Source organism: Podarcis filfolensis (genome assembly GCF_964270895.1).
Source record: "Podarcis filfolensis genome assembly, chromosome: 3".
Taxonomy (NCBI): domain Eukaryota; kingdom Metazoa; phylum Chordata; class Lepidosauria; order Squamata; family Lacertidae; genus Podarcis; species Podarcis filfolensis.
In genome coordinates this window covers 57,102,711-57,246,889 of record NC_139606.1, presented here as the reverse complement: position 1 = coordinate 57,246,889, position 144,179 = coordinate 57,102,711, and the positions used below count along the sequence as shown (strand labels likewise).

Sequence of the window (144,179 nt, the reverse complement as noted above, 5' to 3'; positions counted from 1 at the left end):
CAGTTGTCTTCTGCTGGCCCAAAGGTATTCCTTCCTTAGTGTAACTTCTTCCCACTGGCATACGGCTGCCTTGTTACCAGTGTGCAAGGAAGTTTTATAATGCTCCTGTCCCACTCAGAAAGCATAATTCAAAGTCAGAAATCATTCTGCTAGGGCATTCAAGGATTTTGTTTAGTCTGCATGTCAAAGTGAACCAAATGACCTACACACCCTAAACTAACGTGCAGAACCTAGCGCAAACATCAGCCTCTGAATTTTGCAATGCAGTATTTCCTGATGTACAAAAATATGTGGGAAATGCCTTAAAGCGTGCATATGTCAAGAAATATGGCCAAGCACCTTAAAAAGGTCAGAAATATGAAAAATAAGGTAAAAGTCTAGATTTTATAGATATTTATAGGGCAAATGTCCAAGTTCATTCATTTTTTAAAAGAACCTTATGAATTAAAAAATTAAAAGTCAACAGAATGGAAGTAGACAAAATTTTATTTGAATAAGTATAGATAATGGGTTGCAACCAGTGCTAGTCCCATTCAAATGAATAAACATGACCAATTTAGGACCAATTTCAATGGGTCTACTCTGAGTAGGGCTAGGACCAGATCCAGTGACAGGTTGTAGTTCAGTGGCAGAACACTTGCTTCACATGCAGTAGGTACAAAGTACAATCACTGGCTAGAAATCCACCCCCCAATTGAAACCTGGGAGAGCTGTTGCTAGTGTATCCTAACCTGGGATTTTGGACCACAACATCCATCATCTGGATGTCTGTAATCTAAAGCGTATGTAACCTGAAGCGTATGTAACCTGAGGTACCACTGTACAAGTGTTGCATTTGCCATGAAGATCTTATAGCCAAAGACACTTCAACATAAATTATATATGTTGATTACTTCTCAACTGCAGATGAAGCCCATCAATGTGTTGTAAAGATCTTAGGACTTTGATCAGACTTCTGGCAGTGAGTTTTAGGCTGTAGAAAGTATGGAACAGTGAGCTAGAAAGGAAAATGTATAATATTTTCTGGCTCAAGTGGAGGAACAATGAAGAGATAATATTTTTTTAAAGATGGGGAAAGGTGTTTATTAGAGCCACTGGTAATTTCCAACAGCTTTTCCATAATGATATCGTGTTTTCCCTCCCATTACTTAGGGGTTTTTTGCATGCACTTCACTACACTATTTGAAAGCAGCATATCAAATAAATTAAGTTCCTCTTCTTTCCTACCTAGCTGTGTCCTCCTTGGGAAACTGGAGAACATCCCTAAAATAAAAGTACAGGAAAAATACTCTATATACTAATAACTCTCCTCATCCTTGGTCCCCAAAGCATGGTAAAAGTTGAACTTGGCACAGAATAAAAATTCAATGTTTTCTATACTGTAACTATATATTGTGTTATTATGGGAGAAGTTGATTTTTCCAGTACTGATTATTGTTATTGTTGTTGTTTTCCAGATTTAATAGACAATGTATTCATCCACTGACACCCATCCAAGAGTGAGAATGCTCTTTTGGATTTCATTTTGGCAAATAACAATAACAATTTTTTAAAAGAACAATTTAGATGCATCATAAACAGTTACAGGCCACAATTCAGATTGCTCTGTACTGCCCTGGGAAACAAGGGTTGAAGGATGGAATACAAATTTAATTTATCAGCATCATCATATTGAATAAGACATAAAAACACAAAACAATGTGTTCCAGATATAGCTATATTAATTTTGTTCAGGACTCCCAGACACCCTATACAAATTTATTAAAGACCAATGTAATGTTCTAATTGGCTACACTGGTGAAATCGTGGTACAATGTGGAGGGGATCCCCCCTCCCCACTTTTTCTTTTTTACTGACAAACAAACAAAAATCCATTATCTACAGCAGTACGTAAATGGAGACGTCTGTCAGGGTGGGTTTGTTGGCAAATTTGAGAGACAATGTTATCTGGAGTCCTTGGCTTGTGAGTTTTAACTACCGTTGGACTGAATGATCATCACAAAATGGAAAGGAAAAAAGAAGGAATTTTCTGCTTTGTTTTTTTTAACTGGCGATTGGAACCGACTGTTGTATGGCTTGTAAGTGCAGAATTGATCCACTTGCACGAATTATCTATATAGAGCAATCTTCCCCAAACCATTGCCCTCCAGATGGTTTGAACAACTCCCAACAGCTCCAGGCAGCAGATACAGATCTTCATAAAGCTACTTACTGTTTTCAGACTTTTTTTTGCATTTGTGCTGACAGTGACTTATGGTCAATTTGGGTTTATGCACCAAATGCATTAACCTATCAGTGGTTTGGGGTGTTTGATGAATCTTTGGGATCCCATTGTGCCTCACAGTTTTGAGAATGCTGGGGTCTAGGAGATAAAAATCTGCAAAACGTGGATACATTTTATGGCACTTGCAGATCTGAATAATACTATACGTTTTGTTTTTTAATTAAACAAAGATATGAGGGACTCGGAAAGGATGAGAGGAAAGAATGAAGACATATGGTGATATTCAACATAGCACTAAGCAGAATGTTCTATAGCACAAGGATTTCTCGTTGCATAACAGAATTATTTCCCTCTCTCTTTCCTCTGCATGCCCAGTGTCTACTAGGCCCAACGACTATGTTCCACCTCCATTGTCAGTGGGTGAACATTTTGGTCTCTTTGGTGGGCATTTTGTCTGTGCCCTTGGCATTTCTTTTTACAAAGTGTTTATGGTGCTGTAGAGTCTGATGGACTGCAAGAAGATCAAACCTATCCATTCTTAAGGAAATCAGCCCTGAGTGCTCACTGGAAGGACAGATCGTGAAGCTGAGGCTCCAATGCTTGGGCACCTCATGAGAAGAGAAGACTCCCTGGAAAAGACCCTGATGTTGGGAAAGATTGAGGGCACAAGGAGAAGGGGACGACAGAGGACGAGATGGTTGGACAGTGTTCTCGAAGCTACCAGCATGAGTTTGACCAAACTGCAGGAGGCAGTGGAAGACAGGAGTGCCTGGCGTGCTCTGGTCCATGGGGTCACGAAGAGTCGGACACGACTAAATGACTAAACAACAACAAATATGTCAATGCTTTACATAAACCATGGGCAATTGTGCATTACAGGTGATAGCATTAGGGGGCTGCAGATGACAAAGCCTTTGAGGCTGTTGCCAAATGACAATTACCTTTGTGTGCCCATGCTTGAAGGCTATTTCCTAGCATTGAAATTCACTTTTTTCAAGGGGTAGTTTATTTTTTGCATTGCTAACAGCATGCCTCCTGTGAGCTGGCCAGAGCCAAAATGCCTGCTGAGGTCCTTACCTAGTTTGTTCTTCTTGACCTCCCACTTGACTCTGCTACACCTCGCCTGAGATGGAGACACTGAACTCCTTTCAGGTTCTCCACTTGGGAGTGTTGAAGTGTTAGCCTCGCAGTCCGGTGTGCAAGTGGCTGGTAAAATGGGTGCATGTGAGGCAGAGGGCAAATTCCTACCATGACAGATAACTTTCCAGCAATCACAGGCATGCCGATCCAAAGGTGAAGAACAGGGTCAAGATTTGAGATAAAGAGAGTGAGCGCTTCGGAGTGCCTGCTTATGTGTCTAAGACAAAATGCTAGAGCTTAATCATCTCTGTTTCACCCTTGTGTCAGCAGCGAAAAGCTCCCTTTGGATTTCAACTTGAGCTTTTGGAACATCAGATAGCAGGGATGAACAAGTGCTGTATTTAGGCTTCAATTCTATGAAATAAATTCAGTGGAACTTAGAAATGCCTCCCCACAGAAGATACAATGGCCCCAGACTAAGGTGGAATCCACACACATATCAAAAGAATTTTAAAGTGTTTTTAAAAATACATTGAATTTTTTATAAGGTTCGTCATCGCCAAATAGTGTCACATTGTATATAGCACTTAAAACACACTTAAAACGTTTTATTTGCAGCTGTATAGCTGAGTCCTAAGTTTGTCCAACCAGTTGGACCTATTGAGCAAACAACCAGGGTCGAAGGGTGATCCTTGAGAGACATGGGCTTAGCCAGGATTTATTTTAGGGGGTGCAAGCTTTATGTTGGGGGGGGGGCAGAACTGGGTTATCTGTGACACAACTGGTCAGTTAATCAAGTATTTTTATTTATTTACTTGGTGTGTGTGTGTGTGTGTGTGAAATGCTCCCCCTGAACCCCCCTGGCTACTCCCATGTTGAGAGATCATTTATAGTATCATTTATGAAACTGATTTTACCATCTTTATACTATCATATGAAACTGATTTGACCAGTTATCCATGCTTTCACAATATCAACATTAGACTGTCCAAAGAGCAGGAAGACAACGGATAATCTTTTCCATTCAGAGTCCTTTACAAACTGTGGGATGGTCTGGCCATTTAATTTACTTACTCCATCTTTCTGTTTCCTTTTATACTTCAATTAAGTGGAATAAGCAAAGGGGTGAGTAGGACGGAAGTGTCCTGACTTATCTCTTGTGCCTTTCAAACTTTTCAATTACTATTTTCTTGGGAACGCAAGCTGATTTCCTTTATTAACAGCAAAAAAAATGTTCTCCCTTCCCACCACAGGCCTCAACTCCCAACACCTGACGGCAAGCTTTATCCAGACAGCGTGCAGCTGAACAATGTGCTGTCCCGCACAGGACACAATATCAGACAGATTCTCCTTCCTACTCATTGTTGCATACCTTGTTGGTGGTTCCATTTTTGAGTTACAAGAATACAGGGTGGGAAGCGGGGAGCCATGAGCCCACAGATGTTGCACCGTATAGATTGGTGGTGAGAGAGGAAACAGGAAGAAATGGGAGAGACAGAGGAAATGGGAAAAGACAATTATATGCGTGCACAAACTGAAGGTGGTCGAATAAGGCAAACAAATAAACTGACTGAACAAACAACAAACAAAGCTAGAGAAAATAGAGGGCTGAGTCTGTAATTTCCTATATGAAAGTATTTCAGGTTAGGAACCTAGAAAGCTGCTTTACTTACACTAGCTGCCTTCTACTATGTGTCTACCAAGCCATTATTGTCCATTCTGAGGCCCAACAGCTCTCCAAATGCTGTTGGATTACAAATCCTATCAATTGGTTGGGATATGTGTGATGGGATTTGTAGTCTGGAGTGCCACATGTTAACCAGCCCTGACCTATGTCTCAGCCCACACTACCTGATTTCCTTAGCTGGAGGTGCCACAAATTGAACTTGAGACCTCTGCATGCAAACACGAAATTTTTAATAAATAAGCAGATAAATGAAGACTAGTAATATAGGATACTGCTTTATATTGAGTCAGACTGTTAGTCCATCTCAGTCAGTACTGCCTACACAAACTGGCAATACCTCTCCATGGTTTCAGGCTGGGTTCTCTCCCAGCCCTTCCTAGAGATGCTGGTGATTGAACCTGGGACCTTCTGCATGCAAAGCCATGGTCCTTCCTTAGGCTACAGTTCCCTAGTTCTTTAATATATATTTGGATGCCTCTTCTGTAGGATGCCCACACAGATGCCTCCATGTGAGTTCCCCATCAATGGACTACACAGCTGACCCTACCAACTATGCATACTCTGTGTGTTGGATGTCCAACTTCATCAACTTCCAGGGGCACCTTGTATTTCTGTTTTGCATAGCATATGAGGCCCTCCTGTCTAATACAGGATAGACGGGAGAGGCATTGAGCAGGCCTGCACACTACTGGTGACCCTCCCATCCAAATGCAACCCAACAAGTAAGGCAGTCAACAAGAAGCTTTAGAAACCTCTCACTTCGCTGCCTGCATAGGAATGGAAAAATGGGGAAATGATCAAACAGTATATGACTGGTGGGCTGCAATTACTTTGGATGGTGCTAAGACAGATGGTGGACTATCATTCATCAGAGGTCTTTATGTGGAGGCTGGATAGCTACCTACCAGGGATGTCATTAGCAGGCAACTGGGCTAAGGTCCCTTCCAGTTCTATGATTCTGACCTATGCAGGAAATTCTACACCAAATTTTACTAAGATATCAGGAATGACCTTTTACTGTGTCAGACTAATAGGCCGTTTCAGTCAGCACTGTATCTAGCATGGCCTTCAAGAAGCGGTCTTTCCTAGATTGGCTCCATGAGATCTTTTAACCTGGGAGGGAATCTGGGCCATTGCATGCAGCCATTGAGCTCTGTCCCCACACCCTCCTCTGATACAGCGAGGGCACAAATGGTGTTATCACACCCACGATGATCTCCATTTGCAGTAGATAATGATTGTGTGCCTCTGATGTGCTATGGATTCATAGCAATCTAGAAACTCTGCAGGTTAAATATGTACCAGAACATTCTGGTGGTTAACCAGCAGAAAACCGCAGTCTTCTGTTTCTTTAAGTGAGATCTTATGCTGGTAAAAATGGTGTATAATTTGTTTGTTTGTTCATTAATTTGTTTAATTTCTCCCTTGCCTTTTGTCAACAAACCACAGACAGTTTACAACTTTAAATCAACAGCAATAAAAAAATTAGGCTAGAGTTAAAACATAACAAACAACAAACAACTCTTTAATTTTACAGCATTCTGATGGCTCTCATTATTATTCCTCAGAAGCGTGGATGTATAAAAATGCCTTCAATTGATAACGAAAGGTAATCAGTGAGGGATCAGACTTCCAAAGCGACAATCTTCCATAGCTGGGAGTCCACTGCTGAGAAAGCTCCATCCCATGCCACCATCAAAGGTATCTCCTTCCATAGGTGGGGCCAGGGTAGGACCAGCACAAGGACCAGTGCTACTCTCTGGAAATGGAAACAGGAGCAGAACCAGAAGCTGCAGAGTGCCCACAAGCTGCCAAGCTGCCACAGGATGCTACCACAGCCAATGGTAAAATATGCTGGACTACTGTCGCCTTTCTCCCAACAGAGATCATAAATCAAGTCATTTCCATGCCAAAGCTAGGCCTGAACCAGTTTGAAATGGATTCAGATAATCAGTATCCTCCATGCCTGCTGTAACTTGAGTAATAAGCAAAAACCCAGTCTTTGTAAAAATGTCAACAAATCCATGATATTTGAAGTTTACTTTACAGCAGTGTAATTGAGATCGTAACCTTTTGCATTTTCAAGACCCAGAAAGGAAAAAGCTTTTTTCTCTAAGTAAGCTTTTGATATGTTCAAATATCAGCCCTATTTTCAGAATATGCGTGTAACAAAATATACCCACTCCGGAGCCTTATCTTAACAAGCAGCAAAGAAGTGTCTAGCCTACTATCTGCACCTTGCGAAAAGAAACAATGAGCAGCCGAGGCAGACAGCAAGGCAAGCGCTAGTACAACTCCTTCCCCAGAGAATGGAGGGAATGGAGGAGCGCTAATCATCACCCTGCAGGGAACATAATAGGCCAGAGGTAATGCCACTACAAGAAGCAGGAAGGGTGTGGACAGGATCTGAGTGCAGCTGCAGTTTGGCTAACAGGGACTGCTCCCACAGGCTTTGATCTGTATGAGATTATGGGACTCTGTGCCATTAGATTAACAGTACACTGAACTGGGGGTTGCTTGTAGGGAAATCTTCAATGAATTGTGTATCTACAGATGCAGGCACCAAAATGGACCGTGCCATTCCTTCTGCGATACACCAGATGCTTGAGGAGTCTGCATAACTATCCGCAAATGGCATTGTCTCTCAACAGGCAAATCTGGAGATCTCCTAGCTCCAAAGGTTATGTTCAACACCTCCAACAGCTTCCCATAAGTCAGAGGTAAAAAAGTTTCAGACGGGCCATTGACTCCTCTTCCCAATCTGGCTTCTCTCATTTAGACCATTTATGATGTCAATGTATCAGGAAGGGGTGCAGTTCAGTGACAGAGCACATGTGCTGCATGCAAAATGATCAACCCCCGGCATCCTCAGCTAAGGTTGGAAAAGACTGCAGGCTGCAATCCTGGAGAGTAGCTGCCAGACAGTGTTGACAATATGGAGCTAGATGGACCTTAGTTTATTGCTGCAAAGAGATAGCGCTAAACTTATAATTGGTTGGGTAGTATATGCTATTCAGTGGTTTCTCTGGTTTACTCTATTTGCTCCTTGGCCTGGGAAATTTCCTGAAGCCTAACATGGAAGAAGTGCAGAGAAGGCTCATTATGAGGTCTATGTTGGACTTCTTTTTGGCACTAGAGTTGCTGCTGCTGCTGCTGCCTAAGATGTAGACTCAACTCTGCTTTTTCTCAAAATATGGACTTCTTATCTCTTTGTCACCACAGTATCTGAATCCTTCAAAGCATAGCATTCAATCCAGTATAATCAACCCCAGCACACAAATAACTAGAACGCTGCTAATTGGTTTGGTGACAGGCTCCTGCAATGCTGTTCTGAGCTTTGGGGAAAAAAATGAATGGGAAGAAGTTCAAGGCTGAAGCCAATGAAAGATTTAAGACAATATGAATCACCATGTCAGCTTCAATCCAGCTTTTGAGAATGGGAAAATAAAAACAAACTCTTTCCTTTCCAAAAAGTGAGCATCATTATTCTTTCCCTTAGATCTCCCTGGGAAAAAAGATGCAGGTGCCAGTTTGGGCGTCTTCTTTGTTTGAACGGAACAATAGTTTTTGTGTATGCAAAATAAATCTATGCTTACTGTTTTCAAGATGTAAGCACAAGCTCGTTCATCACTGAATTCATTCTGATACAAAACTTTATATATGTATCTGATAAAATACTTGGCTCTTGGAGAAAACTTCATTGTATACAGGAAGTGAAGGTAATTGTTAATAAAAATGGCTTTAATAAACACGATACTTGGAATCATTTCTGGTTTCCAGAAAATCCCATCACATGCTGATTCCTTCTGATGAGATATTAAAACCCAGCCCTCGTGGCGAGGATTGAAGGTTAGACCTTTAAAAACAATGATAAAGAATATTATGGAAGACCCCATGTGTCTTCTCTGCGATTAAGCTGAGCTAAAAATTTCACTCTTCTATCAACATCACCAAAGATATAGATAAAAGATGTAAAATATTATGTTGCATTGTTCTCACTTTAGAGAAATAACAACAGCAACATGGTGCACAGTGAAAATAAACTAAGTATGTGAGAGATACAGAATGCATTCGTACATCTCTTCCCAGCATATGCTTCAGCCTACATTAAGCTATGGCTTTGGTTGCCTGATATATACTGTATGTTCATTCTTTACACTACCAATTGGCTGCAGTTACTAACTCTGTGGGGTACCTCTGGTGAGGGACACATTGTGCTCCTTCTAGGGTAGTTTGCCCACCTTTGGTCCCCACCCTGAACTTAGGTCTCACTTGTGGCTGCTAGAAGCAGGGGTGAAACTAGGCTTTATTTCACCCCGGTCAAAGACCCAGTTTGGCATTTGAAGACAAATGCACACAGGCTGGGAGCCTCAATGGCGCCCCTCTGGAGGCTTCACCTAGGGCAAAATCCCCAGCTAGCCTCCCCATAGCTATGGCTCTGCTAGAAGCTGTTAGCATGTGATAACGGCCACACCCCGGGAACGGCTTCAACTGGCTGGCTAAACCAAGTGAAGGTAGCCGATGGATCTCAAGCCCTCCATGAGTTAGGGACTTCCCCTGCATGCAAAGACAGGCTCTGAAGGATTGAGTGGATGAGACCCATAGTGGGTCCAATGGTCAAGAACGTAGTTTCTGCACATGCTGTAGAGCGAAGTGAGGGGAGATGGGACTTGCCAACCTGGGAAGGTAGCCCATCTAGGAGAAGGAAAACTCTGATCCTATACCTCCACTGCCTTGTGGGATATCTTCAGGGGAAGAAAAGGTGAAGGAGTAAACCTTACACAAATCCAGAGAGGCTTTCCTAAGATGGTTGGGTAGCACCTTGTATGCCTCCTTCTGGCAACTCCTGTAGACTGCTTTCTTTTGGCCCACATCAGCAAGGCCAAGAGGGGGGTTCTGTTGTCTGGACAGCCCAGGACCTCCACACACACTGGCCAGGCTTGTAGCCCAGAGAGGTCACTTTGGTGCTGGTAACACAGAGGTTTGACTTTACCCCCAGAGGTGCACTCCATTATCTCTCAAGGAATTCGGATACCAACACCTGTTCAGCTGCCTTCCTCTCTCTCCCTGTGGCTGCAATGGTGCAAAGGAGAAAATGGAGATAAGCGTGTTGGTCACACTGCCTCCAGCATATCTTCAGCACTCTTCCTGCACCGCCTCTCTACAAGTTGGGGGCTGAATTTCTACATACCGTATTTTTCGCTCTATAACACGCACCCGACCATAACACGCACATAGTTTTTAGAGGAGGAAAATCCGTAGGCATGCCACCCATTGGCATTTCCTCCATAACACGCACAGACATTTCCCCTTACTTTCTAGGAGGAAAAAAGTGAGTGTTATGGTGCAAAAAATACGGTATATTGAAAAAAACATCCTTGTGTATTTTAGAACCCTGAAATAACTCCCTTTCCTCCACCTGCTTTCCAATCTGTTCTAATCTGTCCTAGTGGTTCCCACAACCCTCTGGAGTAGATCTGGGAGGCATGCAGGGCACGCATGCAGGAACAAGAGAAAATAGAGTCTTGATGCACAAGCAGAAACCCTTACACTGAAGTTGGAGACTGCCCTTAGTATTATTAAATCTGAGTAATAAAATGGGACAATACATCACAATCTTAATATGGATTTCTAAAACGTTAATTGGTGATTCACTAAAAAGGGAAGAAATACCAATACAGAGATTCAGTCCCTTACCATATGACACATTTTTTAGGATATAAAATATATTTTATACATTTTAAAATGCAAAAATGCATTTAGGTGTGTTTAACACTAAAGAAATATAGTGGCTACACATACCCTTTGTGCCTCCGAAAGACAATGAATATAAATAATCCATAAACTTTTTGACTAATTATATTGAGATGGATAACATTTGATTATTATTATTTTGGCTAACCTAATACATTACTGCCTTCATTCTTATCTTTATGCGCTATATGTCTAAAAATGCATGTGTATGTTTAGTGTACTGGTACTTGCATGCACACACACACTCAATTAGGGCTTGGTTCAGCTTCCAGTGAAGCCAATGGAAAAGCACACAGTGATTTCAATAAACACTGACGCAGGGCATTATGCTTTATAGGGGATAATGGAAATGTTATGGCAAGGAATCAAGCCCACTGCAAACGAACAGCTTTGGTGGGATTGTTTCTCACCCATCCCAATTGCTTTCAGAGGCATGTGACCAGTTTGCTCCCTTCCCAGACAGTCAGGCATGCTGTAAAAAGTAACACCAGCCATGAGAATTATAAAAGGGGGGAAAGGACACGTCCATAAACAGGGATAAACATCTTTCTCTGAGCAGAGCTGTCAGATCCATTTAAGCCGAGACCTGCATGCTCTTTTCCTCCGGGGCCGCTTTTTCCTGTCTGGGAGTCATTGTGGCATTGCATGTCTTCTCCCAAGTGGCCACCACTGAAAGGTTTAGATAAGGCAAAAGGTTGCGCTCAATAGGCACAGAATCCCAGGCTCTAGATCAAAATGGAAAGCTATACTTTTGTTAACCACTCTTACAAAGAAGGTGGTGCTGGTGGGGTAATGTAGAGGAACAGGGGTGGTAAGAAAGAAGGATATATATTTGCAGCCTCAGACTTGCATTGTCTTCTAAGAAACATCAATCCCTTCAGATAGTCCAATTATGTTCCTGTATGGAATTTGATATTTTCACAGCACTGAATAATAGGGCACCACCTAGCAACTAAATAGTAAGACTCTCTAGAATCTAAACTGTGGGCTTTAAAAGTAAAAATACAAGATTAATATTTTTAGCTGTTTCTGATTTGACTATGATGTCTTGGAAGTGAATACCTGTGGCAGAATCCATAGATTGGAGAGCACACATACTTCAGAAGTAAGTAAGCTATACTTCAGAAGTAAGGTGAAATTGCTTTGGGGGACCTTTCTTCTGTCAAGGGGCCAAATAATGGTGGTGGGTGGGCCAGAGCCAAAAGTGGACAGGGATGGAGCTAAACATGGGTACAGCTAGAACCAATGGTGAGCAGGACCAACCATTGTCTATTTCTCTTTCTGTCATTCCTTTCTCCCTCTCTTTCTACCATTCTCTTTCATCCCATTCTTCCCACCTACATGAAATGAGACTGAGGGCAGTTTGTGGCTCCAGGGCTTCAGTGGCCCATCCCTGGACTATGGGGTCAGTAGTGGGGGGGGGGGGAAGCCTACTGAATGGATTAGCATAGCCTAGACACTTCTTAAAGAAGATTTGGACAAAAGATGCAAATTTGGAGCTGTTCAAAAATACACAAAGAAATGTCATTGGCATAGTAAATAATTTGCAAAGCACAGGATTAGGCTAACATTAAAGGATGAATAGGGGCTATTTTGTCAAGTCATCGGATATGTAATATATAATTGGGAATGGAGAAATCAAGGAAACAGTTCTACACAGTGTGTTTATAATTAGCAAAACATTCTTTCCTGTTGTCAAGATGGGCATTCTTCTATCAAACCTCCTTCTCCTAATTGATGGTTTGAAGCTTCACCGTACCAAACAGTGACAAATCTGTGGATTTCATGTTTACATACCTGAGTCAAAAGACCTTGGGCTCTTTTTGAAGTTAATTAAAGATTCAGTAGCGTTCAAAAAATTTCCGGATAAGACCATCTAGATAGGGGGAGGAAGTAATCTCTAGTGTTTCTCTCTGTGATCTTTCGCAGACAAATCTGGAAGGTCCTTGTCCAAATAGGACTGATATCAGTAACGATGGTACTAAAGAAGACAGAAAGCTTATTGGACTTAGCATGCCTTCTTGGGTAAATGCTGTCAACTGCACTTGTTTAAGGGAAAGGGATTTCCAACTTCCTGCAGATTAAAGAGGAAGGCAGCCCCCTTGAACCTAAAAAGAGGCCTGGCCATTTTAGATTCATGGCAAGAATATTTAATTATGAGCTCCAGACAACTATATATGAATATGGAGAATGGGATGGCTGTTACAAACAGAAAACCTAGGATGCAGCTTTCAGTTCCCTATGTAAGTAGTTCAGTGTTTAAAAGTGTTGGGGGGAAAGGGGGGGACACTTTCCCCAGACAAATATCTCTGTCCTGCCGCCACCAATTGATGGGTCCTTGTGTTTACTTGATTGAAAGGAATTGTTTTCTGAATACAAATGGTAACTGAATCATAAACTGGAAATGAAAAGTGAGGCTGCCACCTTAAACAAGCTTACTCAACACCATCAAGATCAATAGATCTTAGCTCAGACAAAATATGTTTCAGGTGGGAGCATTATTGCAAAATACACGGATATTTCTCTTTCAGAAGTAGATCATGTGGGACAAAGCTTCCCACTCCCAGAAAATTCACTTTGGCCTTTCTGTGCCATCCCCTGTATTTTAAAAAAATTGTTGGACTTACTACTGGGCTCCACTTCAGGCAGCAAAATATGTTTGGCTGGAACCCCAACCAATTTCCCTTCTTCTTTCCCTGCATTTGCCAGGAAGAATCAGCGGGCTAGAGGTTGGTGCTTAACCCTTCCCTTGCCTGTTATGCACCCCAGGCAATTTTTATTCTCCTTCCACCAGTCAGGCTCTGGAATTGGAGGAATTGGAGAAATAATTATGCCCTCTTCAGATGTTTCCAAGAAGTGGGGAAGGTAGGAGATCTGCTCATTCTAGCTCTATCCTGTTGAGGGCACCCCAATTCACAGGGGATGACCTTGTGAAGACAGAAGCTTTCTGTACTTGTGGAAGTTCCCCGTGTATTTTCCTGGGGTCCACCCTCAAGCAATATCTTTCAAGCATTGTGGCAAGTGCCATTTGGATAATCTGAGATCCACCATTTTGTTTCCCTTCAATGTCTCTGATGTAGTGTCACGAGGGTATTGTGGGAAATGAAAATGGCAGCTCCCAGACCCTCCCTCTCCTCCCACTGGAAGCACTCAATGGAATGCTGCCACTGGAGCTCACCACAGCTGCTACCACCAAGAAGGCCCACTAACACAGGAGTGGCCCCACATCAGACTCATTGCTGAGGGCCTTCTCAATCCTGGGGACATTTCTGTTCTTTCCACACAATCAGGTATTTCTCTCTCCCTCCCCTCCCCAGGATTTCATCTGTCTACACATGCAAATAACATCTGGCGAGATCTCTTGCCTCTGGGAGACCTCCTGCCTATCCTTCCTCACCCCCACAGATTCAGCACTGTCACTCCATTGTATTTCCACAGTGTCGCGTTTATTTACTTCCTTTTTTTTTTTTTTTTTTGGTACACAGTAGTAACGTTGGCTGTTGCTCACTTCTGTATGCCCAGAAAGGACAAGAGGTACATTGTACTGACAAGAAGCAATTGCTTGCTAGCTCCACATTTAAATGCTCTATGCAACTTCCAAGAATACCTTGCTAGGTCCTTTTATTAACAGGGACAATGAACTTCTGAGCAGTAAATGTTTAGAAGCAAGTGAGATGAGCTGTAAATGATACCCTTCAAGTATGTTACATTTTGCAAATGTATTGTTATGGATTTGGTGGGTACTCCCTAAACCCTAGAAATTAATAAATGGTAAGCTTTTGATTATTTGGAGTATTGAAGGGAAGACTGGAAGCCATTGGAAAAGTACAGGCTAAGATTTCTTTCCAAGCCAAGGCCTCACCTAGGTTAGAGGCATTAACATGTCAAAAGGTGTTGATGGCCCATCTGAGAGCCTGGGCCTACAGAAGTGATGGGATGTGGTGATGGGATGTGGGTTTGAAATGACAGGAAAAGAGAGTCTTGAGAGCAAGGCATGCTGGGAAGAGAAGGGGCAGAACAAAGACTTGGATCCATCTTGGGCAGGCTGGCTGAAGTCTGAATGGGAGAGATGCCTTTGGCTCCAGGGCTGCACTGCTGTGGGGACAAGCTCTTGAAATGACCATGCTGTAAGAGCTGGATTTCCTCCATGCAAATTGAAGCTGTAAATAGGTGAATAAACATTATCATCATCATCATCATCATCATTATATTCCCCGTCCGTCTGGCTGTGTTTCTCCAGCCACTCTCACTGGCTTACAGAATATATAAAACATAATAAATATGTCTACAGCTATGACAGTCTCTGCTGTGTCTCAGTTTTCCAAAGGAGCACATACCCTGGGTGAGTGCCTGGAACCCCCAGGAATCTTGCAACTGCTTGGCAGAGACAGGGGGTGGCACCATCTTTTGGCACAGCATGCAGTATCATTACTGGTGAGAAGAATGGCAAATTCAGGTTGCCTGCATATCAGCTGACCTTTGTGTAGTTCCAGTTAATCCTCTGCAATTCTGGAAATGTTATTCTAACCAAAATTTGGAAGCGTGACCTGTACAGATTCATGGGTTACAATGCTTTGTTCTTGTTTCATAAGTACTCCTTCATGAAAGAAGCCTGCAAGTCACTGTGACTGAACTTCATCAAAGTGTCCAGCAATTTACAGAAGGAAATTCATTATTGAGTGTCTTTCAGGCCATTTAAGGATAGGGCCATTATGCATGGTTCTTATTGGCACCAGATGACTGGTATGTATTGATTATAACAACATGCACAAATGAAGGCATTGAAATGATCTGTACCAGGAATGGGGAACGTGTGGCTCTCCAGATTTTTTGAGCTTCAACTCTCATTAGCCTCAGAAAGCATGACTAGTGGTTAAAGAGGGCCTTCTCGGTAGTGGCGCCTGCCCTTTGGAATGCCCTCCCATCAGATGTCAAGGAAATAAACAACTACCTGACTTTTAGTAAACACCTGAAGGCAGCCCTGTTTAGGGAAGTTTTTAATGTTTGACGTTTTATCGTATTTTTAATATTCAATTGGGAGCCTCTCAGAGTGGCTGGGGAGACCCAGCCGGATGGGCGGGGTATAAGTAATAAATTACTACTACTACTACTACTATTATTGAGATGATGATGGGAGTTGCAGTTCAGCAACATCTGGACTCAAGGGCCACAGGCTCCCCCATCTCTAATCTACAGAATGAACAGCATTGAGAGAAAAGGGTGAAGACTGGTCATCAGCTGCCCGGTCCTAACATTTCTACACTGGGAAAGAAATATTGGAGCAATCCTTGCACTAGACAACATATTTTTTTAATGTGAGTTGGTCAGAACTCCGCCATCCCTAAATGTTTTCCTGGATGCTCTGCACAGGAGTGGGTGTGCTAGTCCCTGCCATGCAGTGTGATGACAGGAACAAACCAGATGTGAGGCAGCAGTGTTTTTATGAATGCTGAAGAAAGAGCACGAGACCCATGTTTAAATCAAGAGTCTCAGCTTCTTGAGGGCAGCATCGTGTTGGATTGGCCCTTGAGCCACATGGCAAGTTGCCTAACCAATTCTATAATGGCTGGATGGAGCATCTACTAGGCATGTGCATTTTAGGTAATAGCCACATCACTACTGCAATATAGGAAGTATGCACAGAAACGCAAGATACCTTGGAGCAATGCTACTGTAATGCTATTGCAATGCACTGTATGAGCACACCAGCTCTGCATCTTGCAAACGGGTGTTTTCGTTGCATATGGCAGTGAAAGGCAATGCAGCCCATTCCTTTAATAATTCAAAGGAAGCTTCCAGTACTGACTCTTCCATATCCAAAAAGGCAATAACCCAGGAACAGCGTCCCCCTCAGCACTAAGTAGATACCAGATAAGTCAAACTGGGAGGGAGAGGAGGGGATTTTTTAAAAAGCAAAACAAAAAAGCTCTGCATTGATTGCTATAATTGCCAACACATTCCTGTGGTAAACTTGATCATTAGGCCAGCTTGCTTGAAACAATGTTTCTTTTATGGAGAGGAAGTTAGCAATCGAGTTGTTACGCTTCTTTGACTTGCACCACCAGCCCTACAGTTCTGTTGGCATACAGAGCATGGCTGCTGCTTTATCTTCCTATGTACTGTAGATAAAAAATCTAAGTCTGTCACTGTGCAGCCTCCACGGGAGGATTTGTAGTGGATTTGCATGAAGTCAGGTTGGGGCAGGGGAGCAGATGAGAAGTCAGGTGGCACAACCACAGTGGACATGGCATGGGAGCAAGAAATGAGAGACCCCGAGAGCGGGAAAGTGGGTGGCTTCAAACAACATCAGAAAGGTGGAAAGAACTGAGAGGAAAATGGCAGAAAGGTAAGGAGAGGGCTGGAGGGAAAAGGTAGCAGCAAAAGTGAAGTGGGTGTGCAAACGGGGTTGCACAAATGGAGGGAGCAAAAGGCATGGGAATAGGGTTCAGGATGAAAGCAGAGGCATGAAAGGGTCTGTAGAACAGAAGGGGATGGTGGCCTCATAACTGGGCAGAAGGTGAAATGGGTGTCTAGTTGTTGCAATACAGTGGTACCTCGGGTTAAGAACTTAATTCGTTCTGGAGGTCTGTTCTTAACCTCAAACTGTTCTTAACCTGAAGTACCACTTTAGCTAATGGGGCCTCCAGCTGCCGCCATGCGATTTCTGTTCTCATCCTGAAGCAAAGTTCTTAACCTGAGGTACTATTTCTGGGTTAGCGGAGTCTGTAACCTAAAGTGTCTGTAACCTGAAGCGTCTGTAACCTGAGGTACCACTGTATGTGGGAAGAAGAAAATGTAGAAGTTTACCATGGGGGTGGTGTGTACAGGAAAGGAGGGGGGAGGCATGGACCTGGGGGTGAAGGTGAAAACAGGGTGCAAAGAAAGGCTGTGGAATTGAAAGGGTTAACGAAAGGCTGCTCTAGGGGGTTAATGTGTGTGTTTTTTTGGGGGGGGGGTCCAGGGAGGTTGGTGATTGGAGTGAGCAGCCCTTAGAGGATAAGCACTGGCCTTTCTATTACCCAGAAAGCAAGCTGACTATTGACTGCCATTCAACTTGTGAATGACATCTGTTTTGAGTGCAAGAACCTACGTAGCTTTAACTCATGCCAAACAATTTAACCTGATGGAATATCTAAATGTTACGCTGTGCTGTCTATGTATTTTGAGATCGGGACATTATTTTCCTCCGCAGTCCAGCTTCATGCTAGGATGTCTGTGTGAGCCAAGTGGATTTGGTTTATTAAAAGTATTTTTATGAGCTCTTCAGTCCTTGTCACTTTAGTATCTTCTGTTTGTGGCACACTATAATATGACATTCATAGGCAGCTGTCTTCTACAGCCTAATAACAAAGCTCTTGGGACTGCTGACCTCATGTTGACACATGGTCCCAATTCTAGCTTTACTTTCCCCATAACTCAGTTCCACATGCAACTCCACTGCAAGGTAAATGCAAAATTAAATTGTTGCTTTAAAATAAAGTCCTCAACCTAATCTACTTAAATCAAGCAATGGCCAGTTTAAAACGATGCTATTTTACCTTTATGTGCACCAGTAATGGCAAGCAGCGTCTAACTCCTCCTAACATGCAGACCTGATTGTTTTGCATTTGTTTGTTAAATAAACTGCAGGACATTCTTTTTCAAACACTGAAGTATCTAAATTCCTTTCTAAAAATGATCATAATGGCAGTGCATTGCTGGCTTAAGCATTTGATTCTCCCTAGCTGCATTCAAAGGAAACTATTGATCTGATCCAAGCATGTTTTAATACCTACACAAGAAAGCTATCATAAGACAAAGAAAACACTTTAATTCTGTGGTCTGATCCTATATTGTCTAGGGATCTGAAAATATCTTTCTAACATTTCCCCTGAAAAGGATTCATTCATAGAGAAACCAAATGGAAAGGAAGTGGGAAGTTTGTTTGGCTCTGATTTTTTTTTCTTTTTAAAGCATACAAGCACAAGTTAATGGCTTATTGGGTTGGATGATTCTGCATCATATGAAAGAACATCTTTAAGAAATTACGAACATTTTGATGGCTTAGCTTGAGCATTCCATTTCTATCTGAATGAATTAAAGACTGCATTTTTGAGAGGCAAAAGGAATGGGTTGGGGGGGTTGGGGGGTGGGCATTTATTTATTTATTTCAATCCCATCTTCTGATGTTTGCTTTCAAACTCAACCAGTCGCGTATTATCTACTTTACTGGGAGGGGGAAAGGACTAAAGTGCAATAATTTAGCACTTTCTGCCTTCAGAATTTTTGCAAAGTTTACTGGGGAAAAGTATGTGAACATTGTAAGTCAGGCGTGAAGAATTGTTTTCAGTCTACAGGCCACATTCCATTATGGAAAGCCTTCAAGGGACCCTATTCCAGTGCGTGGGCGGGGCCAGAAGCAAAAGTGGATGGGGCAGCAAATGTGAACTTGACCTTTGTCTAGTAGGCTATCCTACCCTCCATCCAGGCAGCCAAGAAACATTGCCAGAGTTGAAGGATATATTGCATTGATTTTGATATTTAAAGTATATTTGGATAGCTCTAACCATACTCTGTTTCTTTGTTTCACAGAAAAATGGAAGCAGCTCCAACAATATTTTCTTACTTACTTACTTACTTGTAAGCTTATCATGGGTCCCCAGCTACACCCTGTTCCGTGTTAGGAAGGCAGACCAAGAGAGTTTGTCTCTTGTTTGCCCTTCCCTTCCTGGGTATTTTCCACACCCACCAAGTAAAAAGCCTTATTTTACCCAGTCCTCCATCAAACAGCCTAAACTCCCCAGGTCTCCTTTAGGTAGTGTGGGGTTTGGCTCTTAAGATTGTGGCAGGTAAAACTATAGACAACGAGACTACAAGGCTTGAATTGAAAAGTTTGCCCCTCCAAAGGGAGAGAGATTATTCTGAGGAAAAAAGGTTTGAACATCTGAATGCATGCAAAACAATCCCCAAAGAGCAAAAGAGGGAATGAAAATAAAGCAGGATAAACTCATCCCGCTGGTCCTATCTAGATTCTTCCCTACATGCTAAAATTCTCTGAAGCAAGGCGCTTTCTCTTAGAGTTCTTAGGTTTTTATGACAGGAAGCAGACCTTCTTTCTTCCTCCTGCACCAACCTTGAATTCTTCAGATCTTCCAGTGTGTGTCTCTGTAAGCAGCTCCCTATCTATATCCTTGGGCTGCCTTTCTGAAATAAATCTCAACCCACAAACAAAACAAACACCAAAAAGCATTTGCTACTGTCCTCATCCCTTCTACAGACCAGACTGCCTGCAATCCACACTGTACCTCATTAATTTCAACACCTCCTGAAGTGTTTATCTGCCAGAAAAGGAAGCAAATGAGCCCCTTTAATTCCCAACTCCTATATAGGATTTTTATTTCTTTGTAAACAGTTCAGTTCCTGCTTAATATATATATAAATCAAAGCAAGGATACAATCATAAAAACACAAATCTAAAAGTCTAAGAGATACAGTCATATTCAGTGATGCAAATTATTGCATTCCATAAGTCCGGACATCTAAAATGTATCATACATTTGTCCTCACAACAACCCTGTGAGGTAGGTAAGGGAGATAGAGACAGGACCAGAGTCATCCACTGAGCTCATGGTTAAATAGGAATTTCAGCATTAGCCACTACACCGCAATTTAATCAATTTTAGACTCATTCCATGTGTATCCTAGTCGTTGACTGGATTATGGTGGTCCCAGGCCTAAGGAAATGTGCATATTGTGTCAGCACTGCCAGTTGACATGAGCTGAGCACCATATGAGAAGATATCCAAGCAGTTTAGAGTCAAATTACACCTGGGAATAATTTGACCTTATTGTAGCCATAGGTGTGAAAACACCCCAAATAAATAATTGCCCCTTTGATGTAGGCACATTTTCATCTTCTGTCATTCAACAATGTCTCCCCACATCATTCCCATTTTAATATGTGCCCTGCAAGATGCAATAGCTGGAATATATTTACTCTAATCCATACTCTCACGTGTATTATATCCCCAAACCACTTTCAACTCTTCTAGAATTATTTCCATCAACCCAGATGGAAACTGTAAACACTGATGTTTTAGCCCCTTAAGTATTCTTCATAGATCCCATGCTTCCAGCATCAGAGAATTTCAGCAGCCGTACTGGCACCTCACATCATATTATGTCTTATGTGGAATGATAAATATCTGCAGAGACCAAAAAAATGGCAATGAGTTTACATACTTTTAAAAAAAGTATAGTCTAAGACAATCTAATATGTTTTAAACATTGATTACCTGCATAGACACTTTTAAATTATCATATTTTGGGAAGGGATTAGTTTAACTGTTTTAAGACTGCATATTTAGCTTAGAAGTATATCACATATGTTATTTTTACCTGCCCTGCTGGTAAGGGTTGGATGTATATAGGATGAGCAATCACCACTTTTTTTATAAAAAAACTTTTCATTGCGAACCAAAATACATACCTTTTCAAACAGCAAATATCTGAGTCTAACAAAACATCCAGCAATGCCATTTTGTTGGCTATCAAAGATGGGGCACCATCCAGCCAGAGTTAATGTTCATTCCCATACATTCCAGTGGGGGCTATTTTAAGCCCATGTTCAGTACTCCTAGTGAGATTCATGTAATTTTAATGCACTTACTTTTCCCTGGATCATGCTCATTACTTTAATATAAAACCTATAAAATACAATTAAAAAATAGAGCTTGTTGCGATCCTAGCTGGGAGGCAGAGTGTAAGAGCTTGCTTCCAAAGAAGTGTGTCAACATTTGCAGGACAAAATACAGGACTCGTGAGATGTCGGCATCCTTATCACGGTTTCCTGTAATATGCACCTCCTGAATATATTTGGGGCCCATTCAGCAAATTTTCACTGTTTCCCCCCGTCTGGATTATAATGCCAGACAGAGAGTGAGAACAGCATCCGGTTTGCTCAGAGCGAGTTTTTCAGTAAAGAGTTGATGAGGAAGGGGGAACTTGGCTTGCGGAGACACTTGATGCAAATTTCGTGCATCACCAGCAATTAAGCAGTAACTGTGCAGCTCGCCCCAAAGCCGCACCAGAACAGCATCACGGAATAAGGATTTATGTTGGTATTCTAGAAATGTCATGCAGCGTCACTGGTGCTTTACACTAGTGCAGATGTTTTGGATTAAGGCTCCAGTTGTGCTTGGGTGTTTTGTTGTTTTCTTATTACAGCAGTTGTACAGATTGCTGTAGAGATACTGAAACAGATATAATGTCAGGATAGACAGGGGGGAACCGTCCTAATCTAGAGCCTTCTGCACATTCAGTGGAAGCACCAGATCTCTGCTCGCACTGGGTAACAAGATTAGGAGAGAGCTTTTGTCTTCATGTCCAGCTTGTGGACTTGCCAAAAGGCTCCTGACTGGCCACTGTGGGAACAGGATGCTGGACAAGGTAAGCCTTTGGTGTGGCTCAACCGGGCTCTTCTTATGTTCTTATGTTCTAAGGAACCCCTGGATTGCATGACACAGGCATGCAAAAATTGCTTTTCACTAGTCAGGATACCAGCTTTTCATTCATAAAATGCCAGTGCTCTGAAAGACTCCAGAGTCAGGGCTAAGGAAGGAGGAACCAGTGCATAATCTCACTGTAGGACTGAATCCTAGGTGTAGCAAGGGACATAGCTGTTGTGTGATGATGGGAGTAAAAACTGGCTTTACTGACTGTTCCACTGTGGATATTAATTGGCTTTTCAGATCCAAAGTCCCCTTTCTGTACTGGGGTCCCAGTTACCTGTTGCTAATTCAGAGTGCTGTTGCCCATCATCACTATGGCGCAACAGAACACCGTGACGGAAGCTAGAGCACACAGAAACACTGTTTACCTTCCTGCTGCAGCGGTACCTATTTATCTACTTGCACTGGTGTGCTTTCGAACTGCTAGGTTGGCAGGAGGTGGGACAGAGCAACAGGAGCTCACCCCATCATGAGGATTCGAACCGCCAACCTTCTGATCAGCAAGCCCAAGAGCCTTAGTGATTTAGACCACAGTGCCACCCGTGTCCCTTTACCTTAGGGATTTTGTCACATCAATTAACTTAGTGTTACACTGCATTAAGTGCTGGAGGGGAGAAAAACCAAGATATCTGTTTTCATGGGTGCAACAAAGATATACAAACCCATTGAACAGAAGCGCAGATATATAGTGTCTGCTGGATTTTTTTATTATTATTAAGAAAACAGCCTCTGCTGCTTCCCACAGTCATAAACGTATGTTGCCCACAGCCTGACCTTTCCTGATTATTTTTCATATGCTATGCTTTTCAGCACAGCCATTCGTTTGGTTGGATGGAGATACATTCGCTGCAACGGAAGGCTTTTCGTGGGAACTGGAAAAGGGAGAGCAATGCTTCTTCTGTCAGATAGAGATCTATCGCTCACTCACCCACGCAGACACACACACACATATATTTAAAAAGTTAATATGAAGATTAACCAAAATGTGATGCAAACTGTTTTCCTTAAAAAGCAAGGGAGAGAGGGAGGGAGGGAGAAGAGGGTGAATTACAGGAAGAAGGCGACGTGTGACAAAATATCAGTTTTTCATCTTGCCTGTCTGCGAGGGTCTTGTGCATTTCCTGTCCTGGATTCTCACTATTTTAGCCTGCAAAGAGACAGCTGCTTTGGCACAGGCGTTCAATGTGGTGAGCAGACAACTCTGGGGGAGGTAGGAGTTGCAGGGGAGGGGAGGGGGTTAGGTGGGTCGGACGAAAGCCTGGAAGGCAGCACAGAAGACGAATTTGCAGCTGAAGCTGCCTGTGGGTTAGCTGTGGCAGCTAAAGGTCCTGTGAAAAAAGCCTGGGCGTCCTTCGGTTGGTTGGCCAGCCTCCAAACAAGAACCGTTCACAGGCCTTTTCTCATACTTGCCTGCTCCAAAGGGTCTAAACGGGGACAGGGGGAAAATGAATTGCTTTTTTATTGACCTCAAAGAGGTCCTTTTATGGGCAAGGCCTACGCCTGTCATTTTTTGTTTGATCCCACTTGAGAAGCTGACCTCTGCTGCCTTCGGGGTCTGCCCTTCTCCAGGCAGCAGGTGACATTCCCAGCCAGTGTGAGGCTTTCAGGGCTGTTCCTGCCCCTTCGTGCTTCCAGCTAACCGTAGGCCATCTCAAGACAAATGGGCATTCAGTTACTGCACAGGCTAGAATGGGCACCAGAAGATTCAGGAGCATGATAAACTAGGCCCAGAGATACGTAGATGTGTGTTAAATTATTGCTTGCTTCCTAAGGAAAGTACTACATCAGCAAAGGCAAGTGGTGGTTTTCTGCTTGCACAGAGGACTGTTCAAAGCTTATGTAATACTGTTACGTGGGGCTGTGGAGGTGTGAAACATGATCACACCAGTGACCTTGCTCTTGGAGTTCATATATCTGACAAGACATCAAAAGGGGTGTTCAGATAAGCCCCAGACACACACATTCCCTTAATGTGCAAGGCAGAAGTCAGATCACACTGGTTGACCTCAGTCCTAAATGCCAGTGTACCTAGTTCCCCATCCCCCACACAGCCAAAATGCATTAATGTGCAGGGGTGCTCTATCTATACGCATGTGCATGAGCCCATATTTGCAAAATTAAAAAAACATAAAAAGGAAAAGTCACTGCATGGTGACTTGTCACTTCAAACAACATTCTGTGAATCGGCACTTGCTATAGCCACTTTGAACATTAATTTGTTTAGTTTTATATAGTAAGGGATCAGTCTAGCAACAACAAATCTTTTAAGATCAAATGGTGCAAAATATTATTATTATGTGGTATAGATGTCTGCTGTACAAAAAGGCTACCAAACGTAAGCCTTGTGATTTGAATAAATTGTGATAGATTCAGTCACATAAATGCATGCTCTGGTCTGGTTGAATCATTTGGTAGGGGCCTCCATGGGAAGCTGAGAGGCCCTGGAATATGCACTGAGTGAAGGAACAAACCCCTATAACCTGGCAGCCTGAAACTCAGGCCAGACTTCTTTCTGATTTCTAAGCTTTGGTATGACTGTCCAGATTTCCATGAGTTTGTTTTCACCCATGAGGGCTAGGAATATGTTGAATGAAATACTCTGATGATATTACCTAGGCCTACAAGCTTCTGCATTAGAAGCTAACCTGTGGCTCTAATTGCAAAAGCCCTCTGCAAGCCATCAATTAAAGCTTCTGGCAAGAGTGATCTGTCCTTCTCTTGGCAGCCTATTGAGTGGGAAGAGACAGGCAGGCAGGCAGGAAGAAGAAGAGTTTGGATTTGATATCCCGCTTTATCACTACCCGAAGGAGTCTCAAAGCGGCTAACATTCTCCTTTCCCTTCCTCCTCCACAACAAACACTCTGTGAGGTGAGTGGGGCTGAGAGACTTCAAAGAAGTGTGACTAGCCCAAGGTCACCCAGCAGCTGCATGTGGAGGAGCAGAGACACGAACCCGGTTCCCCAGATTACGAGACTACCGCTCTTAACCACTAAACCACACTGGCCATGCTGCTTTTTACTTTGAGTCCATCCACCACTGGCTTCGGCTTCCCTGCCCCCTGCCACTCAGATTATGTAGCCCATATTATCCCTGGACCCTTCACAGAAAAAGGCTTGATCACCCCCTGCTTTCAGGCAGGCCACAAAAAGATACACAATATTCCACTGCATCCCTGAAATCATGTTACCTCTCATTACTTCACCATTACTAATAAGCATCACTGAGTCATTTCAAAGATTTTCTCTGGCATTGTTTCTCTGAGAAAATTGCCCCTACATTCCAGAACAATGCAGCTTTTCATCACAAGCATTCAACTACAATTATTATTATTTAAATACATCTGGAAAAGTAAGAAAAAGAATAATGCTGACTAGGATTTCCCCACATTCGTTAGAGTAACAATGCAAGAAGATTTTAACCTTTCCTTTTTTACATTTTGGATAATTCATTTTTACACACACACACACACACACACACACACAATTATTGTAACTTGCTTTATAATATGAGCTCACCAAAAAACTAAACAACACAACGATGTCGAAAATAGCAATATATCAAACAACAAATAGAAAATAATTCAATAGCCATTCCAGATTCATGTGCAAACAATAGTTCAAGGATGCAGCACCATGCCAGTGGGGGCAGCAGAACTCAGTGCAGTGGCTCTTTTTATAGTGAAGATCAGTCACCTCCCCTTAATGTCTTGGATGTTAGGATCACTTCCAGACATCCCAGGGGGGAAACGGCAGCCACCAGTGGGAGCTGCCTCGCTTTGCAGCACCTTGGGAAATTGCAACATGCAGAGTATCCTACAAAAAAAATAAAGCAGTGACCAGTGGAAATGGCTACTGAAATCAGCTTTGCAGTGGTCAAATTAAAAAAAAGAAAGTAGGGAAAATGAGAAATAACAGTGAAGCAAATGAAACTAAACAAATGTGATGGATGAATGAATGAATGAATGAAAAGCAATTTTTCTGAATGAATCATGCAGCGAACTAGGTTTTTAATAAGGTGAGCAAATTGAGGAATGAAATGTAAAGCACTTAGCGCACACCCCTCGGGCAGACTGCTGCCACTGACTTAGAACATATGCGCACAGATGCCCAATGCGCTTTTATGGTTCTGAGCTCCTAAGTCCAGAACCAATTATGTCCAAGCTTGATGAGTGACCTGGACAATGACTTTCCTCCCCGCCACTCTGCCCAGCCACTTTCTTTCCTGGACAATTACATTCACATTTCCTGTTTTCTCATCCCTCTTGCCTTCAGCCGCAGCCTAGTGTGCCACATGAGGAGCTCAGGAAAGGGAGAGATCTCATGCTGAGGCTGCACATTGTATCTGAACTGGTGACTGGGCTCTTTCGTTATACTGGCGGGTTGTGGGGGGAGAGCTGTTGAGTCAGAAGGTCTGCGGTATCAATGGAGCTGGGGAATTGTCTATGAGGAAACTGCCGAGAGACGGCCCCAGTGGCTGCATCTGGCCTCTAATGAGCTTTCTGGTGGCAGCCCCATTCTCATCAGCCCCATTTGTTTTTACAGGCTGCCCTTTGTTGACTTTAAGCCTGGGTGGCTCTTTTTAATTTTTTTTCCTTGCCACACAGTACAAACATTCTCAGGCGTTAAGCTTTCCTTGCCCTGACTGCCTCCTGTTCATCTGGGACTGCGTGGGAGCTAAATTTAAACTTGATTGATAGCTTTTAACCTAGGGAAGGTCAGGATGATATTTTCCTGTAAAAATGTTCAGCTGTCTGTGCATGCTTCCCCCCCCCCGCCCCCACTTTTCCATTTTGTTTATTTGTTTACTGGAGTTTTTCTTAAAGCACTACAGATTGCCTTTAAAAAACAGTTCTCCCCAGCTTTTCTACTGAATATTTTGTTTTTAAATGTTGCAAAACGTCATGGGTGATGCCTCTTCTGTCTGAATACATACAGACTAGGAAACAGAGTGACCAGTCAGGCTCTTTAAACAGGATGATTCATTAGAACATTTCTAGACCTTTTTCTTTCATCCTGCACAACAAACTCCACAATCCTGAAAGAACCAGAAAGATCCTTTTGCTATGCTTTTCTGAGCTCCACTAGCCCTTGTGAAATGTCTCCCTCTTATGACCAGTTGGAGTCCTATTCTAATTGCTTGCCTCAACAACATTTAAATTACACAGTGAGAGGAGAAGGCGCAAGACAACACCAACTTGAAGAGAACTTATCTTAGTCAACAATAGCACTGAATTTTCTAGGACTTTTTCAAGCTCTTTCCTTTACACTAGTTTTCACACTGGAAAAAATGTCAATCAGATACCCACACCTAACCTGGTTTTTCAGGGAGGACTTTAAAAGAACTAAGTTGAACACATGCATTGCTAAATTGCTAAATTAGTACCAGAGAATTGGATGGAAGCCAGTGTCATATCAATTTTTAAAAGGTATCCACACGGAGACAAAAATGTTACAGACTCATTAGCCTAACTTCTGCCCCAGGTTAATCAAGCTAGAATGATTAACATGAAGAATAAGCGTTTCTGTGGAAGAATCAGCATGGCTTCTGCAAAGCAAGTCACAATATCACCAACCCTTTATGAACACTTTAAGCAAGTCAACAAACACATGTAGGTAAGAGTGATCTGGTAGACATTATTTAATTCGTCTTCAAGAAAGGATACTGGAACAATTGTAAATAATGATGTATCCTTGCATTATGTCATTGCTAGATATATTATTATGGGGAAAAGGTATCTGCTGCCAGTGAAAGAAAGGAAAGAAAGGAAACCCATCCGCCTCTTTATAAGGTGGTGGTGGGGAATTGAACATTTTAGAAATCATTCACCATGAAATTATTGATTTTCCTCCTCCCACTGTCATGGGGGACATACAGTCGCATGACAGTGGGATAATTAATATTTGTAACAGATCTAGCTAAAGAACAGGAAGGCAAGGGTTTGAAATAACGGAGAGAAATACCATGGGTTGTATTAGACAAAGTAATATTCAGAGTTGATCCATTAAAATCAATGGACTTCAGTTGTTGTTGTTGTTTAGTCGTTTAGTCGTGTCCGACTCTTCGTGACCCCATGGACCAGAGCACGCCAGGCACCTCTGTCCTCCACTACCTCCCGCAGTTTAGTCAAACTCATGCTGGTAACCTCGAAAACACTATCCAACCATCTCATCCTCTGTCGCCCCCTTCTCCTTGTGCCCTCCATCTTTCCCAGCATCAGTGTCTTCTCCAGGGAGTCTTCTCTTCTCATGAGGTGGCCAAAGTACTGGAGCCTCAGCTTCACGATCTGTCCTTCCAGTGAGCACTCAGGGCTGATTTCATTAAGAATGGATGCATTTGATCTTCTTGCAGTCCATGGGACTCTCAAGAGTCTTCTCCAGCACCATAATTCAAAAGCATCAATTCTTCGGCGATCAGCCTTCAGTTAGTAATGATTTAATCAAGTCCACTGATTTCAATGGCTCTCCTTTGAGTATGACTTAATCAGATACAATCCAGTGTGTAAAACAAATGTTTGTATTGGGGCTAACGCTGCCATAGCTCTGTGCCCGAAGTGGTTCCTCCCTGTGTGAGTGCAGATCGAATGGGAAAATAAGAGGGAAAACCAAACTCAGGGGCTTTGCACACGAAGAGGACTTCTGAGATGTGCAGGAAAAATTGTTGTTGCAGCTGCTGTTTTAAATGGCACCAGAAAGCAGCACGCAGTTGCAACCTTTCAGTCAGTCAGGGCTGGCAGACTGAAGCATGTGTTCTGCTCAGCACTTCCCTCTGGAACCTCTTAGTTCCTTTTTAAAATCCAACTTGTAACTGGTTTCAGGGTGCCAGATGATCACTTACTGCATAGGCACATTTTAAAATATCTTGCATGGTAGCTTTAGTGCTTCTGATCCAGAAAGCACTACAAAATAATATTTACAAGTAAATTGGAGGTAGCTTTAAATGCACATGTATTCTAACTAATCTTCATCAACTCTTTTATTACTTGCATAGATATCTGTAAAATGGAAATAATAGGGACTCATCCCATAGGGTTGTTTATCTTTTAGGTTTTACATACCCAATGAGCTCATTGTGAGGTACACAGCTCCTTCACCTTCTTCGTAACAATTCTGTGAGGCAGACTAAGCTGAGACATTTAAATCAATCCAAAGTCAGACTTCATGCCTGAGTTTTAAGCTACTAATGTGTACATAGCCCAGCGCTGCACCTGAAGACAACAGACTAGCTTAAAGGGTTCAGTGTGTGACACACAAATCTCTGGTCTTCATCACCTCGATGCTGCTTCCCCTCTCTCCACCCCACCAGCATCTGCTGTCTTTGGCAACTGCCTCACTTTGCCTAATGGTAGGACTGGCCCTTGATCAAGATAATATTCTCTCTGGGGGAAGGGCAGATCTCTCACTGGGGAGTTAAAGGTTCATTACAAATGTTAGGAGGAACCAAAACCCACAACTAGACCTGGCTAGGATTCCCAGCAAGATCATCATATTCCTTCTTGATAAAGCATATATTTTCTGTAGCCTGGAGAATGCAATATCACCCCTGATTTAAATTAGAATAAAACACAAATCTTCTGCCAGGCATTTCCCCCCCTTGAGCTCTAAGTAAAGTACCTTGGTCTTGTCATCTCTTCACTTGTCACCCTTGATTCCACACACAATACCCACTTACAAATTACTTGCTTTCATTTTGAAGTTCTTCAAGGGCTGCTCCCTGCTCATATCATCTCTCACATACCATTGTGTTGTCAACTCCCACCTCCGCCCCACCAACTATGCCAAATTTTGTTGTCTGTTTTCAATTTTCACTCAAGCACCTTCGTCTTTCCTTCGAGGTTGCTTCCAAAGTATTTGCGGGGAGCGGGAGGGAGATACCTTCCCTGCCCTGCCTCCAACATTTCTTCTGCTTTGAAAAGGGAGCACTGCTTATTGACAGCCGTTGCCTAGTTGTGTGTACATTTGGGCTACAGTCTTGCTCACCTTAAGAAGATAAGAAGAACCCTCAAGTCAGGGTTTGAAAGAAACAGTCTATTCCACCTTCATTCAGTGGCCTACACTGTCTGCAAACATGCAGTTGTCATTACTAATAAGTGGTCATGTATCCTACTATAACAGAGGACAGCCTTCTGTTTGAAGGCATCCTCTGTTTGAAGGGCTGTCCAATCCCAAGTCTGGTAGATGAAGAACCATAAGAAGGGAGAGCAGGGGCCTTGCAGATGACCATCAACAGTTGGCTCCTGGTCAGCAGACTAAGCAGGCCCATCATTCACCTGGTCAAAGTCTTCCTCTCCATGATTGAATGTACTATATTTCTGTTTAAACTGAAGGTGTCTCTACATACAGATTAGCACATGCTGATAATATACAAACCTTGCTGTACTTTGGTGTTTGCTTTCAATTTGCTTTTTCCAATCCCAGAGGTAAAATCTAGCATGTGCCTATCAAAAACTTCAATAGGAGGAGGGGAAGGAGAAGACTCATCATCCCAGAACACTAGGGAGAGATGTTTCATTCTAATGTATAAATTTTGTATTGGATTTTGAAGGATAGATGTTATCTGTCCCTGCTTAACTACTGTGCCATTATTGATTAAGCATGGAAATCATTTTGCCCAGGTGGCATTAATTAGAGCAGAGATTTATCTAGACTAAATTTGGTTTAATATGTCCTTCGCTCTCTAAACTCTTCCAATAAATGACTGTGATTTACCGCATAACAAGATGCTCATGTGAGAGGGGGATCTATGATTTGCTCAAATGTGTACATATCATAGAAATAGATCTAATTGCAGCCATATGGCTTTTGTTTCTATGTGTGTATGTGTAAATGCTGCTTTATCCTTGAACACTCTCAATTTTTGTCAGTTGTATAATAAAAAGTGAACAGTTCACCCCAAGAGAAGGAGATGAAAGTGAAAAGACAACGTATTCAAGGGATTAATTTTTATCATCTTGCCATTAATGACTTGCAGAGCTGGCCAGCTTCTGTTTTATTGAAAGCTGTTCTATTGTCCATGCAGTATTCTGAGCTAGATGTGCATTTTGTTGTGCAACCAGGCTTTGATGTTCGGAGTCACTGTTTCCAGCACACATTTTGCACCTTCATTTACACATGAGAGCTTTCAATATTAAGGTCCTGAAATCTAGCTCAATGTTACCCATCTATGCTGGTGGCTGGTGTTTGATGGGATATAGCCACATGGTGAGTTGTGGTCCCCTCCCCTCAAACACTACTTTCCCACCCACCATAAGTTCTGGAATCTTGTGGTCTGCTGTGTGCATAAAAAGAGCAGTCAATAATAATAATAAAATATGTGTCTCTACATCATTCAAAACCAAGTAACCTGAAATCTGTTGCAGGCATGCAGAGGTATTTGTTTACCTAAGTGCCTGTACCTTTAATTATTATATTTAAATGGAAACACAAATCATATATATATATATATATATATATATATATATATATATATATAGATACACAACTTGAAAATAAGAGCGATAAAATCATCATCTGTGTATGTGGCTTTGAGCCATGAAAGCTAAAATCCATTGTGGGTATGAACCCAAGTATTTCTTTACCTATGCTATTTTATTATTATTAGTTTTTTCATGTACCAGATTTGCACAAAAGAGCAGTCAATTTTAGAGAGGGGGGGGGGCAAGCCAGGCAAGGATTTGGAGTTGCTGGCATAAAAGGCTGCTGCTTCCCTTTTCCTTTACCACTTCCTGTATCTGAAAGGGCAAAATTTATTTTTATTTTGAAACACAGCTGTTTTGTTAAAGAGAGAAATACTCCAGCAACAACCAGTGGGAAAAGTCGGGCTGCATCCTTTCCTTTGGCCTGATTGAAACACAGTGAAAGTAGAGGGTGTAGCAATAGACAGCACCCAGCAAAAACATCACCACACATATACTGTAATATTTCTGCATTGACAGTTACGCAGAGTACATTTGCTTGATTTATTCTAAAATTTGTACAACACTTTCCACTCCTCTACAGAAGGCCCAGAGGCCCAAAATGTTCAGGAGTCCAGCCAGCCTGTACATTGCACTAAATCATTGTGGCTGAAGAGAAACCACACCAATCAAACCACTTCTTTCTAGACAGACTCCAGGCTCAGTTGCCATAAGTTTCGCCTTTCTCTTATTTCAGAAGAGAGTACAAACAAATGTGGAGGCAGGGGGTGGACTGTTTTCTCCTTTTACTCAGCTTCCCCTGGCTCTGTCTTGCTTTTCTCCTTGATGACTGCTTAAACTGTGCGTGCCGCAAAAATCAAAAGCAAAAAGCAAAGGAACACTGGAAACAGACAGCACTTGTTTCAGGCAGTTGAAGGTGGAATGACAGAGGCATCATTGTCCATGGTACACACACTCATCTCACTATCACCTCCGTTAACAGCTTTTTGTTGTGGGCCACTTGGTGCCAAAGAAGGACAGAACTTTTTTTATGTATGCTACAACGGCAGCAAGAATACTTATAGCAAAGCACTGGAAGACGCAAGATCTACCCACTCTGGAAGAATGGCAGATGAAGTTGATTGACTGTATGGGTTTGGCAGAAATGACCGGCAGAATCCGCGACCAGGGAGAAGAGTCGGCAGAAGAAGACCGGAAGAAATTTAAGGACTATTTACAGAAATATTGCAAAATTAATGAACTTTGAAAGATGCTGGATTGAATTCATGTGGTCTCTAGCTGTTATGATAAAAAGAAATGGGATAAATACTGTTTAAGCTATAAAATTTTAAAAAGTTGATTGGAAAATAAGGTGTTAGTTAAAAGGAATGTTAAGAGATTAGGATTTGCTGGATAATTATTTTGAACTAGAAAACAAGAAGGGGAGGTATGAGGAAGTCAAAGAAACATGTTATTGAAAAACTGATATCGAAATTGATTTGTTTTTAATATTTTTCTTTTTCTTTTTCTTTATTGTTTGTATAAAATTGGAAAAATGAATAAATATTTATTGAAAAAAATAACAGCTTTTTGTTGTGCTTCAAACACTTGAAGACCCTGTACAACTGAAGATTACAGTGGGACCACAAAAAAAGTGTGTACAGAACAGAAAATCATGCTGCCGTCATCACAACTCCAACTTCCATAACACCTATCATTTTCTTCAGTCATCAGACAATACTCTTTACTTTTATAAATCCTTGATGTGTGAACCTAGGAAATTGTTGTACTTGTCTTTTTAAAAAAGGGGCTGGGTTTGAAGATCTTGGCTAATCATTACCCAACAAGACTTTTGTCCATCATGTTCACAAGATATTTGTATAAGTAGAAACTTGGATGCAGGATATCCTGAGACAAGAACAAATTGCTTCCAGAAAAACATCATTTTGCAACCCCGTTAACCTGGAAAGTTGTGTGAGTTTTGTGCTGCAATTTTCTTGCCATTTTCATGGATCACGCCATGTGATGAAATTGGGGGCAGTATTCTGACATATAGCTATGCTGCTGTGTCCTACCCTGCCCACTGGTGCAAATGTAATTTAGCACAACATGACAGTATATTGATCAAAAAAACACAGGGAATGCAGTATAAAATGAACATTAGGAAGTGGGACAAAAGCACTAACATTAGAACCAGCAAACTAATACAGTAATGTCTGCATCTGAATGAACCTCTTATTCACCCTGGAAACCAATGGAGAGGGCAGATGGATGGTTAAGGAATATACAGAAGTTGTGCGCTCCTTGCAGTGAAGGGCTAGGTCTCAGATTAACAAAATAGACTTACAGCTGAGAGCAATTCAACATATAGCCTTACTACTAGAATGCAAAACACAATAAAAAAATAGTAATTTAATTTTGATGATATAAGAATAAGGGAATTTCAATCCCTTAAAAAGAAAATCATTTAATTTTGTTAACAAGTTCCAACTCTTCACGTGATTACATTTTGCCTGGGTCTGTAGGTGGGACATCAGAATGTATCAATTTGTATTGATTTATTCCATTCGTATTTTGCTCATGCGTCCCCTATTTTATCTTCACAACCACCTTGTAAAGTACGTTGGAGTTACTGTCCAAAGATCTTCCATTTGCTTCGTTGATTGAAGTGGTATTTGAAGCCAGGGATAGCAACCTGGACACCCAAGTGAACTATGATGAACTACGAATGACTTCTAAAACCCCACCAAAACACAATCTACTTCCTTTCATCTATTTTGGTAAGAGAAAATGACCACTATAAATGCTTGCTCTTTCCTGAACGGATGATGTTGTCACTCTTCCTGTTCAGCCTTGTTGTCTCATCATTGGTGGAGGAAGTCATTTATCTCAAGTCATGTTGTTCAACCGTGATTCAGCTACTGAGTTCTTCTCCTAGCTCAGCCTTTGCCTCATTCATCTGTCACGTTTGCTAGTACTAGCCTTGCTCCATTCATTGAACAAACAGGAAAGGGGGACTCCTCTGTCTGAAAGGCAAGCCTCACACAATGGGTTGACATGGGAGCAGAGGCAGTACCTTTTTGTGTGTGCGGCACCATTTCCCCACCACTGAGGCTGACGGACAGCCTCCCACCAGTTCCCTCAGGCTAGCAGCATGCGACTACAACCAAGCACAGAAAGCTGGGAAGATGCCAGTACTTGATATCCCTTACCTGTTGCCATAGAAACCAAAGTGCAATATGTGCTGTATTTACTGGGTAGAGAGCTGTGTCATTTTCTGAACCCTTTAAGAAGATGTAGATCTTTTATTTTATTTTAAATAGAATATCAACAACTAAGCAGCAAATTCAAAAATTAAGTGTCGCTTCTGGGTTAAATTACTAGCTGTCAACTTCCAACTGCAAATATTGGGCAATGACTGTCATGTTCCAAGCAGCATGTGTTCCACAAGCGAAGATGTATCTGTTTTCTCTTATTTGAGGCAGGGCAGAGCTTTAGTTTAAAAGAAAATGAAAGGACAGCTCCTAGTTGAGATTCCATGGGAATGTTACACAGGACAGAGGTCTGCATAAGAGATGGATAACTTATGGATGCAAAAGTGAAGGAATTTAGGCAGCAGAATGGGAAATAATTTTGTACAGCAGTTCTCCAGCTGTGGGTAAACTATAGAAGTGTGGCACTTTTCTATGTGATGCATGATCGCTATGGGATCTGCAACTGATCTGGCTTTATTTCAAGTCAGACAGAAGACACTGCCTTCAGAATGACCCAAAAATGACCAATGATGGCTGCTGCCATGTAGAATTGTACAGGATTCATAACAACAACAACAACAACAACAACAACAACAACAACAATTTATTTATACCCCGCCCATCTGGCTGAGTTTCCCCAGCCACTCTGGGCGGCTTCCAATCAAGTGTTAAAAACAATACAGCATTAAATATTAAAAACTTCCCTAAACAGGGCTGCCTTAAGATGTCTTTTAAAAAGAAGATAGCTGTTTATTTCCTTCACATCTGAAGGGAGGACGTTCCACAGGGCGGGCGCCACTACTGAGAAGGCCCTCTGTCTGGTTCCCTGTAACCTCACTTCTCGCAATGAGGGAACCGCCAGAAGGATCTCAGTGTCCGGGCTGAACAATGGGGGTGGAGACGCTCCTTCAGGCATACAAGACCGAGGCCGTTTGAATTGTGCTCAGAAATGTACTGGGAGCCAATGGAGATCTCTCAGGACTGGAGTTATGTGGTCCCAGCGGCCACTCCCAGTCACCAGTCTAGCTGCTGCATTCTGGATTAATTGCAGTTTCCGGGTCACCTTCAAAGTTAGCCCCATGTAGAGCACATTGCAGTAGTCCAACTGGTAGATTCATTTTAGGAAGGCCTTTCTAGCACCCCACATGTGCAGTAGTGACGAATTTCACCTGTTGAATGTTGTCTGAAGGGTGATACAACTCAAGGTTTTTGGTTTGGTTTTCATTATTTCCATGATGTTATGATGCATCAAGTACCACATGCCCACCACACATTTAAAGCATATGACCTCCCCAATAATCTTGTTTGTTGAGTGCAGGAATTGCAAACTACAGTTCCCAGGATTCTTTAGAGGGAGCCATGTGCTTAAAATGGGTTTTAAATATATGGTGTGTATGTTGGTTCTCACAATACCCTGAAGTCCTAGGGTGAAGCTAAACATCTGCTAGAGCTCTGATCTCCTTCACTTGAATAATAATAATGACTTGAGGACTCATCCAGTGACCATGTAATATTCTTGCCTATCTTCCAATCGCTGGATTTATCACAGGTAGTACCACCAGTGGTACTTGACGGAATGATGCTTCAAATAATGCAGAGGTGGAGAACCTCAGCTCTGGAATCCTTGATCCTTTTCGGCGCCACATCACACGAAGCCAAGCCAAGCCGACTCATGTTTAAGCTCTCTTAATATTAACCATGAATGTTAAATAGTATTTCTTTACCAGAGGTCTACCCTGCAAACTGAGATCCCAGGAAGGTAGCTTAGGTGTTTAGTTGCTAGGCTCCTTGAGCCCCAATAAGAAACATCTATACACAAAACCAGTTTAGAAGGCTGCAGTACTAAATCCTGTGTTTGTATTGTCTTGTTGTATTGTCAGAATTTCTTAGCAGCCTGCACTTTTCAGTTACATAACCAGTTCATACCACTGCAAGTTGCCTATACTGCACAGACTTGCTCTACCATGATGCCCAGTAGTCGTGGTCAGCAGATGCACAGATCTTCTCACTTTCTTCCGTTGCTGCTCAGTGATGGTATCTGGACATAGTTGGATGGTGCATTTTTGAAGCACCTGGTGTTTTCTTTCAGGGCTTTTCATCTTGAGGGCCATATTCCCTCACAAACAACCGTCTGAGGGGCACATGTAGGTGGGTCAACAAATGTGATTCATGCCTTTGCACACTAGGTGACATGCCAGCCACCCAAAAGTCAGAAGTTACTACCCACACACCTCCAAAAGGACTGTGGAAGAGCAAAGCAGCTGCAAGCTCCTCTAAAGGAGCCCACAGGTTTGTGTGGTCTTGCTAAGCCAAGGTCTGGCTTAGAGTGTGGTGCAAACAGTTATTAGAAGCACCAACTGAACCATACCCGTTATTCATATCCGTAGCTAAAGGAAAGTACAGTAAGCTTTTTAATAACCAGACATTGCACAGTACCCTTAATGTAAGGGGGTTTCTTGGTTTTATTTCTAAATACATCTTCCAATATTTTGAAATAAAAGGAGAGGCATTATTCTCTCGCGAAGAGATGCACATTAAATGGGCTTAAGAAACTCAAGACATTTCATAGACTTTTGGAAAATTCTTAATACACTGAAGTATCATAAGAAAAGTGGTTCTCATGATGCTCCTGTTACAAACAATGCAGGAGTTTCCTTCCACGGCTCTCGGTATGTTGAGCAGAAAGGTTTTAAAATGCTCTTGGGTATGGGTGTTTCCAGCAGATGCTGTCTCCAAACAATATGTTCACAGTTTTTTTCTTTTTCTTTATTTTTTTTCAATAATACTAAAAAGCACAAATAAAATTCAAACAGTAACCTCTTTGCAGTGATGCTTTGTTCAAGAACGAAGACCAGCAGTGGAAGGAAGAGCTATACGGACAATATATTACTTGAAAAATTTTTTTAAATATATTTCTTTTTTTATTTAATCAAGAACATATTATTATTATTATTATTATTATTATTATTATTATTATTATTATTAACATGTAATGCAATACCATGCAAAATGAAGAAAAACAAGTAAACATACACACACCAAGTAAGTAAATGAATAAATAAATATAAATTTGGGTCATTTAATTTACCATCCCTGTTTCTAAACACAGGTGTGGAACTTGTGGCCTTCCAGATGTTGCTTGTTGCCATGGTGACTGATGGGACAACATCTGGAGGGGCACAGGTTTCCCAACAGCTGAAGTTGCCCGATAGTAATCTAAATGTACTTAACAGGGAGTATGCCACATTAAGCACAGGTACTTACTTCTGAATAAAACCTGCATAGAACTGCATTAGTCAGCTTAAGCTTGAGAAAATAAATTAAAAGGGGACTGGAGAACAATATTCAAATATTGTAATTGTTCCCACAGCGAACAAGGAAAGCAGCCACCTAGATTACTACAGGAGATGTTCAAGATCTAAAGAATGGCACGGCCATTTTTTTAAAAGCAGAGAAGGTTTGGACATCTGTTTCTCAAACACCAGCTACTTCCCACCTGCCTTGCGGCAAACTACTTTTGAAACTGAGCTGAGTTTCAAAAAACGGTTTGTGACAAGAGATGACATTTTGTGCTGCCATTTGAAGAGAACATAATCTTAACATGAAAAAGGGGCTGCTAGCAACACCCTCCCCCCCAAAAAAACCAAATAGCACCCCCTGTTTTTTTAAATACACACACTTGGTGATTTTTTGTGTGTAAATTCTGATTAAAGTGGGGCATTGTATGGGATGGCATTTTGAAACCAATGCAAAAATCTTACATATGGAAGCAGTCTTAAAATAATCCACATTGAACCATGCTATTGTTTATCCAGCTCAGCATCTTCTCTGATAGTTGCCACGTTCTTCAGAAATGCTGCATTTCATGCAGGGCATAAGGATAAAAGGCTTCTTTCTTTGCAATCCATTCTCAGCCTCTCCTATTATGCTATAATGTTTTGTTTGGTCTTTTAAATAAATGTGTAATCAAGATTGTTTGCCCACGGATATACTAGTGGCATGGGGGGTTTATTACATCACATTACATTAATACCAACACACACACACACAAACATATATACAAATAGAAAATTGCCAGTAAAAAATTTGCTTTTCAGACCTTTTGACACTACAGACAGCAGAACCTTTCCTTTGGATGTCAGTGCTACACCATTTGGACCAAACTGCATTTGGAGAAAGAGCCTGCCAATTTAGAAGTGTAAAAAATGGTGGGACGAAATGGAAAAACTGCAGCATTTCACATGCTCATAACCAAGAAGCATCTTGATATCAGCCAGTCTTGGACTGTTCAGGTGCAAAGATAGTTGATTTTAAAGATGTCAACAGGGCAGTGATTTTTATTAGGAGGGTCGGTGTGGTTTGTATTATTGAGGACAAATAAATGCACACGCATTAAGGTACTAAAAGCAGTTGTTGGGGTATCCCTGGTTTCCCATGAGAAACTGCAAATTTTGTTATCTGCGTCACAGCAGTGTTCAAACCGGAGGCCAAGACAGTTTAAAAATACCAACAGTGCCACAGATTTCCCAGGCCATATATAGTTCACACGTCTCACAGGAGCAGGAAAGAGTTGCAAACAAACACACACAAAATCCAGGCAAGAGAGAATGTGGCAGGATATGAAGAGACACTATAACACAAGCTAACAAAAGAATATCAGCTTTCTAGACTAGTAGCATATTGTCTGTACTCCAGAAAGAGACAGAAAGAGGGCAGGAAGGAAGACCTTGTTTTCTGTAAATACAGAAAGAGAAAATTACAACCAGTCTTGTTTTGACAACATAAGGCTTGCTGATGTTTCAGCAATGATTTGCTCTCGTCAAAGGCTGGGATTGAGGTCCTGCCTCACTCAAGAAACCCAGCTAGGAATCCTTCTGGAAAGAGAAAAGGAATGAGAGCTTGACATCAGTTGTGCAAGATGCAATCCTGAGTTCTCCAGTGTGAAATATGAAGGGTATAAAATGCTTTCTGTGAGGCTTATTTCTCCCCCTCTCCATCATTACTAAAAACAAATAAATTAAATGCAGATCTCAAGGCAAATTACCTCACTCCACAAAAGCCTTCGGTTAAGCAGGGCTGCCTTGATAGGACTTTGTCCAGAAATGTAAATATTTGAAATAAATGAAAATTGAGCTGGTACATAAAATATTTGTTTAACAAAATAAAGGTAAGTTTTCTTGCAAGCAGTAAAGATGGAGAGAGACAGGAGCAGGCAGGTAGACTTAATGGCTTGTGCAGCCTCAATATCATGAGCAAATATTTTGATTACATTTTGGTCATATTCACTCTTGATATACAATATAACTAAAAAATTGGGGGATGGAGAACGCTACTGCCATCTGTCCATGTTTGTTGTGGAGAGTCTTGCAGCTTTCATTATCTTTTTGAAAAAGCTGTTTTTAAGGCTTAAGAACATCAGAAGGACAAAATATTTGACTCTTATACCTAGAGGGAGTTTTCACTCTCAAAATGAACATGTTGTTGTTTAGTCGTTTAGTCATGTCCGACTCTTCGTGACCCCATGGACCAGAGCACGCCAGGCACTCATGTCTTCCACTGCCTCCCGCAGTTTGGTCAGACTCATGTTTGTAGCTTCGAGAACACTGTCTAACCATCTCATCCTCTGTCGTCCCCTTCTTCTTGTGCCCTCAATCTTTCCCAACATCAGGGTCTTTTCCAGGGAGTCTTCTCTTCTCATGAGGTGGCCAAAGTATTGGAGCCTCAGCTTCACGATCTGTCCTTCCAGTGAGCACTCAGGGCTGATTTCCTGAAGAATGGATACGTTTGATCTTCTTGCAGTCCATGGGACTCTCAAGAGTCTCCTCCAGCACCATAATTCAAAAGCATCAATTCTTCGGCGATCAGCCTTCTTTATGGTCCAGCTCTCACTTCCATACATCTTACTGTATTTTTACTTACTGTATTTTTCCGTCTTACTGTATTTTTCCGTATATAAGACTAGGTTTCCCCCCTAAAAATAATGTCAAGAAATAGGGGGATGTCTTATACACAGATATATCTTCCCCCATTTTCTTAAATCTGAATCCCCCAAAATAGGGGGTGTCTTATACATGGGGGCGTCTTATAGACAGAAAAATACGGTAACTCAGATCTCATTTCAGGGTTCTGCTAGAGCAGCTAATATAAAATCTGAGAGCTACTTTTGTAACCAAAAAGAGACATTTTTGGCCTGTTATGTGTTCTCCTAAATATTTGGTTGTGCCACCCAAATGTGCTGTAGGCATGTATGTGCAAGGCACATTGCCTTTGATTTCCAGCTTCCTTTTCGCGGTGGCTCTTTATGTGGCTGGTTTTCTCTCTCCTTCTTTTGCCATTCTAGGACACTCTTCAGTTTAGCAAACAGTAATGGATAGCTTCATGGCTCACACTCCCTTGTTTAATGAATAGCACAACTAATTAACTGATGGTAACAGTGGAGCTGTTCTTGGCTGCCCATGGATCTTACTGAGGTCATAATGGCTGTTGGTAATGTAATTTATTGCGCTGTAAAGTACTTTGAGATACAGTGCAAGGAGACCACTCAGAAGGTGCCAAAGTAGTGACAAGTCGGGATTTTCCTTAGGACGGTAATATGTTCCATACTTACCAGTCAAAGTAATAAAGAGCTGGAGACGTACTCTGGCTCCAAAAGAAGGATGAAAAGATTTCCAAATATATCCATTATTGTGTTAAGGAGGTTGGGCTTCCTTTTCTCTTCCCCTGCCCCCCATGCTTTTTATTTTTATATTAAAAAGCCATTCTTAGCAGTAATTTGGTGCCTAAGAGAGAAACACAGGAGGAATATGAACAGCTCCAGTCCATCCCTCTCACATGGCCTACAGGATTATGTGCCCCATTTTAGGACTTTTAAGTTGTACTCTAGTTGAACTCTACTAAATTAGCTGGACACGATGCCACATTCCCTCTTTTCTACAGGGATAAAAGATGCTGGACTGCATCCCAGTCTCCCGCAGATAGCAAGGTCACAGGATATGTTTGCACCTCTGTGCCACTTCTAATGCAATCATGTTACATATTCCAATTCATTTCCTAGTTTACATTCACATGCACCGGGAGAGGATGACAACTTTGATCACATTTTCCCCCCTTCAGTCATAAGAGCAAGCCTAGTTACCTGAGCACACGTCTGTGGACTCTGCTGCTTTCTTCTTTTTTTCTTTTTTCTTTTGCCTCACCTGACATTGTGCAATGTTTTGTCTTTTTTTAAAATAACACTCCCAGCACTTAAATGTCTGGGGGAAATAAATAGTAATCACTTTATTCCTAAACACACACACACACACACACACAGAGAGAGAGAGAGAGAGAGAGAGAGAGAGAGAGAGAGAGAGAGCTGTATTCACATTAGCAGCTGTACTGAACTATCCTCCCAAGTAAATCATTAGGCAGCTTCATCTAAAAAGCAGAGCATTTTTATCTTATCATTTATGTCGATATTATTTTATAACCACTGAAAACTGGCATGAAAAGAATCAAACTGATCCACACAAGCCACTTAACTGCTTTGCAGATCATTCTTGTGGTCAAAATAATAGAATGCGCAGCATTTGTTTTCTTCACTCGTTCTTCCAAGGACTTCAAAGAAACCTTTTTTCCTTTACAGCAGTGGTATGAGGTTGGTAAGAAACATAAACACCGGAGGCTGTCTTTAGACAGACCATTGGTCTATCTAACTCAGTATTGTCAACACTGACTGGCAGAGAGTCCCTAAGGTTTCAAGAAAGGTGAGAATGACTTGTCCAAGGCTGCTCACAGTGCTTCATGGTGGAAGAGGGATCTGAACCTTGGATTCTTCTACCCTTTCCATATACAACAGTACAATCATTTCATGTTACTGTTAATTTGATGGAGGAGGTTTTGCAACTAATGCTATATGCTAAAGTAAAGGTAAAAGGTAAAGGACCCCTGGATGGTTAAGTCCAGTCACAGGCAACTTTGGGGTGTGGTGCTCATCTCGCTTCAGGCTGAGGGTACCAGAGTTTGTTCACAGACAGCTTTCTGGGTCATGTGGCCAGCATGACTAAACTGCTTCTGGCATGACAGGACACCATGACGGAAGCCAGAGCACATGGAAACACCATTTACCTTTCCACCCCAGCAGTACCTATTTATCTACTTGCACTGGTGTGCTTTCGAACTGCTAGGTTGGCAGGAACTGGGACAGAGCAACGGGAGCTCACCCTGTCGTGGGGATTCAAACCGCTGACCTTCTGATCGGCAGCGCCACCCATGTGCCTGTCGGAACCGTGGGATGGAAAGCCAGCTGGCTTGGCCCCAGCCGGAGCATCTCCCTTCATCAGTCATCCTCCTTCGACCTGCGTCCACAACTCACACTGCTGTGCATGCATGAGCACACATTACTCAGCAGACAACAAATCTGGCTCAAGGCGTAGATACTAGACTACCTTTATTGTACATAAATCAGGAAAAAGAAAACATGGCTTCTCTCCTTGTCGTTCTTCTCGGAGAGAGAGAAAACAAATCAATACAGAGCGGATGTTCCGCTCACGGGACTCCAGCAATCTGTGCTGGAATGTAAACAGACATGTGACATGTAACAATCCCACATATCTGCAGCAAGGGTGGAATGGAATTCCCAACAGTGCCCTCAAGTAAAGTAAAACGGAAAGGAAGAAGAGGATGGAATCTTGTTGTAGCCCATAAGAATAAGTGCTTGTAAATATAACTAAGTAATAGTCAGACTGCTAAGGAGGAATACGGATACCTGTCTGTCCTCCCTCTTGGAATGAGTCGCAGTTTGGGGGCCTGGTTTGGAGTGCTTCCAGATAAGGGTTATGTCACAAAAGGGGGGGGGGTTCAAATCTGTATCTTTGGTGCACAACCACTCATATTGCGGGTGGCTTCTTAGTCTTAGGTTTTTCTTACGTATCCCACTGTTTCCTGTCTGCACTTTGATGGAATATTTATGGGCTGTGTTCTCTGGCCCTTTGCTCAATCCCAGTTCCCTCACCCTTCACTACCCCTTTCTTGTTCTGCGTATGCATGCAGCCATTTTTGTAGCCTTGCATAATGCACAGGAAGTGCACAAGAGATACCATTAGCAGCCCCTGGTTTCTATGGGGCTAAATGGAGGCGTGCTTTTTGGTGGTGGGTGAGACAGCATCCATTTTCATTGGGGGGGGCGGGTTGTTTTGTTTTGTTTAATTCATAGGTCTCGCAGAAGACTGATATTTAGCTATAAACACCTATCCAGAAGCACAGTAAATTGGGTAAATGGCACAAGTGGACCAAGTTGGACCCTCCTTCCCAAGCACTTCTTTGATCAAATTAAGACCCCACCTCCCACTCCCCACAGCTGCTCTGAAGCAAAGCAAAGGACAGTGGGAGATCTGATCACATCTAGTTTGGCAGTCAGTAAAATAGAATTAACACATTTGTTAACCTAAATTACGGAGTATTACTGCTATGAAACGCTGATGGAACGCCATTAGGATTGTTGTCAAAATAAGCCATTTCTTTACAAAGGAACAAGTAAAGCAAGTTAGAGTCAGAAGATACCCCAGAAATTATTTTAATTTAAAATAATCTAACCAACATGCTCATCATCTCTCATCAGCCTCTTGTCATTAAGCTGTCAGGTCTGGTTTGGCAATTTTTACAAAAGTTCTAGAAGATGCTTTGAGGAAGGAGGAATTGTACTGACATGATTTGTAGAAAGCCAGCCCTGCTTAAAAACAGGCTGGGTTACTCAAAGTCAGATGGAGAAGATTTTATAATGTCTTGGATTGTTGGTCACTAGTTAGCCTAAAGGTCAGCCAATTCCTATTATCTTAAGCAATTATGAATGCCACCAAATGCTTTTCAGCTTGAGCTTTGTGTCACTGTTTGCATTTGCCTGGTTAAGTTAAGTGCAAGCAATGGATATGATTCATGTTGAATCATTCTTAAAGCATTGCCATAATCTTCTGAATGTCACCACTGTGACTTGTCAGTACATGAGGTACGCTGTAACGCAAGACATCTACGTGCCAGTTTATCAAAATATAAATTCCTTCTGGCGGAATCATTTGTCTGCCAAGAGCCTTGAAATATATTCTGGGATCTTTGTGTATAGGAAGAAAAATTTGGTACACTGAGGAAACTTTTTTTTTTTAATGGCCACTTACCAAATGTGTTATGCCCACTGGTTGGAGTAGTTGGGAAGGGAGGAGAGATAGCAAACAGAGCTAGGTGAAAACAGGGCACAGCTCTCTTGAAATGCTTGAAAACAGTCTAGCCGTTCAAAAGCTGCTTAATGATTGATAATTGGAACGTGGTTTCTTCAAACCATGGCAAGCACAGTCAACTGCTGTTGCTATCCTTTGTGTATATGTGTATGTGCCACAGTTGTTTACCATTCTTGGGATTGCTTTGAACACCCAAAGACTCTAAAGCAGAGGCAGCTAATGTGATACTCTCCCCACATTATAGACTACAATTCCCACCAGCACCAACCATCATGGTCAACAGTGAGAGATGATGGAAGTTGTAGCTCACAACATCTGGAGACTGGAGTGAACCATATTGGCTACCACCACTCTGAAGTTTCGTAAGAGGGTTGTCTGGAAGTTAATGGGTGCTTAATACCCAACCTGATAATCCTCATTTGTAAGATTGCTGTTCCAACCAAACTTTGACAAGGATTGCTAGAATAAGCGTAAAACAGCCAGGACCTAGGGCCCAAGTATGAAGGTTAGGATTATGTATATTACATACAACAATGTTCAAAGTCATCCATATATTCATATTTAACAACCAGCCTTTAATACATCCTGTTTGGTCATTGTGAATACACTTGACAAAAATCTTATTAAGTCTTCCTCTTGGTTGCTCTAAAGAACATTGTAGAAGTTAAGTTTTTTGGGTTTTTTTAAGGGTTACTATGATAAGTTTAGCATGTGATATTCTTCACATTCTGGAATGAGAGGGTTTTCCTTCACAAAAGTGACAGCCAAGAATCTCAAATCTAGAAAAGCAGAAGAGCAGCTCATGACCAAAGGTGCCCATTCACATGTCCCTGATTTCTTTCCACCATATTTAGTTTGATATTTAGTTAGAATGGATTTTTACACATTCAATGAGGTACATTTCCGGGCAATTCACTGCTGGCTGCTGGGAGCATATATCATAACACCATGTACTTGACAGTAAGCCACATAAGCACTGCTGTTTTATTGCTGATGAATGCTGATAAAAGTGTTGTTCTGGATTATTCTCACATGAAATAAAAGCAGATATGCTTTCTGTGCACGGGGAATTACAGTACGTTCTGCAGTGCTCTCTACAAACTGGACACAATGTTTTGTTTTTATAAGTAACAGATGCTCACAAAACACTGTCTGGCAATCTAGGCATCCCCCTCCCCTCTCTTTCCTCCCCTGCCACATCTCACAGAGATAACACATCTCCTAAGCATCATATGCTTTACCGTGGGGCTTGCTGTTTGGAATGGGAATGTGTAAGTGCCATGGGCAGTAGTACTGTAATGTGTGCCACAACTGCCCCTTTCCCAAATGCAATTAATTCTCCAGATATGGATTTAGGCCCATGTACGTAGTAAATTCTTTAGGGATGCGGGTGGCGCTGTGGGTTAAACCACAGGTCCTAGGACTGTACGCTGGCTCCCTCGGCCAATAAAGCAAGATGAGCACCACAACCCCAGAGTCAGCCACGACTGGACCTAATGGTCGGGGTCCCTTTACCTTTACTAGTTGATTCTTTAGGAGGTCGCTGAAAGTTCCCTTTGCTCATCAGTTGCAGACCCTCCAAGTGTCCCTATTCTCCAGGAACAGACCCAGATTTACAGAAGCTGTTCCAGTTTCTTATTTGATCCCAGAATTTCCCACTTTTCCTTAGGACATCCCTATTTTCATCAGAGAAATGTGCAGGGTATGCAGATGCCAAGGTAGGACCCAGGTGGTGTCTGTGAGCTCCCAAAACGGTTCACTGGAAGCCCCCACTAACTGAAAAGGAGGAGGAACCCATTTTTGCCTATTCTCTCTTCTCCATGCCACCTTTCACATTGCTCTGGAGGGGCCCCCAACCCTTTGAAGCCAATTTTAAGGGTGTGTGCTGGGAGCTGCAATGGAAGGGTGAATAGGGTTGCTGTGTGTCTGGGAATTCCCAGAATGTCCTCTTTTGAGGGTCCTAAATGCCCATCTGGGGGGAATTTTACATTTTAAAGCAAATGTCCTGGATTTGGGGGTTTAAAAAAATTGTGAACAGGCAGCTCTGGCATGGACGACCCAGGCTCTGGCGTGGGTGACCTGGGCTTGGGCTCTGGCTCTGGCTAAGCAGCGGCAGAGGGGCTATTGGGCAATTCTCAACAAATTTTTGTGTCCGGATTTTTCCTTCTTGAAATATGGCAACTCTAGAATACACAGAAACAGCCTCCCCTCTTCTTCCATTAGTGGAGGCATCCACTGCATCAAAAACCCTCCACTGAACAGAAGGGCAGAGCAGATTACACAAGGAATACTTTAAATAACCTTGATTCTAGGGTCCACATATTTTACTGAGGGTGAGATATGTCTGCATCTGTGTATATCCTCGGCTTTTCATTTATCATTAAAAGGAAAAATCAGCACAGTAGGAAATCTCCATGTTGACATACTCACATTGGCGGCTTAAAAAAAAAAAATCTAATCGGGGAAGGAAATGACCTTACAAGTACAATTTACAAGGCTAGGTCACCAGCCTCCACTAGGCAGCAGCCAGGCATGATTGGCTCCTCATTCAGGAATTTTCACATCTTTCTAGGATTTTAATCTAGTCAGCCACTTGCAACCTAACAGTTCCAACAAACATTGTCCTCACTCATTTTGGTTTAGAGCTTTTATTGGTTTTACTCCATACCCCCATATTCAGATGATCCAGTATGACCCTCTAGCCACACCCTTTAAAAAAGGTACTATTTGCTTTCAAAATGTGCTTTCAAAATGTACTTTTTAAAATTTTAATTGGGAAAAGATGAAGAAAAAAATCTATTGTTTTAAAAGTTTTTATCTCATTATGGGCATTTCCAGACCGCCAATATTTTTGGATGGGATTCAATTCAAGTTGTGCACCTATAGCTGATCTGAAGCTCTTGCACAACAAACCTGTTTCCCCCAAAGTTCAGACTTTTTGTAATATGGAAAGTGACGGGGAAATCTCCTGGAAAGTGTGGGATATGACCTGCTTTGATTCACCGTCTTCTAACCTCCCCACAGACAAATAAGAATGAATGCTCAATAAACAGACGACATTGTCTAATCTCCCTGCAAACAAATGAGGATCAAGAAGCAGAACTGTGCCTCTTGAGTTTATGTCAGTGGAAAGTTTTTTTTTTTTGGACAGAAAAGCCAAGGCCCATTTCTCTCTCAGGGTGATGCCAGCATTGCCCCCAAATGCTATGACAGTTCTACTTGTTCCTATAGCAACTTCATGAGAAAGGCAAGCATTGACATAAGCGCAGAGTCCATTTTCATGAGCTTCAGGGTTCATGTTGAATTGTGTTGAGCAGATTTGTAAAATAGCCTTCCCTTCAAATACCCAAAGGATAATCACACCCTAGAGAGATCTGTGCAAAAGCCTCAAAAAGCTGGTTTTTAAGGAACTGTCCAGTTCCTTAACTATCCCAGAGGTCATAGTCAAGAAAACCTCCCGAGCTTTGGAAGCAAGGGAGCACTATGGTCCCTGAGCTGAGCCACAGAGAAGTCGCTCCAAGTGACTGCTTGCTGATAAAAGCCCTGGAACAAGGCCAATAAAAAAAAATAAATGATGGCAACCCTCCTGTTTTAAAGTAAGCCATCAAAGTGAAAATTGTCCCATTTCTTGTGGCTGAAAGTTTGCGCTACCCTAACAAGTTTCAGGTTTGTGCAAAGATGCTATCGGTCTGTATGTTGCATGGGATCATTAGTAACCCTCACATTGCCAATGAAAAATATACTGCTGGTGGAGAATGCTGAAGAATGAAGGTTAAAAGCTCAAAGAGGCTGAGGAAAGGAAGAATTCCAAACCGTCACTGTGTGGCAATATTGGGGAAGGAGCAAAGGGTCTCGAGAAATGTGTTACAGCTGCAATTTTACAGCAAGTCCTGGAAGAAAGAAATGCAAAACGGCTGCTATTCCACAGAGAGTGACATCTAGTCCTTCAAGCAACAAGCAAATCGCTGGAGTGGTGTTTTTAATTTTTGATTTTTTTGGTATTCTAGGGACTAGGTGGAGTTTACATTGTTTCATTATACAAAGAGGGTGCTATTTGTAATGACCAGCAGAAGGAAGAAAATGTACCCTCCTCTTTATACAATTTCTAGGTGAGATGAGAAGGGACCTGATGCAGTTTTAAGAAAAAACAGCTTAAAATCCAGGGAATCCTGCATGAGAAGGACCTTCCAAATGAGAAGAGACAAGTTGAATAGATGGATTATAGCACTGCCTGCTTAGCATTATTTGATCTTCTGCTATGAAAAAAATGGGTTCTTTGCATTTCAAAACATCCAGACTTCTGAAAGGATAGCAGCACTATAAACCATAAGCACCTTTTAAAGAAACTGCTGTGCATTCATGTGGCTATACTTTAGTATTTATGATGAACTGGTCAAGAGATTTTTATTTAAGTCAGAACAGAGAATGTCAAATATCAGGCCCAGTTTGAACCAGTGGATAACAGACTTGTTTTGCTACAAACTGCTCTTGCAGAGAAGCAGTGTCATTAAGTTCCCCTTCCCCCCACTGACCTTGAAAAGTGTTTGAAAATACAAAAACATTTTAGAAAATATGCACATACATTTGAGATTCTAATGATTTGTCACCTGAGTTCTGGATCTCATTGTCTAGTTTCCCCCCACCAACCAAAGAAATAGAACAAATGCATTCTTTAAATTATAAAACAACATTCTGTGGAGCATTATTTTGGTTTTACTCGTCACTGAAAAATGGGCACAAGGAACATTAACAGGAAAAAATATTGACTAGTTGTTCCAGAAGTGTACTGTACTAGATAATGTGAACTTAAAAAGTTTCACTGACTTGCTCACCCCAAAATCTTTTTCTCTTGCTCAGCAAACCTAAGACATGGATATCATATTTGAGGATCCATATTAGAAGCAATTATTCAGCAGATCACTGTAATTAAATTAAATTTATCCTGCAGAAATCCAGTGCTTAACAGCATATCTATTTTGAAAGCAATGCCACCATGGCATGCAAAGCAGACCAGAATGTGTTTGTGTGCGTTTATTACATATACATATTCATTGTATTTTATATTGCCAATGGTGTGGGTTTGGTTTTTTTACAAAAGGAGCAGACATAAAGCAGGCACAAACTGTTCCTAGCTCCTTGATAGGTAATCTAATGTAAAATGAATTGACATATACTAGAATCTAGCTGATGCTCCCATGAAACCAGACAAAAAAGTCATATTCCTTCTGTCTCACAGCGGAAGGTCGTGATACTTTTTAAGCAGGCAGCAATCCATGACAGAATTCATCATGATAATGAATTGTTCTGTTGGCAAAAAGAAAAGAGTGTTTTGTGGCACCTTAAAGACTATGAAATTTATTGTGGCGTAAGATTTTGTGGACAATATCAGATGCATAAAATGCTATCCTCTGCTGCAGGCACATTTATTTATTTATCTAAAATATTTATACACTGCCTTTCCTTTAAATTCAGAAGGCTTTGATCACAAAAGAAATGACAGCAAAAATACAAAATAAAATATCTGCCAAGAAGTCTTGGCAAAGTAGCGAATACAGTCAACTGTGACCAACGGCCAGCAAAACCCTAAGAAATACGAACAGGGTTGGCGGAAGAAAGAATTGTAAACAGTGAGGTCGGAAGGAAATAAAACATTGAAAATTACAGACGGTGATAATTATGTTTTTAACATTGTCGATTTACAAAAAAGAAAGAGAAAAAGACAGAGGTGCTGACATGCAGCTGTGCCAATTCGGTCCGCAAGGGACAGCGCTGAACCCCTTTGGCGTCTCCAGCTCCGGCGGCTTCGAGGCAGCAGCCTGTGGGCAAAGAGCGCCACCTGCCGTCGCCAGGGAGAATGGCCCGAACCCATAAACACCCAGCAGAAACTCTGTTCCGCCCATCAGTTGAGCAGTATTAAAAGACCACAATCCCCTTTTGTTTTGTATTTTTGCTAAATGGTTGAACGGTTGAGGGGAGCAAGCCTTCCTCCATGAATCATCGACAGCCAATGCCCGATGAGCAAAATGTATTATTACTGGGCTTCATTTGCACCGTTTGATTGTTCCCAGGGGGCGGGCCGGGGTGGCGGACCTCCGGCTTCCTTGGGGACGGGGGTGCACAGGACCTGGGGGTGGGGGGCTAACTTCTGAGTGGGTGTGCTTGGGGATCAAGGTGCTCACACTAGCAAACAAGGCTCGTTAATTAAATCGAATGGGAACTCACGCTGCCATTCAAGGAAACGGACTCGGCTGGAGACAGAGTGGCTGGGTATAGATAATAAAATCATTATTATTATTTCAGTATTGTTTTGGCAACGTTGCAGACAAAAGGTGACCTATTATATAGAAAAAAGCAATCAAATACAAAATAAGACAACCTTCCTTCGGGGTTCCACGTATAGCTCTGGTGGCAGTGACCCAGTAGTGCTTTATTCAGCTAAGCAGAATCAACAATAGCAAAAATGTTGGATGGGAGGCTACATGGCAATCACTGACTCCTGCCGGCTATATGTGGTATTTCATCATCTTTTGTCTCCACCACAAGGAGAACTTCAGCCCTTCAAAGCCCAAAGAATTAGCCCTCTTTTGGATTCACAGAAGCAAAGTTTCATTTATTTATTTACACCTGTGTTCCAGCCGTTAAGAACTTACTCTTCCTCACCCACAATTCAACCTCCTGGGTGCAGAGCGCTTGTGTACAAGGCTCATAAGACACTGGACAGGGCTTAGATGCAACAGCTATATGGTACAGCCAGGACTGCATTTTCTATTTACTGACCATCTTGCTGGCAACCAGATGTCTATCAAGATTTCAACCCTGCTGCTTTCTGGTCCCAGGCTTTGACTCCTTTTCACAACCACTGTGAAAGAGAACTGCTTTCTTACCTATGAGTGTCTGTCATAGCAGCTGGTTAACTTATTTATTATAATTTATTAAATTTCTATACAGCTATTTATCCGAGGAGCACAGGGTACTTTACATTTTTTAAAATAAAAAACCCCATAGTAACAAATAAAAGCAATACCCCTTCACAGTTTGAAAGGCCATAGATTACTTAATAAGGAGAAGAGAAATGTTTTTGCCTGCCAGGCCAGCTTCCCTGGGGAGAACGTTCCACAAACGGGGAGCCACCACAGAAAAGGCCCGTTCTCCTATTGCCACCACCCATCCACAGACTTCTCAAGGAGGAGGCACACGAAGAAGGGCCTCATTTCAAAGAGCTGCATCTCTGAGAGAAAGCAGGATATAGTGCAGTGTCACAGATGGGGCTGGTCCACCTGTAAGGCAGGGTAAGGTGACTGCTTCGTACAACAGCATCCACAGGGGCAGCAAATCCCGATATAAGTCTTTATGGGATGTCACTCTCGTAGTTGTGCAGACTGTGGAGATCCACCTTGGTCATCTTGATCAGCAGGCAATCCCTCCTCCCTTGTTTTTGATGTAGATCTTAATCCACCCCTTCTTCCCTGGTGGGGAGGAGAAGTTCCATATTGTGGTTCACCTCATGCGCCAAAATGTCTTGGGCTGGCCCTGGTCATAGGCCATTTTCATCATCAGGCTGCCACACCCCTGCACAGAGCAGGTCCTCCTCTTCCTCCTCCTCCTGGTTGCTGCCTGTTCACTTTCCTTCTCCCAAACATGCAAAATCCTTCTGGGTGAGCTGAGCAGGGGTGCAAATGGGGCCCTGTGGGAATGGGCAAGGTGGTGGTTACAGAACAGTGGTTACAGCAGCAAAGAGGCTCTGTGAAGGACCTCAGCATCTACAGGAGCCCTTCCATGTGGGGTGATGACCTGGCAGAAGTTGACCAGTCCTTACAGTAAAACTGGCACTGCATACACTTGTTCCCTGTTCCCCACCTACTGCTGGGCAGCCGTCCCCGTTCCCCTTCTGCTCAGCGTCACTGTCCTCTGCCTCCTTGTGGGCATCTGTGCCAGCGGCAAACGGGAGGAGGAACAGCAGCAGCTACTACCCCAGAGTGTGTGAGAGAAGGAGGCCGGGCCACTTTTACTTCATCACCTCCTGCCTCTAGGTGAGGTTTGGGCCCAGACGGTAGAGAGAAGAAGCCCGAGGAAGACACAACAGTGTGGTGTAGTGGCTAGAGTGTGGGTCTCCAGGACATGAGAGAGACCAGGGTTCAAATCCCCTCTGGGCTATGAAGCTCACTGGGGTGACCTTGGTCCGGGAACTGCCTCTCAGCCTATGCCTACCTCACAGGGCTGTTGTGGGGATAGAATGAGGAGAGGATCATGGAGCCACCTTGAGCTCCTTGGAGATGAAGGTGGGATATGTATGCAATAAATAATAACGAGAGGGGCGGGGAATAACACAAAGGGAAGAATTCTCTGGGAAAGCCAAGCATCACCCTTGACAGCCCTAACTGCTGGCTGCCACCCCACCCCCTCCGCACCCCACCGTGCAAGGCCCTGCCTTGGGCTCTGCTGTTGACCAGCAGCAGGAGAGACAGAGGGGAACAGGCAGCAGAGGCAGCCCAGTAGGGCCTCCAGGGAGGTGTTTTTTTGGGGAGGGGGGGGGGCTCCAGGGAACAAAACGGGAGAAAACAGGGCTCGAAGGCAGCGCAGCACAGCTGACTGCCCCCCCCCCGTGGACATCGGTGGAAAAAAGCCACAGAGTAAAAAATGACTCAGTTGCTCCACTAGGCGGCAGCAGCAGGAAGGACTGGCAGCTAACACCTCCACCCCGCCCCCGGGGCTGGGCGATGGGTGGGTTAAGGAGCTTTCCTGCCTTTCAGCAAGGCTTGCACAGGTTTGGAGGGGAACCCAATTTTGGGGGGGGGGGCGTGTTCGTAGTTAATTATCCTTTTCAGCAACTGATGTCGGTTGCATGGCAGTCCGGTTTTGCTGTAAGAACCGCAAACTTCTGGGCAGATCACGAGCCCCACATGCACAAGTGCTAAGGCCATCCTCCACACACCCACCCCTGCTTTTGCTCCACCCTAACTCTCTGCATATTCGATTTTGTTCATCAGGCTAAAATGAAGGGGGGGAAGTACTAAGAGTGTTGTGCGCTCAGGGAATTCCCAATTCATGTAATGTTACATGCATTATTTGTATGGGTATTTTAACGCACAGAAAGATTATGTTCTACCATGTTGCTGTTATCTGTTTGTAAGCCGCTTTGGGATCTGTTGAATGAAAAGTCGCATAGAAATAAAATCCATCTATCCAAACCCTTTGCATATTTTATATGGTCTTCCAAGCGTGCGTTGACTTACAACACGGGTGGGTGTGTTTTTTTAAGGGGCTTGAATTGTGGCGGAGCTTGTTTCCTAATTAAATGTTCTTATACTTGGCGTGCTATTAACATTACTTTGCAAGAAGTTGGTGGGAAAAGTCGCTGAAGACAAAAGGACTTAAATAAGCCACAAAACAAACTTCTCTCGCGTAAAACACTGTGGCTTCGTTGCAATGCGCATGTAGTCGTCCGTTTGCTAAGCAGAAACAGCCCCGGTCTGTATCTGGATGGGTGCCTACATGGGAGTGCAATGTGCTGCATAAAAATTCTCCCTTTTGCGGCAACTTTTTCTTCCTCTTCTGTCTACTTTATACAATTGGCGTTTTAAACACAGTGCTGGCAATCCAATATTTATATCAGGCTAAAATGCAAAAATTAAAATACTTTTCTCTCTTTTTACCGAGAGTGTAATGGGGTGCGTTCGGGCAGTTCCTTTTTTATCACAGTAGGAGGCGCTGTGCCAATGTAAGAAATAGTGACTATTTAACGGTAAAACAGTCCTTTTTGTATGTTGTTATAGTGAAGCCTCCCTTCCCAGCTGAGGGATCCCCGCCCCCTCCTGCTTGCAGGCAAGTAGGAATAGGATTGGCGGTGTTCCGATGGGAAGGGAGGCATCCACCGCCCACTCTCGGCCCTCCTTCTCTGCCTTCCATGCCTGACCCGCCGCGCACCGCTTCCCCACCACCACCACCAAAGAACCACAACTCAGGAGCTGCCCAGTCTCATGGAGACTGGAGATAGACGCCTCGGAGGAAGGGAAAACGAGTTGCTTGAGGTCGAGGCTGCAGCCACCCCTCTGCCACTGCCATCGCTGCAGAATCAAGGTCCCAAATGTGCAGCAATTAATTAATTAATTAATTAATTAATTAATTAATGCGTTCTCGGAGTCATTGAAAAAAGTCTGGTAACCTTAGGTTATACGCGCCAAGAACCTTGGCAGAAACAACACGATTCCGCCCCCCCCATCCCCAGCAGCTTCACCTGGAGCACACCTGGAACTTCAGCAAAATTATGCACATGCTTCACTTCATTGGGTGTTTTTGCTGTGGACTCGCAAGGGTTTAACCACATGCTACGAAATATCTACAGAAACCAGGAGGAGGAGGAGGAGGAGGAAGGAAGGAAAGTGGGGGCGGCTGCCTCGGACTCCGCTTTGCTTCCCACCCTCGAGAGGGAGGAGGGGAAGCGAAACTCCTGCTTTTGAAAACAACGTCCTATATCCTTAGAGAGGAGAAGCCAAAGAGACCTCCGAAGGGCTAGGGCTGGCAGAACCGGTGCAGAGGACGCCTCGCGCGCATCCCCACGACCAAGGCTCTCACGCGTGCGTGTCCATAGGCTAGCCGGCGTTCGACGCCGTAACGCGTCGCCGACCTGCGCAGCTGGCCAATGAGCAGCCGAGTGGCGCAGGAACCTAAGAGCCGAGCCTGTGGTGTCGTCACTTCCTCCCCACCCGCTCTTAGGCAGGCAGGCGGGAGGCCGCAGCTCCTGCCGCCTCGAGGCTCCTGCACTGGCAGCCAGCACCATGGGCAGCTTGCTGCAGTTTCTGAAGTTGGTGGGGCAGCTGAAGGTGAGCAGAGACCCCGACTGGCTGGTCGGGAGTAAATGCGGGGGCGGGGGGCGTCAATGCACCAGTTTTGCCCATCTTCGCGGTATCGTTCCCCAAAGGTGCTGCTGCACAAAACCCCCACGCATCTCCTCACCCCCCTTTTTAAGCGTCGATTAAGACTGCAGTCCAAACCCCACTTACCTGGGAGTGAGCCCCATTGAATGCGGTGGGACGTACCTTTGAGTAAGCATAATAATAATTAATTATTTCTTTATACCCCGCCCATTAGGCTGGGTCTCCCCAGCCACTCTGGGCTGCTTCCAACAAAATATTAAAAATACAGTAGAATATCAAACATTAAAACCTTCCCTAAACAGGGCTGCCTTCAGATGTCTTCTAAAAGTCAGGTAGTTGTTTATTGCCTTGACATCTGATGGGAGGGCGTTCCGCAGGGCAGGTGTCACTACGGAGAAGGCCCTCTGCCTGGTTCCCTGTAACTTGCTTCTCGCAGTGAGGGAACCAGGCAGAAGGCCCTCGGCACTGGACCTCAGTGTCCAGGCTGAATGATGGGGGTGGAGACGCACCTTCAGGTATACTGGGCCGAGGCAGGGTTAGGACTGCAGTTTGCAGATTTTTCCTGCAGCAAATCCTGTTGAACTCAGTGGGATGTACAATTAGACCTGCGTAGGATAAGGCTGCAATCCTAAACACGCACTTCTGCCTAGATTAGACTTGCTTAGTACAAAGGTGCATACGATGCTTGCGCCAGGTCACCTTCTTAGCCGGCTGAAGGACTTCTGTGTTCTGACTCTGGTTTAGGAACCTGGAGACCAGATAGCATAGAAATAATAAGGAATCTGTTGCAAAAGGGGATGGTGGTAAAGCCAAGGGACACTGGAGGAAAAGTTGGCCAGCAACGAAAGTGAGGTAGTTTATAAGTAATAGAAAGCCGAAGAGCGGAGGGCTTATTAAGGAAGCAAGGGGAAATGGCAGTTTGTGGATTTCCTAATAAATTGCCTCTGTTGCCTTGAAGAACCTAAAGACTGCAGTTAGTAGTTCAGCTTTGCAGTAAGCTTAGTAAGATAGTCGTTAATAGGATACAGGCAGGATCTCTCAAAGTTCAACATTTCACACCCAGTATACAAAACTATCCACCTGGGGAACTAGGAAGTAAGTATTTTATTTCCGGGGCACAGGTGCTTATAGGAATACTGCCTTGGAATGATTTTTTTTGTCTTTTAACAATATTTATAATCAGTAAGCATGACTAACAAACAGTCTGTTAAATGTGGCAGCTTGCGTTTCTAAATGGCAGCTGGGTATAAAAAAAGAAGATGCATGCAAGGCTTCCCCCCTTTGACAGTATTGCTTAAACTCTTTTTGACTAGAGAGTCCCACGGACTGGCTGGGTATACAGAAATGTAGCAAATCCAGAGAGCGTTTCAGACCATATGTACAGGATGGCAATCATGGCTATGGTAACTGAAGATAAAGCACTTAATAAAGACAGGTATGTATACTGATTGCAGTGGGTATCTTTAATGGATATGGGGGACTGCACATTGTGGCTTCAGTTTAGTGAAAAGTAGCTGCACTGAAGTTCCATTCTTGATGGGATCAATTTAGTTGCAGCTGTCTTATTTTACTTTTCATTGGATACAGGTTTGTTTATTTATTTGCAACACTTAACCATCAGTATTGTACACTGCCAAACCACACAATTAATAGAAAAATAGAAGTGCTGTTTTAATACTGCTTGATTGCATCAACTCCTGTAACTATTATTTAGGTGGGTTAAAAAGGGTTGACAATATTTGATAATTACGGCTTAATAGGAGGAATTCAGTGTTGTGCTGTTAAAAATATCTGCTTACTTGATGGAACAATCTCTTCTCCCTGACAACCCCCCTCCCCCCCACTCTGGGGGTTCTGCAGATACACACACCTTGAGCCAATCTGAGGGCAGCACAGGGAGAAGAGGGAAGAAAAGCCCTTTGGCACTAGCAGAAGTCCTTGTGTGGGCTTCTGCTAGCTGGGCCAGCTAGCTGCATTCAGGCCAATGTTAAAATACCATAATGTGAAATTTAGGCCATTCCTTAATTTTCGAAAATGAATGTGTGTGAATTTGAGCGAGTGCCTTGCCCAAGATAAAGGAGAGCTGTAGCCCAGGTCTAAGCCCAAGGGTGTATTCCTCTCCCCTCTCATTGCCAACTTTCCAGTATGTGTTTCTTTCATGGTGGAATGTGGAATTCACATTCGCCAATATGATTGAAGAACTTCTGCTGGGTAAATTAATATGTAATGTAAAGCTGTGCAATATTGTGATGGTAACATCAAAGAAGTAAATCCAGGAAGGTTTAAAAACAGAATAAATTCAAAAGTTAAATCGATTTAACTGGTGATAGCAATTATTTTGCCAGGCTTAGTACTGAAATTGTCAGGTTGGTATATTACTTACATTGAATACCTTTTTATCATGACCTATTAAAACTTCAGAAAGTAGTGAGCAAGCTTTTGATTCAGAGAACTCTTCTTCAGGCTAGACATTTTATTATTGTTGCTGTTGAAGGAAGTCAAGAAAAATGTTTCAGAGCATGATGAAAATATTTGTGGCTCTCAAACATCTTTTCCTCTTTATTTTTAACTACCTCTAGCTTGAAGAGGTAAAGGTAAACGGACCCCTGACAGTATTTGGAAGCTTTGTCTGAAGGTGACATTTTAATTGATATTTGGTCCTAATAGGATGTTACACTGCTGTTATTTTGGATTTTTATTGGAACCAAACTTAAGGTTAACATAGATATTTAAGGAAATAAATATAATTGCACTAACCAAAATGAATTGCAGAATAAGTTCTCAGGATGCAGAGATTGTTATACAATACTATCTTTCGTAGTTGCCTTTTAATAATCACGTCTTTAAATATTTTCTGCTTCCCAGATGCATCCGGTTAGCTCTGGTTCACGATATGGCTGAATGCATAGTTGGTGACATTGCTCCTGCTGACAATGTTTCCAAAGAGGAGAAACACAGACGAGAGGAGGTCAGTATGGTGGCATATGTAGCTTGATGGTCTACTTCTAAAAAAGAAAGGACCAAGATTAGTCTGTAAAGATTCTCAAAACAAAAGAATCTTGCGGAAACTTAAAGACGTAACAAAACTATTAAGCCGTAAACTTCCATGGATAGTTTACAGCCCACTTCATCAGATGTATGAAGTGTTTTCCTGCGTTGCAGGAATATCTATACAGGCAAGAGATTGTTACCAGTGAGATCAGAAGGAAAGGAAATACAGAAAAGTACAGACATTGGTTACATTATTAACAGAAGCCAGTCACAAAAAACACACATCACTGGTAAGTTAGTCAGCACACGTAGTGTTGTAAAAATCTATCGTCCCAGTTCAGTCCACAAGTGATAACACTGAACTGCTTCGTAATTGTAATTTGGCAGTTTCAGTCTGCTGTTTCTTTTTGAAGTTCCTTTGTTCCAATATGACCACCTTAAGGTCAGTGATGGCACATCCAGGGATGTTAAAATGCCCCCCGCTAACATTTAGATACTGCCATTTCTGCCATCTGAATTGTGGCGTTTGTTCTCTTGAAAAGAGGCTGGCTTGTTTTTCCTATGTAGAATGCAGTTGGAAAGACACGCAGGGCTCAGCCTCATGATACAAAGCTTCCATGGGATTTCTGTTATTTGACTTTGCACCTTTTAAAATTTCGTTGATGTTTTCTGTCAACCCAGTTGAAGACCAATTTGTTTCCGTGAAGTGGCTCTAATAATGAAATTGAACAGATTCAGGGTGAGTAGTGTAGAATACCGGTCACTAGAGGGCACAATTTTGTATTTTACAAGAAAAGATTTCTTACAGGAAAAGCAGTCTAGTTTGTGGGATTCCATAGTGCCTTTCTTTCTAGAAGGGAAGATTCAAACATATAGGCTCTGTCATCAGCTGACATTCAGTTGTCTATCAGGAGAAAAGTAGATGGAAAGTGACATATTTGAAAACTTCCTACCTCTCATGAAAACTGATCGGCATTCTGTGCCAGTAGCTGACTTGTCAAAGGACAGTAAAGACTAGAAGGCTCTGAGATATAAACTTGTTATATGTGAAATATTTAAAGTAAGGGGCACCACACACAATCTGTGGCAGTGCAATTCTGTGAAAATGGCAGGTGTTTCAATCATTTGCATAGTGGACCCCTCTCATTCATATCCATTGGTGCTTTTTGATGATCTCCAGAGGTCATCCTTTGCTCCTTCCTTTACCCCTTTATAAATTATACACAGGTTGAAAACAAGCTGTCTGCTGGGCAAGACTGTGTTCCTGCTTGCTATAGTGAGCAATGAGCATTGGAGAAGGGACAAGGAAGCCTGTAGTAGCTGCCTCCTCTCCCACTGCTTCAGGGCTTTTAAAGTAGGGGTGGGGGAATTCAGGCTGGGAAGGGGGCAAATGCAGTTCTTCCGGCCTCCCTGACTGGCCCTCGCCCCAAGGGCACCCCTACCTGGCCGTGCTCCCTCTCCCCCAAACACTTGAGTGTTTTTACCTGGCTGCAATGTGCCCTTGAATTCTGATCATGCCTATTATTTGCCTAGATGGTGCGTAGGGAGGGGTGTGTGAATGGGTGTAGAAACCAGCCTACTGTGCAGAAATAAAATTCACATTTGGCTTTGGCCCTACACACCACCGGCATGTGGCTTTCATAAGAGTGTCCAGCCTGGGCTGAAAAGGGGACAGTCAGGATGTCCAGGTTAGCAACCAACAGCCTTATGGACTCTTTCCCAGGGGTGGTCTTTGGAAATCTTTCGTAATATGGCTTCCTGAGTGAGGCCAGAATTTGGCACCCATATATGGATCTTCTCAATTTTGTGCCCTCTCGGCTCTGCGCCCTGTACAGGGAAACCACCTGCACCGCCCTAAATCTGATGCTGCTATTCCCATATCACCTTTGTTGTTGCGTAGGAGCTGAGGCAGCATGAGTCTATGTGGGAAGGGAGGGCTCCATTGTGTAGCTTATGGATCTACCAGTGATAAGTTACATCAGTTTCCAGGAAAGGCAGTGCTGTGGGAACTTCTTCCACAGAACTGAAGCTTTTGATGTTCCTTTAGTTGCACAGGAAGAAGCTGGCAAGAGGGTATCCCGCATAGTGCTTGGATTTCCAGATTATTGCTCTGAAACACATCTCACTTGCTTTGTTGTGAGAAGCACCAGATTGCTTAATAGCTTGCATAATTTTCTTCTTTGGTTAGTACTTAAGATGATGAGGGATGAACTCCATTATGGAGGGAGGTGTGTGCGTGTGATCACATTCTTTTTACATTCACCAAGGCCAATCCTTGCAGGTTTTCACTGCCAAGGTGTGTGAGAGCAAGAGAATGCAGCTCATCTCTGCCAAAAGCAGGGAAACAATATTGGGAGTGACACCAAATAAAATGCAGGATTCTGTTTTTCTAGGAAGCTATGAAACATTTGACCCAGGTGCTGTCTGAAGAGCTGAGAAAAGAAATTTATGAACTCTGGGAAGTAAGTTTTAAACATCTAAAATTGCTTAAATATTAAAATTCATTTTCCCCCTAAATAGGTATTTCTCTCTACTAAACATCAACTATAGATCTAAATAATGACTGTTTTTTGGAAGCATTCATGGTGTAAAGCAGGCTACCAAGCTAAATATGGATATGTTACAGGGGGCACTAGGGAGACAATAAGCTTTCTGAGTTTGCTGCCTGCCTGTTTTTATAAAATCCAGTGGGGCTGTCATGCAACTGAACGCCATGGTGAGCTGCATTGGACTTGGGAGTGGTTTGGAGTAAGGTTTGCCTGAGGAGACTTAACATATTTTGTACTATTGCATTGACTTCTGCCATAGGATAAACTCTAAGCAACTGAGCTATCCAGGGTGTCAGTTGTTAGAAAAAAATGGTTGTAACCATGTAGTTTTGATTTCAAAGTAGAAGCTGGTGTGTGCTTACCAGTAAAAACTCAAAAGTGGAAGCAGATGGATCACCACAGGAAATTGGCATATTAGAAAGCAAGAACCGGTTTGAAAAAGAAAGTATTTGACAAGAATGTCTAACCAGTGGGAAACTCCTGTGTTCTGCAGTGAATGCATTTCATTATTCAGGTGTTATGAGATACCTGTTGGCAAGGTATTGGTTTGGTTGATGCTCTCTTCAGCAGCAACTGATGACAATTGCTTCTGGACTCATGAACATGTAGTGCTGGTTCTCAATATTTGGCTAGAAATCCTTTACATGGGTTAGACCAGGGGGCTCAGAAATGAACTGCTTCCCTTGTACAGCAGTGCATACAGTTGCATTTTCTGTGATTTTTTCCTTCTCAGTAAAGTGGGTTACCACCTTGCACACCCCTATTAGGAATATGAACACCAGTCAACTGCAGAAGCAAAATTTGTAAAAGAGCTGGACCAGTGTGAGATGATACTTCAAGCCTTGGAGTATGAAGAGTTAGAGAAAAAACCTGGAAGACTTCAAGATTTCTATGATACAACGGCAGGTAAGACACACCCCCTCCGTTATTCTAAACACTCATTGTGTAGCTTGGTATTATTTTTATAATGGAACCTGCAACAAACATTTGCAGAGTAAATGGAAAATGGTGTTCCAAACAGCCAGACATACCACCTTAATTCCCACCCCCACCCCCCGCACTAATCTTTTCAACCTTGGTGCTCTTTTTTTTCTAGTAGCACTATTTTGGCTACATAGCTGCCTGAAGTCAGCACCCGAGTTTGCTATTAATATATATTAGGGGTGTGCAGTGACTCTGTATTGAGGGCTGAATAATGAGGCAAAGTGGGGTGATTTGGGATGATTTCCCCCTCCCTGCTCTGAAGCACAATGGTAGTAACTGCTCCCCCCCCCCCCCAAAGTTGGATCAGGGTCCCCTCAAGGGGGCCCTTGTTTTTGAGTATTGCAGCTCTGTTTTCCTGCATCTGTTTCTCTCGGCCAAAATGTTGCCTGTAGAGCACTGAAAAAACGCCACATTTTACTTTATTTCTATTAAAGCACAGCAGTGGAGGATTCTTAGAAACAAGTTAGAAGCTTCTTTTTTTATTAATCCTACATTGCTCTGCTTTAGTGGGAAAATAAACACAGCTCTTCAGGGAACTAAACCGCCTCATATTGCAGGGCCTTATTGGAGGACATAAACAAGCACCAGAAAGGAAGGTGTGGAGTTCTTAACAAACAGAATATACAAGGAAGAGCACATGCCAGTTGCCCTCCTCTTACTTACGTCTCTCAAAATTTTTCTACTTAGGAATTTTGGGCTTTTATCTGGCCTAATAAAGGTTTTCTTTAATTCTGATGAGCACCTCTGGGTTCTGGTTTTTTGTGGGAAGAATTGCAGTTCAGTGGAGGAAATAAAATCCCTTTTGCTTCACCAATGAAAAGCCTCTATACCTGTTTGTCTGCAATGTGGCAAACATAGTCTATCCTGGAGGCTTGCCTGTTGTCTGTACATTTCAACTGCTTTTTTCAAGACGGGGGAGTTAAGAGTCCTTTTTAGAGCATAGAGTGACTGAGTTAACAGACTGGAATTTTTAAAAAGATAGCGATGCAGTGCAAATTTTAGAGGCCAGTGCACACTCCTAACATATATAATGGTATATAACTATAATGGTAGAAAAGTTTTGAAGAGAGATCCAGTATAAAACAATACTAAGCCCTTGGTCTCAAACACCCTTTCATTTGCCACTTGCTTTGAAGATCACAATCATGCAAAGCACCCCAATATAATATGGTTTTGACTAGTATTGGCTTCACTGGCTTATTCACTTGGTGGGCAAGTGGGTTAAGCACGTATACTTCAGCTATGGTTGAATTACACCTTGTCCTTCTGGGAATGATGAAATTCCTCCTTGTGATGGACGCTCTCACACAGGGAACTGGCAGGTGCCACTTCTATGATGGCAGTTGGATGCATTCCATTGTTTTATTTGAGCTGCTTCGAGACTTGTGTTACAGGAGAGGCAGGAATAATTTGAGCATCTGACCCATTTCCTAGTTCCATTATTTCCTCCCAGTTATGACTCCTGGGGAAGTCCTCCATCAAAAAGCAGATTAGATAGAAATTGATATAGAATGAAACTTGGGGTGAGTCCATTTAGATAGTGAGCTTGCCCCTTCTCACTTGGAGTGCAGGTCCACATTAGAATCACTAATTGCTTTTGATTCTCTTGTAGGTTTTTGGTAATGCTCAGCCTACCTAACACTTTCACATGACACCCCCCAAGTTTCCTGAACCATTGATGGTCCCCAAATCCTGCTTTGAAAGGCAGGAAGAATGTCACACACTGCTGCTTCATGCTGCCACCTGTTGATGCCCTGATGCTTCAAGGATTAAGGAAATCACAGGGCATGAGCATCAGGAATTTTCCTTACTTTGAAATGTCCCTTCCTAAAACTATAACAGGGTAAGAGCAGCTCAGTAGAAAACATGAGAGGCTATCCAACATAACAAGAACAAGCATTTCTTGTTGAGGAAGGTGCTTTTATCTCACTGCTATATTCTTGGTACATAGCAGAATGAGAAAACATGTTAACGGTGATCTCTTGATCTACAGGAAAATTTAGTCACCCTGAAATAGTCCAGCTTGTGTCTTCCATAAATACAGAAAGAAATACAAAAATAGATGCAGCAAACAAAGATCGTCCATCTTGAGTCACCTTTCAAATGTTTTCAGCTGTATCTATAATAAATTATTTTAAAATCTCTACTGCGTGTTTGGTTTTGCAGTATACTACCACTGGAATACTATTCGTTTACTAAATACATTATAGAAAAATAATAAAAAGTAGGGCTATATGATGTCGATGGTAGTTTTATAGGAGTCAGCTGGGCCCTTTACACTGTTCAGTAACGTGTAAATTCATTTAAGTAGCCGTGTTGGTCTGACACAGTAGAAATATATAAAAAAAATTATTTTTTTTAATTGTCTAGTAGCACTAAGTTTGTTTCGTGTGCATATCTGAAGAAGTGTGCATATCTGAAGAAGACGCAAACTTAGTTGGTCTCTAATGTGCTACTAGACAATTGTTTATTTTTTTATATATTCATATGTGTAAATTGGATACAAAAAGGTTTCTATGGTTGCTTCTGAGATAGGCTCAGTGTACATGCTAAAAGAGAGCTCCTTGTGAGAAGACAGTGCTGCCTTGCTAGATATTCACTGCACCTCCTAAAAAGTCAAGCAAGCTTGGACATGAAAACCCAAAATATCAAGATTTGATGTAGCTGTTCATGGGGTCTACTTTATTGAAACATGTACAAATAAAAAAAGCCTACAGCAATGTCCACCCTCCATTGAATCAAACACAGCAAATCTAGAATAAAAGGAGGAGGTTTTAGTAAATGAGGCAAACCAATACTAGACGTCCCCTCCCCCAATGTCCAGTTCATGGGTGTGAAAGCCAGTAAAAGACCCAAGAGTTCAGACCAGAAATCACTGAATTTGGTTTAAGCATTACCTTTCACTATGCTGCGAACTGCCCTGAGATCTTTGGATGAAGGGTGGTATACAAATTTAAATAATACTAGAGGCTTAGCTATTGTGGCAGTTTGAAGAATATATAGCTTACATGATATTCTAGAATTAGGGTAAAATTTGAAAGTTGTCAAAAATTTGAAAGTCAAGAACAAAGTTAACTTATGCTGTAGTTCAAAGAAACCGGTTGATTTAGCTTACTTTTTCCTCTTAGGCTCTTGTTTGTGCACGGGCCTGAGGTGCATGCAAGGTTTCCTGCACCAAGTAGTGGGGAGATTTCCAGCACCACCTCCCACTCTGCTCCAGAAAGTCTCCCAATCCCCTAAAAGAGCAGGAAAAGGGTAATTTTTGCCTCTTCATCTGTTCCTCCAAGAGTGGTATCCTGTGAATGGCATTCCACTCACAGCCACTGTTTTTCCCCACATACAGAGTCCTCAAGGATGCAGCTGTCCTGTTATTGTGGAAGTCAGCAAAAAGTGTCATTGTACTTTTTGTAGACAGTAGCTAAGAGCTGCTTAATATATAAATCCTCCAATTCTTTCACACCTGTATATGCTTTTTGATGCTGAAAAATCAAGTTTACAGACTCCTTAACTAGAGGAAAAGCAAACCATTTATTAGAAACATAAGTACTTTTGCTGTGGCAGTGAAAACAGATAAAAAGGGAAGAACAGTCTCTGTGGAACAGTGGTGGGTGGGTAGGCTGGTGCCTCAGGACAAAATGGCATGTCTCATGAAATAGCTGACCTTTAAAATAAAGCTAGCCGAAGACAGAAGCAGGTAGGAGAAGGAAGAGAAACCATAAGATTTGAAGAGTATTTAAGCAATATATTATTTGAACAGAATGTTCAAAAAATCAGTATATAACATATATACACATATGGACAAATCTCTAAGAGTACAACATTGGTAGAAGCCATTTTCAAAAGTGACGAACTTTCTTATAGAAGCTGGATGTGTAAAAGCATTTATGAAGTTAAGACTCCAAGCTTGTTCCCCCAGAATAGGACTCGCTTATTTTTTTTCCATGCAATCATGTATGTAGGCAAGTGACCACATAAAGAAATACTTAAAGAGTTAACTGGATAGTATATGGCAACAGATAGCGATCATTTCTGGCTTATCACAAGAATCACTGTGGTTCACTCTGGGTACTGCCCGCTTTACACTAACGTTTCAGCATACAGTCATACTCAATCCTGAAGCAAAAATAAACAGGGCTTCATGTGTGAATTGGACCCGAGACATGGGATGGAGAGAATGATTAGCATCCCTTCAGTCTAGCATTGAAGCTCCTCTTCTGTTTCTGGGAGTCGAGTGCTCACAGCGGAACTCTGAGCACTGGCATGGGCAGCAGAATTGAGAACCTCCTCAAAACTTCCTCCGGTATGGCTCACACCTCCAACTTTTGTCTGAAAGGGAATGAGCAAGGGCAGTCAGTAACTAACATTCTGCTAAACAATTTGCCTCAATTTTCTTTTTCATTCTCAAGCCAAATAAACGCTTAGGACTATTATAACTCAAGGGGCTCTGTAACCTCAGTTGCGAAGAATGTTAATTCCATGTTGTCTTTTGTTTCCTCAGCTCTCAAGGTAGCAGATTATAACTATAGCGTTAACTAAAGGCAAGGGTGGTAATGAATGTTTAAAATGGTTCCCTTTGTACTAGATGCTAGAAGTCAGTGCCAGATTGAGAATAATGTATTGATATGTACTGACTTCCACAAAAAAGGTAAGAGGCAAGCTTAAAATGAAATGTTGAATATGAAACAGCAGCAATTTGCCCAAGGTTAACTTCCAAATATACATTCTGTTCTGTGTAATTTGACTCAAACCATAATAAATCTATATTGTTCTTTACATGCGGGAAATCGCTCAGTTTATGAGTAAACTAAATGCCATGCCAGCTTGGAATTCAGCTGGTTATCAGTAACATGGGAGAAGACAGCAAAGCTAGTTGGTTAGGTGCTCAGATAAAATAAAAGTTGGTATATGACGCTGTGGAGCTTTGCACTATTTAAGTATTTGATTCTGATAAAGGCTGGATGAACTCTTGACAGCTTGACAAGTTGTATTGAAAAAGCAAGGGGATTTCAGAGCATGAACTTAGTGCAGTCCATCTTGCCTTTGGCACAAGTGCTAGCGGTGACCAAGCTGGCAATATTTTTTTTATTCTCTTAGGCTGTATCTGCACCATATTTGTCACATTTAATCAGATTTAATCTTGTCCCCCTATCTCCCAGACGACATTTCATGATCACAGACATTTACTTACTCTTAAATATGCTTAACTTCTCAACTCAGGCCAGTATCTTTTATAAGCCTGCTTAATTTTTAAAAGTTATTTTGTTTAAAATAATCTTTTCAATTAGGAAAAATATTTCCTGAGTAGAATCTTTATTTTCAGTAAGCATAAAAGGTGGGTTATTAGCAAATGGCAGCAGCTGTGGAAATTCCTTCATCTTCCTTGGTGGTCTTATCATTGTTTGGTTTTACATCTTTTTACAGATGGTTTTACATCTTTTTACAGATAAATAATCACAACTGACAAAGAACAAACATGCACTACCAAGCCAATGCTCATATTATATGTGAACAAAATATTTTGAGAAGTGTGGGAGGCCCAAGTATCTATACTCATAGAAATTAGATTAATCTATGCCTCCTTAGCCTTGACTGATAAACATGAGCCCAAACAGGAAAGTCTTAGTGCTTCTGGAATGAGTTTTGGCTTCACCCTTCAGGAGAAGGCGGCTTCACAATGTGACACAGCTACCAATGATAGGTTTTTGTACCATGTTGCCGTGGTACAATCATGAAGCTGCTCTACTGATCTTAAAGCTCATGATGCAACAAAGAATAGGAAGTTATTTCTTAGGTACACACAGCTTAAAGGGAACACTGGTTTCTGCTGCACTGATGATGTACAAATATGCGCAGAAAATTCCCTGGAAGTGTAGGAACAATCAAGGGTTCATTTTAGGATAAGGTTTGGACTACTCTGGCTTCAGTTATTTTCAGTGACACACCACAAAAATTAGCTAGTCTGGTCAAAACCCTTCCCTCGATTCTAATCCATACCTTAAGGCTTGTGACAGTGGTCTCAACCTTTTCTTCAAAGGATTTGAATGTAGGAGAATTCCTAGAATAAGGTATAACAAAGAATAACATGATAGTCTTACGCTTGTTCATGTCCTTAAATGCTTCTGGATGTTTGCAGGATTGGGTTCTGATAACAATGGCTTGTGATGCCATCTCTGGCTTCTAATTACCACCAAGCTAAGGGTCAAACCAGCTGCAACATTATTTGGTCATGTGTGTGTTTAATGAATAGCCAGTGTGTGGATACCCGAGCCATATTGGGATCACAGTTTAAGCTTCAAGTCTTAGGTCATGCTATGATCCAATGGAAATCAGGCACAAGAAGGCTTGATCCTGATTAGGATACCTTGGGGAAAAGGGTTAAAGCAACCCATGGTCTTAATCTGGTTAAAAAACAGCCAGCATGGGAGGCCTTAAACAGCCACCATACAAGGCCATGTGACATTTGGCCCTAACTAAGGAGGTGTTTTTTTAAAACTACAGACATGTGGGAATGGATCATATGCCCTTCATATTACTTCACATTAACTAACGTGACACCTGTTTACCTTTCTGATAAGCTACAACGTCCTTTCTGTGACAGGGCTTTCTAGGGAGCACAACAATTACTCCAACTTGCCTCCCAGCCAAGGAGAAAGGACTCTGGTTAGGAAGGAGAAGGTAGACCTGACCCTCCATTTCCTACCATCCAAGCAAAGTGGCTCATAGCCATAACTGTCTGCCAGCTGGGGCAACTCACAAATGAAAACAGTGGCAAAGCTTATTTGGAAATATATTTCAGTGAAATCTATGAGAATGTGGATTGGGAATCTGACTACTCACACGTGAACAACAGAGAATGGTCAATGGTGCCGCATTTGAATTTCCTACTTTCTGTATGAAGAACACTTGAACTAGAAGGCAGATCCCAAAGGGTTATGACAATTTAAAATTCAGTACTAAAAACAAATTACTGTCACAGTAATAGTGTGAAGCCTGAAAACACACATTCAAAGGTCAGGATAAGAAGGTGATGTGGAACTTTTACCTCATAGCAGGCATACTTATGGAATGGCGAATAGAGTAGCTGTAATTGAAAAACATGGAAGAGAGAAAACAAAACTTTATAATATGACAAATACAAATAAAATCACAATTGCTGGCTAATTTAGTTTTTAAGTAAGAATTTCTGGCACTCTTACGTCCTGGAAAAAAGCAATCCTGAAACTTGCTAAATTAAGATGTGCATCTGTTAAAAAGCCTGAATCAAGACTCAAACAATCAGCCTGCTTTGTACATGGGTGGCACAGTTGCAACTGAAAAATGTTTCCATCTGATGGCTATAACTTGAGTAGCCATTTTACCTACTCACCTAATGGACTGTTCCTAACATGAGATGTCTGGACATCACCAGTCAACAAACTGAGAATGCAAGAGTGTGGGTGGGTGAGAAGGGAGGGCACAGACGGCAGTATTTCCAGTAGTGGAAGAGAGTGGGTACTTGCAGATCAATATTTATTGTGGAACTTGTACTTCCCAGTGATTAAACCTGGAAGTCTTCAATTAATCATAGTTTCCTATTTTGTTTGGAACAAACTAGAATCTTCAACCACATTTTGAAGTTGTTTTAAAAATCTTGGCTTGTTCCAGTTTGGATGCAATGCAATTGAAGATTTCCAGATTTAATCACAGTGCACTGGGAAAGGCGATGGCAATGGGTTGATGTGTAGGCACAAGAATCTTCCATAGGATAAATAATAAAGATTGTGGATATTATTATTTATTGAATTTATATACTGCCCTATAGCCAGGGGTCTTAGGGCGGTTCACAGATCAAACTTTGGGATTCAAACAATTCATTAAATTAATTATTGTTCTACGATAATGCCCACTCTTGGAGAAACAATCAAAAAACAATTTTACTGAATGTTTAGTCCTTATGTTTCAATCTTGAGTGGTGAAGGGAGGATTGTTGTTTGGTAGAAATGCATTTTGAAAGCCTCCATTATGGGAAATTTGGTTTAATCTAATCAGGAGTGCATTAACAACATTCTGAATTCTATCCAAGGTTTTCTTCAGGGTCTTCAGCAATTTCTTCACTGCCTAATTAAACTATAAAATCAAGATGTCCCGGTTGAAATAATTCAAGTTTCTAATCTTGGACCACAAATGGAGGAAATCATGCTGTGTCCTTTTCCATAAAACAGACTATGCCAAATGCAGCAGCAACATGCATTTATCTTACCCAAGTGAATGTGACCTGGAACAGCAGCATAAGGAAAAAATTAAGAAGAGTTAAGCACTGGTATAATTACAGATCTCACCCCCACCCCCAAAATCCTGAACATGGAACACTCAACATCAAGCACATTTTAAATGTTTAAATTTAGCTAAGTTGCTAACTGTTCATGCTCTCTTTGGAAACCTGTGAAGTTTGTAAATGTTGAGCTTGCTTCCACAACAAGTAACCAGCTGCAATTTCAAATTGGTTTGAAGATAAGCACATAATCCAGTTTGAAAACTAGCCCACCAAAGAGCTGTGTCAATTAAGCATGAGATTCTAAGCAATCTGTGTTTGTTACTGAAGCATTCGTTTCAGGCACAATGGCATTCAGACAGAACAACATAACATGAGTAGCCCTGACTCACGACTGCCTTAAGAGAACGGGATAGAACATCTATGTATTATCCATTAAAACTAAATTAATACCAAAAGAAGAGTGGTCAGAAGGCCAAATAATGATCATTTCTTTTAAAATAAAAAATGCAAGTGGGAAGAGGGAGTAGAAGCTTCAAATAATTACAGTCCCTGGACTTCTGCGTTTCAGCTCTATCAAATCAATTGGAACAGATGCAACTTAATGGTAGTGGGACCAGTTACTTGCAGCTGATAAAATCGTATTACAGAGCAAAATTAAACACAAGGGTCAGTTAGAAACACTGGGAATTGTTTATTGTATGAAGAGCAATTGATCAAGTACTGCTGCTGTGAAACAGATAAGAGAATCTCTTTTTTTGGTAAATATTTTTTTATGAATTTTCAATAAAATCCTCCAATTAAGGTACGAGAATCTCAAGCAAACTCCATTTTAATGAACGGAAGTTCAGTAGCAGCCCCTGGTGGACCACAAGCCTGGATAATGTAATACAACTGAATGTGCTAACTGGAGAAACAACCCAAAAGGCAAAAAACCTTGCTAATTTAAATTAGATCAACTGAATTCTCTGATGATGCAAGCTCAGTCAAGTCCTGAACTTGGTTGCTACGTAAATATCGTGCCATCAAATCTTGTAAATTGTCTTCCACTTTTACTGTTGATTTTTTATATGTTACTAAAAAGCATATTCCTTTTCTAGACATACAACATTATAGAGCTGTTCTCTTGATACCTTTATTCAGTACTGTAATGAAACAGAGAGACATGGAAGGTACAGGTGACATTTGGCAAGTGGCAGCGTACCATGGCGAGCATAAAACTGGTTGGTCTTCATTAACCTGTCTAGGGATTAGAATTCTACCACACATCAGGGGCATAGTAAAATATAAACTATAACCACCCAATGAATTCTGCACTCCCATTTTTCAGCTGTAGTGGGAACTACACATGCAAAGAGGGACTGTGTAATTCCCAGTGCTGGAGCTCCGCATCTAGCACTCATAGTTGTATATGCTATTCCAGATACCGATTTTATAAAATTCTAGATACGGATTATTGCGAAGAGAAGGCGGCTGTTTTGGTTTTAATAATGTATGTACTTCCTGAGTACATGAGTTGCCATGTCCCAGGCCTGATTAGCACTCTTCATCAGGTTTTATAACAAGATGCTCCAATGGATGAAGACCCCAGCCTGAGGGCTTGGCATTAAATAAAATGTACACCCTGTATAATTCACATACACATAACTGCAATTCTGTGCACATTTGTTTGGCAGTAAGCCCCACTGAACTGAGTTAACATGCAGAGCACTGCACTACAGAATATTAAGCAATTGTTTGCTTCTACATTTTAAGTACTATAGATAGTATTTAGCACCTTTTTTTACTTCAAATATTAGTGAGCAATTATCTCAATGTTTGTACATGTGGCACAGCTCAAACTTAAAGACAAAGCATTGCTCTGTAGGACCACAGCATCTAAACACTTAACGAAGTTAAGAAAGTTAAGAAACACTAATCAATTCAACATAATAAGAAATAGCTTCTGCCCTGAATTTATCTTTTAATTCCCAGGCTGATAACCAAGCTGCAATCAGCCCTCCAGCTTTCCTGCAGAATGAGGCTGGCACACAAATGCCTTCCAAACTACTGTGGACATTTCCCTTACAGGAAACAGAAAATAATCCCCTTTAAAAAGCAAGTGTTATGCCTAAATCAGTAACTGTTATTGTCAAGAAGCTCTTCAGTGATCAAGCAACTTATTAATGCAGTACGCTTAGACAATACAACATTTCTGATCTAGCCCTGTTTGCAATTTCTTCCTATTTTATTACTGCAAGGGGTATTCAAACATGAAATAAGCATTTTAAACTATTCGTACAAGAGAAAAATGATTCATAAAAAAATGTTACACTCTAGCTTTTAGTCTATAGGGAAAAATAAATATCCTAACGTCACATTCCTGGGTTTTTTGCTTATGTGCATGGGTGTGTGTTTGTGGTGGTATTGAATAGACAAAAAGATTCTCTGTAGTACCTACCAAGTACCAAAGATTTGTGCTAACCAAAGTAAAACTTAAAATGACATGGAAGCAAAGGGTAATTCGTCAATGTACACACTGTGTACAAACAGCACCTCAGCATCTTATTCACTCATTATTTATATGGCACCATCAGTACACATTATTATGCATTACAGCAGTATTCTTCAACCTTGGGTCCTCAAATGAGTTTGGACTACAACTCCCATCATCTCCGACCACGGGCTAAGCTGGTCTATTGGGGATGATGGGAGTAAGTCCAATAACATCTAGGGACCCTATGTCGAAGAAGAGTATACACAGATAAATTATCTACACCCCAAAGAGCAAGCAGTCAGAAGAGAAAGGAGGAAAAGAGGGGACAAGGCTAGGACAAGGTCAGCAAGGGACAACACAAGCAAATGTAGTTCATAACTGGTTTTCCTTCAGTTGAGGATGAAGGTGTTAGAAATGGCAACACACTATTCAATTAAATAGAACACTGAGTCACTTGCACCTGTAATTACAGAAACCCTAGGAATTCTCTCCCAATTCCTTTAAAGTCATAACGAGGCTTTCCAATGAAGTCAGTGAAAAGAGGCCAAACTAGGTGTAACTTACGGTAAATCAGGATTAGAATTTGCTATTTTTTCTTTTCTTAGCTAATGACCCCAAGGCATTCAGAAGATTGGTGGTTCTGTGGAAGAATGTGTTTAAGCTTTTATCCTGTACCCTCCTACCCTCTTTCCCAATGTAAATCCCTCTATACCACAAATTTGCTGTTAGTTCCAGCAAGTGAGGAAGCAGACACAGTTGCCTTGCTCCCTTGAAAGCAGGGAGATCCTTGCTACCCTACAAAGGGAATAATCAGCAATTGCTTCTTCCTCCAGAAGATTACATTTTGGGAATGAATACTTTGAATCTCTGAACTAATCTACCTTTCCTTGTGTAGAGTCAATGAAGGGAGATACGGATGGTTTGACAAAAATCTTTATTAACGTTCCTTGGGAAATTGATAGAACAGTAAAGTTGCTTTATTTGTGTTTCAAGAATAGCTTTGAGGCACGCTTCACTCTTCAAAACATTTCTCTCTCCAAGATCCCCGTTCATGAAAAGAATTAGGGGGATGCAATTGTTGTATCCCTGCTGATGTATTTTATGGCATTATTTAGAAGATGGAATTCCAACGTGTAATCTCCCTGGTTTCTCTGGTAATGTGCCAGGATTTAAATCAGGAATACAGCTTAATAAGCTATCATTTAGTTCCTTTGTGATAAAGAGGAAAAAGTCGCCTTAGCCAGGATTCAATGTAAATCTTGCAATGCTGGGAATTAAAGAACTGTGGGAGGGTGGGATTTAATTTTCTCCCAGAAATTAAATCAAAACGTCTGTACCTCATATCCCCAAACTTCTTGCTGATGACTGTTCCGACATTGCTGAAAGCTGCTGTTGCCTTTTGACCTGCTTGACTCAGAGTCTCTTGTGTCTTCTTGTATCTAAGAATTAACAATTATTACAGTGTAAGCAAGTACCCTTTAAGTTCAGGCATTTGCTTCTCATACTGTTCAAATCAGAAATCCATCAGAACTGTGACTGCTGTACATTGAAATCATCTGCAGGAACAGCACAAGAGAAGGCGGTGGTTTTAAAATAGCTTACCAAATGCTAATATTCATATATGGGAGTTAACTGTATTTTATATGGCCCAAACACAAACTACTTTAGCCATAGCAGAGAAATTGGTAGAAATAAAATAATAATAATGTCAGGATGTACCCAGAATTGCCAGGGAATATACAACAGGAAAAGACAAGTCTCCAACATTAAAAGTACTTTGCTGCATATTTCTCTCTAAAGTTTGTTCCTATTATAGTTAGTTAATACATTTTTATACTGTAAGCCACCCTGGGACCTTATGGTAAAGGGCAGGCAATAAATAATAATCATAATCGCTACTACTACTACTATTAAACCTGTGAAGAAGCATTCAAAATATTTTTACCCTTCTACAGTCTGATGAGTGAGAATGTTGAGAAAAATTCTACTACTGCATTTTGCGTAATATTTAGGATGGCTCCAAGATACACAGAATGTTCAATGCCTCCCACCAGCCAGCACTGGTAGTCTGCCATTGGCTTACCAATGCCTGTGCTGGTGTGCTTTGCAGTTCTAAGCAGGAAGAAAAAACATGAAATTTGGTGACCAAGGACTCTGTCCCAGTTGTGCACCTTGCTGTTCACAGAAGTGATGGATCACAAGTTGTGCAGAGTGTTGGAATTTTGATCAAGGAAACCCGGTTCAAATCCTCACAAAGCCATTACACTCAATGGTCGGTCACTGGTAAACTGCTATCTCACAGCCTTACCTACTTCAGAGTTGCAGGGACAAAATGTACCAGAGCTCCGCGGAGGAAGGTGGGGACACAACTGTAATATGTAGGCAAATAATGATAAGCCATTTCAGTAATTTTGCAACACTGCAATTATTATTCTAGGGTTCCTTGATAGTATCTAGACCACAGGTGCTTATCCAAAATGGTTTTGCTGTTTCTAACAGTCAGATAATGCAAAGAATGCTTTGGCCACAATCCTCTTAAATATGCACATGGCTGATTTATGCAACATGCTTTGACTTGCTATGCCTGCATTCTTCATCAGGGTTGCTAAGCTTTTTAAAATTCAGAGGCTACCTATTCAGCTACTAATCTATTTGCTGAGTGTGCATTTTCACAGTTCACTTTCTCTTCTGCCTGGAGATATATATCTAAGGTACTAGTCTTTAAAAAATGCCATTAATAATATATTGTTCATATTTTCATTACTACTGTGAAATAATAAATAAACAGAATGGCATTCAAAAAATAACTATTCAGATTTGCACATGCAGCTGGTACAACCATCACAGTAGAAACCAATGAACAAATGTTACTGCTTATTTTCTTTAAGCCAGTTCAGGAATTTTTTCTATTATTAGAATGAAGACGACTGCAACTAAAGTTCTCTCTCTGTTGAGTTCTTTTCCTTGTGCAAAATAGTCAGCTGAATTTTATTCAGGTTAGATGCAATGAAATCAGTGGACATAATTGTGTTCTTTAATTCCAGTGGGTCCACACTGCATAAAACTTAGTTGAATGCTGTACCATGCATAGTTTCCATCCTTGGAAGGGCTCCAGTGTGCTGTGACCAATATATCTTTATGTCTGTTGTGAATAGAAAGAATGCCAGCTCCATCATGTCAGCAGTGACCATCATGAACGCTGGATTTATGGTAGCATGGGCAGTTCCTCTGCACAGAGCACCCAACTGAGGAGACACTAATTGTTATAGTAACAACAACAACGTCATTTCTGTGGTGTGTGTGTGTGTGTGCACACCAAATTTTGTCCTCACTCAGGGTGCCATATTAGCAAAGTCTGCCCCTGCCATCATCCACACAAAGTAGTTCAACAACAATGGCCACCATGTTAACATGGTGGTGTCCTACTGTTTACATGCTGCTAGTGCAGTTATTTTAGAAAAGAGCCACTTCCGCTTGTCGTAAGCATACAAAGCATGGTGGCTGCAGAGTCCATTGCACATCAGGATACCTTCACACAGCCCACTTCTCTGTGTTGACTGCAAAAAAAAAAAAAAGGCATCTGAACCATTCATAAAAAAGCAAAGGAAGTCAGGTGGCAAGAAAATAAAAATCATGTATGCTACCTGTAGAATAAAGCATGCAAAGTGACCCCTTGAAGGTGCATTTAAATAGAGTTCAAATTACTGGAGACAGCAATGGCAATAACAAAATGGTTTTTGACTAAATGTACTGAATTATTTGCCACGTGTGTATTCCATATCATCTCCAAAGAGTTCAGGGTGGCACATTAACTGGCTTTCAGTTTTATCTTCAGCAAGGATGGGGACAAAGGCAATGCAGTGAGCTTCAAAGCCCAATGGGAGTTGGAACATAGGTCACTTTAAACAAAGTCCAATACATTAACCATTGCACCATGCTGCTTTCATAATGAGAGAAGTACAAAGGAAAAGGGTGTGCAGAAGGTTTTTACTTACGCAGTTGTAGTTTGCACATCATGCCAGCCCTTGCTGAAGTTCTGTTTCAGTTCATTCATCAGGTTGATGCCAAGCTTTTGTTTTATTTCCACAAGATGCTTCTCTTTTGCTGCCAACACTTGTCGCAAAGTTGCAATTTCATCTTCAAGCTTAATAGAATTAACAGACGAAAAGTCTGCATTATTCCTCTTCATGATAAACGTAAAATGGTTTTAGGTGAAACAACTTCTTCAAGTACAAAAATGCCATGGTATTTGAATCTTTAGACCTAATAAAGTGGCGTCAAAATAATCTCACATGTATTTCATTGCTTTTCTCATTGACCTATGGACTACCAAAATCTACAAATAAAAGACAGAAATGGCCAGGCCAGAAAACAAGTTAGGAGCAATGTGTTTGCCTGCTCATTTCTGGATTTATTAGCCATAATGGCTCAAACTGAAAGTTTGTCAGGCAATGAGCTGCACAATGCCATGGACAAGGATCTGTATGTACATATGTACTGAACAGATGGTTAGGAAGTAATTTGTGCCTTTAAGGAGAGGCAGTGTATGTAAAATAAAAATGGCTCCCATCAGTATAACCCAGAAGAGACAGAAAAAGCAGCCTAGTTAAAAAACATGCTGGCAAAGAGAAAGCTATTTTCTTTGTGTCATTATAATAAAACCAATTAAGTTAAATATAGCCTTACATTTCATCTGATTATGTAAAGCAGAATAGTCAGGTTGTAAATTGGAAGGGCTTGGGTGGGTACAACAGTCACTTCACGTTGTTTTTACTGGACTTGGAAAAACTGATTAGTCCCAGTTTAAAGAAATAAACATCTTCAGCTACTTTTCTATTATTGCAAATGTCTCATTAAATGAAACATTGCGGTGGATTATACAACGTTTAGTTTCATTTTCAAATTGTAATTCTCCAAGGTAGTGTCTTCAGAGACATATTTATCTTATGATGTGAAAAATATTAATTCCATACACAGATAGGCCTTTCTGGACTGGGCTATTTTTAACAGAATTTGGATGAGCAACTTTGCTGTCATTTGGGTATTAAGTGCAATTTATACATATGAATATTAAGTTGCAGAACCTACGTTTTCATGGAGAACTAACTGCACAGAAGGTATCAGCTATATACACAGCAATAAGTTATAAATTATCTCCCCTCAGAAGCTACTACATTTTGAATTATATGAATTATATGTTGAATTATATGTTCCTTAACATACATGAACACTTAACATTCACTGTACACTTTTGGATTATTCAAGAAACAATACAATTGGGAAAATGCAGTTGGGAACTGCAATACAATTGGGAAGTGGGGAATCATGGCTTTGGGGAAAATCTTAAGATGGGAATGTGACAGTTCTAAGGCTTTTAAGGCAATGATACAGGGAAATATTTTCAAAGGCACTGAAAACCAGTAGGCAAACTACTCCCATTGGAAGAACAGCAGCCACTACAAATAGAATGATTTCATTAGAGCTCCAGAAACTTAGTAAATTCTGAAAAATTCGAAGCATTTCAAAATGCAAATCCCCAATGCATTTCCTTTGAACAATGTAATTATATACCATTTGAATGCTGTGAACAATTTAGGACAGTCTTGTGATCTGAGCTGACCTAGATTCCATTAACTGCTGTGACTACAAACAATACGTATTGTGGGATGTGCCTGGAGGATGAAGGCCTTAACCTCTGCTCACATCACTGAAAGGGAAAGACTGGGGGACAAAGACTTACAAAAGTGAAACACAAAATAATTTATGCCTGCTTTTATGACTCCAAAAGGGGTGTGGAGACATAAAAATGAAAGAACAAATACATTATTTTCAAAGTATTACTGTATATTAATCAAAGAAACCTCATTTGTATATTTTGAACTGATGAGTTTAATGTTATTTTATTGATCACATTTATATCCAACCTCTTTCTTCAAATAACTCGAGTGACATACGTGGAAACACGGAAACACTCCATTTTATTCTATTAAACAAACTGTATGACAGAAAAAACTGATACATGAAAGTTGCCCAAAGCACTTCATGGCTGGACGGGGCACCCCAAATTTTGGCACACTATCCATTCTATTGCATTGGTTATGTTCTCAATGAATCCATATGCAAGAATGCTCCTGTTTAAGGTAAAGAACTACCTGGCTAGTTATTGCCCTGCCTCCAATTACATTTTATTAGAAAAAGTTTGAACTCTGCTCAATCCATGCAGGAACCACTTCACACATATGGTGGTAAGGCATACAGTCATGGTATTGGTAAGAAATTCATGCAATTGCTTTTATAGCAATGTGCCCAAGGAGAATTGCATGGGAAAAGATTGGCATCAGCTGTGATTTCCAAAACCAGCCCTTGGTTTAAGATGACAGATTCAGGAGACAAAGAATGTTACCTTGACAAGTTCAGCTTTTAATTCTTCTTGCTCTTCTTCAGAAATCATGTTGGTAAAATCAACATCAGTGACCATGTCTTCATCTACTTCATGTAATACTTGCCTTTCCAACAGACCTTTGAAAGTAAGATGACAAGTTTCAGGGATTTTTTTTCCTAGATAGGAAATGCAAACTTGTTAAAACAAAACAAAATGCCTTATGCTTGTTCAAATCTCCTTTAAATCTTTTTTCTGAATTAGTAAGGATCTTAACAAGGAGGGACCATCATGTAGAAGAATAGCAAATGCTTTGTGTGCAGAATGAGTCAGATTTGATAGCTAATTAACAGGTGATTAGGTTCCAGAGGTGGAAAAGACCTCTCCTTGACAATTTGGAAATCCATTGCTAGCTTCAGCACTGCTACTGCCATTTTCAGCAAGCGACTCAGCACCAAATCATAAAACAAAGCAAAAGAACAGAAGCAAAACAAACAAAAAACCCAGAGCAGCCAACGTCTAAATATTTAGCAACCTGAAATAATGTATATGAGATACACACACACACTCAAACAGCAACAAAAACATCAGTTTATGTCAATTGTACTGAAAAGATGTAAAATTAGGTCTGATTATCAAAATATTTTTGGGGACTTCTTTATTTGATCCACAATGACTCTTTATTCCCACTTTAGAATATGTACAAGGGAAAACAGTTATGTACATCAGATGACATATGAATGCCAAATCCTAACTTGCAGAATATGAGAGTGCAATTGCCCTCCTGTCCCACTTGCAGGCTTCTGCTAGGCATCTGTTTGGGCACTGTAAGAACAGAATGCTGGACTAGATGGGCTCTTCTTTTGATCCAAGTGGATTATCACACATAGCTCACGGCATGTGCACACCAGTCTTTTGTTTCCAGAAAGGCCATTTCAAGTCACAGCACAATCCATTTGCACCCTGTCCTCTACGCTCCATGGACAAGACCTAAAAGCTGCAATCTATTTTCTTTTGTACATAAAATATACTTGAATGATGTACCTAGCCTCTTAGCTTCACATGGCGTTTCCATTTACAACTTGTCATAAGAAGGAATATTCTCTTTAAACAGACCTGTGTAAACTGAACATAGAATTTGTTCTATACTCATATTCTTACTCCCCCTTCAAAATATGCTGCTAAGCAACAAGCAGCCCAGTTCCCAAATGTTGCCATCTGCGTGTATATTTATTGTCTTGACCTAACAGAAATAAGAATGTCATAAGGACACCATAGCACCAATTTAGATGTATTGGTATTCCTAATATCCATAAAATGCAGTCCTAACACACAAAATATGATTCTTTTTATCCTTGTAGCAATCTATACCTTCCGTTTCCATTTAAGATTTCTGTAATTTCACCACCTTGAAAGTAAATACAGCCACTTTTCCCTGTTGTTATTCTATCAGTACCAGCAAGCTGAAATCCATTTTCTGTCAAATGGACCAATGATCATGTCCAGCTGGAAACTGAGCTAAATATTTTTAGTTATTTGTTCCTTGTAAAAATGAACCAATAAGACAGATGAGGCGCGTCCCCAACTGATCCACCCCTACAAATAAATAATCTCTAGACATTCCTATATAAACCCTCGAAAACTGCAGATGACATTTGTTCAAACCCAATGAAGGTGTATTATTATTATTATTTGTGTACTGCCCTTCATCCATAGATCTTAGGGCAGTTCACAACATAAAAATGCAAGATAAAACATACGGAATACATAATAAAAACAAAAAACCAATTATCGCCTTCCCACAAATACATTTAAAAGGCCACAGAATGCAAATTAGTCAAAGGCCTGGTTATAGAGAAACATTTTTGCCTGGCACCAAAATATATGCAATGAAGACACCAGATAAGCCTCCTTGGGGGCATTTCACAAATGGGGAGCTACTGTGGAAAACACTCATTCTCATGTTGCCACCCCCGGATCTCTCGTAGGAGAGGCACACGAGGAAGGGCATCAGATGATGATCACAGGGTCCAAATCAATTCATATGATGAAAGACAGTCCTTGAAGTATTGTGGCCCTGAGTCATTTAGGGCTTTATAGGTCAAAACCAGCACTTTGAACTGGGCCAAGAAACTAATTGGCAGCCAGTGCAGTCGGGTCAGGATCGGTGAAACCGTCTTGCCCCGATGAGCAACCTGGCCACCAAATTCTGCACCAGCTGAAGTTTCCGAACTGGCTTCAAAGGGAGCCCCAAGCACAGTGCATTACAGCAATCTAACCTAGAGGTTACCAGAGCCTAGATGACAGAAGTTATGCTGTCCCTGTCCAGATATGAGCACAGCTGATGGAAGGCCATGGAGCCTCAAGTGACAACAAAGGATTCAGAAGTACTCCCAAGCTATGTACTGGCTTCTTCAGAGGGAGCTGTCCCATCAAGAGCAACACTCTGGATATACCCTTGATAGCTCCCAGAAATCAAATGAGCCATAATACAGTATTCCCCAAATTTGAAAAGTCTTCTTTTATGAAGTCGTCTTTTGTCCCCCAAATCCCCAGAATTGTCTTCAGTATAACATAAATATGCTTCTCTGCAGCTTTATACCAAGGCAGCTCTTCTGTTGCTCAGTTTCAGAAAACTTAATAAAAGGCATCCATATGTCACAGTGCAAACCTTTCTAACCTTCCTCTTGCAAGCAACAGATCAGATGCATTTCTTTGAAATGCATGACATTATGCCTAAATAGCTTTTTATGCAGCTATTTATTTCATAATAATTAGATTCCAGTAGGAAGTACAATATGTAAATGGATGGCAAACAGGAAGCACTTAGTACAAAACACTACATTCATTTCACACTTACTAAGACATATGGCATTTACTGGAATCTAATGCTCACATTTTTTGGCCAAATTATGTTGCGAAAATTAAGGTGCACATTATATTCAATGGCAAATTTACATTCGCCAGCAAATACATTTTTTGGTTTCAAGGTTCTGAAAACTGAGGTGTGCGTTAGATTTGATGGCGCATTAGACTCAAGTAAATACAGTATTTCTAGGATCTAGGACTGGCAACATGTTTCAAAGCCTAGATGCTAGGCCCAGATATTTATGCACCTGATCAATTGAGGGCTCAAGATTTTTCAAGTTCTACTGTTATGATATTGCTTCATTAATGTATTTTAATACAATGATGACATATGGATAACCTAGACCCTCTAGATCTGCTGCAGTGTTGATTCTAAAGAACATACATGCCACAGAAGGAAAGGAGATGCCTGGACTGAGTATAACAGATCATCATCAACATCATCATCATCCCTATGATGAGAACAAAACTCCCTCTAAAGCCGACAACACTGTGAGGGGCAAAATAGAATCAATACCCTTGCTGATCACAGCAGACAGTGCCACAGTACTTCTAAAGCCAACATGGCTCCCATCAGGTGGAATGGATCTCTGAGTGGCCCAATCCTTCTAAGAGGGTATCAGTATAGTTACAGCATTGTTTCAGTGATGCTGCTAATATTCCCCCTAACAGATGACCATATTCTAAATGGCACAAGACTTCAATCCTTTTAAATACCTTGGAGTAGGACAATAGAGTTTACCCATCACTGTGACAATGTGATGGGGGGGGGGGGGAATCTCTCCAGAGCTCCAAAAATGCCAGCAGGAAAACCTGTCTAGGTTTGAAACAATATGTCAAGCACAAGTACTGTGCTGCCACTTTTCATTATCCAGTATTTTCAAGCCCATAAATAATTCTGTGCCTCCCAATAATCATGCCTGCACCAGCCACAACTTGCAAGACCTCATACTTGATCCCAATCTAAAGAAACTCAATTCATACCACCACATGCCAGTCTTTTTATCTGGACTATTTGGGAAGGTAAACGAAGCAACGAAGCAGGCAGGCTCTTCCTTTCTCAGCAGCAAGCTAACTTTTGGAGAGTGTAGAGATGTAAAAAAGATCCTCCTATCCCCCCTTAATCACATATATTGGAAAATAAGCAAGTGGAATAGATTCCTTCTTTGGTATGCCTTTTCGCTAACCACCATCATAACTGGAAGATGTGATAAGCTAAACTAGAAAATAAATTTCAGTGCATCAGCCTTGGAAGCACCATCAAGAATGCAAGCCCACCTCCCAGGAAAAGAAATTGCACATGTGTGGAATCAGTGATTTATGGATTGTGACCCTCCTGATTACAGAAAAGAAACTGTTTGCTAGGAAATCCTTTATCTTTGAACTTATTTCTTGCTCTCCTATTTAGTTGTAACTGAGGGGAAAAGGACTGCCATCTAGCCTTTTACCATGACATTTGTATTCTGTCCTTCTCCAAAGAGTTAAAGGTTGCATAGATCTAATTTTTATCTTCACACCAACCCTGTGAGACAGGTGTGGCTGAGTGCATATTTAGCCGTAGGATTTCTACAGCTAAGCACCACACTGACTTTCAATTCACATTAACTCATATTACTTTAGATTGATGAAACTATGGAAAGATATTTGCACAATTAATTAGTTACGGTAGAAATTTCCTCCTCTTGAATGTAGTCATAAAAAACAGCAATTGCTCCAATGATCTTAACTCGTGCTTACAGGCATTGCCTAACTATGTCACAAACCTAAAGGATTTTAATAGACATGTTGTATATATTTTAGAAAATACAGTGAGAAGTTCTAGGGTGCATGGGGTAGTTCAATTAGAGACATACTGTAAAATGTCAGGTTCAAATTATCCATGAAGTACAGCACATGCTGACCCAGCTAACATATGTTTCTCTGTTGATGCCTGATCTACATTTCTATTTCTCTCCATCACATGTACAACCTTCTTTATCATCAGCTTGTGCACCTAATTAATTCAGACCTTATGACAACTTAAATGGCACATCAAGTGCATTCAAAAGAAACAACACAGAAAGAAACTTTGGAAATTACAGGAGTTCTCTGTTTCCTCCCAAACAGCTGCTTGATTATGGGTAGTTGCCAAATGCTCTCACATTTGCTTAATTATTTTAGTTAAAATGCCACCCTTCAGCAATATGTACTCAAGCCAACTGAACAATATCATTTCTTTACAGGCAGTGCATAGACTTATTATACTTCTTTCCCGCTGCTTAAACTAATATTTGAAGTCAATAGTTCTTTAAAAGCAAATTGCCATTGCTTTGTTGATTAACTGGTAGAGTGGTGTTGCGCAAATTGGGGGAAGTAATGCTACTGAAAATATTCTATTTCAGGACAACGCCATTAATCCAGGGCCCTGAGTGATACAGAGGTTCTAGTCTGAACAATGGTTCCATTAGGCCTAGAGATGTTAACTGTACCGTAGTTAACAGATGTTAAGCGGAACAGATGAACTTAGAAAGGAATACTGGACTATTGTCATAATTCACACTTTTTCAGAGATTGAGGATACTTTGCATTAGGCTGCTTCTGCTCTCAGTTCTAGGATAGGGCCAATAAAATGTTAGCAAATGTGACAATCTCCCTGACAGTGGAAGAACTCTTACCCAAACCCACAGATAAGAGGAAACAAGAAAGTTATTCATAAAACACAGATACTGGAATCTTCACATCAACTCTATAAAAAGAGGAAAGAAAGGCTGATGGCAGAGAATGACAATCTTTATGATTCTCAATAAAGTAAAACAATCTTCTCCTTTTGGATTTGTCAAAACACTTGTTCAATTCTGGTCCTTTTCCTTTTTGGTTGTAGGGTTAACTGGCATTCCTAATACTTATCCAGTGTGCTTGATTCGTATTTTGTGGTTTTGCTATTCTATATTGTTTTGGTTGAGTAATTGTGTTTTATTATACCTTTTTATATAATTATTTTGTATTAGGAAGTGCTGTTTGTATTTGTTAATACTTATTGTTGAGCCACTTTGAGCTGAACTTGGCCGTTGGAAAAGTAGCATACAAATATTAACAACCATTACAATTAACTCTACTCTAAAAATTAAAAAAGAGCAGCTAGTCATAGACTACCCTGTCAACCAAGGGAAAAGTAAACTCTCCAAGTTGAGAAAAGGAATGGAGATAGAGGGAAAGCTCCAGCTAAAACCTTACTACTTGATAAATGAGACTCCCAAAGTGCTTTAAATATAAGCTGCATAACAACAAATACAAGAAAGCAAATATCTAAACCCTAAGTTTTGTCCTATATTTGCTGGCATATCAGAATGCCTGGGAAATATTTCTATTCTCTCTGTTATAGAAAATGTGGAACAAAGAACAAAACTCTTGGTTCAAACTGATTTTTAAGTAAAGTATATGCTGACATAATTAATAATGCACAAAGTGGTTCAACATTTCTTCCCCAAAATGACTGCTTGATTTGGGACAATCAAATTTTGGCTGAATAAACTAGGAAGTGCCCAAGCCGCATGCACCCGCACCACTTCACTCTGCATGCTCCTTTATCCTTCACTTCTTTTTTCATGCAAGTGACAAAATAAACTTGCAAGTACCAATTAAACAGAGCTTCCTGTTCATGTCCAAACTGTGAACTACAATTAACAGCTTCCAAACAAGCCTTAAAGTTGGCTTCTGATTTTAGCTTGTTTGGATGCAATTAATCAGGATTCCTGGCAGGGCCATCTTAAGCATATCCAGCACCGTGATGCAAAGATCCCTCCGGCGGCCCCCCTCCCGTTTCCAGCAGTTGTCAACCTTTTTTTAGGGGTAGAACCCCAAAGTTACTGACCTTTTTTAGGGAAGGTTCCCCAGAGTTGTTGACTTTTTGATCATTGCAGTGGGCTGGACTAGATGACCCTTGGGTCCCTTCCAACTTTACAATTCTAAGATTTAATAAAAGGTCCTTACAATATAATGCATTTAGTCCCATATGATTAAGCAATTAAAAATAAATGTGTCCCCCAACCCTGAAAATAATGCACTCAGATAAACTGGTTTGTGCAGATCTTTTTGGGTAAGATACTTCGGTCATAATAACAGGCTACATCCAGCTAAAACCTACTTAGGGCAGACCCTTTGAAATTAATGTTTGGATTTTTAATTCATTTCAGTGAGTCTACTCTGAGTAGGACTAGCATCTGAGGCAACAATATTATACAGTGGAACCTCGGCTTGTGAACATGATCCGTGTGGGAGGCATGTTCGCAACCCACAGCGCCTCGTATGCGCACACGCGGGTCACGATTTGGCGCTTCTGCGCATGCACAAGTGCCAAAACCCGGAAGTAACCTGTTCTGGTACTTCCGGGTTTAGCGCGGTGCACAACCCGAAAACATGTAACCTGAAGCTTCTGTAACCCAAGGTACCACTGTATAGTAATAACCAACAGAAGCATTCTCGGCACTGTAAAAATATATAAGCTTACAAATTGAGCACCGGTTCTTCCCAAAGTTACATAAATGGTTATGTTAAAAATAATCATCAGGGGATATAGTATTTTTTGGGGGGGGGCAGGGAGCCAAATGACAGTTAGTCCAGCCAAGTCAATGGAGGGAGCCTCCCTCAGACTCTAGAGCTAGACAGTATGGCCACAGATGCAGATTGGTCTAGTTTGGCTCCAAGTACAACAGGCCTATCAAATCTGACATGGCGATAACTAGGATATTTGTGAGATTGAGATATGAACGAATTCAAATTACATGCTGCAGCTCATCAGCTCTTAATATATTCCCAGTTGTCTTTTGTGGTGAAGAATTTAATTCTTCAGAATATTATTGATGAATTCCATTTACAAAATGGGAAGCAAGCCAAAAATGGGGGGAAACGCATTATGCTGCAATCCAAGCTAGAATTATTAGACAAGCCAAGAACTGCAGTTCAAACCCTTTCATTTTGTTTAATCAGCTTCTTTAAACCACTAAACAAAGGGTTCAAGGAGCATGCCTGTTATTTGAAAATGCTTGTTCCCTGTGTGGGTACCAAACAATACACCAGCCTTTTCTTCCCCTCATAACCTTTTCACAACAACAAAAAATCAAATACCCCTTTACAGGCCCCACAGAATAAATAATAATATGTAGAAAGCATGTAAGCAGCACAGGCACTACATGTATTCTGGGTAATCCCTCAAAATAAGGTTTAACTGCTAAGTCCTTTTGCCAACACTATAAGGGAGGTGAACAGAGAGTGCTCTGGCCTTTGATGCCCATTTAGATCTACAATTAATAATTAAATGCCACACACGGAGTAAAACTGCAGATAAGAGTGTGCTGTGCGGTCAGTCAAAAGCTTCTCCCAGGCTCACATCTGTTAAATAGGAAAGCAAGTTATAGCAGAGCATTTATACACTAATCTGACAATATTTGAGGGAAGGCTGTGCATGAAGCTATCACAGGGCAGGAATGTAGAAAATGGCTCTTGGGGCTAGGGGCTAAAGGGTTTGAACTGGTGCACGCAGTTACGGTTTTGCAGCGATCATCCATAGGTTGCTGCCCATCTGCCACTCTTCTTACGTTTGAATTCCATCTTATGGTATGAAAGTGTGTGTGCTTAGGCTACAATCATATGTACATAAAACTCACTACACACAGGAAGGTGCTGGGGCAACATTGTGCTTGTGTAGATGCACGTAACTGGGATTTACAATTGACAGTGGCTCTACGTGCTGACCATTTCTTCAACTATACATACATCTATACACCATGTACAGATTATTGCTCAATTCATTGTACTCAGCTGAGTGCAATGGAGCTTAGACAGCAATCCTAACCAGTGAAGATATGAAGGGACAACTCTCCTGTGTAAGACAAGTTGCAACCTAACTGCATCTAGTGGGGGTGGGGGAGTGACAATATAATTCATTTGCTGCCTGTCTTATGAGATGAATTTCGTTACTCCTGCATTTTTGATATTGTAAGTTTATTTTATGTATTTGTTGATGTATTACTTAACACCTTACTCTCTAAGTGGTGCACAGTAACATTGAAATGACAACAACAAAAATCAGTTAAAAACAAAAACCATAAAATGCCTGCTGAAATAAAAAAGGTCTTCCTTAGGCATTACACCAAGATCTGTGGATGAAACTCACAAATGAGTTAGGATACAGTTTGCCCTCTATACCAGCATAACTTGCACTGGAGAGTTGCCCCCTAGCCAGCAGGAACAGATATGCCAGGGTGGCAAGGCAAATCAGACCTCATTGACCTGAGCTGGCAGGGGTGTGTGTTAGAATGGCCAAAGCTGTACTGATGCCCAGCCCTGCTGGCCTCCTACTGCCTACAGAATGATGCAAGCATCACCCTGCTGGCACACATCCTTACCCTTCTGTCCACAAGCAGAGCCCAAAAGTGGGGGGGCAGTGAAGGGACAGGACTAAGCTAGCTTGGTATCTGAGCCAGGCCTGTTGGCTGAACCAGCTGCAAGCTAGTGCAACCATCTGTCTGTCCCTCCCCTTCTGCCTAGGCTGCTGTGAGCACAGGGCGAGAGATGCCAAGGCAGCCCCACCTCCACACTGTTTTAAAGTCATTTATACTGGGTTCAGGCCAGCTGAGCTGTGGGGCGGTGGGGATTTGTCACATCCTGACCTAACCTATCCCAACTGGCCTATCTGGGAGTTAAGATTCCATCAATACTCCTAGAAAAATAAACATAGAATTGAGGTGTGGAACAGAGCCCAATTACATTCAGATCAGTGTTTGAAACTCCCATTGTTCTAGGCGCATTTTGTGACAGGGAATGTCATTAGTGCGGGCAGTTTCTGAATTCTGGGAGCAGTACAGTGGTACCTCGGGTTAAGAACTTAATTCATTCTGGAGGTCTGTTCTTAACCTGAAACTGTTCTTAACCTGAGGTACCACTTTAGCTAATGGGGCCTCCTGCCGCCACTGCGCGATTTCTGTTCTCATCCTGAAGCAAAGTTCTTAACCCGAGGTACTATTTCTGGGTTAGCAGAGTCTGTAACCTGAAGCGTCTGTAACCCGAAGTACCACTGTACTTTAATTTCAGATTAAAACTGCAGAATGGAAGGAAAGTAGGACCTTTTTCTGCCACCCCAATTCCAGCTACTCTGAAGATTGGAGAAGAGACCTTCTTAAGAATATTAGGGGAAGGACTAGACCATGTGAAAAATAAACATAATATTTTAGCTGCAGTTCATTCATTTCCAGCTTTGTACTCTTTTTATAAAAATGTGCACCTAGACATTCCGTTGTTGCGCCCATAATCTTAAATGGGTTATTATGCGCCCATAAATGGCTTAAGGTGCCATTTAGCTCCTAGCTTTCATAGCTCAGTTTCTAACACTGATTCAGATGATTAACAAAGACAAGTAATGGTGAATTTTAAAGAACACCGCTTGCATTGTTCTTGAGACAAATTACTAGCATATATATTTAATCAACAAGGAGGATCTAAAATTTTATTCCTGTGATAAGGCAGTTGGAAGAGGTTTATGCACATTTCTCCCTCAAGAAAATGAAATCAAACATTTTCAGATAAGTTAATGAGATGGAAGAGTGCTTCTTTTCACTTAAAAATACAAGGTAGAGAACATTCCGCTGTGATTACTAGGCCTAGAAACAACTCAGCAGTGTGCATGCGACTGACCGAGTCATAAGAAGAGGATTATACTTTCCACTGTGAGGACAGAGGTCATTAAGAAGCAAATGCTGCATGGAAAAGCTCTAATTTTACTAGATATTCCTTTAATAGCAAACATTTTAATGCTACCCATATCGAGCTGAAATGCATGAAATCTGCCATAAATCTGATGTGTACATAGACACAGCAAACAGAGAAAACTATTGGTTAGGAATAAGGTTTATGGAGCAGTAGATTTTTAGGCAGTATTACAACAGTATATTTGCTTTGAATTGCCAAGCTTGTTATGCTGCAATCCAAGCAAAGCCCTAGGGAGATAATACTGCAATAACCCTCGTGGAAAGATGGTTTATATATCAACCAGATGATCATTAGCAAAATAAAACTTCAGAAGGTATTGTGAAAGCTGTTTCATCCTCAAAGCCCATGAGAGCCTTTAATTAAACTAAATATTTATTGCTTTCACTACATTCGGAGTCAACAAAGAAACTTTCGTTCTGTGAGCGACAGGTAACCAGCACTCCTATCCCAGGAAGAGGACAAAAAATGTTAGTGGAAAATGCAAGTGTGGAGTTGTTGCTGTTGTTGCTGTTTTAGTGTACAAAAAGGGTGCGTTTTAAAAACACATTACTGAAACATTATACACTAAGTGCAAGGAGGAGGATAAAGAATGACAATAGAATTATTACTGGCTCAGGGTGGTGGTGAATGGATCTTGCTTGGAAAGTAACTGGGATGGCAGCTTAAACAATGCATGCTTACATGGGAATGTATTCTACTGAACACAATGGGACTCAACTTCAGGATTGTGCTCCACAGCACACAACATGCAAGCATGTCACACACTAAAACAGTCCAGTTATTTGGCTTATCAGATTGCACTTTATGAGAAATAAGTGGAGTGGAGGGGGGCGGGCGATTTTCCTGGTTTCTCTTAAGGTTCAAAAGTGGCAGTTTGTTAAGGGACAAGAAGAGAACCGGCCATTCAAGGTGGTCAGCTGTGTTTTGATTCTCAGATAACAGCTCCGACTTCAGCGAATCACAGCAGAGCAAGATACCTTTGCTCGAAGCACTCAGAAATGTACCTTGAGAATATATATATATAGCATCCATAACTCTACCGATCCACAGGAAAGAAATAACAGTGGACCTCACACTTTCCATAGAAAATTCATCAAATTTTGCCATGCGGGTCTCTTCAAAACTTTTTCTACCTCCCATCATGCAGAATGAGGGTGGGGTGTGGATACCAAAACATACCCCCACACTCCAATATATAGATATACAGCATAGATACATCACCGAGCGCGAAGCTGAGAGGGGAAAGGAGAGCGGAGAGATACCCCTTCCAGAAAGGAACCGGCGTGCGCGCCTTTCCGAACCGCTTGGCCGCCGAAGGAACTGACCTTCCTCCGCCTGCGCTTCCATTTCCCCCTTCAGGGCCCTCTGGGATCCGCTGCTTCGGCTGGGGAGAGACTCGCTGCGGCCCCTCGAGCGCTGCGCCGCTTCCCGCGCTTCGCGACTGTTGCTCCAGCTAATCGCCAGCCGCTACCGGCTCGCGCTCGCTCGGCTCCCTTCCCTCTCGCTCGCGCGCGGGGAGGCGCTTCGATACAGCGCCACCTGCAGGCCCGCTTCCCGCCCAGCACCCACGCGCCCGCCCGCCCGCCCGCCCGCCCTCGGGGCCGCTTTTTATACACGTGACAAGCTGCGCGGTGGTCAACACGTTTCTCTCCGCCGGGGCGGGCAGGTGGCGTGGAGGCGCGCACGAGCTTCAGCTGGAAAACGTACGTTTAAAATGCCTCAGATGTACTATCGCCTAATGGTTTTGCATGTACTACCTACTACTGAAATGTGAAAAATGACTCAACAGCCTGGCTTATAGGTTCCCCATTTTTCTAGTTAAAGTGAAAGCGCCGCGCTGTTTTTTTCTAAGAATGGCTTTTTAAAACCCCGATTAAGGGAGAGATTGTTTTTGTTCCTGCACGTCCTGCGCTTCATACTCCCCTCCCCGCCTCAAGTTCTCGGAGGGAGTCCATGCTAGCAAGGAGCTGCAGTTCCTTTTCTGAAGAGGCACACCAAATCCCCTCAGTTTTTACTTTCAGAAAGTTAGTGAAGGCAATTTTGCTCCAGTGGATCTTGATTCCCGATTAGTTCCGAGAGTCACTGTTGCTGCTTATGTCTGGAATCGGCTGGGCAGTTTCTTCTGTTTTCTGCTGCTGCTTCAGTATGTTTTTATAACGATGTTGTTACTGTTATGACTGCAAGGTGGCTGTGTTAGTTTAAATGCAAATACATAAGTGCACAGATGAGGAAACTTCAGTGGTTGGCCTGTTTAGGGAAGTTTTTAATGTTTAACATGTTTTTAATATTCTATTGTGAGCCGCCCAGAGTGGCTGGGGAAACCCAGCCAGATGGGCAGGGTACAAATTATTTGTTTGTTAGTTTTTTATTATTGGTGGTGGTGTGGCCAGAGAGCTGGGTTTGAATCTGGGACAGGTTCAGATCCAAGCTCAGCTGTGATCCTCACCTGCATGAGCAACTATCCCTTTAACCACTCTCTCATTGTAAGGATAACTACTGCTTTGTGTTCCTTGTATTTTTATGCTGTGAAGTGCCCTGAGATCTACAGATGAAGGACAGTATACAAATTTAATTAATAATAGTAATAATAATCCATGTAGTAAATCAGTAAAGGATAGCACACAACTTTTCTCATTCACCAATTATTTCTGTAAATTTCCCAAGGCCTAGCCAACCCTTATCCATGTGTAAAGCAAACATATGAACATGTCCTATCTGTTAAAGGACTCAACCAAATCCTAAATCAGCTTCAGGCTGAGTAACTTTGAGCAAGCACATTCCAACTGTAATTTCTCATATATGATGAAATGGGAAAAATAACAATGAAGCTCAGAACATAATAACAATGAACCTGCTATGAAGAAAAGCAGAGAAAACTAGCATTATATCCCCAAAGGCTCACAACTAGTTTCACATGTAAAGCTGGACTCTCCACTTATGATAGTGGCATTTTAAAAATATGTTTTGTATTCTGTATGTCGTGTCTTTTTCCAAGGGAAACAAGCCATATGTCCCACTTAGGTTCATGTCAAGTCACTGTCTGGATTGTGGCATTTACATGGACATACACTTAAGAGGATGAATATCATTAGCATAATTGCAGATTCCTCTTGGAACAAATAGTTAAGACCTTTTCCTTGAAAGGGTTTAGACATGGGTAGGCAAGCTAAGGCCCGGGGGCGGATCCGGCCCATTCACCTTCTAAATCCGGCCTCCGGACGGTCCGGGAATCAGCATGTTTTTATGTGAGTAGAATGTGTCCCTTTTATTTAAAATGCATCTCTGGGTTATTTGTGGGGCCTGCCCAGTGTTTTTACATGAGTAGAATGTGTGCTTTTGTATAAAATGCATCTCTGGGTTATTTGTGGGGCATAGGAATTCGTTTATTTATTAATTTTTTTCAAAATATACTTCGGCTCCCACAAGGTCTGAGGGACAATGGACTGGCCCCCTGCTGAAAAAGTTTGCTGACGCTTGGTTTAGAGTGACATGAGTTTTCTTGATTTAAAGGAGGAAAAAGGCATACCATTACTTAGGTGGGGGTGGCGGCGTCTAAAACAAGCAACTGCCTAAAGCAGTCTGTAACACTGCACATTACAAACTTCGTATTGCATCTTAATTTTGTTTCTTACAGATAAAAGTGTGAAAGATCATATAGCTGCCTAAGGCATCCTTCAATTTATACATGTGTAACGATCTTCCTGAAATCTGCCTGTGAACTGGTTTTGAATCAGAAATATTGTGGAATATAAATTATTACAGTAATTGCTTTCTTGGGCAAGTCGGCTCCTTTGCAATTTGCATTTCTACTTGGGATAAAGAAGAGATTTGTTATTTATGTGGGAATAGGAAGATGCATTTGAAAACCATAGATGTGGTTTTGGGGTTTTTTTTACATATTTTTAAACAGGCACATTTAAACATAAACATAGAAGGGTCATAGAAGCCAGTGGATTTTCATCCACAGATTACCAAAACTTTTTGCTGGCAAGGTATCAGTGCTTACACTTTATATATATCAATTATAAAGATCAATGTATTACCATATAAAACAACCAGCCAAGGAAATGCTTAAGTTGGACCATATCGACAAAGATATGCTAAGACTACCATCGGAAGGTGCTCTGATATGATGCCCTGAAGAGCAAGTCACACACAACTAAAGTAACACACACACACACACACACACACTATATATATATATATATATATATATATATATATATATGGACATACAATATATATATATATATATATATATATATATATATATATATATATACACACTATATATATATATATATATATATATATATATATATATATATATGGACATACAAAATATTCAATTATATGATGGTCTACAAAAACAGATTAAAAACCCTAAACATTGTAGGTGAAACCAAGTGTGCCACTCTGCTTGTAGAAAGAACTTTTGATCCAACAGACACCTCTAACAGTAGAAATGTAGGGGAGTCAATTTCTACTATAATTTTTCTAGGTCACATTACACCATATAAATGTTGTTTAAAATTCATCAGTGTTCAAAATTCTAAGACATCAAAACCCATCTACAATACCAGATTCCTATTTTCCCATTTTGACTACAACATCTGTCATTGACTTGTTGAGTTTCTTCATTGAATTTGCCATTTTGGAGATTTTATCCCATTTTTCTGATTCAAGAGACTGATGTAACACATGCCTTGTTTTTAACGCTGATATTGCTTCATCCAGCTGTAGCATCTTATTGGAAGTCTGTAGAAGACTGCTTTCTTTATCAATGAGCTAAAGAAAGAAAATTGTGAAAGAAAAGATGTTCCTTAGGAACATTAAGCAAACATTTTTTTAAAAAAATACACTGAATACCTCTTTCTTCGCTTTCCTAACAAGAAAAGGAAGTGCTTAGGAAATGGTACAGTGGATCTGGGCTGCAGCAACTGGAGGATGCTTAACCCATTCCTCTTTCCTGAAAATCGCCTCTCAAACAACCTTTTGCCCAAAAGGTGCTGCAAGCAGACATACTGTATCAGGTGGTGAATGGCTGCAGTGGTTTTTCGAATGGATGGTGTGACTAATATTGTGGGAAAGGCTTGTGAATAGTGTGCTTTATGTTGACTGGGAATTTGTACCATGCTGCCTAGAAATTTTCTCCAATTTTAGTTATATATAGTTATTATAGATATGGATATTGTGTCTTTATGTATTTGGATTTTTCAATGTAAATCATCTTAAATTGGGCTTATGGTACATCTGTATATTTTAATCATGTATCTGGGTTTTCCTTATTGTAAACTGCTTAGAAATTCATTAATAGTAAGAGGCCTACTTACAAAGAAAAAAGTAAGAGGTCTATAAATGGATGAAACTAATGGATAGCAAGCTCAGTTGAGTACATTGGGAAAATGTTAATTCCCTCACGTTGTGGTCGCAATCCAGACTGGGTTCCCTGCAGCTGCTTTTTTTAAAAGAGGAAAGACTGGTGCTAATCACATTTTTAAGCATCATGCTATGCATAAGCATAATATGTAGTTTGGCCCTAGGTTTACAAGCAAAAGCAAATTAGGTTTGTAGTTATATTTGTGCTTTATAATAAGACTGCAAACCTATGCATGCTTTCTTGGGAATACTTCCACAGAATTCAATAGGATTTACTTCCAAATAAACACACATAAGAGTACAATGTAAGGATTACTCAGACTTCATAAAGTATGCACAAATGATATAAATGCATATTTCCCTCACTTACACCTGCTTTCACTTCCTTCCCTTCCCTTTGTTATTTCATTTATGTCAAGTATTACATCCTAAGCCACCTTGGGGTATGGGTCCTTTGGTACTCTGTAAAGCACCATACACAATGATAGTGCTATACAAATGATGATGATGCATTGTCCACCACATACATCATTAAATAAAGTAGGGTTTGTCAAGGAAAGCTCATAATGGCAAATGTCCCCAAATTATCAGTAAGTAACATGATTTACATATTTGTCATCATGACTACATTACTTCTGGTAACAAGCAGTACACTTCTGAATACTAATTGCTGGGGATGTCAAGCAAGCATTAATATGTTCATGTCCTGTTTGTGGGATTCACAGAGGTATATGCTTTTCTTATGTTCTTATATATACATAGGAATTATCTATTTGGGCTCCAACTGAGCCCAAAATGGCTTTGTTTGCAGACCTGCAACTTCATTATAGACTGGATAAAAGAGTTTACCTGGTTCTGTAGATTAGATGCAAGATCAACCAGCAGAACTTTGTCTCTTTTTAGTTCAACATTGTCCTGCTCCTCTCTGTCCAACAAGGCTCTTGCTTCAGTTACTTGACTGCTCATTGTTGCAATGCTTAACTTAAAAGATGTGTTTCCTTTTCCCAAAATTCTAATCTGTTAGAAACCACAAACAATAAATAAACCAGAAAGAGAGATAATAAAAGACTAAAGTATCAAAATAAAAATGTTTCTGAAATGTTTTGTCTCTGAAACTAATGTCAGTGTACTGGAAAAAGAAAATATCACCAGTCTTGAAGCAATGATTCTTCAACATCAACTTGGCTGGACTGGTCATGTGGTTTGGATGTCTGCCAAAGCAACTACTCTATTTCCAACTTAAGAATTGAAAGCGAAATACTGGTGGACAATAGGTAAAGGGGCCCATGACTGTTAGGTCCAGTTGCGGAGGACTCTGAGGTTGCGGCACTCATCTCGCTTTACTGGCCAAGGGAGCCGGCGTTTGTCTGTAGACAGCTTCTGGGTCATGTGGCCAGCATGACTAAGTTGCTTCTGGCGAACCAGAGCAGTGCACAGAAATGCCGTTTACCTTCCCGCCAGAGTGATACCTATTTATCTACTTGCACTTTGACATATTTTTGAACTGCTAGGTTGGCAGGAGCAGGGACCAAGCAACGGGAGCTCACCCCATCGCAGGGATTCGAACCACCGACCTTCGGATGGGCAAGCCCTAGACTCTGTGGTTTAGACCACAGCGCCACCAGTGCCACCATAAAAGAGGTTTAAAGATGCTCTTGAAGCAAATCTTTAAAAATGCAGTATAAGCATAGATAATTGGGAAACACTGGCCTGCGAGCACTCCAATTGGATAATAACCTTTACCAAAGGCATAATAGAAGTGAAGAAGCACGAACATGGGACAAAATGAGCTAAGAGGAAGGCACGTTTGGCAAATCCTCACCGTGATCAACTCCTGCCCAGAAACCTATATCCGCACTGTGAAAGAATGTGTGGATCCAGAATTGGCCACCACAGTCACTTAAGAACACACTGTTAAGACCATGTTTATGGAAGACAATCATACTTGGCCACAAGTGATTGGCAAAGAAAGAAAGGAAGAAGACAGTTTGACCCAGTCAAGAAAAATCCTTCAGTATCCCTTTATGCCTAGATTAGTGTTCTGATCTATGAACCTGCTAAGAAATGAGTCCTATTGCTCATTTTCAGAATTATAAAGCACTAAGAGAATCTCTAGCATCATACAACCTTATCCTCAAGATCCTGGAAGATGTTATTTTCCTGTTTCAGGAGTTCTTGGTGCCTCTTGATCTCTTGTCGCAGATGTTCTTCACGATCTTTCAAAGTAAGAAACTGAGCAATGCTGGCAGAGTGTGATGTATAGCTCTCCTCCTTGAGTGCTTTCTCCTGTATTAAGTTATACAAGGGTGAACTAAGCATGAAATTACATATCTTGTACAGTTCTTGAAAGCACAGCAGTTGATCAGTGGCATTTGGAGTAATAACCTTCAAATAATTCAGTTGTGTAGCTGGACCCTTTCCTATGTCTGCCTACACAGGCTTTAACTTCCTACAGTTCCTAGTTAATTGGCCTCCTTAATGAAAGCTCCCAGCAAAAGGTTTGGAAAAGCATGCACTTATAACAAAGGACAACTCAGGAGGCACATGCTTTTAGTGCCTAACCAGTTGTACAAATGAAATTGGTTAAAACAGGTAATAGGAAAAATATAGAGCACAAGTCTGCTACATGACTGTTTTTTGGCCAGCATAACTCACAATGGATACACATCCATATTTGTCTACTATGAAGATAAATGAAGAATCAGTTTCAAATCCAAACAAGTTCTGTGTGTCTTTAATCTGTTTGGAATCGGGAGAATCGGGTGCAGTGAATAAATGTATCCAGCTCTTCCTATGTAATACCCTTGAAAACACAGGTCACTCAGATTTTCTTTTCCTTGTTTCTTGGTGTCTGAATTGTCCTAACATTATGCTTTTGCTCAGCACTCAAGGGATATTATATAATTATTATTATTTTCCCAAAGTGTTATTTAAACACTGAAGGAAATTATTTATACCCAGATCTCACAATCTAATTTGCATGACATAGATGTATTTTAAAAGTAGTAACATTTTCACCCCTTGAGAGATAGAGGAAGAATGAATATTCAGTTGGCCTACTTCTATCAGTGGCTTTCAGGAATTTACAGATTCTTTATTCGTCAACTATTTACTGGTTTATGCAAATGAACTATAAAAAATAATTATTTGGTAACTTCCACGCACAAATCTGTTGAAAAACAGGAACTCTCCTATGTACAATCTTCTGCAAATAGTTTATATCAATTGGTTAGATTGTTTCTTTTCTTACAATGTTTGTTTGCCTGGTAAGTTCCAAGAGCCTGGAACGCAGTGCAGAATTTTCCTTGTTCAGTGCTGTATAATCACCCACCATTTTACTTCTTAAGAAACGATCCTGTTCTGCTAGTAGCTCTCTGTCACGTATTTGTTGATGAAGGAGAGATATCTCATTCCTAACCAGAAAATGTATGCACATTTTATTTATCCAATCATTTATATCCTGCTTTTTGATTCAAGGAACACCTAACTTCCTAAGACAGCTTCACAACAATTAAAATCCACAGTAAAATAAGTCACCACAATAAAAAATAATAATCAAATCAAATCAAAGAAAAACTTAAACAGATAAAGGAATGGGTTATAATAGAAGAGCAATAATCAACTAATAAGCATGCTCTCCAAACACATGGATGAAGCCTGGTCCCTTGTGTGCTGGGGTACCCAATTCCAGGCTACGAAATGAAGTTCTGCAAGGACACAACTTTCTCTTTCCTGCAGCAGAAACTGTATTACTAAATCACAGCAGTTTTCAAAACTGTAAGGCAGGTCCTCCATATGGGAGACAATATGTTTCATGACTGGGTCAAGAGCTGGAAGTGAATTGGCTCTTATTTCTTTTAGGCTACTTGGATGCAATCAATTATGAATAAAGGCATGAGTGGGCAGATGGTCTTGTAACTTTGTGGATATTTGCTGAATTTAAAACAATGCAACCTCAACTAGTCTTCACAATCTGCCAGATTCATTTGTTGATACCGTAGTTCGTGAGTGATTTGTTCTTGCATCGCTGCTGTTTTCTTAAAGATCTTATCTTCCATTTCATTCACAGCAGATTGAACTTTCAATAACTCCTGCCTCTTTTCAGAAAGCTGCAACTCCACCGCCTTCTGCTGTTCTGACCGTTGCTTAACCTTGATTTAATTTCAACAGGTGAAAGAAGGTAAGTATAGTTTATCACAGCTCAAACCTGGTTGCATGAATATGTGTCAATATTTGGGGCTTACAAATGGTTGCCATTCTGCAGTTTCCCAGATAGCAACATCATGTATGCAGATGAAGTTTCTGGATCCTTTCACCAAAAAGAGTCCAAAGATATAGCATGAGTAAAACACACACACAAGCAACTGAAGGCTTTATACAGGGGGCTTCTTGCTTTATTGAGTTTGTATGAACACAGCCAAACAGATGGCCTGCTCTATCAGCGCCAGTCATCTGTTTTTATATGGTGATGACTAATTCTAGGCACCAACAACATCATAAGATGCCTAAGCTGGCCTTCTTTTCAGCAACGAGACTGAAACAGTAACTGTGGTGTAATATCCCCCAAACCAGACTGGGTAACAGTCTTGAGGCTTTGACCTCCCCTTGTAGCAGGTTGCTTGGTTGACTCATTTAAGACATTTTGGGTCACTTTTCCTAAACTGTTGTCTGAATCATACATGCACCTCTGGTGTGAGATATCTAACTGCTGTCCTCCTCTGCCAGACTACAATGATAATCATACAGTGGTACCTCGGGTGACATACGCTTCAGGTTGCATACGCTTCAGGTTACAGACTCCGCTAACCTAGAAATAGTGCATCAGGTTAAGAACTTTGCTTCAGGATGAGAACAGAAATCGTGCTCCGGCAGCGCGGCAGCAGCAGGAGGCCCCATTAGCTAAAGTGGTGCTTCAGGTAAAGAACAGTTTCAGGTTAAGTACGGACCTCTGGAACGAATTAAGTACTTAACCCGAGGTACCACTGTATTGGTATTTGCAGTAATTGCTAGAAACAAAGCAATCAGATTACCTTTGCTTGTAGTACAAGGATAGTATGTTCTGTGTTACACAGGTTCATCTGTTGCTGCTCCAGTTCCTGTTGAGCACGCAGTATCTCTACCTCTTTTGCAGAGATCTCTCTGTCATTTTGTTCCTTCTTTCTCTTTGGTGCTATGATTTCTTCTACCAAAGCCTGTTTCTCTTTCGAATGACGCTCTAAAGGAGAAAGGGAGGAGAATGTAAAATTCCAATTCCAGTTGCTAGCATAAATAGGAATTTATTTCTAAAGCCTAAAATAGAACACTTAAAAACAGAAGTCCAACTATTGTTCCATAGTCAAATTGACACACCATTTGAGGAAGCACTAACTGAAATGAAACCAAATCCAAAGGTTTCATTGCTGCTTTCTTTTAAGCATATCATTAGAGCTGGATTTAGAAGAGCTCAGAATGAGAAGTGGGGATGCCCAATTTCTTTGCGTGGCAAGCTCCCAAATCCTCCCGGGATGTTGGAATAAAGACACATGAAACAGTATTTTGGGTTAATGGGTGAAAAAGGCCACAACTTTATTGGTTACAGAATATGAGTGGTATTGGCTTAGGCGTTGGAAACCACACGACTATATCTGACTCCTGCCCCTTCACAGGAAGTCTTGGAAGGGTTAACCACCAGTAGGGGGAGCCCTGCTGACGCACATCAACTAGGAACTCCCTCAGGGTCACCGCTAGGGGTCGTGCCATGGCCCTAGCCCCCCATCTGGGGCTTTGGACAGAGACCATGCCCCTCGGATTCCTTTAACGGAATACCCTTGAATTAGGACGGGTAGGTGATGGCCACTACCTCCCCTCTCCCTCAACCGAATACTCCAATGCCTAGCTGCCAAACCTTACAAAGTTGTGATGATTTGCTGTGAGGTACGCGAAAAACCAAATGGCTGGTTCCAATTTGCCAAGTGGAAAAAATTCCTACCAGGCCCCTTCGACAGGCGACCAACCGAGGTCCATAGTAAAGTCAAGAGATAACGAGCCTAACCTGAGGGAGGGAGGGTGGGAGAACTGAGCAAGCAGGAAGAAAAGGGCAAGAGTCCTCAGTCGCGGGCAGTTTAAATAGCCTGCACCAGGCCCCCGGACCGTCCAGATTGGTCAGCAAGGGATGACATGTCCGAGGACCCCCCAGTGGTGCTGGGGCTATCCCGCCCCATGCACATGGGTAGGGCTTGCTCCCAGCCCGCAACGTCATTTCCCCAGGAATGGGAAATGGCTTTCTCATGTGTTGTTTTTATTTTTTTTATTTTTGTGAATAGTCTGCCTGATCTACTCATGGCAAACATTCATTAAATGTATTGCACGTTACCATATGTGCTCCTTAGGGAGACCTTAAAAGCTTCTATTCCTGTCACAGAATGCAGATCTACATTACTATAATGTCCAGAGTGGAGATGGTTATGAAATTCATTAAAAGTGAGCAAAAAAGTGACATCTGTCGAAGCTTGCATGCTTGCACAAATTGACGTTCAAAGCTTTATACAAAGCTTACAGTCAAATAACTATATTTTCATGAATCGTAACTTGTATAATTCTCGAGATACTGTTCCCAAAGCCCACATCATTGAAAAAAAATCACACCACTCTATTCCTGCTCCCCTTTTTATAGGCCTACTTCTCATAAAAGTCTTCATCATTATCATACAGATACTCCTTGTTAAAGAAAGGCTGAATGCATACAGGTGTGATCAGTATTACAAAAAAACAGAACAGAAGAGCAAAGGCAGCCAGCTAAAGCCAGCCACTGACACAGTTTAATAAAATATATTTTACAGAAATGATCCAAACTCAGGTAAATACAACAACAGTTAAGAGATTAAGTGAAGGGGTAGATGGTGTATCAGCAATGCATGGGGCTAGTAGTTCTGTCAAAGGAGAAAAAGCTAAGCTGGGAAAAAATTCAAGTTGTTTGTTTAGGTATCCGCCCTGTAGGCAAAGAAAGAAAACAGTGCCAACGAGGAGGCTGCTTGGAAGCAGGAGACCAGTGGTGGAGGATTGTAAATAATAATACAGAATGTCAACTGCATATAATATTATAGATCGTAAAAAGAAGTTAAAAAACCACACCATTCTTCTGTGTTACTTTTGTGTTTCCAGGGGGACGATAATTTGCATTAGAGTCAACATCAGTCATGACATTTTTGAGCTAGAGACCTACTTTTTCCAGCTCAAAGATCTAAATTTCAAAAGCAGAGGAATTTCAAGGTTGATATTCAAACTAAGGGCTGAATTGAATTACTGGACAGTTAGAACACAGCATTTTGCATTCATATTCTAAATGTTATGCTTCAGAAAGAAAAGCCATTTATCCGAAACTGCCTTTAGATAGAGATGATTTCAAGAAAGGAGATACAATGAAGAAATGTATACATCATCAAAATAGTGTGACACTTAAAATCATACAAACTGATGTGCTCAACTGGATAATGGATGTAAAGTGAAAAGGTCAAAAGAAGTGCCTTAGGCAGGAGGAGCTGCAGGAACCACTCAAACATGTATCAAAGTTAATAGTGCAGAAGGTGGGGAGAAGGGAATGTAAACCAAAAGGAAAATGTAATAAATAAAACTCTGGTTTTCAGCAGTGCTTTTTTTTTGGGGGGGGGGACACAGTGGTACGCCTACCCCTAAACATTTTGTGAATCTAAGTTTGGCCTCATTGAGAGGCAGTATTTCAATATGAGTAGGAAAATGAGAGTACCCCTAACAATTTTTTAAGAAAAACACTGGTTTTGAGTGTGTAAAAAGATATTTGAACAAGCAGTAAGATGATATTAAAACTACAATATTAAACAGTAGTATTAAAAATGGAAAACAAGAAGAAATCCCAAGACTTCTTGAGCAAAACATGCTACATGCTGCTTTTTAGAAAGAGAAATAAAAAAGCAAAGAGAGTATTTAAAAGGCAGATAAATTCAGAATTACACATTAAATTCAAGAATGCAAACATCTCCTAGTTCACGAAATTCTTGTGTTTGTGGAGATTACTTGTTTTTCATTCAAGGCTGTAGTCAAAACATGCTCATTATAAGTCATGATGTTGTATGCTTATGGAGTGGCCTACAACACTTCTGTAGGGACTAATGTTGAGCTTTTCTATGCTGCCAAGCTTATGCTGACAATTAAGAAAATACACTTCTGTAATAGTTGATCTCCAATTTTGGAAATTTATACATTTTTTTACTGTATGATTTCATGTATAATTGTCGTAAACCACTCTGATTACACACACACACACACACACACACACACACACACACACACTATAGCCGTATATAAATGTTTTATAAATAAATAAACTTTACTATCTCAATGAACTTGAGAAAGAGACAACTTTTAAAGCAAAATTGTCAAAGGGAAGGTAAACTTCATGGAAATTGTAACTAGGGAAGGAAAGCCTAGCTCTTCCCTCTCCAGCTGCATTCTTTACAAAGATCCCGTCCCCCAAGCTACAATTAGGCATGAAAACAGCCTTCCATTGGCAGCAGAATACAGAATTAAAGAATGCAAAAATACAATTACATTACAGAAAGGATAATCAATAAACTCCATCACTGGAAACTATACTTATCCTGAAGGCATAATTTGAAGTAGTAATACACACTTTCACCACGTGGTGGCAGTATTCTTTTTTAAAAGAATGGCACTGGATGGGAGGGAGTCTGAACTCTGAACCTCACTCTTCAAAAATGCAGCATTTCTATCTATATTTACACATGCTCCCTATTAAACATCTTGCTTCTTTCACTGTCTGTGTAATGATTTATCAATATCAAGCACCACTTGGCTCTTCAGAACTAGTAAAGGTCCAGTGGTTTAAAAAGGTTTGGTTTAACAAGGAAATTATGTATCCAGCATAGTTCCAGATTACCCGAAACCCAGTCGGTTTTGTGTTTATATCTGAGATGCCCATGTTCCATTCTTCCTCTGCCAAGGTCATTTAAATAGGAATAGTAGCAGTTTGTCTTCATCAAAATTGCAGCCTTCAATGATATTGGCTATTTGGATTATTTACTTTTTAACATCATATTTCCCTTTTATCTTAAATGTTACCTAAATAAATAATAACAATAATAATAATAATTTTATTACCGTATTTTTTGCCCTATAGGGCACACTGGCCCATAGGACGCACCTCGTTTTTTGGGGGGGAAATGAATAAAAAAAAATTATCCCCCCCCCCCAGCCGCGGGGCTGGGGCGGGGGAAGCCCGAGCTTTCCCCGACCCCAGCCCCCAGAACAGGCTGCTATCCGCAAGCCTTGCGCGCCCGGCGGCAACTCCCTCTGGGTGGCTTTCAGAATATATAAAATATCTGATACAGGGCTGCCTTCAGATGTCGTCACTTCTTGCAGTGAGGGAACCAGCGGAAGACCCTCAGAGGAGGACCTCAGTGTCTGGGCTGAGCGATGGGGGTGGAGACGTTCCTTCAGGTATACTGGACCAAGGCCATTTAAGACTTGGTCAGCACCACCACTTTGAATTGTGTTCGGAAACGCACTGGGAGATGCACTTGGTCTCTGGAAAATGAATTTAGGCTTGCTCTGTTTATAGAATATGTATCTTAGTGTTATGTCTACCAACAGTCCTTTCTCCCACAACTGCCAACTCATTAAGCCAAGGGCTTTCCTTACTCATAGTGTTCAGAAGCTAAAAGCCTCCAGAATTTCCCACTGTTTACTGTATAAAAAATAAAAATGTTGAGGGCTGTGGTGAAAGAAGACACCAGGACTGCATGTCAGTCACAGGCAGTGCTTTTTTTTCTAGATAAAAGGGTGCCAGTACTCACCATGAAGTTCTTACAGTAAGTGCCACACTTTTAACCAGTGCTTTTTTTCTAGGAAAAAAGAGTGATGGTACTGTGTACCCTTGAGTAACACCCCCACCCACCCAAAAAAGCTCTGGTCACAGGAATAACACCAAATTAAATATTACCATCAGCCATGTTGATCTGGTTACTAAGATGTTCTCTCTCTGTCTTCAGTATGTTCAAACCACTTTCTTTTCTCTTTAGCTCCAGCTGAAGGCCATCAGAATAAGACTGTAATTCCTGTGAACGATATTTATTATTATTATTACTACTACTACAGTACATTGATAGCCTAACTAAGGGAGCAAGATTTACATGTTCAACTGGAAAATACTGGTTATGCCATTAGAGAGATAATAAAGAAAAACACCTGTAGCTTTTGCAGCATTTGTTCTGTTTCAGATGCAATGAGAGGTTGCAGTTTGGTGTGTTTTTTAGCCTGATCACGAGTGATGACAGCAAGTTAAGGATAAAATGCAATTTGAAATTAATGTTAAAAAAGAAAACTGTTGAATTTTAAAATAGAAAATTGTCAAGCTGCTTTCATTCAGCTACCATAAAAATAAAATAATTTATCCCAATATTCCTTTTCAAGTGTTTCTTTTCAATACAGGCACCCCACCACGACTTATATGAATTCTATACACCCGCAACAAGGTTTGTGTGTGTCACCACAAAATAAACAAGTAAATGATTTGAAGCAGGAAATAGGCAAAAATGGCACAGAAGAGTTGAAGAGTGGCACAGAAGAGCTGTATTTTTCGCCCTATAGGACGCACTTTTTCCCCTCCAAAAATGAAGGGGAAATGTGTGTGCGTCCTATGGGGCGAATGCAGGCTTTCGCTGAAGCCTGGAGAGCGAGAGGGATCGGTGCGCACCGACCCCTCTCGCTCTCCAGGCTTCGCGGACCTCTCCGCAAGCAGCGGGAGCGCTCCTGCTGCTTGCGGAGAGTTGCCTGCATGCCGAAGCCTGCGCGCGCTGAGCTCAGCGCGTTCAGGCTTCGCGACCTCTCAACAAGCAGCGGGAGCCAGCGCTGGGCTCCCACGGCTTGCAGAGAGCTGCCTGTTTGGGGGCTGGGGTCGGGGGAAGCTCGGGCCTCCCCAGCCCCGCGCCTGGGGGGGAAATAATTTTTTTCCCTTTATTTCCCCCCCAAAAAACTAGGTGCGCCTTATGGGACGGTGCGTCCTGTAGGGCGAAAAATACAGTAAATACAATTTGCATGGCCACTACGAGTGTCTCTCTGCCCCAACTCACGTACGCTCCTTAGCTCTGCATAACTCTGCAGCTCTACCTACCTGCCCTTCCCTCTCTCCCTTGTTCGTGTCAATTTTGTTCCTTGAGTAGGATCCAAGAGTTGCCTGCCCTCCAATCATCATCGCCGTCTCCCTCACCACCCCACAAGCAGGCAGCAACATTATTTCTTGGGGATGGGGGAGAAACTAGATAAAAAGAAACCATCTCCAGTAACTTTCAAGACTAACAGGGAGAGCACCAACAGGCCCCACAGTGGCTCTGGGCACTTGGAGCCACCCAGCCACTGATCCCCAGCTTAGCTTTCTGGTCACCAGAAGCAGGCAGGGCATGCATGTGCAAAGGCACCTCGCCACCTGGGGAAGGCATGTGGGGACCTGCTGAGGGAGAGCCACTTTCCAGCCTCTCTCAATAGTGCCGTCCCTATTTTACGTGATTTAATGTATTCATGCGGAGTCCAGGAACGTAACCCTTGTGTATGTCGTGGGGGTGGGGACTCCTGTATTCCATTCCTGTGATTATTTAATAGATTGGCTTTTAGTTAATGGTAGAGGATATAGAAAATTAGCTTCCAGTTCAAGGAAGTAAATTTGCTGTTGGAGGTTCTTGATGTATTCAGATTCTATGCTTGAAGATGAATTCTCCATTTCTAAAACCAAACAAAATAATTTTCATTTAGTATTATCAAGAAGAATAAAATCATTATTATGCATTTTTTTTTAAAAAATATTCTTATGAAACAATCTGCTTTCAACAGTCATATTTAACATTTTATGTCTAACTTCTCCAACAGCTACTTTGATGAAATGACGAACATGACCTATGATGCATTCTGCTAAGTTTCCCTTTCATTCCCTTTGACCTCTGTTTAAATCAATAAGAAAATTCTCACAAAGAGGAGAACTTTGTGCACATCAGAGCTCACACTGCCTCAAGAAATTAACTGATCCACTTTTCCAACTACATCATCTCATACTATTGTAGTTCAAGTTATCAAGACTGAGAGATATAACCCTATTGTTCAAAAACACTGTGCACTGTATGTAAAGGATATAAATGATACCTGACAGATTAACTAGACAGGTTTTTGATTTGAAGAAAATATTTGAACTATTCTCCAAATATCCTGTAGTGTTCTACAATGAATATACTAACAAAGCCCAGCTAAATTAAGCTCAAGTATTTAGATGTAATCTGATTTTATTGCTTTGATCATCTAAATCTAAATATTTCACAAACAGGTTTTAAAGGAACCTAGCTACAAACTGAGAATGTGCACTACTGCATATCTAGACTTAAGACCCTGAGTGATCTAAAAATGTATGATAATCCTCCTTATATTTCACTTCTACATGAAAAAAAATATATAATCAATAAGCTTTACACCAATGTAGTGTTTATAGGCTCAAAGACATATAGGCATATATGTGCATAAATATGTATGCTGATAGCTATCCTTCCATAGTTCTTTTTACCTCAAAGCTGGAAATGAAGCAGAACAGCACATTAGGGGTTAAGTCAGAATAAAGTCAATGCAGAGTATTAAACAACAAAGTGTTACAGAGGGAGTCTATAAAAGCATAGCTGTTCTATGGGTATATAAGGTACTCTTTGTTCAGGTTATTACAGAATTGGAGGGGAGGGAGGGAAAGGGAACAACAGAAATACTTTAATACATTAGACAGTTGGCCTTATTGGAAAGCTGCACTGAATTAGTGGTTGTTTCAGAAAGCAGTTTCCAGCGCCACCTGGCCTCTTTATTACTACAGATCCTCTCACCTCATAAAAGCAAGCTGAAATTAGTGTGAAGCCAACCACCCCCCCAAATCATTTTAATAATAATAATACTAATAATAAACTGAAGAAAGAGTGAAACACCTTCCACATTATCTCAAATTATCTGAAAGTAGAAGGGAAATACTCTCTGGCTTCTGCCACCAGCCAATGGACATAGCGCCACTGGAAAGTTGCACCAAGGCAAGGGGAAGATCAACCTGGTCCCATCTATTTGCCAGAGAAGGAGCAGCTGAAGGAAGATTGCTCTTTCAGGAAGGAAGGAATGTAGGAAGGAAGCAAGCAAGCACTTTGCTTCAGCTGACAGTTGCCCTGGGATGGCAGAAGCAAAGGAAATGACACTTTGGCTCCAACCATTGGCCAAGGAACAAGAGTCAGTGGGCCAGATTCACCTAAGTTGTTGAGCTAGTGGAAGCCAGTCCCCCAAGTGCAACCTGACTCCCACACCTTGCCCAAATCTGCTCAGGAGAACCCCCAGAACAGCACAAGGGGGAAGGGGAAATGCTTGCATGATGGTGAATTTCACCAGCTGTTCAGGCAAGTACACAAGCAAGGGGAGATCAGCCTGGCATGAACTGAATATAAATGATTGTAGCTCACTGCTTTGTCCCTTGTCTTCCTTTTTCCACCACTCCTCTTTCCTTCGGTGTCTTGACTTTTTAAATTGTAAGTCTGATGACAGGGTCTGTTTCTCCTTTGTATTGATGTAAGCCACTATGGGAGGCAATAATGGTCTGAAAAGCAGGATAAAATTTCAGCAAATAAAAAAATAAAAATTGCAACACTAAAAGACCTACAAGTGCAATCCTGTACAAGGCTACTGAGCAAGTTCCACTGGCTTACACCCAGGAAACTGATAACAGAATTGCGCAGTACATAGTTTTCCATTGGTCAAGTCCAGGGTGGGGAAACGACTCGACCTAGAGGCCACATTTCTTCATAGGCAACGTTCTGGGGGCCCAATGCTAGTGATAAAACTGTGCCCTTGTGGGAGCTGTGGTCTGAGAAGGCGTGTGGCTTGGGAAGAGTCCCAGGGACCAGATAAAGAGATCTGGAAGGCTGTATTTATTTGATCCCAGGTCCCAAAGTGCTGCTGATTGGATAAAAGTCTTTCTATCTATCTTTCTATCTATCTGTCTCTTTTTCTATCCATCCATCTATTGGTATGTCTCCAAGTGTTCAACTCACAGCAAGTCTTCCATTAGTGGAGCCGGAATGGCAGTGATTTTTTGAGAGTCACCCTTTGAAGTCCTCATCTTGTCTAGAGGGTTAAGATTCCCTCCAAAGCAAAGTGGAACGGGGGTGCAGCCGAAGATACAGTGGGGAGGGATAATCACTGAAAATTGCTTCCTTTCCCATTCTACATTTTAAAAAACTAACGCATATATATGTATATACATATACATATATATATGTGTGTGTGTATATATATATATATATATATACACACACACACACATGCGCGGAAATGCTTTTTAAAACACTTATATTTTAATCATAATTACAGCAAGGATAATCACAAGGATGTATTTATTGGGGGTGTAATTAAAAAAAACACAGAGGAAAATATTAAGATTGCTAATATAACCGGGCAGTTTTATAACCGTTAGAAGCACGGTTGTATTTTACCATGGCGATTCATGTCCTAAAAATCCGTTACCCTTTTCAGGCAGGTGGCATCAGGGAGTTCACGGCGCAGCTGCTTATTCCAGCACTGCAAGAAGAGTAACAAGCGAGTAACAAGAGTTTGTGCAAAAGCGGTTTGCAAAGGTTGCAACGTGAAACTAGAACTAAACAAAAAACTTCCCTCGGCGCTCCAAATTCCGGGTTTCAAGGGAGAGTAGGATCTGCCCCCGCCCCCACCGGCTGCCTATCAAACAGCGAAGGGCTTTCCCTTCCCTTCAGCCGAGGGCTCCCCAAAAAGGAAAGCGCCCCGGGAGGAACAGTCTCGCAATCTCCTAGCATGAGCGGCGGTCCCGGTAGCCATGGCGACCCAAGCACCGGAAACAGCTCCGCCAAGCGGCGCTTCCTAGGGGCGGGCTCGCATTTGGGAAGCAGCGGCGCGGATTGGAGGAATGCGACGCATCTGATTGGCGCGTCTTGCTCTAAGCAGCTGCGAGCCATGGGAACGCCAGCTGCGAGGCTTTCCCCTTACGCTTCTTGCAGGCGAAAGGCCAGCTGGTGGGTTCGCTCCGAGCCTGTCTGGAAACCGCTCCCTTCCATCTGGATCATCGGGCAGGGCTTTCCAACGCCCAAGCCCTGGCTTAAGCGAAGCCCTGCTCCGAGTCCCAAGCTTTCACTTTTCAGAACAAACGTGGAAATTCTCCCAACGAAAAGATTTCTTAGGAAAAGTTAAAGCTCTCTCGGCAAATTCTTGTATGGGAAGCTAGCTGCGGAAAAGCGAGGGCTGCACATCTCACCCGGTCATTCCTTCTACAGGTGGACAAGTGCAGATTGCAACGTGCCCTGGGGGTCTCCTGGCGGGATGGAAAATAACTAAGAATTATGATTAACTCGTAGGCGATGCTTACTAGGTGCTGCAGAAAAAGGATTAGAACAGTGCTTGGTTTAGGGCAGGAGATCTAAGCAAACCTGAGAATATTTACACCTGCCTCCGAGTACTACTTAGCTATAAGGACATTATAATTCTACAGCCAGGCTCATATTTATATGCTGTTTTTTTCCAGGCAAGTCCATCAGGTGGCTTACAATATATAGAGTAATACTGCTATAATAAAATTAACCCAATGAAAAATCAAGGCAATATCTTTTTTTTCTTCAAAACTTTATTAGCTCAATGTTTTCTAGGAGATACCTTAATCCAATAGCGTGCAAATAAAAAAAAAATCCACTATAAATATATTTGCAAACTCTAGACACTAAACACCCAGAAGATTACAGTTTTTGGGTCAAATTCATATTTTATTCTTTTTTACACAATTTCTAGTGTCATTATGGTCCCATTTCCTTTCATCTTTATCACAAACCACCGTTAATAAAAACATTAAATGGAATGCATTCTCAAGCATTGGATTATCAATTTTACCAGCAGCTTCTGATCTTCATGTGGCAACACTTTATTCTGAAACTGCTTATCATAAAGAGGTTTTCAGAGTGGAACTGTAGTACATAACAATCATAAATTATCAGCAGCAAGGTAACCAATTTTCAAAACAGTTGAAACTTCATTTAATTTCAAAAGGTCCTGTCCAGCAGGACATACAGCAAGAGAATGCTATTCCTTGTGTTCTAAGTTTTGTATACATGTGCACATACAACCCGTGTATTATCTAATGACGATATTAGATCCATGTGCCAGGACATATTTAAACAGTACTAGTACATTCTGCACCAACAAAAGACAACAAAAGACAGTGTTTAGGCCATCTTGAAACAAAAGGCACTCGCTTAACAAGGCCAGGCATATGTTACAAAGTGTTTTTGATGCAAGTTAAAGCCAACATGATGTACAAAATGAACATTAGCAGCCTAGTTGTTTAGGAAGGTGCTGGGAAAATATTGCCTTGAGTATGCTACTGGGTTTTTTGTTGTTGTTTGCCAAGCTCCTACACAGATATAACGTGTATAAGAAACGTATTGCTACTTAAGTACTTTGAAACTTTAATCTAAAACACCACAAACAAAACATTGTTTTCAAGATCAAATGGCTGTTCCACTGATATCAACCATAAATAGGTAAATGGAACCTCCATTTACAAATGTTGTATTACCTGGGACAACCAACAAGAAATGACCATGATGTTCAAGCCCTGCCTGTGAGCTTGCAAAGCTAAATGCTGTTGGAGACCAGACTAGATGGACCTATCATGCAATCCAGAAATGCGTTTCTTATGAAAATGGAGAGGAACCAAATATTTTTTAAAACTGAGCCGTGTATTATATACAGTGGTACCTCTGGTTACATACTTAATTCGTTTCCGAGGTCCGTTCTTAACCTGAAGCTAATGGGGCCTCCTGCTGCTGCCGCGCCACTGGAGCACGATTTCTGTTCTCATCCTGAAGCAAAGTTCTTAACCCGAGGTACTATTTCTGGGTTAGCAGAGTCTGTAACCTGAAGCGTATGTAACCTGAAGCATATGTAACCCAAGGTACCACTGTAGGAAGAAGACTGCTAGTACAATGGTCCATGGCCAAACCATTGCTACAAGGAGCAGTTTGTGTTTTGTAATGCCAGAATCCTCACTTTGGATTGTATGAACAATTGCCTCAGTGAAATAAGCTTGGTGAGAGGACTGGGGTATATTTTGTACTAAAAAAATTAGATATCGCATACTAAGTTGTAGATCTGTTTGCTTGAAGTCTCACACAGAGGTAAAAAAATTAGTTTGAAATATTGAAATGGTTATTTAGGTAGAGGGAATGACTTTGCACAACAACTTTTTGTTATGAAGTGTCAAAATGCTACAAGAATTACAGATAAATTGTATAAAAGTAACAAGGTAACAAGACTAAAGCAGTGCAGTAAAAAGCAGTTTTAAATCCATTCAATTGACTGTTTAATCTGAGAATGTACTTTTCAATCTAAAAGCTACATTTTAAAACTTAGTATCATATTCACATTGGAAATGAAAGTAGCTCTGGAAGGGAGGGGAATTAATATATTATTTATCACAACCATCCCGCGCCATACCTTATTTTACTCTTCCCCTTTCTGAGCAAATAATTGCTTCCTATTTAAATGAGCAAAACTTGTTTTCACATATTTAGTTTTGGTCCTTTACCAGGATGGATGAAAAAGTCAAGTTAATACAAAGTTCTACACAGATGTTCAATTGAGTTGATCTGCAAGGCATGAACATATTTTTAAATGTATGTGTGTCATGCTATAAAACATTTACCGGTAATTGAAGTAGGAAGCAAACACTGACTAAGCAGGTGTACCCACTTATTTGGCTTTTTGTGGAGTGTTTTCAAGTAACAGCTACTGGCATAATCATTTAGCAACTTCTCTTTTTACTATATGGCTGGCTCACATCTCCTCTACATTGAAAACTGTCCCTGCCCACCCTTCTTGAAAACCAAAATGCTAATGTGTGGAACAGCTATAATTCTTGGGAAAGTGCCCCCACAATGGCAAACCTGACATTCACATACAATGTTTCCACGTATTAATCAGTTCATATATGCCATTTACATACATAAACACAGGCATATGCATGTCAGAAGATGACTACTCACATGTAAGAGAAAAATATTTTTCAGTGGGCTTAAATTTTGAATTCTAATCAACTTGATTATTTAACTAACATGATTCTTCCATTCATAACTTTACATGTACTCTAGCAGAGTTCTGAATTTGTGGATGGCTTTTCTGCAAATCTAAATCCAAGTTTTGTGTTTATTTTAAGAAGAATATTTACATTATGCCCACCCCACAGGTCACTGGCTGAAGTGCATCAGGGTTTTCCTGCCTTCATACCTCAGAATAAGCTACTCCTGAGTTTGGGAACACTGCAGGAGAGCTTTTAAGGTAATACAGGGTGCTGCACTGTTGCAGGGAAAGGACAGGCTGCAGTCAGCCTCCACTGGTTTCTGTGCATTGAGCACTTTGGATCCAAGTCACTGAAATTAATTCTGTAACACAGAATTTCCAAACTGGTCTGCCACCCACAGGTGGTCCATGGCACATCTGTGAATTTGTGGTTCAATATGGGAGATGGTACATCCATCACATTAAATATTCCTATTGATTTCTAACTGCATTTTATTGCTTCTTTTGTTTTGTATACTGTATTTCATTGTATTACAATTATGTGGAATTCAAATTGTAAATACAAAACACAAGGAATAAAAATAATGAGAATACAAATAAAAACCATACAGCATCTAGCACAGTGCATGTGCAGAAAATTAAATTTTCAAATGGTGGAAAATGTTTGGGAACCACAGCTGTAATACAAGCTGATATAGGTGATAGAACAAGAAAAATGAAGGCATTGATGCCAAAACAAAGAAAAGCAAGTGTTTTTTTTATTTATTTAGCTTTTACCACAGGAATTATACCATTTGATCTTCATTTTGCATCAATCAGTCTACCAAACTGAAAGACCAGTCTCTCAGAAATAACTTCTATTGTCCTTATTCTATTATATAATCCAATAAATCTCATGGAAAACTCAAAAGTACAACAGTTGCAGCTGAAGTTTTACTATGTCCCAATATATTTTAATTAAAAAAAAATCCTTCACACATAATCAAGGGTTATGTACAATTTCTTTAAAAACTTTACAGAAACAGAAAACTGAGATTGTGAGGGCACCACATACAATTGGCAATACATTAAATCATTTTATGAAGGATGGCACACAAAATAGCACACAAGTTCACTTCTTTGTTCTCGAAACTTCTGGCTATGACTGCAATTGCAGGTGAACATTCAAGATTTTCAGTAAATATTAAGTATCCTACACTTTATGAAACTCTAGCCCTAGCTCTAGCCCTGAACCAAAGATCTCACTGCAACACAAAAAGGTGTCCTTCAAGATCTTCCCAGAGACATATGGTTAGCAATGACAGCTTCTAATCACCTGTTGTTAAGAAAGGGTGTCCAGAATTAAATACATACAAAAACTTAAACAGTACTGGCTAACCTGCCAGAGTGCACATGTGTGGTTTAATCCAGAACTTTATCTCCACACACAGCATTTTTTGACAGTATGGGGTCCCATCCAGACATAAATAGAAGCATTATTTCAGGCATGAATCTTCCTTGCTAGACTGGAATGTCTGGGATGCGAGGAAAAGTGGCAAGCATAAAAGTATATCATTTAAAACAGAAGGTCACCTCACTTGTACTCACAGAACTACTTTAACAATTTTGGGGCAGCTTTGTGTAAAAATTGTTCTTTTAAAAAAGAAGATGAGAAATATTGGCTCAGCTAAGATGAGTTTTCTTTTGCTCTGGGATAGATATTGTATTTATGTTTCTTATAAATAAATTCATGGCATGTCTTGGCAAAGATTTTACCACAGTGAGAAACAGCATTCTTAAAGTGATTACAACCACCCATTATTAAAGCAGCCAATGCATAAAAAAATCTTACCCTGAAAGGATTTAGAAAAATTGCGCTAATAGTAAGAATCAATATCTAAGCATTTTTCCTGTGCCCATTTCCAAAAGCATTGCACGAATTTCTTACAACCAGAGAACAGCTACCTATTTACTGAAATTAAATCCAGGCTGAATGTCAGTAGTCAAGACCAAAATGGCAATCTGTTGCAACCTATAGTTTACACCTACTTGCATTGCAAATACAACTATCTTTACTTGGCAATGTCTGAATACATTGAAAAATTGTCAACCTTCTGAAACTGGAATATGCAGTGTGTAGCAATCTGGATAATAAAATACTTTATAGATGCTCTACTTTAGAACAAATCATCCAGTCTTGTATTTACTGTTAAACTAATAAAAGCAATGGAGGTTCTGTCCCCCAAATAGACAATTTCAATTTTTTTCCATTATGATAAGGTATATTATACTTTTTTTCTTTTAAAGCATTGGAGAGAGAGAAAATAGGCAATATTCCCTTACTGTGTGTGAGCTATGGTCAGAGGCATAGGGACATATTTCATTGTAACTGAGATCAAGTTACTCCAATTTAAAAGCAACAGATAATAATCACAGAGCAGGATACAAATTGCATAAAACAAATCAAAGAATGTCTTGAACAGTTTTACCACAGAACAGTCTTTCTGAAACTGTTCAGCAAAACAGATTTTTTAAACAATATGATTTCACCCAATTTTAACTACATAGTGAATCAGCAGTCATTCCAATGGTTGCTAAATGAGTATGTTTGTTTAAGTATTGTTAAAGGAAATTAAAAAATAACCCTTTGGGATAATTATTCAAGAAAATAGCCTTACAAAAGGGGTCAGCAAACCAGTATTCTAATGCACCTCTTCCTTTCTTGTATGATAATTGCTAATGCTCCATTTTTGGAAAAGGCAAGTTAATATAAAACTGAATATAAAATCAACATCTTGAGGTTACACTTAAATACTCAGTGAACTAAATCTGCATAACCACAGGGTTTTATTGATACACGTTTCATCTAAGTATTAGAATGTCATGCCTTTGTGTCCGTGTAGCTATTTTTGTATCTTTGTGGGAAAGAGTTGCTTCTATAAATAACTTTAAATTACCCTTATATAGATAACATATACACATGCCTTTCACTTTCACTTATCTTAGTATTATAAACCATTTCAAGACAAGAGATATCAGCAGTGGAGGAGGAATTGCCTCCCTCCTCATTCTGCTGAAGGTTGCCTTCTGTCAATGGAGCAACACCTATGGGATTACACCCACTTACAAAATTAAGCTTTCATGAGCAAGAGTGCTTCAGAATGTGGTCCCATGTGGACACAAAAGTATTGTCTAGACAAGAAAATCTGCACCCACCCAGAAATACCATGTGGCATTCCTGTATCCTTCACAAGCTACTGAAATAATAGTTGGCCATGATGGTTCAAATCCCCTGCTGATCACGTGTATGTATGTGTGTGAGAGAGACCAGTCATTTTCAATCAAGTGACCATCTCTGTCAAGACTTGAGAGCACTTCCTGTCTCTAGAGCCAATAGTTGTAGCAGAAAGGTTCTTGCACAGAACTTGCTGCTGCACATGAAAATTCCCGGATCATGTAAGGGCTATATTTCAAATGAGTAGAGAACTAAAATCAAACATAGAAGAAAGCTCAAGTAGTACATGAATTATGTTAAAATCAAACAGAGGCCTCAAGATTGCTTTAATGCATCCTGTACTACAAACACCAAATCTCATTATATAATTAATATGTTTGAATGTTTTCTAAATATTAGAAAAGCTTTTTTTCATAAGAGTATTTGACATTTTAATGAAGGACTGAAATCCCTGAGTAAACCAAAGAAAATGCACAAGTTTGGCCTGAGAAAATGCAATTTGGGGCTAGGTAAACATATACAATCTTTTAAAAAGTTTAAGGCAGCAGTCAACTCTGAGACAACACAAAAAAGGAGAAACATTAAGCAAGCTCAAAATATTTGAAACAGCACAGTGTATATTAATTTACCAAAAATAATTTCTCTTCAAAATGTTTGCATTCTAATTCATTTCTCTAGTAAGCCAGGTTTCATAATACACTAAAATCAATCTAATTTTAGTGGATGAAAAGGTGGTAAATTTGGATATTGTTAAAGACTTTCAGTTGCAAGATGACTGATGCTAGCACATGAAAATGAAACATAAGGCAGAGACATATTGCCCGATAAGTAGCATCTACTACCAATTTCAGATGAGGCTTTATGGTCCAGCAATTAATACATATTCATTGGGTTGCATTTTGTACTATCACCAAACTCCTACAGCAATGAAGTGCTGTAATATTTTAATGTACAATGTGCTCCAAATAACTGTATGTTGCCTTTTTATATATTTTGTGGAGTCTATTGCCCTTACAACAGAACATAGGACTTTCAAATACTTCACTACTCTGTTGAGTAACAGAACTTTGAAGATAACAAGAAACTTCAGCAGATTATAATTCTGTGTCTAGGTTGGATCCTAGAATTCAATAAGCAGCCTCCAGAACAGCATGGCAGATAGTGAGAGGGACTGCAGAGACAGGAAGGTAAAAGCAAAATTCACTTTCTCCCTCCTGTTAATGGGAACTTTTGCTGGATTAAAGCGCCCTTCCATTCCCCAAAGGACTTCTTCAGAGCTTAGAAAGGCACCTTACAATACAGTCCATCGTTATATAATGGATTGTTTGCATGGTTTTCCTTTCTCTGATATTCTCTTTTGCTAACGTAACAGGACAGTATAATTTCTTTAAGCCCTTCCTTAATTATCCTTATTCTTAACTTTAAAATCAATGGGCTGCACGTCCCTCACATGTTGAGTTCAACAAAAAGTATCAAGTTTTTTTTAAAAAAGAACATATAAATAAGACTGCCAGGTACCTGATCCTGAACTAAAAAAAAAAAATAGCACTAGTTTTTACTGAATTTATTCATTGTTTAAAACGCATAACACTTCACAGGTGACATTTTAATTTAACTGCTAATGTGCAATACAAATGGGACAATTCATAAATTCAGTAATGTCCTTTCTCTTAGTAGGCAAGAAGGCCTGGACCTTTGGAAATATACATGTCAAACTCCACACAAATGATTTAATGTGTGGGTTAGATTAATACACCTACAAATTGGTGTGTGATTCACCTAATATTGATAATACTCCCAAACCTTTGGGGAAGAACTATGGAAATCAGGCAAACCAGGACAGACATATAATTTACATTGGCGCACTGCTCCAGACCTGAGCCTAACAGTAAGAAGGACACAAACAGATCCTGTGTCTTAAGTGACCTTGTGTTATGAAGCTGTCCTGAATGTATCTTCCTAGGAAAAACCTAGAAATGCCTACTCACTATAGGCATGTATTGGTGCAGGCTAGAAAAACAGTGTACTTCTGGACTGCTTCAGAACAAATTGCTATTTCCCCAGCTAGATAGTGCTAAACATTCTGAAATACGCTCCAGAAACATTTTTTGTTTCTTTTCTTGCATTTGCCTTGGTTTTGGCCACATTCTTAGTTGCTGTTGCATGTTCAGATATGAACATGCTTCTGGTCTGTAGTGTGTATATGTGCCACAATGCCTTTAGTCAGACTCCAGAAACAACCATAAAAGGCAGGCTTTTACACCTAACTTAATTCAGTGTATTTGATGGAAGTTAATGGCGTGAACATTTTAAGCCTTGCTAAACAGCTTGCACAGATCAAAAACACTGAAAATGACACAATGCTCTCCCAAATAACCAAGACAAATCTCCCCGTTGCTTTAATTGGACTAGATACTGTTCCAATCATTCCCCACCAAATTCCCTATAAGGTTCTGGGAATTTGTGTACAGTAGCTATTAGCACACACATGATTCAGTATTTAGGGCAAAGTTGCATATACAAAATAAGGAGCTACTGAATTCAGCACCTGTCATTATGCCAATGATGTTAGACGGAATAACCACTTCTACATATGAAGCCAGCCTCTGAAACAAACAAGTCCACCGAAAACACCATCTGGAAGGCCACCTGAGAGTTACGCCAGTGACTTGGGGTGGGGAAGAGATTGCCAAATTAAATACTCTTTTCGTGGGCCAATCAGTAGACGTGTAGCTACAGTGCAGATGTAGGCTGTCCAACAAAGTAAACTTGATTTTTTGGGAGAGGGATTAAAAAAAACCTTTAAAAATTGAGAGGCCTCCATTTTGTCTGAAGTAGCAGAGCAGGGAAGCAATCTGGTCTGTCTTTAGTAGTGTACAGTGCAGACAAAATATGGCAGTTGCCCCTGAATTTTCTGCCAGGATAGTTAACTAGCACAGCGTGCTGCACATGTTTTCCACAATTCTTGCAGGACTGGCTCCTTTCAGAGATATAATGGCTCACTCATACCAGGGCATTTCTGTTCGTGGCCTTTTCCTCTTCTTTTTACAAAGGCAGTAGATAGGGAACACAAATAAACCTGCCAAAACCAAAGGAAAATATAGAATGTTAATATATATATATCAACTGCACACAGTTCACTGAATAGAAACAAATGCATCCTGGGTTTCTATCAGCCAAGCGAAGAGAAGAATCCTACTGTAAGGTAGCAAACATAGAATTTGCCTTATTTCCAATGATATTGTTAGTGCTAACTTTTTTTCAGAATGCCCATTCAAATTGGATATAAGAAGCAGTCACTCTGCATCAAAAGCAGCCATATAATTTGAAGTAGTTGATATTTTAGTTGGTTTATCAATAATAAGAAAAATCAGTTTACTTGAATTAGCTTTGTTATACAAAAAAATGTGAAAATGCAGTTCTGAAAAATATTTTAAAACAAAAGAGTTCGTGAATGTAAGCTAGAGCTTTAATGTTCTAAGCTGTCTGGATGTTCCTGCATCTCACATAGTACTTGCACTTTTCTTGCAAGCCTAACTCAAAGCAATTAAAAAAACCTAGCTGATCTTTTAATTCCAGCATATATGAAACTCTACAAACACAAAACGTAAGGACACAGGAAGCTACCTTATGCTGACTCAGACTATTTGGCTCACTAGTATCTACATTTATTGGCGGCAGGTCTCCAGGCTCTCTGAAAGATTTTCCACTCCTATCTCGAGATGCTGGGACTGAATCTGGGATGTTTTACATGAAAAACAGATGCTCTGTGACTACATAACTTGTCCTAAAGCACTACTTCCCTCTGACTGGGAATAGAACATGGGCTGCAGCTGTGAGAGCAATGAATTATTTTCACTAGACCACCAGGAAATCAAGAGGCTTAATATAATTTTACGCTTTCAGAGGCATATCACCAGAGGCGTGTTTAGGGCAGCACAACCAGTTCTGCCACACTGGGTCACAACTATGATGCAGTAAATTGAGGAGAACCAAAAATGAGAGGCGGGGAGGCTGCTGAATTGTGGCCTCAAAAAGGTCAAAATTTGAAGGAGCAAATCTGCCTCTGATATCACACATGTCTACGTTATGTAACGCCAATCACTGGCAAAGGTACCTGGAAGGAAGTAGGATTGGATGTTTTGGGGCACATCTGCACCACAGTTATTTAGGGAATTCCACTTTTGAAGTGGATTGTTGTAACCATAATTGTAAGACATTGACTAGAGATGTGGGAGTAGTGTGCACATTTCAGGCATATTAAGGTATCTAATCAGCAAAACCTCACCCATCTGTCTATACTCATTTAAATGTACGGAACCATTTGTTCTCACACAAACCTGTTTCAGGGCCTGCTTACTGTTCTATCCATACATGAGGCAGGCAAGCACAAAACAGGGCCTTCTGCAGATCAGCCAGATGTATTCTGGTTTTCAGATGCTTAGTAAATAATAATAATGCTTGCTTTTGTTTGTAATTATGGTATGTATTTTTTATATTGTAAACTGCTCTGTTATCTTTGGATGGAGGGTGCTATGGACATTTAATAAATAATAATAAATATCTTCTAAAATTCCTACCAGCTTTTAAAACTCTGTTATCTGTGGTGTGGAAATTTATTTTAAACATTATGCTCTTCTGAAATTTTTAGTTTGGATTGTTGCTGAATTGTTTTAACCGCTGCTGGTGGTTTCATTGTGCACAATGTATTTAATTGTGATGGAACCAGAGATCTGCCTGCAGAAGGTGTTGGGTGGAGGGTGACTTCCTCACTCTCTTGTCTCCCTGGTCTTGTCTCTCCAAAAAGGATCAGAGGTTTAGAGGTGAGCTATTTAATGAGGTGAGCTATGGTGGGAACGCTGAGGTAAGAAGAAGAATATAAAAGTGAATCCTATGAGCGGGAGCTCCACGTACACAAGTTACCTGCAAACAGTTTCCCACAGATTGCCCCATTGCCCCTCTGACAACAGTTATCATTGAAATGGATATATTCCTTACTTCAAAATGCTACCTCATACTATTTATAGCATTTTGTTCTTACCTATGATAACAGCTATGGCTCCTATTACCAGTCCCAGAACCAGTATCAGTGGTGCAATAAGCAACTTCCCACCTAAAAAGGAAAGAAAAAAAATTGTTAACATGAGATTTCAAGTAACATCACTCTGTCCCCTATAGGCACAAAACCAATGTATACAGCCTCTGATAGCATATTATGAGAACATTGGTTGGTTGGTTGCTTGGTTACTTACCTACATTGGTTACTAATGCTAAACGTTTGGTTTTGGCTATCCAAAAGTTAAAGTGTCCCCAACCCCCCCGAGTGACAGAGAACAATTTAAAATTTTCATTTATGACAATATGCTGATGTTTATAACTGCTTCCAGTTTAAGAGCAAGGATATTGGTTCTTTAGAGGGGTTTACTTAGCCACTTACATGTGTTGTACTGAGACCTTCTCATGAATGCCATTAAGTCCCCAACTGGCCCATTTGAGGCAGCCTCAGCATAGATATTGAAGGCATCTCTTTGCTCACTAAATATATAGTGATATACAGACGCCTATGAATCAGTCTCTCCAGAAAGACTCACCTGGTGCCTTCTTTATGATCTTTTTGGTGCCCTGTTAAAACCTTTATATCCATCCAATCTTTATAGCTGGGTGTTGTTGTTGTTTTAAAAAAATCTGGATTGCTGCTTCTATGCAATTGTCTATTTTTAATTATTATTGCATATTGTGTTTTCATTTTTTTTTGTAAGCTACCCAGGAAATCTTTTATCGATGGGCACCTTTGTGAATCTAATAAATAATAATACATTACAACTCTAGCCATGCTAAATCTCTTAGCAGTTAAAGCAACAGTTAAATTAGTTATATGCCAAGGGAGAAAAAAATCCCTATAAATATGGGGAAATGTATTCCATGGCTTGTTATGAAGTGCACAATTAGTAATGCAGCATGTGAGTGATTACTTAATTCACTTAATTGGATTCAGATGCTGCTTTAACAACTTAATACAATTAAAAGAGCTGTATTTTGCCTGTTTCCAGGGATTCTATGGGATTTGCAATCCCTGCCAAAATGTCCAAATTTGGAACAGCCCCTTACCTCCCCAAGCAGCTGGGTAGATGCTGGCTAAATTAAGAGTTTTGCCCCATTATTTGTATGATGCCTTTTGAAAACCCCGTTTTCCTGTGTTGTGTTCACTGGTGACAGGGGATCATAGTTTACAGAAGAGGGACCACAGAGTAAAAATATTTTTTTTTTGTTTGATAACCTTCCAATAAACTCCTCTATTCCTACAATTTTCAAAAAGGAGTAGTGTTGTGTCCATGAATGGTAGCCTCCATCAGTAATTTTGTTAACCTATCAGTAATTGTGTAATGCAGCAGTCAGTACACTCATTATATGTTTTATTGAGTTAACATTACCAAGAGCTGCTGTGTCAGCTTATTGAAAAGCCAATGTAATTACCATTGCTGCAGCTACTAGTATTGTTATTTGCAAAGATAATCCAACCTCTACACACTGCACCCTAAAAAGCTTACCGACTACATACAATGATGCTCTTGCTGTCTCATAATGACAGGAAAAACATACATGGTGGCCACAACACAACACATATCTTTTTTAAAAAAAGAAAAGTCGTCATAACATTTTCACAATACACAACTCACTCACTTTCCTGTGCACATGTACACACTTCATGGCATACACCTTCCTCTGATAAGCCCTTTACACATGGCAGCCTCTTAGCCTAATGCAGCCACGAACTCCCTTCTTCTGATCTGCACCAGCAAAGTTAACGTGCCAGAGTGAATAAATTAATATTCAGGCCTCAACTGTTCATTTGTCTTCAGCTTTCTCTGGTCTTTGCCTCATACCTTCCTCATCCAACTGTTTTTAACTGTCCATTCTTCACTGACTTAGAACTCAAGTCAACCAGTCTTTTTCTTTCTTTCTTTCTTTCTTTTTTTCTTTTTCTTTCTGTGACCAATCACAATGAATTTACCTGATTCACATCCTGTTTATAAATATTAAACTCAATAGTTTCTCCCTCCCTTTTCTGCACCTCTCACCAAGCAGCAACAGGCGGGGACTATTTTGTGCACATCCAATGGACGTGCGACTGCTTATGGGTCCTTTGGGATCTGGAAGAGGGCAGAATGGGGGTGGAACAGGGTGGAGCAGGAACACACGTGGGGGCCAGGAACGTAAACCCCACACAATATGGTCGCCGTCTGTACAAGCCTGCAGCACAAGGCCTTTGAATCTTGACAGTTACACTCTGACATCAGCAGAGGTTACATAAGTTTTCAAAGCAAAAATACAGATGGAAATATACACAGCATTTCTCCACACCTGAGTTATCCAGAGCAAGGATGGCATCCATCTGAATTTTTGAGGTGGGTGGAGGGAGAAGGAAGTAAAACAATGAAAGGATAGTTTGTCACCCCCATCTACCCTGAAGAAGAGCACCTGCACGTTTTGCTTCATATCTCAGGATCTACAAATTCTAGAAACTTACTGTTTTTTAAAAATGAAACCTTGGAATATGTGGATTGTGGTGGATTGAACTTCCCCCACAGCGGACATCCATGACGACACCTATTAAATTGTTTTCTAGCATCCAGAAGGGGAAAATGTTGTTTTGCAATATGGCTTCAAACAGCTGAGATTACTGTGAAAGGGTAAGGCAAAAAACCCAATCCGGAATTTAAGGCTGTTTAAAAAACAGCTTATAATCTCAGAATTTTAGCACCCATGAACAATTTTTTTTTTCTGGCACTCCGTAGGACTGACAAGAGAGAAATATTTTGTTAATAATATCAAAGGAGCAGTGCCTTCCTCTTCCCTCCCTCCCAATAGGTTTTCCTCCCCCATCACTTACGACAAACTAACCCCTATTTACAGTAAGTGTTGAAAGTAAGGTTTTACAGAACTGACATTTCCAGGTACCCATATCCTCTTATCTTGCAGAGATCGAAATCAGTATTTAGTATCAAGTAACAGAGTGACTTTGACATGGCTTAAATTGCAGACAAATGAAGATAAAAATAATCCTTAACACAAAACTTAGCCACCCAAAAACATTGTCCAGGAAAATCTGTAAAATGTGTTTTTTAAAAGGTACAGAATTTTTATTACAGTAAATTAACTATCACATAAATACTTCAACAATAAGTCCCTAGTAAGTCAAATAACTGCAATATATTGCAACATAAGCCAAACACATTTTGACACAGAGCTTATTCATGCTTACCCTAAGCTTTGATTCTGTAGAAAGAAGGTTTTATTTCTTGGCCTGGAAACATTGGTGACTATTTTGATGAATAATTGTTTGTCCAGGTTAATTGCTATTAAAATTAATTTGAAGTTAATTATCTCTGTCCTCCTCCTTTGAAGTCTCATATGCAAGAGCCAAGGTCTATTGGACAGTTATGCTTAGTTCCCCCCGCCCCCCGGTTGTATTATGCCACTATTAAAGATATCTGTGTCAAAATGCATTTAGGATATGTTGTAATATATTGCAATAATTTGGCATGTTAAAGATTTAGTTTTGAAAAATTTGTTTATCTGATAATATTTTTAATATAATTAAACATTCTATGCTTTTCCACATATTTTTCCATAACTATGTTTTTGGTCGAGGACTTAATTTGTGCCCGGTTGCAGTCTCTTTTCAGTACTAGAACTATGTAAAGAAAGGTATTTTTAGAACTTGTGCAGAGAGCATTGCCAACAGAACAGAGTTAAGGATTGGGGTTAGCAGGACAGATGGCAGCCAGTCAGGTTAGCAACTTTTAGGAACCAAGCACAAGTCCCTGAGCATATGCAGGAAACTTTTCACACATCACAAAGTAATCCTAACCAATCCACATAATTCTGCAAATCGGTGGGAGGTTTTGCTTATTTTAAAAATCACTTTCTAAATATTGAGAGTTTAACTAAAAAACAGTGCCACAGCCTTATCCAGATAAGAAATGCAGTTGAGAGATACAAGAAGTCACAAAGCTCAAAGGGTGGCAAGCTAGCTAACTAGTGATTCCATTTAGATTAGGCACAATTTGAATTTGAGAAACAATATAGAGATTTTCCCACTCAATAAGGAAACTATGCAGTGCTTACACAGTGATCTTAACTGAGCACACTCAGTTCTGATGTTTCTTTTTTGATGTAATATACTTGCACAGAAAAACCAGATCCAAAATCAAGACTTGATTGCAGTTATTAGCAAAGCACATTTCCCTGAAATCATTCCATGCACACTGCCTATCATGTATGAACACACTATATCGAATCAGTCCATTTGCATGTAGAGTTAGCATGCCAGCAGGGCACCCACTGCAGCGCCAGTCACTGGGCTGCTAATGCTACACATAAAACAATAAACAGAATGGTGATACAATGGCTATTGCAATCGACACAAGATAATATCACCATGGTAACTATCTGTAAACAAACAATAAACGGCCATAAAAATGGCAAAAGTAGTTTTCCCCCAAATAGGTTTTATCTTAAACAACTGCAAACGCAGTACATAAAGAGTTCACTTGTAATATATCAGTGGTTCAGTGCTCATTTCTTCTCTTTCCAAAATAGATTTTATCTGAACAATTGCAAATGCAGTAATAAAGAAGTCCACTTGTGCTATACCAGTGGTTCAGTGCTCGGACGTCATTCCGGTAATCAGACGTTTCGTCACTAAAGAGCTTAGTCATTGAGCTTTGTAGTAAGTGATATACAAGAGAAGACAGTCTGTAAACGACTTAAAACAGGGGTATATCTGTCCCCATCTGCATGTTTCCATCGGGAGGAGCATAGAAAGAGGATGAGGTCCTTCAGTTTGTTAAACCTCCTGCTACGCATAAGCAGGACAACTCAATGTAATAGTCTACTTCAATAATAATGGACACCTAGTTTGCTCCCACTGTAAGCTAAGAGGCTTTGAAGCAAATTATAGATACAAAGTATAAATCATCGTCACACAATTGACTGTTGTGTGCTCTAGGTACAGCAAATTATGAAGTTTGTGAACAACAAATACATTTTGGTATGTAATTTTCACTGTTACAGATTTCACATGCTGTCTGCCACAATATGCAATATTGTTTTCTATTTTTGTATTTTGTTTTCTCTAACAACTCAATTTCATCCCAAGAAGCTACACCACTCACTAGACTTCATTTGTTACATGTTTATTTTGTAAAAAGGATTTCTTACTGGTTTAGCCATATGTATTCATCAAGCATTTCTTTGCAAAGTGTCATCATCCACTCACCACAGACAGAGCCTCTCACTAATCTCCTTAAATGTGGTCGCTCGGGGAGGTAGCGGTATTTGCATCCAAATATACTGAGGTTTGATGTATGGTCTCCAAAGAAACGGAGTTGGCGGTATCTCTCCCCGCAGCGGTAACAGAAATTAGTGTTACACTGTGAGCAAGTCATATGGTCACACCCTTCTGTTCTCTGGATATGGATCTTTACAGGCAAAACAGAAAAGAAAGAGAGAAAAGGTTATTAAAAAAAAATTAAACAAGTTGGTTCTTAGTCAATTCAATTGTCTTACAAAGAATCATACAAGGTGGAACGCTGAAAAAAAGTTTACTGCCTTATTGTTAACGGACTTAGTAGAACCTCTTCAAATTGCAAAACAGCCTGATTTTCAGAAACTGTGACAGTGGCATTTAAGAAGCTCGAGTAATCTGCTTTTAATACACAAACAAATACAACAATTTAAAGAAACTGAATAACCTGAGTCTACTTTTGGTACTGTTAATGTTTGCTTCCATAATTTAAGAGTTGTTGGGATTCTTCAGCAGTTCTATTATTTCCCAGACAAACCCTACCCAAGTGAACAGGGTAGCTGCACCATTTTTCAAGAGAGGGACGCAGCTCACTGGAGAGCCTGGTTCAGTCCAAAGCATCTCCAGTAGAGAAGATCTGGTAGCAGATCTGATAGCAAGTGCCTACTTCCTTGGAGAGTCACTGCCAGTAAGAGTAGACAAGACTTCTCAAGATGGACCATTGGCTCAGTAGAAGTAATCTTTGTGTGTTTATATTTGTATAACACCACTGATTTCTTTTACAACATAACAACAAAAAGACGATCTCTGCCCTAAATTTGAACAGAATCGGAGACAAAGGAGATGCGAGGACAGACAGAGACAACAGGAGAGGAATGTGTGTAAATTTTGCAGGGGGATATTATGAGTAAGAAATTGATGAGACTTCACATTGGCAGGATCTGGCTTGAGGCTGCAGGAATTAAGGGTATATTTTACAAATTCATTGTTTGTATACTGCAGTCTTTTGAACTGCTGTCAAGTTCAGTAGGATCTACTCTCTGATAAGTGTAGGATTGCAGCAGAAAATTAGTAGCATTCTACAGCTTTAATTCCCTTCATGTTCATGAACCTACTTTAAGATCCATGTACATCCATGTACATTTGCATTCATCAATACATTTCCTTTATACATTATATACTGCCTTTAAAATTATATACTGCCTTTAAAAGTGCCATGGTCAGATCACTTCCTGGTGCAACTGGACTTCTCCGTGACCCTTCCCCTCTGCAGGGAGGTGGGACCAATTCGGATGTCCGCCCCCACCACTTAATGGATCCAAATGGTTTCCAGAGAGTGGTAGGGGATGCTTTATCCCATGTTGATGTCCTTTCAGCTGATTCCCTGGTGGCCCGCTGGAATGCGGAGTTAACCAGGGCTATCAACTGTCTGGCTCCGAAGCGCCCTCTCCGATTGCATGGAGCCGGGACAGCCCCGTGGTTTTCTTCAGAGCTGGGGGCGATGAAACAATCGCTGAGACGGCTAGAGCGTCGGTGGCAGAAAACTCACTCCGAATCTGACCGGACACAGGTTAGAGCTCAACGTCGAGCCTACCAGGTGGCGATAGCGACCGCAAAGAAGACTTTCTTCACTGCCTCTATTGCATCTGCAGAAAATAGTAGCAGGAGACTCTTTCAGGTGGTCCGCAATTTAACGGAACCACCTTTACGACCAGGGCCTTGTAAAGACCCCAATATCTCCTGCAACGATTTTGCAAAGTTTTTTGCAGACAAAATCACTCATATTCGGAAGGAGCTAGACACCACCGTGGGAGCAGGGCTGGGGCGGGAGAGTGCTAGAGCCCTGTCTGGTCAAGTTGCATGGAATCAATTTCAATCTGTTACCCCTGAGGATGTGGACAGGCTGCTTGGACGCGTGAAACCAACCACCTGTCTCCTTGATCCTTGCCCATCCTGGCTAATAAAAGCAAGCCGGGAAGGGCTGGGCGATGGGCTCTGCGGGGTGGTGAATGCTTCCCTCTGTGAGGGAACATTCCCAGATCCGCTGAAAGAGGCGGTCATTAAACCGCTTCTTAAAAAAAATCTTTAGACCCGGCCAGTATGGCCAACTATCTCCCAGTCTCAAATCTTCCATTTTTGGGCAAGGTGATTGAGCGAGTGGTTGCTGAACAACTCTAGGCATGCCTGAAGGATGCGGACCATTTGGATCCCTTCCAATCGGGATTCAGGCCTCATCATGGGACTGAAACTGCCTTGGTCGCGCTGGTTGATGATCTCCGGTGAGCTAGGGACAAAGGTGAGAGCTGTTTCCTGGTTCTGCTGGATCTCTCAGCGGCCTTTGATATAATCAACCATAACATCCTTCTGGACCGTCTAGAGGGGCTGGGAGCTGGGGGCACTGTTATACAGTGGTTTCACTCCTTCCTCCTGGGCCGTGTTCAGAAAGTGGTGGGGGGGGGATGAGTGTTCAGACCCCTGGGCCCTCACATGTGGAGTGCCTCAGGGTTCCGTCCTCTCCCCCATGCTCTTTAACATCTATATGAAGCCGCTGGGAGAGATCATCAGGGGGTTTGGACTGGGTGTCCATCAATAGGCAGATGATACCCAGCTCTACCTCTTTTTCAAATCAGAACCAGTGAAGGCGGTGAAGGTCCTGTGTGAGTGCCTGGAGGCGGCTGGAGGATGGATGGCGGCTAATGGATTGAGGTTGAATCCCGACAAGCCAGAAGTACTGTTTTTGGGGGACAGGGGGCGGGCTGGTGTGGAGGACTCCCTGGTCCTGAATGGGCTAACTGTGCCCCTGAAGGACCAGGTGCGCAGCCTGGGAGTCATTTTGGACTCACAGCTGTCCATGGAGGCGCAGGTCAATTCTGTATCCAGGGCAGCTGTCTACCAACTCCACCTGGTACGCAGGCTGAGACCCTACCTGCCTTGCCAGAGTGGTGCATGCTCTAGTTATCTCCCGCTTGGACTACTGCAATGCGCTCTACGTGGGGCTACCTTTGAAGGTGATCCGGAAACTACAACTAATCCAGAATGCGGCAGCTAGACTGGTGACTGGGGGCAGCCGCCGAGACCACATAACACCGGTCTTGAAAGACCTACATTGGCTCCCAGTACGTTTCCAAGCACAATTCAAAGTGCTGGTGTTGACCTTTAAAGCCCTAAACGGCCTCGGCCCAGTATACCTGAAGGAGCATCTCCACCCCCATCGTTCTGCCCGGACGCTGAGGTCCAGCGCCGAGGGCCTTCTGGCGGTTCCCTCATTGCGAGAAGCAAAGCTACAGGGAACCAGGCAGAGGGCCTTCTCGGTAGTGGCGCCCGCCCTGTGGAACGCCCTCCCATCAGATGTCAAAGTAATAAACAACTACCTGGCATTCAGAAAACATCTTAAGGCAGCCCTGTTCAGGGAAGTTTATAATGTGTGATATTTTAGCGTATTTTTGATTTCTGTGGAAGCCGCCCAGAGTGGCTGGAGAAACCGAGCCAGATGGGCGGGGTACAAATTATTATTATTATTATTATTATTATTATTATTATTATTATTATTATTCCATCATTCAACAGCATCAACAGGAGCCCATTGAATTTCTTTTTTTAAAAAAATAATATTTATTAAAGATTTTTTAAAATTATAAAAAAGAAAAAACAGAAAAAAAAGACAAAACAGAAAAATGGAAAGAAAAAATACATCCATCATTCTCAAATTTTTAACTTTCATTACCTTCTTTCTTCGACCTCCTCCTCCTCCCCTTTCTTGTATCCTGGTTAATAATTATCACAGCAAATCCTTTCCATAGTTCATAATATTTTGTCCTTACATTATCTTAATCTATTTTCATCTTGTCTTATAGCAAACCTTAAAACTTAAATCTTATTTTTACCAACTTCTCATAACCATATCATTAACCTAATTCTTTAAACATTTTTACTAGAACCAAGTAGTTCCATTTCAACATTTTTCTAACATTCATCAATTATTTTAAAACAGTCCTAATGATAAAAGAAAAAAAAGTAAAACAATCCAATCTTCATCCAGCGTCCCTTCCTCCTGGTCCCGGATTTTGTCAGTCCTTTTTGTCCCATTAATCTAGCGCATTAACCTGGTATCCTTATATCCGAGGCCCTCAAGTCTCTTCCATGTCCCTTCCACGACTCTTCTTCATATTTTCCTTTCACTCGTGGGAACTCCAGCTTAGTGATGTTTTTGACCCTTTTCAGCAGATCAGCCCCATTTCCATAGTCCAGACTAAACTCCATGTGATATTTAAACACCTGTTTCAGATTCCCTCCAAAATTAAGAGCCCCCACAGCTCCAAACATCTGACGGCCCATTACCAGACTCAGGAAGTCCAAACATCCCTGCATGGGAGGGTCAGTCCAACCCCCCATTTCCAAACCAAACCAAACTTTATCTTTCCAAATCTGCTTTTTTCCAAATTCATTTATCAAATCCAAAGGCTCATGATCCTGCAGGGCCGCAACTCCCTCCATTTCTGGCACCCAGGATTCAGCAGTATCCTCTTCTCTCATCTGTGCTGTCATAGCACACACCTGTTTTAGTTCCTGGGTAGGCTCCATGTAGTTTCCTACTGCCTGTTCAAAATTTCTGGCCGCATTAGTCATCAAATCCGTCTTCTGGCTTAACTGATCCAATAGGGCATTTATTTTACAGAAAGCACCCAACAGAGCTTCTGAAGACATTGTCCTACAAGGTCACAAGTCCTTTCCCACGATTGTAATCTGTAACAGCTGCAAGCTCCTGAAGTTGGTTACAATTTCACAGTCTCCCTCTAGGGGGAAAACTTCTGTTTATTCTTTCTTTTAAGAACAATAGCAACAAAGTTTCTTTTTTAAGATATTCAGTCAATATTTGTTCCTTTGAAATGTGAAAGGAAACAATGGAGTCACTGTTACTTTTCTTTTAGCTGTCTGTCAAAAACATTTGTCTCTGGTCAATGAGCTTCAAACGTCTGTCCTGACACTCCGCTCCAGGATCAGGACGGTGGAAAGTTACTTTACTTTAAACTCACTTCTGCAGGTTTAAACAGTCCAAAAAGAGATCCCCCTTCTTCTCCTGCTACTGAAGGGGGGTTCCACGATTTTAAATGATGAAAGCCAATCCTTTAAAAGTAATTTTCTAAGCTCTAGTTTACGTTGTCTTTGCTTTATTCTGACTACAAAGAAACGGAAGGCTGACTTCCTGTTTAGACCTTCCCGTTTCAGTACCAAATTGAAGTAAATTTTAAGTCCAATTCCTCTCTACTGGCCAGTCCTTATTTAAAATCCAATTGTTCAAGTTTTAAGTACTCACGGGTGATTCTTTAGATGCCAAATTGTCCCAGGAAAAAGGCAGCGCTCTCCGGCAACGGCTATGCGGCTTCGCTCCACGGAAAAAGCAGTAGACTCACAGCACCGCACCACTTCCCCCTCTTTGCTTCGGAGCCCGTTAATGGGTTCCTTTGCGGGTTGGGGGGGCGCTAAAGGTGCCCGCCGAGTCCCATGGTCACAGGCTTCATCCGCCTGTGATTTTTTAAAGGGTCCCCGCTTCGCCGTAGCGGAAACGACCCGTTTCGCGCGGAGCTGGTCCCTCCAGTTCAGAGGGAGTCCGCCATTGCTGATGGCGCCACCCCGGAAGTCAGAAGCCCATTGAATTTCTCTTAAAATCTTTTTCATTGCATCTTCAGCTCATATTACTGTATTTTTACTGTAGTGTTATCCAGTACTTAAAAACAATTCTCTGAATAAGGTTGAGAATATTACACATTACTGTAATTTTTTTAAAAAACCCTCTTACTGCATATTTCTTGTCTTATGCCCTGTGATCCAATACTATTTATATATGACATGCCTTCTCTCTACCTGCAAGCTTTTGTTCTGTTGCAAATGCATTAATAAATAGTCCATTTATTAGGGCACGAGTAGTGCTGTCACAATGGCAAGCAGAGGGTGCTATAAGAATGAGTTTTCCTTTCCAGCAATTCTTTGTCACCTGGATGCTTTATTAGCCCCAAGAGTCACCATGATATCTGGCTCACCTCCACAATAGTTTCACCAAAGATATCACACCATGCATAAGACTGAATACTTGAAAACTAAAGCTGCAAATATAATCTTGATTTATTTAAAAATGTGTATTATGCATTTCCATAAAATTAAAGGCAATGTATAGCAACTCAAAACGTATGCTACATTTTATATTTAACTTTTTTCTGTATTACATGTATGTCTTCCTAGTTTTTTTAACCTTCTCCAAATTCCATGTGTATCTCTAGTTCATATGCAGAAAGTCTCAAGACTTTTCAGTATCCTCTGCATTTTATTTTTACTTTAATGAGTAGATAAAAAATCTGAAGCATGTATTTTTTTTATTAAAAAATCACAATCAATGTAACATGCACTATGGCAGGTTCTGTTTCACTTGTGGTGACTGGAAATGCTGAAAGCTAATGGAAGAACTCTTCATCTTTTCTGGGGTGCTTTGTGTCTTGTTGTTTTGGTCCCCATGTGGTACAAGCCCAGCATCTTGCTGAAACTAAGCAAGTTTGGGTCTGGTCTGTGCTTGAAAGGCACTTTCTAGCCCATTTAGGAAACTTTTAATCTAGAGAAAAGCCCCAGAAGAACTGCCTGAGGTTTAGGGCAGGAGATCAGAAGATCACTTATGTATTTATACAGGCAGCGATCGTTAGTCACATCCGATATGTGCATGATCGCGACAGTGCACATCGCGCCAAACTCAGAAGTGACCCAAAAACATCACAAAATGGGGCAGAATGGGGTGTTAGCTGGCTTTTTCAATTGTGTTTCAAATATATGCTATATCACTGAAACGTGTGGTGGCTTAGAATGTAACCCCCATGTAAATTGGGAGTGGCCTGTATAAGCTTCAATTTGCCTAATAAGATGAAAACTTGAGGACTGTTTTTCTCCCTCCTTAATGTGAAAGAGCTGGACGTGACATAGAAGTGGGGGAAAGATAGTTTAAAATATGCCAAAAATTTAAAAGACAGGAGCAAAAAGAGAGCAACTGTCAGTTCCTAGGCCAAATCCAACGCTTAGGCATATTATCTGCAGCCCAGAAATCATGACTCCACTGGCCTAATAAAGTTCATTGGCAACCAGAAATCATGACTCCAAAGAAGATAGTAACCATAGTCTGTTTAGATGATACAATTAACAGCCTGATCCAGGAACATAACAACCATTTCTTTCTGCTCAAGTTAACAGATCCTTCGTTCCCCTTGGGATAGCCACAAAATCTTAAGATCTCAAAAGTGCTTTGTCAGAATGGTATAAAATCTGAAGCAGAGTTGAGCAATCCACTGACCAGCAGGGTGTAGTAAAGATGCTTATTTGTCAGATCTCAAATGAAGAAACCACATAAAAACAGACACGGATTTCATTTTGCCCCCTGCACTGCTTTGCATGGTGTGTGTTATGGTAGAAGAGCATCTTGGTAATAAAAAGGTAAAATTGCACTTGAGACTCACAGAACTGTATGAGCGGAATGAACAGTAAAAAGCAAATAAGCCAAGGCTAATATAATGAGGACAAGATTTACAGTTTGTATTAACGAACTAGATAATCGTCTACCATAAATCATCCTGAACTTGCTTTGCCTCCCATTTAATATCCTACAATTCAGAAGTATGAAGCCAGGCCCTGAGATGGGGGAAAACTGCACAAATGTTGCCTTGCAAATAAAAAAATATGTTCCCATGGTATTATACAAGCACTAGGCAAGTAGTTAGCTAAGTAAATAGAAGTGGTATAGTAATTTAGGAAAGCTGTTCCCAAAGAGAGATTTATAATCTCTCATCTTTGGGAATCACAATAGCCTTGAAGATTTGCATACTCACAGTAAACACAAGGAATGTACATGAAAGCAATGCTGCAAATCCAAAACGTCAGTTTCATATCAGAACAAAGTGTTCCAAAACATACCCTACTTCCTTTTCGAACAGTGAGAATGCAGTTTTGTGAAAACAAGCAGAACCAGTTGGTAGAAATATTCACCATTCTTCACTACCCTAACATTTTATAACCCTTAGTGTACAAGTCTGATATAAATTCATGTACTGCACATAAAGCTCAATTATTTAATGCAATTTACAGTGTTATTATATAAAATATTCCTCATTCCTCTAGAGGGATTCTGGACTCCATTCAAAGTGACTATCAACAGCCGTTTGACTCCTCTGCTTGCTTCTTCAGAGTGCAGAGCAATCAGGTGCTCTCCATTTTAGTGCTATTATTTGATTAAACAGACATGTAAATCTATTCTCTCAATTAGCTGCTCCAAATACTATTCACATAGCCACCTCCTTTTCAAAATTATCTACCCTAACTTTAACAACATTAATTTAATAAACCTCTTAGCTTCAGGGATTTGCACAAATTCCTCAAAACAAGCTAGAAATGCAGCAATAAAACTACTAGCACATTTGCAAAGCTATGGAGGGAGTGGTATGAGTATTAACTCATTTTATTTTTTTATGTAAAGTATCCAGAAACAAAAATGTGGAGTGGTTGATCTATCAGCATGAAAATAATACAGTGGTACCTCAGGTTACATACGCTTCAGGTTACAGTCTCCGCTAACCCAGAAATAGTGCTTCAGGTTAAGAACTTTGCTTCAGGATGAGAACAGAAATCGGGCTCCAGCGGCGCGGCAGCAGCAGGAGGCTCCATTAGCTAAAGTGGTGCTTCAGGTTAAGAACAGTTTCAGGTTAAGAACGGACCTCCGGAACGAATTAAGTACTTAACCTGAGGTACCACGGTACAATTGTTTCAGTTGACTAGTTTTGAAACATAGTTAATGAGATGCAACACAATTCCACTTGTGGAAATAGGGCATGATCCTGCTTTCTTTCCCATGCAGCCTCTGCACCTGCTCTTTAGAGTTAGAGGGTCCTCTGGAGAAGGCTGGGGCAAACAGGGAGCTGCAGAGCAGAGGAGATGAAGGGAGAATTCCTACTACATCTGCTGGCATGATGTTAGATCTCATCCAAAGAGAATTTGACAGCAAAGTAGATAAAGCTGTGATCAAACAAAAATTCCATTGACCATTATTGACTAGCACTTTGAAAGTCCTCAGTGCAGATTTTTCTCAGGCTTGCTATCAAGCTCTCTTAATCAGATATTTGCCACAAGATTTTAAACACGAGAAATGAACTGGAAAATGTCTCACTGTAAACCATTATTCTTTTCTGTGTAAGTTGTCACAAGTTTACTATTTACTAAGTGGCAGGAAAAAATAAAGTTGTAAAAACAACACGCAGGCATCAGCACATGAAAGAGATTTGTGAACACCGATATGAAAAAGGTACTTCAAGATCTTTGCAGGCTATCCTTTTAGAGAAATACAATAATACTGTTTCAGCTGTTATGTCACATCATTTGCCATAATGCCACTGCTGAGCTATGCAACCTGTCTAATAGGAATCACATAGTACAAAGGAAGAGTTAATGCTGTAGCATTAACATAAAACAAAAGTTGGCATTTGTCCACAGCAGCTGTCATTCCTTTCTATGCGTATTCCACATTGTTCATATAGCTTCATCTACCACAGAATCAGAACTGCAAGGGACCAAAAGCCTTTCTATTTACTACAGGCATAATCCATCCAAGCACCTTTGTGCAGTTTCCATTCATTTCAACAGGGCTTACACAAGACAACTTCTAGATATCATCCTGCCCCATACCTTCAAGGGGCAAGCCAATTTGGTCTTTTTGCTTTCTCCTATATATAGAAAAGTTCAGCCAAGTAAGGGCAAGGAGGTAAAAGAAATCTTTATTACTTAAAAACATGAGCACCAAGAGAAACAAACAAAAACCAACCCCAAACCAGTTACATCCTGAATGTCAATCTGTCAAATAAATTCTTATCTGAAATGTGTCAAAGGTAAATGAGATCTGGTTTAGAGTAATGACTAAGAGAAAGGCTTTATCAATCTTACACACCATGCATGCCATCAAAAGTGTAGCATTCCCCTCTGGCAGGCATATAAAGCTTTTCTCCAAACTTTAAAGCTGAAGAGATGTGCGGGAATCAAACTGGCAGTGATCCCTGACCCTTCCCCAACTCCAAGCTTGGGATGAAGGTTGCGGTCACAACCATTCAGCATCAGCTGAAGCCCATAGTAACACAAGGGCAGCCCTGCTGGATCAGACTAAAGGCCTAGCTAGTTCAATATTTGGTTCCCACACTGGCCAGCTAGATGCCTATGGAAAAACCACCAACAGGACACAGGTCTAAGTGTACTCCAGGCTGTGCTCCCCAGCAACTGGAACACAGAGACATATTGCCTCCAATACCTGAGGCAATATAACCATCATGAGTAGTAGCCACTGATAGCCTTTTTATTGTCTTGCCCTCTTTTAAAGTGGCCTGAATGGTTGGACATCACTACATCCTGTGGTAGTTAATTCTGTAGCTGCTGCTCTATAAGACGCACCAGACCATAAGACGCACCTAATTTTTGGAGGAGGAAAACAAGAAAAAAAATATTCTGAATCTCAGAAGCCAGAACAGCAAGAGGGATCGCTGTGCAGTGAAAGCAGCAATCCCTCTTGCTGTTCTGGCTTCTGGGATAGCTGCGCAGCCTGCATTTGCTCCATAAGATGCACACACATTTCCCCTTACTTTTTAGGAGGGAAAAAGTGAGTCTTATAGAGCAAAAAAATATGGTACTTCCTTTTGTGTATCCTATCATTCACCTTCATTGGATGAGCCATTTTGAAAAAACAAAACACTATTAACTATTTATTATTGCTTAAGGTAAAATGATAGATGTTTAGAATTAAGAGTTGTACTATGATTAAATACTTCAGCCTGAAATGAAACATGAGGTAAAGCTGTATCTGATCAGGCTTGGCTTAAACCTCTGCAAATGGAGGCCTGGCACCTAACAATAGCCTTGGTTACATTTGCTAAGGGTAGATGCATATTTGGCAGTTAGCAGAACTAGAAGTAATTGGTATTTATACTCATCAGGAGCATTAGAATGGTAATCTGAGGGTCATTCTAAAAACATACTCAATAGAAGGGAGTATCTGTGACCAGAAGAAGACCAAAACACCAGGCAAAGAACTATCAAGAGGGTCCGTTGTAGCTCAAATCAGGCAGAAAAGAGCCTGAGAAAGGAAGCGCAAACTAAAGAATGCAGGGAGAGCAGGCAGAGAAGAATAAATGTCGAAGGGGAAAAGGCTAAGCCTGAGAGGAAGATTCATAGCCTGAAGAAACTCTTGAAGGGGAAGTAACAGAAGACAGCAGCTGGTGATAGACAGTTTGAGAAGTTTTGTGCTTAAGGAATGTGAAAGACTTCAGCAAGCAAGCAAGCAACTGGCAACCTAAAGCCACAGTGGTGTTCCTGGCCCATAAATAAATCCTTATTGCAGCTGAAAATCCATCAAGTCAATAAGTAGAAAAGTGAGGGCTGATCTGTGTGAAGACTTCAATCCAAAAAACAACACTTTTAAATGACAGAGATAACTAGACCCTGGATTTAAGCAGGGATTTATTTTGACAAAAGTGAATCCTGCATTCCTTAGTAACAATATCAACAATATCAACTTTATGGCAGAAATAACATTCATACTTGTAACCTCACATTATATTGTGATGTTTAAATTAATCTCATTTGTACACATATTCATTCCTATAATAAATGTTATTATGTTACTTTTTAAAGTGTTGTCTCAATTGTAGGTCAATCTCACACCTGCGCTATATCGAACAGGCTACTATGAAAAAAGATACAAAATTTGATTTCATATTGGCATTATATATTAGACCAGGTTTTATGTTAGAGATGGGATTTAAGAGTCTACTCACAACACTCCAGTGTTATATAGAAGAGAGAGATTTCACCCTTTCTCCACACTGCATAATGTGACATACCTCTATCATGTCTCCCCTTACTTACATGCCTACCCCTTAAAAAGCCTCACTCAATGTAATCTTTTCTCAAAGAAGAGCTGTTCCTTGATCACTTTGCTTGTCTTTTCCTGCACCTTTTGCAGCTGAAAAATATTCTTTCTTTCTTTTCTTTTCTTTTCTTTTTTGGTGCAGTGACCAGAACTGTAATACATATGTATTATTATATTGGGAGTTTTATTTTTAATTCCTTTCCTAATAATCCCAATAACAGCTTCATACCAGGTTGACATTTTCATTGAGCTATCCACCACATCCCCAGGTTCCCTTTCCAGATCAGTCACTGCCAGGTTAAACTGCATCAGCATCATGTTCACTTGTTCCTTTTCCCCAGTTCTGCACTATTAGTTCCTTGTGCAGAATGGTGCAACAGGATTCTCCGGAATCTTGCTTCTTGTGAAAGTGCCATTCCATAAATATCAAACACATTCATTAACTTGTATTGAAAGGCTTGAGTTCTTTCTTTATTTTTCTGCAGACCAGCAATGTTAAGCGCTCTGAAACTCAGCAGTTCAGCTACCACAAACATAAATAGGGTGACAGATAAGCACTTTTGTAAAAGAGCAGCAATGTCAGCAGATGACAGGGATCAAGTTATTCTGAATCTAACAGAACTGATGACACTTAACTTGACGAGCATGAATTTCACTAAGGCATGTCAGTTTGGAAAACTTCACAGAATATTTGTGCACCAAACAGAAATGTAACTTAGTATGCCTCTCTTACCTTGCACTTTGGACACTTCTGAGCATTTCTTTGCCCATGTTCAATTTCATTGGCCCAGTGACGTAACAGCTTGTCTCCCTTTTTATACTCTTTGCAGTTGACACCTTCATGCCAGGGAGAGTGGCACTTAAAACACCACACCAATTGGCAGGTTGGGCACTGTATCTGTAGAAATAAGAGCACAAAACATCAAAACAGTTTTGAAGATTGCCCGGTAAATGTGATTAGGAAGCCACAGTTCAGATTGCACAAGCATTTTCCCAAAATAACCTATGTTAGTTGACTATGTTATGGGGGATGGCGAAGAATGTCACACTAATGGCTTTGATAATTTTGCCGCTTCTTAGCCAAACCAGCAGTGCATTGCTAGAGAAATGCAGCATAAGAGGCGTCAACTGTTAGCAAACAGTTTGCTGGTTACTGAACTTATTGGCAGGCCAGTCTGCAGAAAAGGTTTGGAAACTAGGGTGTGGGCACTGCATGCTAATTTTCCAATATGGATGATTTAGCCCCCCCCCAAAATAATCCTGCTACATCCCTTTTACCTTCTTTGAAATGTCTCTAAACAACAGTAAGGCAACTATAAGACACTTAGCTCAGGAAAGCTGGCCTAATACAAACTTAAGATGGAAGCTGTGTTTAACTAACAGTGCCACATTAAAAAAAAAACAAAAACTAAAATCCCCAGCTGCTTATTGGGAAGGCCAGCATTTTCAACATTCCTTACACTGGGCATTATCATGAAGCTCTGAATTGAAGATTAAGGGCAATAACAAGACATTGCAGATTCTCCCCACCTCATGAGAGGAAAAATATCCTTTTCAAGGCTCCATCCTGAAACAGGAGCCTTGTAGTTCTGTTGAGGCTTCATGGATGAAGAGAAGAGTTTTAGGAGCAGCGGAAGGACAGGAGGAACATTTTTTTCCACCTGAATGAGGCCTTCCCATGCTGTGCTATATGGTACTGTATTGCACATTAAAAGCTGTAAAATGGGGAAAGGGACACTATTGAGATTTAGCTCTATTTCTCCATAATATCTGAATTGGGAGAAGCTGTACTGCTCCTGGACTAGAGCCTGGATGCAGTATTGGGCTAAATGAGGGGAAACGAACTGAGCTTGAATCTTGTCAAAACAGAGGCTCTGTGGGTGAGTGGTTCTCATGTCTGGGAAACTGAATGATTGCTACTGTAGACGTGGTTGTGCTCCCTCTGAAAGCGCTGCAATGACAACTGGGGTGCTCCTGGATCCAGCTTTGTCGCTGAAGGTCCAAGTGGCTTTTGGTAGCTAGGATCACCTTTCACCGGCTCTGGCTGCTACAACAGCTGTGACTGTTCCTGGATTGGAATAGCATGAGCCCAGAACTCCCAAGCATTTGTAACCTGAAGACTGAATTACTTCAACACACTCTTATCTGGGGCTTCCCTTGCACTTGGTCCTGAAACTCCAGGTAGTGCAGAATGCTACAGCGTGATTGCTAATAGGAGCAGAAGTCTGTCAGCATATTACATCTGTGCTCAAAAAGGTGCACTGGCTTCAGATTCATTACAGGGCAAAGCACAAGCTGTTACTATTGGTATATAAAGTCCTTAATGACTTAGGATCAGTTTGCTTATGGAACTACCTCACCCTGTATGTGCCTATTCAACCACCACAGTCTGTGGAGCTTGCATTCTTATAAGTGCTACACAATGTTTGTTGAACATTTGCAAGGAATTGCTCCTTTAGCGTGGCAGCCCCTGGGCTCTGGACCGCCTTCCCTGCTGACATCAGATGAGGTGCCTTCACAACACTGTTTTAGACACTGTTTCTGTTTGAGTAGACTTATCAAGACACATGATTTAGTTACGTTTGTTGCAAATGTTTTACTGATGTTTATGTATGCTTTGAAATTCTATTTATGCATATTTGTTTTTAACCAATTTGTGCATTTTAGTCTACTTTTGATTATAACTGTACACCACTAAAGTAAAAGGTAAAGGTACCCCTGCCCGTATGGGCCAGTCGTGTCCGACTCTAGGGTTGTGCGCCCATCTCACTTAAGAGGCCGGGGGCCAGCGCTGTCCGGAGACACTTCCGGGTCACGTGGCCAGCGTGACGAAGCTGCTCTGGCGAGCCAGCACCAGCGCAGCACACGGAAACGCCGTTTACCTTCCCGCTATAAAGCGGTACCTATTTATCTACTTGCACTTAGGGGTGCTTTCGAACTGCTAGGTGGGCAGGAGCTGGGACTGAAAGACGGGAGCGCACCCCGCCGCGGGGATTCGAACCGCCGACCATGCGATCGGCAAGTCCTAGGCGCTGACCTTCTACCCACAGCGCCACCCGCGTCCCTATGTACACCACTTTTTTTTTAGCAAATAGTTTATACACTTCCCAAACAAAATAAATAAATAAATAAATAAATAAATAAATAAATAAATAAATAAATAAGATTATTTGGGTGACTAAAGATGATTTGCCAACCTCTAATAAGTATTATAAAAGTACTGAATATATCTGATTCCATACATCTCCTTCCCACTAATATTATTTATTTGAGCCTCTGTAGCTAATGAGAAGCAGATAATTTTCTCATTTCTCATCTACAGGATATACTTCCTACAGTAATTCAGTGGCAGGCTTCAAGAAAAGAAGGAATCCGAGCTTCCATTGTTCAGCATCTACCAAGTACAATGAGAAAGTTCTCCCTGCCCTTCTATATTGACTTTTCCTCTGACGAAAGAGAATCCCACAGAGTTCATAACAGAGCCTGTCTGCTGGATACTTCAGTAGGCATCCTTGGTGTTCTATTTCTAAAAGCATGCAAGCACACCAAGCCTTCACTTCATCTGTCACCTGCCTTCGTGCTATAGGCTGCAAAAAGGCAGAAATGTACAAAGACAGAAATGAAAATGAAACAAACTTCTGGGCTAGGCAGAAACGGAATACACCCCCCCCCCCCAATCTGCCTACACAAGAAATTACTGCAATACAAGTCCATTTTTAGTTTGTGAAGTATAATAAAATATGGAAGGTGATTGTTGTTTAGACTCTCACTGTTGTTCTGCTGGTTTTATATATGGCAGGTAAAGGGTACATGCAGCCCTCCAGCATGACCAGTGGTCAGGGATGATGGGCACATGTCCTACATCCCTGCTGTCTGGGGACTTTTTGTCTTCTAGTTGCTACCAGCAGTTCTCATGCACTGTGGGACAAAGGGGGTTTCACCTGAGTTATGACTAAGAAAAATGCTCACCATAGTAAATACAGGGAATTCTCCAAGGCAAAAAATGGATCAAAAGCAAGCCAGGACATTTACAACTTCTGAATCTTATTTTAGAAATAAATATGAACAGTGATCTTACTACAGCAGACATTTATTCTAACTTTCTCATCACAACTCATCACAGCTTACCAGAGGACACGGGAGTCACAAAAAGCATGAAATTCTGATTGTGGATGGAGAGCAATTTGAAAAAGCATTATCTGGATTCTGAAACAGCACCTCTAGTGTCTCCCAAAGGATACAGATAGTGCATACATTATTTAATGTTACAATTATATTTATATATAATGAAAAGGAAAACCATAACATATATCCTACCTAAAGACAGTTGCATAGTTCAGACTTCATAAAACAATCCTCTGAAAGATGGTTTCAAGGCTCAGGTACATAATGTGGCTCAATGTACTCTCTCTTCCACTTTTGTTTGAGTGTTCTGTTCTCTACTTCCTGGTTTTCTTAAAACACAGTTCGTCATAATGTCCAAATTGGCAAACTCTAGCTTGTAAATGTGTATGTCATGACAATCTGTGGCTAGAGAAAGTCAGGATATAGAGAAGGGAACCGTAAGCTGGGAGGGAGAGGAGAAAGCACACAAACCTTTGGCACACTTCCAAGTTCCTAAATTTAATTAACTCTCCAGGTTTGAGGGAAGACCTGCTACTTTATATTTAATTACTTTATTCAGATCCCCCTTTTCAATTTGCACAGCAGTCTCCAGATAATAAATTACAGTAATAAAGCACAAAGATAGACAGAACATAAAACAGTTATAAAGCACAGCAACCTTAAAAGCAGTCTTTTGAAATGGCACAAAATTGTCATAAAATGCCTTCAGGAGTCAAAAAATGTATGCAACACCCCCCATGAGAAATGGAAAGAGAGCAAGAGGGCTCCCTGGGGAGAAAATTCCACAGCTGTACTGTCTCTCACTAGAAGTCCAGTCCTTGGCAATCACCCAATCAAATATTTGTAAATGATAGGCCTATCATTTTCAAAGCTATAAATAGTTCTAACACAG

The 144,179-nt window shown here is 41.0% G+C and overlaps 4 protein-coding genes and 1 long non-coding RNA gene across 14 annotated transcripts in view; 2 read left to right on the top strand and 3 right to left on the bottom strand.

Moving 5' to 3' along the window:
* Window positions 1-55,754: 55,754 nt before the first annotated feature.
* On the top strand, window positions 55,755-89,547 carry HDDC2 (HD domain containing 2). Of its 6 annotated transcripts, none has more exons than XM_083606214.1 (6): window positions 55,755-55,907; window positions 57,275-57,396; window positions 58,827-58,929; window positions 61,346-61,414; window positions 62,269-62,407; window positions 89,528-89,547. In XM_083606214.1, exons 1-6 carry the CDS (start codon window positions 55,863-55,865, stop codon window positions 89,530-89,532), a joined length of 483 nt encoding a protein of 160 aa, XP_083462340.1. In that variant the 5' UTR covers window positions 55,755-55,862; the 3' UTR covers window positions 89,533-89,547. The 6 variants fall into 6 exon arrangements, with proteins under 6 accessions (XP_083462340.1, XP_083462336.1, XP_083462335.1 ...); XM_083606210.1 differs by lacking the exon at window positions 89,528-89,547 and adding an exon at window positions 66,984-67,258; XM_083606209.1 differs by lacking the exon at window positions 89,528-89,547 and adding an exon at window positions 64,479-64,629.
* Window positions 65,995-91,718, bottom strand: TPD52L1 (TPD52 like 1). Of its 3 annotated transcripts, none has more exons than XM_083606206.1 (8): window positions 91,528-91,708; window positions 79,616-79,731; window positions 77,208-77,356; window positions 74,550-74,651; window positions 70,725-70,739; window positions 69,528-69,566; window positions 68,480-68,540; window positions 65,995-66,811 (listed from the first exon to the last, which is right to left on the bottom strand). In XM_083606206.1, the coding sequence occupies exons 1-8, from the start codon at window positions 91,547-91,549 to the stop codon at window positions 66,680-66,682; spliced, it is 636 nt and encodes a 211-aa protein (XP_083462332.1). In that variant the 5' UTR covers window positions 91,550-91,708; the 3' UTR covers window positions 65,995-66,679. The 3 variants fall into 3 exon arrangements, with proteins under 3 accessions (XP_083462332.1, XP_083462334.1, XP_083462333.1); XM_083606208.1 differs by lacking the exon at window positions 91,528-91,708 and adding an exon at window positions 91,424-91,446; XM_083606207.1 differs by lacking the exon at window positions 70,725-70,739 and having other exon boundaries at window positions 91,528-91,718.
* A 78-nt stretch (window positions 91,719-91,796) lies between these two features.
* Window positions 91,797-106,011, top strand: LOC310759264. Of its 2 annotated transcripts, XR_014546291.1 has the most exons (5): window positions 91,797-91,905; window positions 99,651-99,761; window positions 102,722-104,714; window positions 104,880-105,052; window positions 105,634-106,011. It is a non-coding gene; the product is annotated as an uncharacterized lncRNA (long non-coding RNA). The 2 variants fall into 2 exon arrangements; XR_014546292.1 differs by lacking the exons at window positions 91,797-91,905; window positions 102,722-104,714 and having other exon boundaries at window positions 99,654-99,761; window positions 104,975-105,052.
* LOC310759260 (uncharacterized protein) lies at window positions 94,076-110,480 on the bottom strand. Its single transcript, XM_083606205.1, has 12 exons — window positions 110,104-110,480; window positions 109,075-109,208; window positions 107,239-107,329; window positions 105,800-105,878; window positions 105,555-105,669; window positions 100,612-100,796; window positions 99,578-99,732; window positions 98,832-98,994; window positions 97,709-97,867; window positions 96,431-96,598; window positions 94,488-94,990; window positions 94,076-94,392 (listed from the first exon to the last, which is right to left on the bottom strand). The coding sequence occupies exons 3-11, from the start codon at window positions 107,325-107,327 to the stop codon at window positions 94,790-94,792; spliced, it is 1,314 nt and encodes a 437-aa protein (XP_083462331.1). The 5' UTR covers window positions 107,328-107,329; window positions 109,075-109,208; window positions 110,104-110,480; the 3' UTR covers window positions 94,076-94,392; window positions 94,488-94,789.
* Window positions 110,481-114,638: 4,158 nt separating this feature from the next.
* RNF217 (ring finger protein 217) overlaps window positions 114,639-144,179 on the bottom strand; it is a 48,860-nt gene continuing 19,319 nt past the window's right edge. For both annotated transcript variants that reach the window (XM_083608707.1, XM_083608706.1), the window contains 4 exons: window positions 139,896-140,060; window positions 127,204-127,405; window positions 121,963-122,034; window positions 114,639-120,000 (listed from right to left, as the gene is read on the bottom strand). In XM_083608707.1, the coding sequence (XP_083464833.1) occupies window positions 119,921-120,000; window positions 121,963-122,034; window positions 127,204-127,405; window positions 139,896-140,060 (519 nt within the window). In that variant the 3' untranslated portion in view covers window positions 114,639-119,920. The remainder of the gene's footprint in view (window positions 120,001-121,962; window positions 122,035-127,203; window positions 127,406-139,895; window positions 140,061-144,179) is intronic.

What these genes read in the sequence shown, in the direction of transcription:
- LOC310759260 (XM_083606205.1), bottom strand. Translation starts at nt 107,327, where the DNA reads ATGGAGAATTCATCTTCAAGCATAGAATCTGAATACATCAAGAACCTC. An exon ending in GAACTGGAAGCTAATTTTCT is followed by an intron (nt 105,879 to 107,238) that starts ATATCCTCTACC and finishes TGCTGTCATCAC; the next exon opens with TCGTGATCAGGCTAAAAAAC. An exon ending in CATCTAATCTACAGAACCAG is followed by an intron (nt 94,991 to 96,430) that starts GTAAACTCTTTT and finishes TTCTTTCTTTAG; the next exon opens with CTCATTGATAAAGAAAGCAG.
- HDDC2 (XM_083606209.1), top strand. Translation starts at nt 55,863, where the DNA reads ATGGGCAGCTTGCTGCAGTTTCTGAAGTTGGTGGGGCAGCTGAAG. An exon ending in AGTTGGTGGGGCAGCTGAAG is followed by an intron (nt 55,908 to 57,274) that starts GTGAGCAGAGAC and finishes CTTTTTGACTAG; the next exon opens with AGAGTCCCACGGACTGGCTG. An exon ending in AAAGCACTTAATAAAGACAG is followed by an intron (nt 57,397 to 58,826) that starts GTATGTATACTG and finishes TCTGCTTCCCAG; the next exon opens with ATGCATCCGGTTAGCTCTGG.
- TPD52L1 (XM_083606206.1), bottom strand. Translation starts at nt 91,549, where the DNA reads ATGGAAGCGCAGGCGGAGGAAG. An exon ending in GGAAGCGCAGGCGGAGGAAG is followed by an intron (nt 79,732 to 91,527) that starts GTCAGTTCCTTC and finishes TTACTTTCAAAG; the next exon opens with GTCTGTTGGAAAGGCAAGTA. An exon ending in ATAAGTATGCCTGCTATGAG is followed by an intron (nt 68,541 to 69,527) that starts GTAAAAGTTCCA and finishes ACCTTATTCTAG; the next exon opens with GAATTCTCCTACATTCAAAT.